Source organism: Vombatus ursinus, unplaced genomic scaffold, assembly GCF_900497805.2.
Source record: "Vombatus ursinus unplaced genomic scaffold, bare-nosed wombat genome assembly UNPS02011613.1, whole genome shotgun sequence".
NCBI lineage: Eukaryota > Metazoa > Chordata > Mammalia > Diprotodontia > Vombatidae > Vombatus > Vombatus ursinus.
The window spans coordinates 7474831-7619009 of record NW_020951391.1 but is presented as its reverse complement, the minus strand read 5'-3'; the positions used below and the strand labels follow the sequence as shown (position 1 = coordinate 7619009).

Below are 144179 nucleotides of genomic sequence, written 5' to 3'. Positions count from 1 at the left end.
CCTAAATTAATTTACTTATTCAGTGCCATACCAATCAAACTACCAAAAATTATTTTATAGAGCTCGAAAACACAATAATAAAATTCATCTGGAAGAACAAAAGGTCCAGAAGACCAGAGAACTAATGAAAAGAAATGCAAGTGAAGATAGACTGGCTATACCTAATCTTAAATTGTATTAGAAAGCAGCAATCATCAAAACTACTTGGTACTGGCTAAGAAATAGAGTGCTGGATCAGTGGAATAGGTTAAGTATGCAAGATACAACAGTCCATGACTATACTAATCTACTAATTGATAAATACAAAGACTCCAGCTTCTGGCATAAGAAATCACTACTTAACAAAAACTGCTGAGAAAACTGGAAAATAATATGGCAAAAACTGGGCATAGACCAACATCTTATACCCTATACCAAGATAAAGTCAAAATGGACACAGAATTTAGATATAAGCACTGAGACTATGAGCAAACTAGGAGAGCAAGGAATAGTTTACTTTTCAGATCTATGGAGAAGGGAAGAATTTATGATGAAAAAGGAGATAGAGAATGTTATGAAAAGCAACATGTATAATTTTCATTACATTAAATTGAATGTTTTTTGCACAAACAAAGTCAATGCAAGCAAGATTAGGAGGGAAACAGAAAACTGGGAAAGAATTTTTACAACCACTGCCTCTGATAAAGGCCTCATTTCTAAAATATATAGACAACTGAGTCACATTTGTAAGAATACAAGTCCTTCTCTAATTGATAAATGGTCAATAGATATGAAAAGGCAGTTTTCAGTGAAGAAATTAAAGCTATCTATAGTCATATGAAAAACACTCTAAATCACTATTGATTAGAGAAATGCAAATCAAAATGACTCTGAGGTACCACATCACACCTATCAGATTGGCTAACATGAAAAAACAGAAATATGATTCCTCCCATTAGTTCTAATTCTTCTTTACATCATGACTAGTGGGAAAATATGCTTAATATGAATGTAAAAATAAAGTGTATACTGCATTCCATCTTGGGGAAGGAAGAGGAAAAAGGGGGAGAAAATTTAAAACTCAAAATCTTATGGAAGTGATTGTTGAAAATTGTTTTTAAATAATTAATTAAAAAACAATAAAATGAAAAAAAAGAAGACAAATGAAGTAGTACTGTCTCCTTTCTATCTTATTTCACAAAGGTAGAGGCCTATAAATATGGAACACTTCATATGATTGTAAAATTTTTGATATATTGGTTAGTTTTGCTGAACTGTTTACCCCCTCTTTTTTATATTTGTATTTTATATATTATTTCATTATATATTATGTATTATTATATTCTACATTGTTATATATAACTTATGTTACAATTTTATTTTATTAACATATTATTTTATTTATATTTATATAATATAATACATGTTATATTTATAATAAGGGATGGATCTCTGTGAGGAAGGGGGGAGAAGTGGTACATTGGGCAAAATTGATGATATGAAGAGAAATCAACAAACATGTATTAAGAATAAAACATAGGAAGGGCAGCTAGTTGGCATAGTGGATAGAGTACTGGCCCTGGAGTCAGGAGGACCTGAGTTCAAATCCAGCCTCAGATACTTGGCACTACTAGCTGTGTGACTCTAGGCAAGTCGTTTAACCCTGATTGCTTCACCAAAAAAAGCAAAAAAGAATAAAATATAGGTCATATAATAATGATAACAATGACTGATATTTATATAATATGTGGAAGTTTTGAAAACACTTTTCGTGTTTTATCTGATCATTTCATCAGTGCTTTCTGCCATTTTACAGATGAAGAAAATCTGAGTTTTAGAGAAATGAAGTGACATGTCCATGGTCACATAGCTAGTAATTGTCAAAAGTAGGCTTTGAACTGAGGTTTCTCCTGACTTCATGTCCAGCTCTCTTTCCATAGTCATAATTCTGGAGTAACTTTAAAGTGCTATATATGTGCTAGATATCATCATCATCATCATACTAATTATTATTATTAATTCAAGTAAACCTAAGTATTGTAGAGTTTGCACATTTTATTTTCCTCCATCATTTTAATGTCAGGTCATTTGTTGGGTCCAAATACTGAAGTACTTTTAAAATCAACTAAACAAGCATTTCTTATCTGCTCTAGCCATAGAAAGGACCTATTCAAGATATTGAGGTTAAACAAACAAAATGTCACAATTGCTGACCTCAAATAAATTATATTTTATAGGGTAGGGAGCATATACTACATGTAAGTAGACAAATACATGGATGATAGCTTGAGAAATAGGGAGAGAGCACTAAAAATTAAGGTGATCTCAATAAAGCTTCTCATAAAAGATGGCACATGAAATAAGACCTTAAGAAAGGTAAGAATCCCAAGAATGAAGGTAAGGCAGAGGTACATTCCAGACCTGGGGAATAACATGGGCAAAGGTACAGTAGCTGCAGAGCCAAAAACACCAACCATGCCTCAGAATCTTATCCAATACCTCTTGTAGTAGTTCAAGGGACTTTGAATCATTAAAGTCTGCTTTATGTTTTCTTACTATCATTTTATTTATTTTGGATATAAATACTCTATTAATCATTTCTACTGTTCTTTCCAATCCAAAGATCATGCTCTGGAGTAAAGAGGAAAGAAAAGGTAAGATATTCTTCCAGTTCTTTGCAACTACAAAAGTGCTGCTAAAAATAGTCCAATACATATGAGGCATTTCTTTTTATTGTTGAACTTCTTGACATTCATATAATTCTTGCTGAAGAACCACTGGGTCTATATTTGTGATAAATTAATCAACAATTATTTATTAAGCTTCTACTACTTGTCCCAGGCATTTTGCGAATCACTGGGTATACAGTTAAATATTATGAAAAAATCCTAATCATAAAAAATAATCGGGAAGGAAACAGGTGTGTTTAAAAACATAGAGTAGGGGCAGCTAGGTGGTGCAGTAGTATGTTTTGATCCGCATTCAGAGTCCATTGTTTTTTCTGTGTTTGTGGATAGCATCTTTGACCATGAATCTTTTGGAACTGTCTTAGATCATTGCATTGCTCAGAAGTGCTACATCTAACAAATTTGGTCATTGCTATTGGTCACTGCAACAATGTTGCTGTCAATGTCCATAACATTTTCCTGGTTCTGCTTTCTTCACTAAGCATCAGTTAGTGCAGGTCTTCCCAGATTTTTCTGAAGTTCACCTGTTCACTATTTCTCATTCACAATAGTATTCCATTACATTAATATACCACAACTTGTTCAGCCATTCCCAATTGATGGGCATCCCCTCAGTTTCCAATTCTTGGTCACCACAAAAACAGCTGATATAAATATTTTTGTACATATGGGTACTTTTTCTTTTTTGTGATCTCTTTCAGATACACACCTAGAAGTGGTATTTCTGAATCAAAGGGTATACACAGTTTTATAGCCCTTTGGGCAAAGTTCTAAATTTCTCTCCAGAATGGCTGGATCAGTTTACAACTCCCCCCACAATGCATTAGCGTTCCAATTCTCCAACATCTCTTCTAACATTTATCATTTTCCTGTTTTGTCATGTCAGCCAATCTGAGGGGTGTGAGGTGGTATCTCAGAATTATTTTAATTTGTGTTTCTGTAATCAATAGTGACTATATGATATGACTATAGATAGCTTTAATTTCTTCCTGTAAAAATGCCTGTTCATATCTTTTGACTATTTATCAATTGGGGAATGACTTGTATTCTTACAGATTTGACTCAGTTCCCTCTGTATTTTAGAAATGAAGCCTTTATAATAGAAACTGGTTGTAAAGATTGTTTCCCAGCTTTCTGCTTCCCTCCTAATCTTGGTTGCATTGGCTTTGCTCATGCAAAAACTTTTTAATGTAATCAAAATTATCCATTTCATATTTCTTAATGTTCTCTATCTTGTTTGGTCATGAATTCTTTCCCTCTCCATAAACCTGACAGGTAAATTACTCCTTGCTCTCTCAGTTTACTTGTAGTATCAGCCTTTATATCTAAATTGTGTACCCATTTTGACTTTATTTTGTTATATGGTGTAAGATTTTGGTCTATGCCTAGTTTCTGCCCTATTCTTTTCCAGTTTTCCCAGTAATTTTTATCAAAGATTGAGTTTTTATCCCAGAAGCTGAGGTCTTCGGGTTTATCAAATAATAGATTACTATAGTCATTGACTACAGTGCCTTGTGTACCTAACCTATTCCACTGATCCACCACTCTATTTCTTAGCCAGTACCAAATACTTTTGATGATTGCTGCTTTATTATACAGTTTTAGATCTGGTATGCTTAGGCCACTTTCCCTTGCATTTCTTTTCATTAATTACTTTGAAATTCTGGACTTTTCTTTATCTTCTAAATGAATTTTGTTATTATATTTTCTAGTTCTATAAAATAATTTTGATAGTTTGATTGTTATGACACTGAATAAATTAAAGAAGGGTAAACATAATAGAGAAGATGGGATGCAATGTTATCACTTGTTCATGTAAAGGGGTTTGCTTTAGTAGAGAGTCACTTTATGTGAGGTGAGGCAAAGGAGAAAATACAGAAATTATCCAGGTGATGTGAGATGAGGAGAAGAAAAAAGAGAGGGCCTTTGGAGAATGGACTCTTTTTTAAAATTTCTTATTCTCTATTACAAGTAAAAACAATTTTTGACTTTTTAAAACAAATTTGAGTAGGATTTCTCTTCTCCTTTCCCTTTCCCTCGACAGCAAAGAATATAATATAGATTATGCAACTGCAGTCAAGCAAAACATTTCCATGTTTGCCATGTTACAAAAGAAAATAGTCTGAGAGGGAGACAGAGAGAGAGAAAAAAAGAGAGATAAAGAGAAAGAAAGGAGAGAGAGAGAGGAGAGAGAGAAAAAGACTAAAGAATTTTTTTTAAAAGTATACTTTTATTTACAGTTCTTTCCCTGGATGTGGGTAATATATTTTATAAAAAATAATGGGCTCATTTTTTGAGTAAAATTTGAGGCATGATTCTCTGTCTAGAGTGTGGAGAGAGCAGAAGTCATGAGAACTTTGAGGCGGGATGAAAAATTTTGGAAGAGCTCTTATGGTCAAAGTTGTAGTGACCCAATTATGGTGTTAAAAATTGCCTTATGGTGAGGGCACAATTGTGATTATCTAACATAAATTAATTGTTCACCCAATCAACTTGATTTTGCTGCTTTTCCAGCAATTTTCTCCAACTTTGTTTAGCAATATTTAAGTAGGAGCAAAAGCAATGGATGGTGGGAGTTATCTAAGTCCTTGGCAGTGCAAGAATAACAACAAGATAATGCAGCAAGGGAGACAAGAGAAAAGCACAATGTAAAGTTGAACTGGTTCATGAAGAGATCAAGAGGGGAAAGGAGAAGAGTATAGTTACTGTAGAGATGATGACTTGGAAAAGAATAGAAAACTATGAGGATTGGATGTCCCAATTCCTGCATTAAAATTGTATTCTAACATGTTATTGTGTCATGGAAGGGAAAAACAAACAAACAAACAAACAAGCAACTTGAATTCTGAGTTCTTGAATGATGGTTATTCAGTGGAACACAGGCTCTGCAATCCAGTGACACTGGCTGCCTTGCTGTTTGTTGACCATGACATTACAACTCCCAACTCTGAGCATTTGCATTGGCTATTTCCTGTTCTTAGAATAAAAGCCTTTTTCATCTCCTCCTCTTGCTTTCCTTAGCTTCTTTAAGCTTTTGCTAGCTTAAGTTCCAGCTAAAATCCTGTCAATTATGAGAAGCCTTTCCTTTTTCCCATTAATGCTAGTGTCTTTCCTCTGTTGATTATTTCAAATTTGTCCTATATGTAGTTTGCTTTGGACATTAACCTTGACTATCTTTTGATTTTTTTTTATGCCCAGAACTTGTCACAATGAACATATAATAGGGACTAGTTAAATGCTTATTGATTGAGTGAATGAATATGGTGGAATGTTATATTGTGAAAAAAAGTAACAGATTATTTCAAAGGTATGCAGAAAGATTTAAATGAAGTGATACACAACAAAAAAAATATACTCTAACATTGATATTATAAAACAAATAACTTGGAAAATTTTAATTAAATGATAAAACTTAAATGAGAATTACTGGAACCAATTATACAGTAACAACATAACCATAAAGACAAATAGCTTTGAAACTATTAAAAAAAACTATGATTAATAGAATGGCCATTTGTCAATTCTATTGGAATGGCAATGGAATCATAAATTCCAGAGAACTGATGATCAAACATACTGTCACTTTCTAACACAGAGGTGATAGATTAAGAATACAAAATGAGTAATACATACTTTTGTATAGTCAATGAGGGAACTTGTTTAGCTTGACTATGAACATTCATTATGAGCAATTTGCTTTTCTTTTCTCTTTTTTAAATGGGTATGTGAGTGGGAGGAAGAGAAAATAAATTTATATTAACTATTATTATTTAACTAGAGAGGTGAGAGTATATGTGATATATGTGGAACATTGCATATATTTTCAGATTAGGTAACTATTATTAATTTTACTTAAAAATTTGTTAACTTTGTTAAAAGAGAAGTCTCATGGAGTGAAAGTAACTTGTAAATGTTTTTAATGCAAAAACAAAACATGGCAATAAATGTTTTTTAATGACTCTTGTATAACCTTGTCTTCTTAATCATGTTGTTTTGAAGTTGACTTTCTAAATCTAGTTAAAAGATTTTTATTTCTATTAAAATTTACCTTATTAAATAAAATTTAATGTACCCATTCAGAATGCTTATAAGATTTCCTAAAGAAAAGCCTAACCATGTTTGGAGAGGTCATAATTCAGATTGTTAAAATTGTTGACCATGTCAACTTTCAAACAGTTTATTTTGGTGCAATGAAGTGGTGGTCTATTGATGTAAATTATACATAAGGATTATTTGGGCCACACATTGATTTTGTTTTAAAATATAATATTATATTTTATTTTATTTTTACTTATTTTGTTAAATTAAATTACACTTTAATCTGGATTTGGCCATAGTCAGGAGTGTTTCAGGCTGCATGAGATGTGTTGTGGGGTTGTTGCTCATCTTTCCTTTTTGATGAAAACCAATGACATCACGAGGGTGATATCTTAAGTTGTGCATGAATTGTATATAAATGAGGCATAGCTGTGTAAGGTCCTTAGCCTCACTCTCTTCTCTAGAGTCATTGATGTTCAATGGCAAAACAAAAATTTAGATGACTGGCAATGGTCAAGGATGCAGTGGATGACCTGGCTTCTCTAAATTAAGTTTTTTTTTTTCATATCTCATTTTGTCTGAGGCCATGCTCACTCCATGACTAAAGTTTAGATAAGAGTTGAAACAAAAGAGGGCTCAATTTGCCATCACAAAGACAGATCTGGGAGGGGAATACCCTCCCAGTTTCTGGCCCGAACAGAAAACAGTTGCTGTCTACACTTATTCTAAGTTAACAAAACCTAAACACTGATCCACGAGGCTTGAGTTGGGGCTATTTTTGAACATTCAATGAAAGTCAGACTAATTTGGGTTTAAAGGTGTACTGTAATAGCTCCTTTTAAAATACAAGGGACTTCTTAAAAATATCTCTTTCTAGAGCTATAATTCAAGAAATCAAACTTTAAAAAAATACACAGAAAAAAGTAAATTGTCCTAGTTCTTTTTGAGAAAAAAATAAAAATGAAGGAGGAGGAGGAGAAGAAGAAGGAGAAAGAGAAGGAGATAGCAGTCTTCTCCTAAGAACCTGGTTCACTCTTTCCCTCAAATATACACTGCATCCAAATAAATAAAATTAAACTTAGACCGTAATAGTAGGGAGGGACAATGCAGGCTACATGTTTGATACCTCTGTTCTACATCACTGAAGAAAATAACTGCATTGACATATTTACCAAACTTCAGATGTTTAGAAATTTGTTATGTGAAAAAGGTATTGGACTTTTTTTTCCATTTGGTCCCAAAATACAGAATCTAAAATGATGGTTGGATTGAAAAGAATATTTTTCCTGATATAAAAATAACTTTAATATTTAGATTTATGCATAAAAGGAATGCTCTGCCTTTGGATGTAGTGGGTTCCCACTCTTCAAAAGTCTTCAATCAGAGGATGGATAAAAATTTTCTTTTCTTTTATTGTAGAGATTATTATTTTATCAGATATTTTAGACTAGATGGCCACTGAGTTCCCTTGCAATTGAAAAAGTGAATGATTTTGTAAAGTATTCATTGGGCACTTTTTCTTTGCAGGTCAGTATGCTAGGCAATAGGGTTAGAAAACAGCAAGATACAAGGTTTAAGCTCTATAGATGCTTACATTGATAATGTAGCAAATTCATACTTGATTCAGTAATGAAGTATTCTGAAAAGACTCAGCCCTTGATGCTGTTAAAATGAAAAACTTTTTTTTAAAACAAAACTTTTTTTTTCTCATGTTGAGGCAACCAATTCAATATATTATATTAATCTCTCTGTTCTTATACTTCAAAACAAAAGCTAAAAGCTGCTCTAAGCACAGGTGGTGAAATGAAATAGCTTTATTCTACCTTTAAAAGGAAAGCCAAAACTCCACCCCCAGGAATGTAAAGTTGTCAGAGCCTAAGATGGATTGAAACAAAGGAAGCCCTTGCAGGGACCAACAGTGTGTGGACCCAACTCAAGAAAAATGTGTTGGAACAAATGGAACACTTGCTGAGTTGTGCTTTATGAGAAAAAGGAGCTGCTCAAGGGAATTGATAACAAAGAGGAAAGCAGAGGTTGTATCTTAAAACTGGAAGCTTTTGCCTTAAGAGAGTTATGGGTAGTTTTGAAAATCAAATCTGTTGGGGAAAAAATCTTCTTTCTTTAAGTCTTTGAACTCTTCCTCTAGGCATCAGCACCAAAGATGAAGGAATGTAACCCAAATGACTTGTACTTCATAGAACCAGGAAGAAACTAGTGAAAAAACATTTCAAAGTATAAGAAAACCCAAGGCATCATCTGTTTCTGTTATTTTTGTTGTTTCCTCATGCCAGAAGCTTAAGTAGGAGTCTGCAACTAGAATTAGAAGCAAGTTTTAACTACATTTATCTAGCTTTTTAATGTCTGTTTTATAATCTTTTACAACTTCTAATGTTTTCCTCTTGACATACCTGTGAAAGTATAGAAGAGTAACAATTATTATCCCCATCTTATCAATAGACAAACTAAGGCTTACAGATATGAAATATCTTATATGTAATAATTATAGTTTATAAGGAATATGTCTGGAATTTATATACATACATATTTCACTTTTTGATATATCACATTGCCTCTGTACAAGTCATAAGATTCTACAAATACACTGTATAATATATTATACATTAGATTATATTACATTTAATTACATTATATTGTATTGTTATATTGTATTATGTTATGTCATTTTACATTATATTGCTGTAATATTATTTTTTTAATTTGCTAAGAATATTATGTTATGCTATATTCAAAAACTCAAGTGTATCTGTAACTTTATGGCTTTAGGAAAATACTTCCATTAGTAGAAATCACAACCCATCCATGTCTGCCCACCCTGCACAATCATTGCTCCTCTCCTGTAAGTGAGCAAAAGAGACCTAACCAATATTTTGGAGGTCTTCCTGTCTATCTCTTTACATCACAAAAATGTCAATGAAGCAATCTGTTTCCTTCAGATACTCATATAAATCTCCCAATGGTTTCACAATAATCTTGTCTGTGGCTTAGATCTCATCTATCTATCCATCTATCCATCTATCCATCTATCTACCTACCTACCTATCTATCTATGTAAATATTTATGAGTATATATGTACATATATATTCATAAATACACACATATATTATATGAATAATATATGTATATGTAATTTGAGTTGGTTGCTTTACTATATTTAGTTATTTTAATTTCTCCTTTAAGCACACCTGAGATGATGAAGTTAGCATCTAAGTGAGGTGGTTATCCTATTTGTGATGACTCAGTCATTATAAGTTTTATAAATACTGTTATCATTTTTTACCTTTGCTCTCCTTATTTGTTACATTTTGTCATCAAATACTCTTGGAATTATTTCCTTAATTTTATGTCTTGACTAACTTTTTATAAAATTGGTTTCATCCTCCTTCATTCACCCTTGTTTATGAAATGATACTGCTTTAAATATTCTATCCTACTCATCATAAAATTTATGAACTTATTTTTATTCTAAAGATTTTGCTTTTGACAACAGTGATCTCTTCCAATTAATAAGCCAGATGTCTGTTGAAAAAGGCACTTTTTGAAATTTTGGTCTTCATGTGGAAATTCACTTATATTGGTTTAAATTCTTTATGCAATTGATATAAAATTAATGTTAGTAATATTGTCGATTTCACTTTATTTATTTTGAATTACTTGTTAATTTCTTCAGGTTTGAATTGCTTCATTTTTATGCCATGGCCTTTTCCTATTATTTTTCTTTCTGCTTTTATTTTAAACTAATTTTAATCTTAACCCTAACATGTTTATATGACTGTATATAGATAGCATATCAATAACAACTCTCTGCCCCCATTTATTAAAACTAAATCTATTTTGTTTTTTAGGAATATAATTGCTTCTCACATCATCTAATGCATATAAATACATACACACATATGTATATATATATATATATATATATGTTCAAAGACAGTGGTACTTTTAAAAAAAATGAAGCTTCATTGCAACCTACATATCAATTGCCTCTCTCATTACTTCTTTTAAATAATGATTTTCCAAATATTTCTCACTAACCTCAATCTTATCAATTTTTGCATTGAATTCACTAAGTTTCTTAGTATATTTTGATTTAGTTTAGATTTCATTATGAAATTAAGTATAGGATTTCTCTGCTTCTTCATTCTTAGCAACCAATGCTGGCACATGATCTCTAACTTTCAGGGTATTCTTTTTATAAATTTTTATCATTACTACTACAATTCATGATGACCAATGACCCATGAAATAACATTTGTTGCTGACTCTTGGTATAACATAAAACCACTTCAATTCTTTCTTTGCTTTTCTAAAGGTTACAATAAGCATTCATTTCATTTTGCTACAATTCCTTCTTTTTCCTAGTTTTTTGTTTTTTTTTAATAGCAAGAATGTTAAAGTTGGTATGAGTTAGATTCTCTAGCAATATTTCTACTTGTTGTCATATGAAAAAAATCTCAAAGAGTTTTCAATATTCAAATTAAAGTTGATAGGTGCTCTATATATTGTCTGATTCTGTGCATCCTCTGTGTACTTGTTCAAATTCTGGCACTATCACTACAGAAGGGCAGGGTTTCTACACAGTACTATAGGCCATTTTTTTTCTTCATCCATTTTTTTTTCCTGTGTTGGCCTAGACTAATTTTTTTAATCACTAAGTAAGCAACTTATTGTTGATCCCATTTGATCTCATGTTCTCTAGTCACTTAACAGGTTGCTCCCACGATCAATCATTTCTCTCTCCTTGCTTTTCTAACCAACTCTTTCAACTAACTCATTATTTACCTCTTATAAATGCATCACTTTCCACCCCCCAGTTTCTGTATGTTTGTATTGACTGTTCTCAATGTTTAAAATTATTCCCCTCATTTCTTTTTCCTGTTGTTTTATTCCATAAAATTGTTATTAATGTAAAAAAAGCAAAAAATTAAAAAAAGAAATGATGATGGTGGAGAGAAGAGAACGTTATATATGTGTGTATATATATACATATACACATATACATACACACACATATATACATATACATACACACATATAGAGATATATGTATATACATACATACACACACACATGGGTCAGGTAGATGGTACAGTAGATAAAGCACTGAAAGTAAGAGTAGTAACCATAACTCCCATTTCTATTGGGCTTTAAGGTTTACAAAGGTCTTTCTCCACAGCAACCCTATGAGGTAGGTAATACAACTATTATTATCACCATTAAAATTTTAAAAATAAAAACAGCCTTTAAAGGTCAGGAAGCATTTCATTTCTGCCTTTGCCTCTGCTAGACAAAGGTATAATATACAGTAAATGCTTAGTCAGTTAATAAACATTAAGTTCCTGTTATATATCAGGCATCTTATTAAGTTTTACATGTGCATAAAAGGGGTCAAAAGATTGTCCCTGCCCTCAGAAAACTCACAATCCAATGAAAAAAAAAACTACAACAAATAAACACATTTTTAAAACAAATTATATAAATGATAAAATAAGGAAATAACCAAAAAACAGTGGAATTAAGGAGGTTTGGAAAATGCTTCCTGTATAAAATATGATTTGAATTGTGACTTGAGGAAAGCAGTAGAGATGAGGAAGAATAATCCAAGCATGTGGGACAGCAAAAGAAAACACCTAGAGTTGAGTGATGGAGTGTCTTCTTCATGAAACAGTGAGGAGGCCAGTGCCACTGGATCAAAGAATCATGACTGTAAGCAAGGTACAAAAAGACTGGAAAAATAAGGTTGATAGTAGGTAGGAAAGGCTTTGAATCCCCACAAGAGGACGTTGTATTTGATCCTAGATGAATAAGGAGCCAGTGGAGATTACTGAGTAGGGAGAGTAACTTGGTCAGACCTGGGCATTAGTAAAATCACTTTGACAGCTGATGTGAGGATAGATAAGAGTGAGTGGAGCCTAAAGGCAGACATACCCATCACCAGTCTATTATAATAGGCCAAATATGAAGTTTGAGGGTCGGTGACACAGATGGTGACAGTATCAGAGGAGAGATAGATGCATATTTGACGGATGTTGCAAAAGTGAAATTGGACATAGTTTTGTTTTGTGTTTTCTGATGGTTCCTCCTATTGGTTCTAATTCTTACAACATCACTAATGTGAAAATATGCTTAATAAGAATGTATATATATATAGCCTATATCAGATTGTGTGCCTTCTTAGGGAGGTAAGTGGGGAGGGAGGGAGAGAAAAATTTAAAACTCAAACACAACTCTTATCAACTCACTGTCCGATTTTACATATTATCCTTCCAAATCTTTTTATCCCGTCTAAAAGCTGTTATCATTGCCACTACCCCTTTAACTGAGAATCTTGCCTCGTATTTCACAGAAAAAAGGCCATTTGTCATGAGATCTTTTTTCCTTTCTTCTTCATTTTATATTACTTACATAAAGCAAGTAGTCCAGGACCCTACCTCAATTCACTGTGCTACCTAGCTACTTCTAGGAGAAAGTGACCATAAGAGTTACTTGAACCTTAAAAATAAAATCATTCACTTATACCAACTAGCTATACATAATATTATACATAAAATAATAGGTATATAATGTATACATATATGTATACATATACGTATGGTTGTGTTTGTGTATGTATGTATGTGTGTGTGTATCATAATCCACTTTCCCTCCAATAGGAAACATTATGGCAGGCTATTATCATTTTTTCTTACTTCTTCAAAGCAGGAATCAAAATCTCCTTGGGAAACTGGTATCCATGAATACTTACTCATGCATCCCCAGGACCTTCATGCAGACAACCTATGTGAATATACACATAAACTACATGGTTAACATATGTACTATACATTAAAAATAAGGTAAAATAAATTTTTCTGGCATAAGATATGTAAAGAAGCATGTGCTATTTGAGTATTTAAGTTAGTATATTTCCTTTTAGAGCTAAATTCAACATTGGTTCTTTGGTTATCGCAGCTGCAGTGGAAATAGACAGTTTAACCCACAGTGACGATTCAGGGCAGCAACTTAATCAATTTAGATTAAGAAACTGAAAATGTCAGTTCATCTTAAATATTATCTTTTCTAGGTGGTAATATTTCCCCCCAATTTCAATTATTAGGTTTCATTGATTAAATAACCCAATTCTCTTAGTTTCCTAGTCACTTCTGTTTTCTAATCATTTTAAGAGTATTAAAATATTCTGCATAAACCATTATAATTTAACTGAGGTCTGGGGATGAAAAAGGAGAAAAACATGAATACTAATTGTTCTATTTTAATCTATAGTTCAGCATATATTTATAGCTCAAAGGTCTGGTGTGCTTGTTGTACTCAGCTGAACACTAAGTGCTCTGGATAGGTGTGTTCAGTTCCCAGAACTGCTCCTTTGGTTGAGTGTCAAAAACATTAGGAAAGCAAGTTTTCAAGTCTTGACATGGCAGATAGGGAAAGGTGACCTTTAAAGCAGTTTTCTAAAGCTATATAAAGGACACTCACTCTCCTTGCAGTCCCTATTTAGCTTGCATACCAACTCCCTGGGTAACTGCAAGCATTCTTGTGTTTCAATGCAATAATCCCACAATGTCAGTGGTTGCCACTACTAATATCGACAAAGGCTTTCTCAGTGTCCACTTGCATTACATCCCATTCTCCACCCTCAGTTTTGCAAAAGAAATAAACCAAACAAATCAAGACACTTTAAAGGCAAAGCACACAGATTCTTGTGGAACCACTAGAAAGAATGACTCCAGTAGTCAGTAATATATCTAGGGTTAGATGAACATAAACAGGTAACCAGAAGTTAGCAACAGATGTTGTACATCCAGCAATGCATGCAAGAACAGATAATGCTCTTGAAAGTAATTGCTAACTGCCTTTTGTAATTGTAAAACATTGCAACTCCTATTTAAATGGGCACAAGTATTATGCTACGTAATGGCTTCCCATGTCACATCTTGTGGAAGCTAAAATACATCTGATTTGGGGGACTGTAAATAAAGGTTGCTTGACTAGTAATATTCAAGAGGATAGTTTTCTTTCTTTCCGTCATGGTCATGGATCGAGTGGCACAGTTAGCCTTGCCAACCAAATTTCAAATACCAGTGAATTGTCTAGCCTTCTTACAACGTTCAGAAAGGCCTACTAGGCTCATATCTTTAAACACACATTTTTCAGTGTCATGAAGCATGTGAGAATAGAGAATAGCAGTGGCCATTAGATAGAAATGGCTTAGGCAAAGTTTGTCTTTCACATTACATTTCATTGTTGCTCTTAGTGTTGTACTAATGTTCTTAGTTGCTTAGATTCTCATGTGTATCTGCTCGCCCCTCCAGAGGAGGAGAGCTAAGCCTTCCTTCTCATGGACAAAATTTATCAATCAAGTATCTGAATCCATCAGACCTTATGTTTTCAATGTAAGGGTTCCTTAAGTTGCAAGTCTGGTAGGAAGTTAATTGGAGCAGTAGATAGAACCCTGGACTTGGAGTCAGAAAAAAATTGAGTGCAAATCTGTATTCAGACACTTACTAGTTGTGTGACCTTGGGCAAGTTACTTAAATTCTACATGCCTCAATTTCCTCAACTACAAAATAGAGATAATAATAGCACCTAACTCCCAGGGTTGTTTTGAGGATCAAATGATAATATTTATAAAGAACTTAGCACAATGACTGGCACAGAGTAGGTATATACATACATATATACACATATATACATGTGTGTATATATATATATATATTTACTTACTCTATCCCAGGTATATACATATACATGTACATGTACATGTACATATACATCCACACATATGTGCTAATGATGATGATAAAGTGTTAATCAAGTAAAGTATCAATCAAAGATTGATTGTAATACTATTACCTATGGGATTAAGTACAAACTCTACTATTTGACATTTAAAATACTTGGCAACCTGCACCCAATCTACCTTTCCATACTTATTCTACACTACTGCCCTTCATTCACTTGTCAGCCAAATTGAAGTTCCTATCATTCCTTACACTGGCACCAACATAAGTCATTATGTCTTGATTCTAGCTCTTCACCTTTCCTGAGACTCACTATTTCCTTCCTCTGCCAATGAGTCTCTCTGTTTTCTTTCAAATAGTTCATACATCTCCTACATATTCATTTTTTTAACTCCCCAGCTTCTGGTGCTTTCCCTCTCCAAATTATTTTGTAATTATTGTATAAGTATTTTTTTATATCCTTAAATTAGTAAATCTCACCCTGATAAAATATAAACAACTTGATGACAAGATCTCTTTCATTTTTGTCATTATTTTCCTAGAACCTAGCATATAGCAGGTGATAATAGGTGATTAGCATGTAGTAGCTTATGCTGGTAGATTCATTTATTAGATGTTTAATGCCTTTTTCAAAGCTCTCCCCTCCCCAAAGATGGAAGGGATGTAAATTTAATAACTCTAAGCTCTCTGAAGTTATTTATATGTATGCTCCTTTCAGTTCTGTGACTTAGAAGATGGCCTTCAAGCTCAACTGTGGCTAAAAACTTCCTCACTTTATGATCAACCTTCTGTTGGGCCTTCATGAACTTAGGCCAATCTTTAGATAACTAGCACAATGTATCCTTAAGTCCATGAATTAAGCATGATAATCGCAATTTTAGATAGATCAGTGAATAGAAATATTTTAGAGGAAGTAGAATTTCAGAAACTGTCAAATCAGCCCATGAAGCATGGCTGCCTTCTTTCACTAAATATAGATCACATTTCCTTAAATATATTGTACAAATGCTTCTAAGAAACATTGAATTAGAGAATTTGAGAGTTTAAGCAACCTCTTCCGACCCACCTAGTCCAGGTCATACACAAAAGAGTAGAATGCTGGGTCTAGAGACATGGAATCCTGATTTCAAATAATAACTAGGTGATCCTGGTCAAGTCACTTCACTTCTGTTTGCCTCAGTTTTCTCAACTGTATAATGGAGATAATAATAGCACCATCCTCCCAGGCTTGCTATGAGGATCAAATAAATTAATATTTGTAAAAACAAAATGCCTGACATACAGTAGGTGCTATATATAGTTATCCCTTCTGCATTGCAGTTTTCCTCATTGCAGTTTTGATATGTCATGGGTTGGCATAAGAAATTAAATGGGGATTTTTGGGAAGTTTTGCAGAAGCTCTAAATGATACACAAAGGTCGGCAGATGAGACAGAAAAAAAGCTTAGAAATTCAGAAATGCATAAAACATATGTGCAGTATTACACAATATCAACATATTTTATCTTTTAATACCAAAATAATTCAGAATTTTCTGGTACAAAGGGAGGGCTAAAATTTTTAGGTAATTTTCCAGATCACTGGGATGTCCTGCCCCTGACCCTCACAGTGTGTAAGGGATAACTGTAAGCGCTTTTTCTCCCTTTTTCCCCTTTCTCTTGCTTTGAGTTGACTCTTAATTTTTTACAAACTCCTCTCTTTCATTAAAATCTATCAACTAAATTCTCTACTTTTGACTTTAGAAATGTAATCCAGATTGACTTTTGCCATTGCTATTGTCACTCTGCTAACATGGGCCTTCATTACTTGATGCTGTATCACAACAGCTGCCTTACTGGTGCCTTGAATATTAGTCTCTCCTTGAATACGTACTCCATATTTTCCCCAGAGGTGTAGTCCTGAAGCAAAGTTTGGTATGGTCATCCTCCTTGAATATAAGCATTTAAAGGTTACCGACTACTACACCAACTATACTACAAATTCCTTATCTTGCCATTTATGTTTCTGTAATTGATATGTCTCTAACTTAAGTTTTTAGTCTTTTCTCTGATTTTTATATTTTTATTTAGTTGAATGGATCACCTTTCTCCCAGTTCTGATTAATGTTGCTTACCTTTATTCTTCTCATTAAGCTGTACCCTTTACTTATAATGCCCTCTCCTCTCATATACATCTATTTCAATTAGGAAGAGTGACAATTGAATTAGAGAATTTCAAATGGTAAAGCATGTTTATAACCTCCTCATTTTATATATCAGGACCAGGATTCAAACTTTTACTTAACTTGAATGAGATGTTAAGCAACTTACCCTAATGATTATTAAGAAAAACTTGAACTAGAATTCAGGTGTTCTAAATCAGAGTCTAATTGTCTTTCCAACCTACCATATGATTGCTGCTTATTCCATTCTGAATGCTAAAAGTCAGGTAACTTTTCTAGCGATGAGAATTGAGCTTTATCAAGGAAATTCAGATTCCCGGCCCATCATTACTCAGAGCACCTCTTTTAAATACTCTCTATCTCAGTCACAGAGCAGCATAGGAGCTGACTTTTTACCTATGCACAGTCGCCCAAGAGAACACAGATATACAAAATCAGTTCCTGACTCTCCAAAAGGATTCAAATCCAGCCCTACCCACAACAGCAACTGACATTCTCTTCTCTATACTTTTCTAATTTCTTTTCTGCACTTTTTGTTATGAACCCCATAGTTTCACTCCCAGTCATTCTGTGTCATAATTCTGCATTTTCTTGTTTGGATCATTCTTTTTCATATGTCATTCTTGTCTTTCAAGTTAACCTATGATCACCTTAAGGGCAATAACAATATATGTATATATGTTGTATAAAATGTATGTATGTTGCAGGTAGAAATATTTTTATTTCCACTTGTAATCAACAATTTTTAATTAAATTTCTACTATATGCAAACATACTTCTTTAATATTTTTCACAGTACCTCTCGCTGTCCTGGGAGCATAGTAAGTTTTCCAATATCTTATTGATTGATTAATTTCATACGGTCAAACATTAAGCATGTGGTTATATTGTGTCTTTAAGAATCTGGAAAGCTATTAAAATAATCTCCAGAAAAGAAAAAAAAAAGATCAAAATAGATTGCTTAATATAAGAATTTAATCAAATTTTTGGTTCCACTGAAAGGCATAGTGTCAAGGATTAAAGAGATGCTAGTACCAACATACATTACCCTACTCAACCTCCCTCTGGAGAATTGCATTCCATACTGGGCTCCATGGTTTAAGAGAGACACTGATAAGCTGGAGAGCATGCAGGTGAGCAACTAGGACAGTGGTAGTCATGAATCATATGCCATTTGGGATCTATGGAAGAAATTAATAATGTTTAATATGAAGAAGAAACTTACAGGGACATGACAGCAGTCTTTAAGTATTCAAAGGGCCTATGAAATGGAAGAGAGGTTTGATTCCTTCTGCTTAACCCTGGGTGGCAGAAAAGCAATAAATACATGAGGAGACATATTTAAGTGTAAGGTAAATAAAGACTTCCTAACAATTTGGGTTCATATTCATACTTCGAGGATTCCACGTGGTATAGGAGATAGAGAGTAAGGTTCAAAGCCTGAAAAATCTGTGTTTAGGTACTGCTTTAATTTCCCAGTACTTAATTAATTAATTTAATTTCCCAATTGCCAACTAACATTGGAGAAGGATTTTCCTGATCCAGAAGTTCCTTCTACCAAATAATCACAAGTCCTGTTTCTACTCTTATTTATCCTCAGACTCAAAGATTTAGAACTAGAAATAATCTAATATATCTGGTAGTTCATTCATCTCTTTTTGTAATGAATGAAAGTCAAATGGCTTGTTCAAGGTCACATAGACAGTACTGTGGCAATACTGTGGTTTGAACTTAGGTTCTCTGACTTCAAATCCAACATTTTCTTAACTTCACAAAGAAATGGCATGGGCTGGCTCAGCAAGCAGTGGATTCCTTCCCCCATTATTGGATAGCCTCAAGCAAAGGAAGCATGACTACTTGTCACTTGGAATGTAGCAAGGATTCTTGTTCAGATTTGGATTAAGTAGCTGACAAGGGCCCCTTATAACACTGAAGCTCTGTGATTTTATGATATTAAAAACCAAATAACTATTTTTGATTGATTTTTACATGAATGGCTCAAATTGATGGATTGTTTCAGTTTAGCATAAATGCAGTCAGAACGCTTGTCTATATAAGTGAAAAACATCACACCATGATTCACTGCACAGTCAGTCTAGTTAGCTCCCACACAATTGATCCTGAAGTAAAAAGGGATAGTAAGGTTGAAAATGAGATATTCAGTGAGGGTAATGAAGTTTATGATCCTTAAAATAATAAAAACTTCCATCATGGTGACTTCCTTGACTACTCTACCTGAATGGTCTCACTCCTTTCCTTTCAGTATTCCCTGAATACTGAAATCTGTATCTCTATCTATTTATCTATTGCTATACACAATTACATTTGTCTGGTTTTATAATAGTTTTTTTTCATTTTTAATAATCAATCAATAAAAGAAAAAAAAGAAAAAGAAAGATTTCCTGTCTTCAAGGAACTCACAAGTTAATGGAGGAAATAATATGCCCAAGAAATATGTATAAGGCAAGTTATATCCAGAATAAATAGGAAATAACTGCAGGATACTATAATTTAGAAGGATTGAGCGTTTATGCCTTTCTTTTTACATCTTTTTTTTTCCACTGTATTTTAGCATCATTAAAAATGAGATTCCTAAGTAAGATGTAGCATACAGGGTTTTTACCCAGAAACTGATACCTCTAGTAGACTCTTTCCACTTATGGCACTACAGAGAAGGATATCCATGTTCATCATACTCCACTGGCCTTTTGCATCATAAGATTTATCCTTGGAAAGGGTAAGTGAATAGGATTGCTGGAAATTGGGAAAAGAAAGGGAGATAAAGTTCAATACCACCCCAACTCACCCTCATAATGACTGCACTTGTAATCAGACTGCCTTGAACAGAGCTCACCTGTTTCACTTCTTACCCCCAAATCCTGTAGGGTATAAGACATAATTTTTGGAGTATTGTTGGATTTGGTCCACCCCAATTGAATTTAGCCCAAGTGCTAAGATTCCTAGCTACTATCCTGTTAAAGATAGTGATATAATTAAAACAACACTGACTTGGAATCAGTTATATTTAAGTCTTGGCAACTACCATTGTTAGCCACATGGGCAAATAACTTAAAAATTTTTAAAGATTTTTTTTCCTTATCTATAAAACAGAAATATTAATACAAATACTCCTTTAAAGGCTATTTTTGTTTTATTTTCCTTTTGGTGAGGAATGTGCTCTGTTGTAATGGAAAGAGTCAATGGGTTAGAAGTTAGATGACATGTTTTCAAATTGTGGCTCTGCTAATTACGTTCTCAATGACTTTGAGTGTTTCATTTAATCTTATGGACTTCAGTTCTGCAGATTAAAAAAAATGAAGAAGCTGGACAAAATGATCCCCAATGTCCTTTCCTGTTCTAAATTTTTAAACTGCAAAGTGTTAAGTAAATGTGAGCTATTATTATATCCGCTATTTTTTTTGCATCTCTACCTATCACCCAGTTCACTTCACAACACAGGCACGCAATAAAATCTGCTGACAAGCAGAATTTGGAATGACTCATGTCATGAATCTCATTCATTTCAATTTAATTTTAATTTTTTTTACTTTTCTCCACAAATAGATTCATAAAGGTGAATAATATCTGCTTTTCTAGGCAATATATTCAGTTTTCCCTACACTCAGGTCAATACCATGAAGAAATACATCACTTAGTATCATTTTAATTAAGCTTCAAGATGTTGATTTAGGTCTGAAAGTGAGGCTTTTACTTAAGAGTATGATATAAATTTACCAGATAACTTGCCTACTTCTCTCCATTGTCATTTTTTTCCTCTAGTTTTTTAAGTGGTAAGAAAAGTTCTAATACATAGAAGTAATAAAATATTAAACTAATCCTTGCAAATGGAACTTATTGAGCCACCTGATGTCCAGAAAAAAAAATTTGAATAATTTTCCTTCATTAGGTCATAAAAGATGATGTTTATGATGGTATTGAGAAGCCTGCAGTGGATAGAGCACCGGCCCTGGATTCAGGAGGACCTGAGTTCAAATACAGCTTCAGACACATAACACGTACTAGCTGTGTGACCCTGGGCAAGTCACTTAACCCTATTGCCTACCCTCTCCCCTCCCCCCCAAAAAGAGGAGCCTGGAATAGTCCTTTTATCACTCTTTCACCATTAGAAAAAGAAAGTGAATTGAAAGCTACCCACTGATGAAAACTCAAGCCTCATGGCTATGAAATGTTGAATGTTGGTGCATTTGTTTAGAAGCCCAAAACATGGAAGCTAGATAAACTGTTAACTTGATATTGAGCTCAAAATGAAGCATTTCAGATTTTTATGTGTCCAAAAAAGTTAACTCTCTTCTTTCACTGAGCATTCAGAGTCCCCTGATTACCAGAATTTTTGGACTATGGAAATGATGTACTTGAAGGAGACAATATACTCCAATACCTAAGAAAAACTGGAGCTATATAAGGTATTTTCAAATGAAATTAAACATTTAAAATTCACAGAGAATTCCTAATTATTAGTAAAAATTGGTTCTTGACATTTATAAAATTATCTCTTCACACTTTTTCCCCAGTAACAAATACTTATTTAATGACTATGATTAAAATTCTCCATACATAAATTGCATCTCTGTATCTCATTACTTGATACTTTCCCTAACTGTCATGTCTCACTAAATCAATGTTTATTCAGTAACAAAATCATTTATTTTTTGATTAAATGTATGTGATTTAGTATACATTGATTTAGATAACATATATTGATTAGATTTTTTTTATTAAAACTAGAACAGAATAATTGAGAAGAAAGCTAAGGGAAGTTCACTTGAAAAGCATAATCACATTTTAGAAGGCAGTTTCCTAAATAAATGAAAATAGCAGAGAGTGGTAAATGTTTCATTTGTAAGTAGAACTAATAATAGTCTATGGTAATTGTTTTTTTCTCCACCATGGTTGATGTCAATAAATAACAGTGATTCAATTTTAGCAAGATATTCCTTTTTAGGTGGTCTGTTAAGGATCCAGATTCCTTCAACTTTACATTCTAAAAACACAATAATCTTTCAATTTCAATATTAAATAAAAAAGGTCTATTAAATAGTTATTGCAGGCAAAGCACTATGATAGGTGCTAGCATACAAAAATGAAAAATGTCATAGTTTCTGCCTTCAATGAGATTAACACTGGAATAAGAGATGAGCACAATTGTAATTTCTGTTTATGTAATGGGGGCACTGGTGGTAGAGATCGATCAATGAAATATTTTCTGCACTCTTCTAATACAATGTATAGGATTTTAGAAGCTGCTTTTAGCAATGATGACTTAGTAATATATGACTACAAAAAGTCTTCTAGTTGGCTTTAGACTGGGAAGAACTTATAATTTAGGAGAGGCAAACCTAGAATTAAATGTACATGTGAAAAATATCTCATTCTTTTCCCTAGAAGCTTCTGAAAAGATTGCTTTGCACTATCAGTTTGGGGAAGGAGGAAAAGAAGAAAAATAATGTGTTATTAAAAGCCTTTTATTTGTCAGTGATTATGATAAACTTCATACTTATAATCTTGTCTGATCCTCTCAACAACCCTGAGATGCAGAAGTTATTAGTCAGTTGAGGATACCAAAGCAAAAAGAGGTTAAGTGACTTGCCCAGGGTCACAGAGGCAGTAAACATCTAAGAATGGATGTGAATTCAGATATTTTTGGCTCTAACCCCAACATTCTCTTCCATTTCTTTCTTTTTTTCTCTCTTCCTTCCTTCCTTCCTTCCTTCCTTCCTTCCTTCCTTCCTTCCTTCCTTCCTTCCTTCCTTCCTTCCTTCCTTCCTTCCTTCCTACCTTCCTTCCTTCCTTCCTTCTCTCTTCTCTCTCTCTCTCTCTCTCTCTTTTAAAAGTTACAATATTTTAGGATTATTTCTAGAGCACACTAATGATAAAAGTAGTAATCTACCTTGTGGGAAACTAGTTTGACAATACTACTGCTGGTTGGAGGAAAGAGACAAATGAGAAGGGGCACTTTATTAGAATATAAGGAATACACAGGCTAGGCCAGAGTCATATATGCAGTTTGAGGAAGAATATAGAAGGCTATCAAGAGTTGGTAGCATGTGAGCTGAGACTTGAAGGAAGGAAACAATTTTGATAGGCACAGATGTAGAGGATGCATATTTTGAGTACAGTGGCTATCCTACATTGGCTTTTTAAAAGGAGCAATGTGAAATGAGAAGTGGGAAGATAAGTTACTTTCAAAAGTAAATTTTTAAAGATTTTCTTCAAGTTCAGAAATGATAAAATTTGATCCATGTGTCAGATAAGAGATTTTCTCATCATGAATAGAAAGCATTTATTGATGCTATGCAGAGTAGACCTGGACTATGCTAGACATTGGTCATGCAAAAAGATATAGCACCCAATCCTTGAAATCAAGGGGTTTAAAGTCAATGAGATAAATTTAAATCAGGATATCAGAAAAAACAAAAACAATAATAGACCTAATTAAAAGAGATAAGAAAGGAAACTGTATCTTGCTAAAAGGTACCATAAACAATGAATATCAATAATAAACATATGTGCACCAAGTGGTATAATGTCCAGATTCATAGAAGGAAAGTTAAGAGAGTTACAGGAAGAAATAGAGAGCAAAATAATACAAATGGGAGGCCTCAACCTTCCCCTCCCAGAACTAGAGAAATCTAGCCACAAAATAAAAAAGAAAGAAGTTAAGGAGGTGAATAGAATTTTAGAAAAGTTAGATATGACAGACCTCTGGCCAAAAATCAACAGAGATAGAAAGGAATATACCATTTTCTCAGAAGTGCATGGCACCTAAATAACAATTGACCATGTATTAGGGCATATAAACCTTACAATCCAATGCAGAAAGGCAGAAATATTAAAGAAATCTTTTTCAGATCATGATGCAATAAAAATTATGTGTAATAAAGGGAAATGGAAAGACAGGCTAAAAACTAATCAGAAACTAAATAATATTATTGTAAAGAATGAGTGAGTCAAACAACAAATCATAGGAATAATAAATAACTTCATCAAAGAGAATGACAATAATAAGACAACATACTAAAACTTATGGTATGCAGCCAAATCACTTCTTAGGGGAAATTTTATATCTCTAAATTCTTACTTGAACAAAATGAAGAAAGATGAGATCAACAAATTAGACATGCAACTAAAAAAACTAGAAAAAAATAAAATAAAAAAATCACAACTAAATATTAAATTAGAAATTCTAAAAATCAAAGGAGAGTAATAAAATTGAAAGCAAAAAAACTATTAAACTAATAAATAAAACTAAGAGCTGGTTTTATAAAAAAAAACAATGAAATAGATGAATTTTGGCTAATTTGATTTTAAAAAAAGGAAAAGGAAAACCAAATTACTAGTATCAAAAATTATAAGACTGAATTCACCACCAATGAGGAGGAAATTAAAGCAATAATTAGGAACCATTTTGCCCAACTTTTTGCTAATACATCTGACAATCTAAGTAAAATGGATGAATATTTACAAAAATATAAATTGCCCAGATTAACAGAAGAGGAAATATAATACCAAAATGCCAAAATACCAAAAAATACCAAAATACCAAAATAATCCCAGTTTAGGAAAAAAAAATGAATAAACCAGAAATGAACTCCCTAAGAAAAAATCCCCAAGGCCAGATGAATTTATAAGTGGATTTCTACCAAACATTTAAAGAATAATACATTCCAATACTATATAAACTATTTGGAAAAAAAAAATAGGTTCAGTTTTACCAAATTCCTTTTATGACACAAATATGGTGTTAATGCATAAACCAGGAAGAACCACAACAGGGGAAGAAAATTATAGACCAATTTCCCTAGTGAATATTGATGCAAAGATTTTAAATAAAATATTAACAAAGAGATTGCAGCAATTTATCACAATGATAATACACTATGACCAGGTGGGATTTTTAGCAGGAATGCAGGACTGGTCACTATTATGAAAACTATCAGCATGATTGACAATGTCAATAATAAAACTAACAGAAATCATACCATTATCTCAATGGATGCAGAAAAAGCTTTTGACAAAATACAGCACCCATTCCTATTGAAAACACTAGAGAGCATTGTAATAAAGGGAGTCTTCCTTAAAATGATAAGTAGCATCTATGAAAAACCATCAGCAAGCATTTTATATAATAGAGATAAGCTAGAAGCATTTCTAATAAGATTAGGGGTAAAACAAGGATGCCCAACTATCACCACTATTATTTAATATTGTATTAGAAATGTTAGCTTTAGCAATAAGAGAATAAAAGGAAATTGAAAAAAATTAGAATAGGCAACAAGGAAACAAAACTATCACTCTTTTCAGATGATATGATGGTATACTTAGAGAATCCTAGAAAATTGAATAAAAAAACTATTTGAACTAATTAACAACTTTAGCAAAATTTCAGGATGTATTGTGCACCCACATAAATTATCAGCATTTCTGTATATTACCAATAAAGCCCAGCAGGAACAGATAGAAAGAGACATTTCATTTAAAGTTACTGTGGACAATATAAAATATTTGGGAGTCTTCCTGCCAAGACAAATCTAGGAACTATATGACCAGAATTACAAAACACTTTTTCATACCAATAAAGTCAGATCTAAATAACTGAAAAAAAATCAGTTGTTCATCACTAGGCTAAGCTAATATAACAAAAATAACAATTATACCTAATTTATTTACTCAGTGCCATACCAATCAAACTACCAAAAAATTTTATAGAGCTAGAAAAATGATAACAAAATTCATCCAGAAGAACAAAAAGTAAAGAATATCAAATGAATTAATGAAAAAAATGCAAAGGAAAATGGCCTACCCATACGAGATCTAAAATTATATTATAAAGCTACAATCATCAAAACTCTATGGTCCTGGCTAAGAAATAGACTGGTGGGTCAATGGAATAGGTTAGGTACACAAGACACAGTAGTCAATGGCTCTAGTAATCTACATTTTGATAAACACAAAGACTCCAACTTTAGGGAGAACTCACTGTTTCACAAAAACTGCTAAAAAAAATACCCAGGAAAATAGTATGGCAGAAACCAGACATTGGCCATCATCTCATACCTTCTACCAAGATAGGATCAAAAAGGATACATGATTTAGACATAAGGGATGATAGCATAAGCAAAGAACAATTTTCCTGTCAGATATATGGAGAAGGGAAGATTTTATGACCAAACAAAAGATAAACAACATTATGAAATGCAAAATGTAAAATTTTGATTGCATTAAATTTTAAAGGTTTTTATTTATTTATTTACAAACAAAAGAAATGCAACCATGATTAGAAGGAAAACAGAAAGCTGGGAAGCAATTTTTTGAACCCAGTATTTCTGATAAAAGCCTCATTTCTAAAATATATATTGAACTGAGTCATGTTTATATGAATACAAGTCATTCTCCAATTGATAGATGGTCAAAGGCTATGAACAGGCAGTTTTCAGATGAAGGAATTAAAGTTATCTGTGGTCATATAAAGAAATTCTCTAAATCACTATTGATTAGAGAAATACAAATTAAAACAACTCTGAATTATCACCTCACACCTTTCAGATTGGCTAAACTAGGGGTGGTATTGCTGGACACAGTTTGGTTGCAATTTGGGTATTGTTCCAAATGACTCAGTTCATGAATCATAAAAAAGAGAAAAGGATTCACAGGTACAAAAATATTTATGGCAGCTCTTTTTGTGGTGGCAAAGAATTGGAAATTGAGTGGATGCCTATCAATTGGGCAATGGCTGAACAAGTTGTGATATATGAATGTAATGATATACTATTGTGCTATGAGAAAGAACTATAGATTCTGAATGTAGACTAAAGCATATACTATTTTCACTCTTTTTTTTTCTAGCCAAAGAACCTAGTCATATTGGTCAGACTCTTAAGGATTCTGAACATTAGTGAGTTATTGGCTAGATTTTAAGAATCTAAGCCTCTTAATGGAGACAAGATGTACCTTATATACAGAAAGACTGTGAGAGGGATTTAGGAGTGGCCAAGTAGTCTGGGGGGAGGGGGGTGTGGAGGACTGTGAGGTAATAGAAAGCCAGGAACCTGGACCAAGGGAGAATGGAGTCTACATAGGATTAAGGGTGGGAAGTGGCCATAGGGAGGTAAAATGATGGAGGGCCAGACTAGGTTAAAGGTAAAAGAGATTGGGCATAGCCACAATGAAAGACCAATAGATGGGATTATAGCCTCAGGGGAATTCCAGAGATTTGGGCATGTGGGAAAGTCTGGGGTTTTTCCTCTTTGGGGTCTAGATCCCATCCTCATCATTCTCCCCTCAAACAAATAGGACACAAACACTTTTGGGGTAAGGGGCAAAGGTCTCCGCTTCTGAAACTACTTCCTGCTGGCAAGGAACATAAAGCCGTCCCTGCCTCGAGGAGGTCCCAAATTGGAGGTTGACTGGAACTGTATACGCTGCATCCAGGGAACGACTGGGGAACATTGTCTGATACCCGCTGTTTTTATTTTTTCTTTCTTTCTCCTATTTTCTCTTTTTTTGTTCTAATTCTTCTTTTACATCATGACTGATGTGGAAATATGTTTTACATGATTGTACATGCATAGCCTACATCAGATTGCTTGCTTTCTTGTGGGAGGTGAGGGAGGGACAGAGAAGAAATTGGACCTCAAAATTTTATAAAAATTAATGTTGAAAATTATCTTTATATTTAATTGGAAAAAATAAAATAATATTACAGGGAAAAAAGAAATTAGTTAGCCATTCACTAGAAGGTTAAATACTGAAGCTGAAGTTTAATACTTTGGTGATATAATGAGAATAGAGGACTCATTAGAAAAGACCTTGATATTGGTAAAGATTGAAGGCAAAATGAAAAAAGGGACTGCAGAGGATGAGATGGATAGGTGGTATCATAGAAACAATTAAGATGAACCAGGACAGACTTCAAGAGATAGTGGAGGATAGAAGGGCCTGTCATGATATGGTCCATGGGAGTTCAAAAAAGTCAGAAACAACTGAATGACTGAAGAACAACACCACCTGGAAGAGGAAATGGACTTTGTCTGTTTGGATCCAGAAAGCAGAAAAGAAGATTGTGTGGAAGTGTCACATAAGTATATTTAACATTGACTTAGGGGGAAAACATTCCAAATATTCAACAGAGGATTGGATTACTCCAGCATGTAATGGAGACTGGTGGCTGGCTTCCAGAAGTGACTAGGTAACAACTGGAACATTCTAGAAAGGAGACTCTTTTTCACATACCATTTAATCAATATGGTCTTCAAGGACTTTCTGACTCTAAAGTTCTTTATTTCTGTCATTTTGTCATTTCTGTCATGACTCAGTCTCCACTGTATCTTACTTTCACCACTCTGAACTTATTGTTCTTATTTCTCTGTAATTACACTTTGTCTTAGTAGGGTTCCTTGCCTTGAACTTCTATTTTTAAGTCAGAGGATTCCCTGCCATCTAACTCAATCCCCTCCCCCCATACATACACTCTCACACACAATTGGATTCTTTCCTTAAGCCTTTATTTTCCTGTGATGCTTTCTCTGTCTTATACCCCACATGCTCAATGACTGTGATTTGATTCCTGCCATTTATTCCAGTTCTTTTTATATTTAGATGCTAAATATGTACTGCAATCTCACCTACCAAGACCTCTATTGTTTACCTGCCACTTATATCTCTGTCAGTCATCTTTACTTAGACACACTGAAACCTTTGACATTCAGGTAACGGTATTTAGTTCATATTTGTGTTTTCTCCTACAGTTTGATTTCTAGGTTTTTCAACCTCCTTTTAGGTTCAAGTCTCAACATGCCCTGACCTTGCTTTTGTGCTTCAGTTCTTCCATTTCAACTTACACTCATAGGTTTGCTTCCTCAGGTTTACTTATCCCAACTTCATGTGATTTCTGACTTTGAAAGAAATGGGCATGGTCTAGAGAATGAGTAAAGTCTCAGATACCCAAACATTACACCAATCTCTCTTGCCTTTATTTTCCTAATAATCCCTAGTATCCAAGCACTACAGAAAAAGGAGAGAGTCTTTATAAAGAAATTTTCTGTAGATGATTTTTTTTCACAAAGGGCACTCTGATGACTTTATTTTAATTCTCAAGATTGAGAAGACGCTTCAATAAGGTGGGTTTTTGTCTTGTTTTATTTTTTATTTGGTTGTGTTTTTTTTATTCTTCAATTGATATGATAGAGACAAAAATATGAATAAGATTAAAATCAAACAATTTGTTAAAGGAAGCCTTTATGCAATCTGTTTTAACACCAGGGAAAATGGCCACTTCTGCATTAATCTAACTGTCTTGTCTATTTTAAAGGCAATTTATTTCTTGGGTATTATTATGCTTCTGGGGTGACTAAAATCACTTGATCTTTGGGCTTATGATTTGTGATACCTCCTGATGTGTTCTGTAATTGATGAGAAATCCCTCATCTACAATATATGATTTAAATCTAAATTGAGCATTAGGTGAATCTTGGATATTTATTTAGTAGATTCATTAGAATAAAGTCCAATTGTTTACTTTCTGCTGTAGAGGGTTTTTAAACTGTATCTCTATGAAAACAACAACAACTACTAACTTTAGAATGGACTTTCACTTTTGAAGGCTGAGTTCATTAGGAGAGGGTTTGTCAATTCCAAATCATTCTTTCAAAATGTCCTGCTGTGACATATGCAAACTTATGTGCCAAGATCTGAGTCTCAAAAAATTGAAGGATACACTTTTCATCACCAGTACCTCATTATTTTGACACTCTCTCTGAGAAGACTGGAATTTATCAGCTGCAAGAGAAGTTGTCATGGAGAATGTTTGCTCCACATTAATACACTGTCTTTGGATTACAAAAATTTAAGAATCTCTATAGTTCATGACTCATCAGTGAAAGTTGTTTCATTGAATTTGGGGAATAAGGCAATAGCAGGGTACTTCTATTTTGGTTAATGCAGCACCTACTGATATACTGAGAAAACTGAGGGGTTCTAATATGTAAACATATTATTGACTATTACAGGTAACTTCCAGGGTAAATATCATTCTGAATAGATTGAGTTCCTGTTAATAAATAACAGTGCCATCTTGTCAGTCTTCTAAATGCCAGAACCACAAAAATAAGAAGGTCACACCAATTTTATGTGATAGGGCCAGGGACAGCCCTAGACAAAATTTTGAAGTAATTCAATTTTAGCTTTATCATTTTTTTATGTTATCTTTTTGGTTCTGCTCCCTTTTACTGGGACCTCCTACCCCAACTCCAAGTAACCAGTGGTGTTTTTCTATTCTTTGAGGGGCCCAATGAGAGAAAATCTCTGACTGCCCAATTTAATTTCTTAAAAGATTCAACACATACCTAAAGACTGCTCAGGCCTCTTTCCCAAAGCTAGTCTCTCAACTTATGGTTTTCTTCCCACCTTTTTTAACTTGTACTCTCAGTAATTTATTCTTTACCATATGCTTTCTCCTTTTTCCAGAAATATATTTTATTGTTCTGCCATTCAGTTGTGTCTAACTCTTCATGATCTTGTATGTGGTTTTCTTGGAAGAGATTCTGGAGTGGTTTGTCATTTCCTTCTGTAAGAAATAGATAGAATTATGGAGTTATGGAGTTCAAAGTCATCTTAAAGGTTATATAATCCAACCACTCTCTCCAAAAGGAATGCCTTCAGTAAGATCATTGAGGAATAGTTATTCAATCTTTTCCAGTACCATTGAAAGTCACTCACTAATTTGTTGTTCTGTCTGTTCCATTGCTGAACAGCTATAGTGAGTAAGATGGTGATTTTTTTAAAAAATTGAGTCAAATCTGTCTGTCCCTAATTTAGGCTCATAATATTCTGGAGTTAGAAGGAGCCTTTATCAAATACTCAAATACAATATTTAAATAAAGCAAAAATCTGTAATCTAACTGATTCACATGCATGTACTAGTAATGCAAATGTCAATCCCTCCTTTCCTGGTCACCCTATATGATTTTTATTTATGCCCTTCAATAAATTTGACTAGAGTATTCACCCAATATAATAAAGGCATTCATCTGCCTTGTCACTGTAAATCTAGGAGTGTCAGGGTGAGGGAACTGTGGCTTCAAGGCCACACTTTAGGAACTAGAGGGCCACATGTGGCCTTGAGGTTGCAAGTTCTCCACCCCTGTACTAGTGGGTCACCACTGTTCACCTCTTACCTTTGCTTTTGCCCTGTGATCAGTTCATCATTTGCACTCATATTTTTCCCTGGTTACTTATTTTACCCCAGTTCATCTCTGAAGTTTCTTATTTATTATATGTTGCAACCTGTTCACACTAGCCTTGCATACCTTTCCATTGCCCTCTCAGTGATATTCATTTAAAATTTCATACATATTGTATTGTTACATGCCTCACTGTCATACAGCAACACTGGTAAACTATTGATGTTTTAAAAAAGAACATTTTTTTTTTCTTTTCTGAATCATAGGGTTAATAAAAGCAGCTTTGCAACTTATTATGGGCAATCCAATATGTCCTTGTACTTCTGTTTCATTCTAGACCCAACTCATTTTCCATTTTTACTGTATTTACAAAATACAGAAAGACTGATATCTCTAGATAGATAGTAGGTGGAAAGATAATTAGACAGGATAAGGTCTAAAGGTTGTCTATCTAATCATGTAATAACCTAGTTAATTTTATTCCTTTATTTTTTCTTATGTTCAAAGTTACTTTAACTTAACTTTATCCTAAATTTGATATCTAAATCCCAATTCAATAATATATTTGATATATAAGTCCTAAACTGCATCTACATTATTGTCCTCATTTTCCTGCATATGAGTAAGATCTCATTCACATCCTTTGACCTCATCAGTGAATGTGCAGTTATAAATAAGTGAATTTCTTGGATTACTTGCTTCTCTCTTTTTAAATACCATGTGTGTATATGTGAATTATAACAGGTCCTACATACTTCTTTATATTTGTTAATAGAGTGCAAGATACATTCTTTAGCATTACTTTGAGGAGCCAAAGACATCATTATAGTTATAATAATTCTGGAAATAGGTTTTTTTGTATCAGCATGTAGTGATGACTTTTAGGACATATTGAAAATGAAGATGATTTAACTAAGAAATGGGTGAGATGGGACTTAAATTCATATTATCTGATTATAATGGGGCCTATGCTCATTCAGCTTTCACTGAATTTCAGTGGATAGCTACAATGGTTAAAACTTCAGTTTGCCTTTCCTATGGCATAGTGATGCATTTGAGGAACATAAGGATATGTAAGCTGCTTTGTCTATGCAACAGGACTATTTTATTTTTTTCTCTGAGCATCTATTTCTTGCCACCACTTTCCCTTCTCTGGTACCTTATTGTGATGGTTTTGATCATTCATAGATGGAAGGAAAATGAGGAAGGTCAGAAGGTACAAAGAATATAAAGTAAGTTAAAAAATAGGTTTTTATTTTTTATTTTATCCATTGTATATTTAGAAGCTCAACAAATAACTGAATATGATCAGGTTTGGAATGAGCAACTTGGCATATTATCATAAGAGAGTATAAGATTCAGAGGAAGAAAATATTGGTCTTAAAAAAGACTTTTGTGAAATGGAAGCAAAGATTAATTAGGCTCAAGGATTAATCAACAATAATATGGTTTAGATTTTACTACATAATTTATATGGCTTCTGGAGGGAAATGAGCCTTGATACTATGTTGAGGCCACAGGGCAAAGAAGTCAACTTCAACATAAAGAGATTCCATCTTAGTGTACAAGCAAACAGATTCAGTGTGTGTGTGTGTGTGTGTGTGTGTGTGTGTGTGTGTGTGTATGAAGGAGAGAGAGAGAGAGACAGAGAGAGAGAGAGAGAGAGAGAGTTGAAAACAATTTTCCTTTCTTGGAAATGCAGCTACAGATGTCATTTTTACGCCTCCCACATATATTTCATATAAATTTACATACTTGTGATTATATGTTGTCATTCTTCAAGGATTTATTTCTGGGATTTCCATTTGAAAGCAAGTAGAAACAAAAGGAAAAAATCATTCCCTCCCCCCACATATTAATAATTAGAACTTTAAGAGTTGTGTACTGAATTAATTTCTTACCTTATTCTATTATTCCCTTGACTCATTCTTCTTAAATTGATTAGTGTGTATCTCACTGAAAACCAATAGTTTGCCAGAACAGTATAAATACACATCACACAAGCAAAGATAATTGGAAATCTATGTCCCTAAATGTATGCTGCATTATATTTTAAAATTCTTAGCTAAATGGAATTACAATTTTAGACTGTTAGAGCTGTTATACTACTTTGAACTTACATGTTGAATATTGCTTTGGTTAGTAACCTTGGAGATATTTTGAATAAAATAGCACTTTACACTCAAGAAATGCAAAGAGGGAAGTTAACAAAAGTCTTTAGCAAGACAGCAATTCCAGGATTTAGTAAAAGAGCCGCTTGAAATAGCAAGTGTATTTGAAGACATGAAACTAGTTGGAGATTGGTTGTTGCATTTTCATTTTTAGTACGATACTATCATCTTATTTTGTCAATCTGATAGTTAATTGTCAACGTCAGATATTAGAAATCAGTTACGAATAACATTTTCAAGGTTTATCCAGTTTTAGCATTGGATAAATATGTCTTAATCATGGACAACTATAATACAATTCAATGCACAACTTGGGGGTAGAGATAATCTACAAATTTTGTGAGGAGGGATTGGTTAAAGGAGTTGTCTGATGAATTTGATTATACATATTTGTATGCAAATTGTATTTGTATTTCCAAATTGGATTATTTTGGAAGGATCAGTAGTGGGTTAAGGGGGTAGAGATAGATGCAAAAAGAAAGGCAGAAATTAAAGAACATAGAGAAGTACATAGTAAAAAAAATTAGAAGTTCAGAAGTAGAAACAAACAGGACACTTTCATTAGTGTGCTAATGTTAACCTGCTCCTTTAAAAACTAAGAGAAATTTAGTTTTATAAACATATTTTAAGAATATTTTCTTTGCATATCAAAGTTAATTTTGGTTGATGTTTGTTTAGTTCATGTTAATAAAAAATTGTTTTAAACTGTACTTAGCAGAGTTCAGACTAGAATTTGTTTCTACTTATTGGACCTTTTGACGCCTCTCAGGGATCTATTTATTTTACAAATAGATGATGAACTTTTTTCTCGTTAGCACCAGAAGGCTGAAAGAGGTGAAAAGATTAAAAATTGCAAAGAGGAAATTTTGTCATGATATCGGGACAAACTCGAAAAGAATCAGAGCTATTCAAGTGATATGGCCTGACTCAAGTGGTAGTGGATTCCTTCTCCTTGAAAGTCTTCAAGTAGAAGTTGAACAACACTTTGTAGCTTATTTTATTACAAGGATTCTTTTTGTCTACGGACTGGACTACATGGACACTGCGATTATATACAGTCACCAAATACTTTGATTCTACGAGGGTGTAGTTAAAGATTGTGCATAATAAAAAAGAGAGAGTGTGGAAAAGACAGATATAACAATGCAATTCACTGATCTTTCATTAAGAAACCATTATGTGTACAGAATTTTAGGTATAAAGACAAAAACAAAACTTTGCCTGCCTAGAGAGGTCATATGTTATATAGATAAGGAATGGACCTGTGATTTCAGTAAATATAAGGAACTCCTGAATGAGGAAACTCTTTTTACCATTTTTCTGTACTTTCTTTCCAATTTAGGATTACAAAATTGCCTAAATCAATGACAAATAAGTGACTTGCCAGGGTCACAAAGCCAAAACTTTGTCAGAAACAAGACTTGAGGATGACTTTCTGGCTCCAAGACTAGTTGTCTATTCCACATTGCTCCTCTATTCTAACAAAATGAAAACAAACAAACAAACAAACAAACATATAGACTGAGAAGCAAAGTTGGAATACAAAAGTAATTTCCAGGGTGAGGCTGGTAGAACAATACAAAGAAGTAAAGTCATCTTGAAAGGGGTTTCATGGGACCCAGTTTGAAGAACGTGACAACAGTATTTTTAAAGATGGAATTTCTTCAGTGTTAGAAATTAAAACTTTTGTGAGTAATGGAATGAGTAAAACACTAGCATTTCATATAGCAAACATTTTTATTGACTTCAGAAATGCTATTTTGCAAGTTCTAGCAATTCTAATCTATACATTTTTTTTCCAATTTCATTTGACAGTCATTAAAACCAAAAATCAAAATAAATGATCTTAGAACCAAAACTCAGAAATGGTGTATCAAAGAAATTAAAGGTATCTGTAGTCATATAAAAACACTTTAATTTACTATTGATTAGAAAATCCAAATTAAAATCACTCTGAGATATCACCTCACACCTATTAGATTGGATAAGATAGCAGAAAAGGAAAATGACAAATGCTACACAGGATGTGGGAAAAAATAGGGATACTAATTCACTGTTCATGGAGTTGTGAAATTATCCAACCATTCTGGAGAACAATTTGGAAATATACCCAAAGAGCTATAAAACTGTGCATACTCTGACCAAGCAATACTACTACTAAGATTGTATTCCAAAAAGAAAAACAAAAACAAGTAAAAGGACATACAAGGACCTACAAGTAAAAGGACATACAAAAATATTTATACACTTTTTTTGTTGTTTTTGTGGCAAAGAATAGGAAATTGAGGAGATGCCTATCATTTGGGAAATGGCTAAACAAATTGTGGTATATAATTATGATGGAATGACATTGTGCTATAAGAAATGATGAGTAGGATGGTTTCAGAGAAAACTGGGAAGACTTACATGAACTGATGCAAAGTGAAGTGAGCAGAACCAGAACATCGTACATAGTAATAGCAATATTTTACAATGATCATCAGTCAATTTCAGCTAATCTCAGCAATATAATGATCCAAGACAATTCTGAAGGCCTTATGATGAAAAATGTTATCTACCTCCAGAAAAGAGCTGATAGAATCTGAATGATGACTGAAACATACTTTTAAAAAACTTTTTGTCTGTTTTCTTTCACAATATAAGTAATAATGGAAATATATTTTACATGACTACACATATAAAATCTATGTTAAATTTCTTGCATTTTCAATGAGGAGGAATGTGAGGGATAGAGAGAATTTGGAACATTTTTAAAAACAAATGTTAAAATTGGTTTTATATGCAATTGGTAAAAATGAAATATAAAAAAATACTTTAAAAAAGAAAGAGGGATTGAATAAATATCCCCCAGAATTAATGGAAAATAAATGATAATAGAATTCCCATTCTAACAACCAAAATATACAATCTATCTGCATGTTAACATATAAACACCCACATAAGACATATTACTATAAGAAAATAGTAATTTTTTGAAGCTACCAATAAAATTGAGCCCCAGATTTTGTGTTAGGCTAAGGGTTTCATGTGTATTATGAAGACTATATAATAAGATGGCAGATTATGGACTTATCTGATTTGTAAAATATGGGGGAAATGGGACAAAAAACAAAAGAACAAAAAAAAATCTGATTATATCTGAGTATTTCCTAGGTAAGGTAAATTTTGGTGTTCTTTTTCTTCATACAATAGGCACTGTTCTTTCAATTCTGTTGAATGACTTATTACAAAGTACCAACCACTATGAAATTGAGAAACTTTGTCAAGTTTGACATCAATATAGGGAATAAATAGTGTTTGAAAAAAGGGTGCCATTTAATGAGCTTCAAGAGAAACATAGGAGCCTTTATCAATGTAGTGGCTGAGGGACCTGAAACAGCTTATGGATCTTATTCCCCCAACAGTATGAACTCTTCCTCCATTGAAACAATTACAATTTATTTTATTTTTATTCAGTGATGGGATGACAACTAGGGAAAACTAATGAAACTATGAAATCAAAGTAAAGATTTGTTATGTGAATAACCATATCACCATTTCAGTATAACTGCAGTATTTAAATAGAAGGGGAGACATTTACTAATGCTCTGGATATGAATAGCCATATCATGTTACCATTGGCAGAATTTGCTTAGAAATAGATCAAGAAACTTTTGTAACTAACTTAATGGAAAGACAAGGAAGAGAATACCTGCAGCCAAGGGAGAATCAGTCAGTCAATAAGCATTTATTAATAGATTACCATAAGCCAGGCTCTGTTTTAATGTTGGGCATACACATATGAAAAAAGAAAGCTTGTCCTTTCCCCCAAGATGCTTAACATTTAGTAATGGAAATAACACACAAAAGGAAACTTAAATGTGAATAGGGTATTAGAGACAGGGGTATGGTGAAATCAGAGAAATCCAAAAGGTGTGCAGCAGGGTGGGAAATAATGAGATGTCTGGTCCTGGCCCCACTCCTTAAATGGAAGTTTTGGGAATTCATGGCTCCTTCTAATCAGAGGAGAAGAAAGAAGGTGATGATCAGTTGTGAATATCAAGGTTTATTTGATCTTGAAGGATAATGAGATTTCTCAATGATGAATTTCCTGGGACATGGTAGGGCAGTCAGAGAAGTCCCAAAATGGTGCAGCTGGGTGAGAAGTAAGGAAGAACCAAGAATTTCCATTTGGAAATATTTTGTGTACTCTTCTAGAACTCTGAATTACTGGAAGGAATTAGGAGTAAACCAACAGTGATGCATCTGTCTCCTTCCTTTGTGTACTGTACCTTACACACTACCCCCTCCAAAAAAATTCAATTAATTTTCTGTAGTAACACTACAATTGAGATAAGGTGTTTCAAATCCTGTCTCTCACAAATACTTGAAGTACAAAACAGGAGAAATAACTTATCTCAGCATTCCATCTCTCTGAGACTATAGTTAAAAAGCAGTTGATGGTCTGCATTGACAGAAGAAGTTACCTCATGGGAAGTTCTTTTTCCTGGCAAAATCATGGTTCTGGTTGATGACGATGACAATGATGATGATGATGATGATGATGATGATTATGATGGATTAATAAAATGAATTTATTACCATCCAATATCTTCTCCAGAATATATTTATTCCATGCCTATAAGTTTCAGGATCTATGCTCAATATGCAGAAAATAGTTCCTCTGTCCTGTAGAATTCAAAAGCAATTATCTTCAGTAAGTTTTTTTTTTCTTTTAAACTCTTATGATGAATTAGACCTGTCAAGGCAAAAAAAAAATCAGCTTTTATCAAAACAAAATCTGACTTCTGAAAAATATCTTATATCTCTTCAATAGGCAGAGATACAAATGGTAACTATGATGCTAACTTTGGTGAGGGGAAAAAACATTGATATTGAAAGAACCAAAATATAATAGTGGGTAATATTTATATATTGTTTTAAATTTTATAAAGAAGTTAACTTGTTATCTCATTTTATCATCATTCCACCATTAAGTAGGTCATATTATTATCTTCGTTTTATAAGTGAGAAATATTAAGTATCTTGTCCATGATCACACAACTAGTAAATTTTCTTCTGTAGGATTTGAACTCAGGTCTTCTTGACTCCAAGGCCAGCAAGATATCCATTATGACATCTCACTGCCATCACTTTTCTTCTTGTCTAGAAGACTATAGGCTTAAAGGACTCTTCATATAAAGTTGAAAAAGGCCTTGGTATAAAAAGTAGAAAAAAATGTTGATTTTATTTTAGTGGAAGTCTGGTATGCTTTGGATTGCTGAAAATATTAGACTGGGGAAGGTGTTGCTGATGCATGCTGCAGATATTTGCCTGCAAAATTATTCTCTGTTCTGGAGCTGCTTTAGATTATCAGAATCCTAATAGTTAGGATGGAGATTGGTCAGTAGGTCTCTATAAATAAGCTTGCACAGTGTCTTTTGATGTGACAGCTTCAAAATAGCCAGTGTTATTCTTTCCTTGGTCCTCCCTGTACTCAGCTAACCATGCAATTTTCTCTCTTTTGACATGATTGATACTTAAGGTTATTTGCCAATTCTAATAGAAAAAGTTGGGTATTAGGTGGGATGAGGAGAGGAGATGGGTCTGGTTGGAGGAATTTGTGTATAATTTTCTCTCTGTTTTCCTCAAATATCATTTACAAAAAGGGGAACTCAAAAATTGTTGTGGATAAAAGATGAAATGATTAAGAAAAGACAAGTTCAAACTTCTGAGTATGTTGATTTATTAAGCAATGCATGTTACTTGCTCAACAAACTGGGACCAGGTTTCCTCAGCTTTGGCACTGGACCCCAAACAGAAGGTTAGACAGATGTTTTACGAAAAAAAACAACAACAATTAATCAAATAAGCAATTAATTAAAAGAAAACAATTAACCAGGATACAAAGTTAGGTAATCTGATTTCTAATTGGAGGAGTGATTAGGGGTGTTCCAAGTTAGGAAGGAGAGAATAAATAGGTGCAATTTCCTGACATCAGAAAAAAAATTGGTATCCCATTCCCCAAGTCTGCATTCAATATACAAAGGAACATGGAAACAATAACTAATTAATCAATATGGGGCCAGTTTTCAGATAAGACATGGGTTGCTTGAGATGAATAATTGTGAGAAAACTCACTGCATCAATCCTGGATCTGAGTTCCTGATCAGTATAATCTAGGTCCTTAGCTAAGGGTCTCTAAATAGCAAGTAGAGGTGGTACAGTTTTCCAGCCACACAGGGCTAAGTTCAAACAGTGCAATAATATTTTCTCATGATTTCACAATTGAATAAAATTTTATCATAATACAAAAATTGGACTAGACCCATAATTGAATAGAAAGAGAACTGGGCTAGATCCAGAATTGAGTCACAAGGTAGAGTCAGTGTGGTTCACCCAATTCCCTCTACCACTTACTGTTCTAATCCCCTCAATTCCCTCAAAGTGTACTATTAAATTTACAATGATTTAAACCATGAAGATGACTTTGGTTCACTATGAACATGTTTGATAGAAAGGTTCCATGAGAAATGAAAAGTGCTGAGACTCTAATTTGAAAATTTTGTTTCTCTTGGGCTAACAGGCACTACAGTTAATTTCAACTGTTGGCAGTAAACAATTCCAATGTGAGGGCTATTAAGAGGCAATCATTCTAAGTGAGCCTCATGGGTGACAGAGCTGGTGCTGCCAGGGACGGGTGAAAGAAACTGAAGAGCCACAAATATTGAGAAAATGCAACTCAGCCCCGTGGATTAATGAGACACATGAATATACTGCCAACTAGCCAGACTTAATGGTCTGTTTTACCTGTATGTGGTTTTATTAAGTACATGTTGTTAAATTTGAAAGCAAGCTGTTAAATAGGATGGGTTCTGCCACTTGGACATGTCATGAATTTAAGAACTAAAAGTGCAAATTCACAGAATATTTTCTTTTGAAAATTATTTTTTTCCCTAGATATTCCCACAACTTTTTTCTTAAGGTTAGAATATTCAAGGTGTTCCTAAAGTCTTAGTGCAGGCTTAAGCTTTAATCACTTACAAACAGACATGCAATTAATCACATGTAAGTTTCAATGGCTTACATACATACATATATATATACATATCTACACAGATAAAATCTTAATGCAGGTTCAGAATGTATGGAGGTATGAATAGCTATTAAAATCCAAACTTTTTTTTAATATGAAGCTCATATTGGTTCAGATATATAAATATAGGATTTTAATACTTCTCATATTTTGTGTATTTAGAAATACTGAGTCAAACAGTTTTATGTACTGGGTGAGGTGGGGTGTGTGTGTGTGTGTGCTCATGTGTGTGTGTGTGTGTGTGTGTGTGTCTGTCTGTCTGTCTGTCTGTCTGTCACCAGTGTGCTTGTACTTTCCTCCCTTATTCCCTCAATGATTCTTTTAACTGTTTTGTAGTTTCTAGGGAGAGCAGTAATGTGTCTGCTTCATGCCATTGCCTAAGGCTGTAAATGCTCGGTGTCCTCAAATGTTATCCTTCAAAACATTTCAAACTCTTTTCCTGCTTTGTTTAGTGTCCTCAGTTGACTCACACTTTTGGGTTCAAGCACATGAATAGTTCACAATAATTAATAATCCCTCTACTTTTAAATAACACATTGCTTGTGACTTATGCAGCATACAGATTTCATTTTGGGTTAAGTGCAGGCCTGCCTGCTGAGGCTTTCTCCGAGGGTTGGAATGAGCTGGGATTCAGAAACCTGACACTTGATTTACTTTTTTAAAAATTTAATTGTATCTTGTTTTAATTTGGGAGTAATTTAAATCCATTTAGTCTAGCAAAGAAATGCAGTGAAGAAGTTAATGATTACATTCTTTTAATGTTTTTATTAATTTATTTATTTTGTTGTATCAGCAATCACTTCCATAAGCTTTTGAGTTTTAGATTTTTCTCCCCCTCCCTCCTCCCCTCCCTCCCCAAGATGGTGCATAATCTGATATAGGCTATGCATATACATTCCTATTAACCATATTTTCACATTAGTGACGTTGTAAGGAAGCATTAGAACCAACAGGAGAAACCACAAAAAGAGGAAACAAAATAAAACAGAAGAAAAAAAATCAAATAGTATTCTCCAATCACCATTCGAACTCCATAGTTCTTTCTTTGGATGTAGATAACATTTTCCATCATGAGACCTTTGGAGATGTCTTAAATCCTTGCATTGCTGAGAAGGGCTAAGTCTATCAAAGTTAGTCATTACACAATGTGGCTGTTACTGTGTACAATGTTCTGGTTCTGCTCACTTCACTCAGCATCAGACCATACAGGTCTTTCCAGGTTTTTCTGAAGTTCACCTGCTCATAATTTCTTATAGCACATACCACAACTTGTTCAGCCATTCCCCAATTGATGGGCATCCCCTTAATTTGCAATTCTTTGCCACCACAAAATGAGCTGCTATGAATAATTTTGTACATGTGGGTCTTTTTCTCATTTGTATAATCTCTTTGAGATACAGCCCTAGAAGTGCTATTGCTGGGTGCAAGGGTATGCACTTTTTATAGCCCTTTGGGTATAGTTCCAAATTGCTCTCCAAAATGGTTGGATCACTTCACAACTCCATCAACAATGCATTAGTGTTCCAATTTTTCCACATCTTCTCCAACATTTAAATGATCACATTCTAACCGTAACATTCAACTACACACATTTGAGAAGCTGAACTCCATGTTTACACACGGCTCCTGAGACAACAGAGATTTTATTTTAGAGAGATTTCATTCAACCATAATATTTCTCTCTGGAGTAACCCTCAAAGCCCCCAGATGTTCTCAGTTCCTGACAACACTCTACGATTGAGAGACTTAATCATTTCAGACCTAAGAAACAGTTGGGAAGATGTTATAAGAGATCTGCCACCAAGAGTATATACACTAGCATGCTCTTCAAGGCAATGCAGACATCTTCTAGAATCTTGCACCTGTATCTCTATGTTAGCAGACTGCCTACACAGATATTGATGACAATATTTTGAGCTCTCAGTTGACAAAACCCCATTATCTTCTAGTAGTTTGGAATGCTGGCCATGAGGTAGCCTGCCTTTCTATCTCTTCACTGCAACCAGTAAAAATTGACCTAAGAAAGTAATTTTATTTAATTGGGGAAGGTGCTTCCTATTCTAACTAGGATAGGACTCCTTGAATCAAAATAGACCTGTCCATTAAAATTTTCATCAGAATAAAAAAAACTGAACTACAGATGTGAGAGAATTTTTAATTCAAGAAATATTAAAACTAAATGTGTTAAGATAACAAGGCTGAGAAGTTTCAGTAAAGGTCCAAATCTGAACCATAAATCTAATAAGATTTTTTTCCTCTTAGTAAATACTGAAACAATTTTGTCCTTTTAAACTGTCGATCGAGGTTTCTCCATAAAATAGAATAAGCCTATTGACATAGGTCCAACCCAGGCATCAGAGTTGTTAGAAGAAAATACAAACAGCACGTAAATCACTTTCTTAACTCTCAAAGTACCCAAAGGAGCCCAGACAATATACTATTCCTTTCTTAGATAGTCCAACCTTTACTGATAGGATGTTGAACAAATATCACTAGTCTGTATTATTTATTATTCATGAGTTAATGGGTCCTACACTTTATTATTCCATTGTCAGAAATAAAAGGTTATGCCCAAAGAACAAGTCAAGAAGCCAGATTTTACCTTGGAAAGTACTGCTATAGTCCATGTCCTGAGAGACAGAGAAACACATAAGCAGAGACAGAGCAACAGAGAGGAAAACTGATTGGATCAATAACTCAATCCAGTATTGAAATATAGAAATTGAATGCACAAGGCACTGTGACAAGTGAAATTTTGGAGGAGATGTGGAGGATGTGATAGTTGCGGTTCATAAATTTGAGTAGCCATCATTTCCTTCATGCTTACAGGGCAGTTATGAATAAATATGTGACCCGATTTAGGAAAAAAAAATGAGAATTGCATTGAAAGCAACCAGATAATCAATAATGAAAATCAACTTGTTGCCTAAGATTTTTTTCTTTTCTATTGATTTCTTTTGGATTGACATAAGAATATTTGTAGGTGGAGAAAGATAGAACTACATTTGCTATAGGCAGATGCCTGACTAGTGGTAACGTAAGCAGGGTTATTCAAAACACCAAAAAAATACACGCATAGTAATTGAAGTAATATTTTTTACTCTAAAAATTTTCATCCTCCTGTCTCCTCTTTAATGATTAAAAATACAGTGTGTCAATTAATGCAGCTTGGTCCTTAAGTATTCTTAAATTCCAGTCTTTCCAGTGAGTTAACCATTCTTATTTCTCATCTTCACCCTCATACAGCTTAGTTGCCCAGATGCAATTCCCAGTACAAATGCACCTTCCCTGCCCTGGGAAAGTGTATAAAACAATCTGTAATTCTCTTTAGCTATTATAACTCTGGGTTAAAAACTATACCCTGCAAAACAACACAGAGTTAGATTTTTCCCCTATGAATTTCCAAAAGATTTAGGAAGACTAGAAAAGGCCCATGATTGACACTTTATAAAGACTAAGTGGGCATTTAAAAACAAAGATAAACAGATTTTTGCATGGAAGGAAGGAAAGGCTTTAGATTTCCACAAGGGAACCTAAAGGGAAAAAGGAGATAGAAGAATGTTGCAGTCTGTGAAGATTTCAGAATTACAATTCTGTCCTCTCACTTGTCATGCCAATCTGAAGAAATATCCCTGTTCACAGAGATTTGGACCCTTCTTTTGTGACACTTACCTCTGCCCATACTTTTGCTTTCCCAGCTCCTCATGGCTTCCAGATCTATGTATTTTCTGAGGAATTAGGTTCCTTTTTAAATCTTTCTTCATGACCTGGCCTCGCTTTTTATTAAATATTGAATTATTTATGTTTTCATGTTTTCAATTAAAAAGTATTTATTTTCTTTGTTTTCTTTTAAAGACAGGGAGATATGTATGTATATGTATATGTATATGTATATGTGTATGCATATGTATGCATATACATGTATAACACTTTATTAAAATAAAGATAAAATATTAAAAATCTAAATATAGAAAATAAATATATAATAAAACATATTATATGTATTATATATACATTATATGGTTATATGTTGTATAAAATATAATGCATATAGAAAATAAAAATATAAAAATAAATAATAAATCATTTTTTCTCCCTTCCACCTCACCCCACACACTGAAAAAGGGAAAAAAAAAGAGAGAGAGAGAGAGAGAGAGACATTTAGAGCAGTCAAGCAAAACAAATTTCCATATTGGCCATGTCCAAAAATTCATTTCTGATTCTGCATATTAATCCATCATTTCTGTAAAAGGTAGGTAATGTTCTCGCTCATCAGTCCTCTTGAATCATTTTGATCATTTGTTCATCAGAGTTCTTTCAGATTTATTCATTTTTACAATATTAATGTTACAGTATAACTTGTTTTACTGATTCAGCTCACTTCACTCTGTATCAGTTCATGAGTTTTCGCTTCATATGAGCCTGTTTTCTGAAACAGGCCCTTTCTTCATTTCCTACATAATTTTATCTCATTACATTCATATACGTAATTTGTTTTATAAGGCACTTCACCTCACAGAAATTCTGAAAAAAGACATTATATCTATCTGTCTATCCATCATCTATTAATGTATCTATCTTTACTGAGAATATAATCATAAAAACAAATTTAACTCAGTTTTTTTTTTCCTTTTTAGGTGAAGGAATACACATTCTAAAGAATATATATAGAATGTTATTGGGAACTGTCCAATTATTCACTTTTATTTAATAGAATATAAAACATAATGTAATGTATGCCAGAACACTTAGCAAAACTTGGTAAAGCTATAGGTTTATAATGAGTACACAGAATAACCTATGTATCTTCATGGTTACCTTTTTAACAAATCCTTTTGCTAAACACATGATAACTTTGTGCTATTTTTCTTTCCTTTGTTCCTTTTCAAGTGAAAAAGATACATTTCCTTTTGGTCATATAGAATTGTATAGCTTCTTTCAAACTTTTGTTAGTGCTCTTTCTATTCCCAAATTATCTTATATTTATTTATTGTCTCTGCCAGTATAATGTAAGCTTCTTGAGGCAGGGATTTTTTTTTCTTGGCATACTAAATGGTTCACAAATGGTAGGTGTTTAATAAGTATTTCTTTAGTTGAGTTGATGAAATAAAAGTACTGGATTTCCTCTGAGGATTATTGAACTATCTATCTGTCAAATGTCTATATTTTATTTATCTATCTTATCTTTCTCTCTATTATTATCTATGTATTACCTAGGTTCTTCTCCTGCTCTCCTGATTTCTAGATTTTCTCCATGCTACAGTAGCCTTTTTATCCTGGATAAATTTAAATTTTCCTTTTGTCCCTGTTTTTGAAAGGAAGATGTATTTAACAAGTTACTCTAAGTGTAATACACCTAAAAGGAAATCATAATATAATGAAAGATTTAGATCAAGGCCTCAGAGTTTAGTACAAACACCAAGATTAAATCCTAAGTGCTTGTATTGCGTCTCAAAATTGTCCCCATTAACTTAAAAAAAAACAAGCTTCAATATATGCACCTTACAGAATAGTAGATGAAATATACTAGAACAAATACCAAATGTTTCACTTTTGAATCACAGACACAGCTCCTATATTTGCTTTACAAAAAAAATCTGTCTCCCAACATGCATCTCAAACAGTGTTCCACGTAATGTGATATAAGAGCAACATCTGACATAATTGAAGCTGCTTTAATCTAAATATGCTTACTGTTTAAATATACTACAACATAACTGCCTTAAGAAAAGCTGAAATTGTTTAACAGTTGTAGTCTTTACTCAACTTGTTTATTACATTGTAGACGAATATTGCTTTCTGTGTTCCAAAACACTGAACTGAAGTTTTTTAAAACAATCATGATTTCACTTGCAGTAAGTATAAAACACAAGCGTGTATTACAAAACTGTTAAACTTTATTTTTGTTGGTTTTGTTTTCTTTAAAAAAATGTTGACCAAGGGTTAGTGATCAGAATTACATTCCCCATCCACCACTCATAAGGAATGTGCCAAACATTGCTCCCATTGCATTCACTCCCATAGATGCATGGGTCACACTAAGTAGTAGCTGCTGTCCATTGCTCCTTGGCTCCCTATGCAATGTTTGATTGAAAATCATTAGAGTTTCCTGTAAAATCTGGTTATATCTGCTCATACTGTTTTGGCCAGAGTAACCTCATCCATAACCTCTATTCCATTACTGGTTAGCTGGACCACCGAACTAGACTGATTTGACAATTCCATGCATCCCAGCATTTGGCTACCATAAGCACTACTGCTCGCTCCTGCTATAGAACTGAAGAAGAGTTCTCCATATCTTTGCTACATATTTGTTTTGTCTTTTGACATAGCTGGCACAGCATCTTCATGAGTAGCTAATTTAACATCTGTTTCTCCAGTCACTTTGCCATCAGGTCCAACTTCAATGTGTACTCAAACAAGGTTGAGTGGTGAGAAAAAAAATGTAAATATCATTTTCAGTAACTCTGTAAGGTAATTGTCTTGTACATAAAATGGCCTATAGTACTCTGGAAAGTGGGGCCACCATTTCCATATCTATGATCAGACATTCCTGAAAAATAATAATTGAGGTCTCTTCCAAATCTACTTGACCCAAAACCATATCCCACCATTATATCCATGGTAGTCATCATAGCTTCCATACCTTCACCTTGCTTCATTCTTTCAAACCCAGCTCCTCTACCAATGTTGTTTTTGTCTGTTATGTAGAGTTTCTGCCAGCCCCAGGACTGTCATAAAGACCTGGCTGCTGCATAGTCATTACCTTTCAAGGAGGATCATAAGGAGTACAAGCTTCTGCCCATCTGCTCTTGAAGATTTCAACATACATGTGCTGTATTCTTTCCTTGTGTTTCTTTAGAGTTTTTTTTCAGCTATTTCCTGTGAAATAAAATTCATAAAGGCCTCCCCTGTATGCTTCCCCTGGAAGTCTATTGACAGTGTTATCTCATTTGGCCTGATTTCCAACCATGAGGAAAACTGAACAATTTCTTCCTTGCTACAGCCAAATGGGAGTCCCCTAAGGCACACAAAGCCATCTTGGCAGTGTCAGGACTATCTGGATCAGTGTGCTTCAACACCCAATCCATTTCAACATTGTTTGAATTGAACACATCAACATATCTGTGTCTCATAGTTTCTCTTTCTTTTTCAATGCCAATTTGACTTCATCTTCTGATTCAAGTTCAATAAATGCTTCTCTACTTGGTCTGCCTTTTCAGGTATAAATGTAATGAATGCCTGATACCCCGTTTTGAATTTTTTATTCCAAGAAGAAGCATTGGACTTTATTGGCTGAGCAGGATGAGGGCAAGCCTTGGACCTTCACTATGAAGCCTTCTCCACCTTTAGTGTTCCATGTTATCTTGTTCAGTCAGTGGCAGTGACTTGATACTTGACTTAGGCATGGCTACGAAGAAATCTTATGCTTTCACTAGAACATAATTCCATGGACCCTGTTTCTACAAGAGAAGGGGAGCCTAGAAACTGAAATTTGATTGAACTCTTCAATAGAAAAACACATGGAATAATGGGAAGAAAGAATATGAGATATTTAAAAGGAACTTCATTGTTCCAGCTAAGAATCCAATTCCTTTGCCCAACTAAGCCTTTGTCAGACTTTGTGTGCATAAAATATGGGACTGTTAAACAGTGTTTTAAAGCAAGCACTATATGAGCATTAGTAGCAAGTCTAAGGTTTACCTTCTGATTGGAATATATAACCATAAGCTAGTGTTGGCATCTTGCAGAGCTGGGAAATAAATTTCTTTTCTCACAGACGTTCATTTGGAGCAGCAATGATGCTTTTAGCTTTTACTAATCTCAAGCTTTCAGGTATGATTAAGTAGTTTAGCTCCAGAACCAAATGAAAAATTGAATGACTTTACTTACTTGAATTTAATAACTTTTTAATTTAAGAAAAGATATTTATTTTCACATAATATATCAAAAATCTTTTGGATTGAAATATATTTTGTGTTTAAAAATACTGGAGGTCTGGATGTTGAGGACAAATTGGCAATGCTTTCGCACTGTATTACCCAACCAAGGGGCAAGTATAAGTTTTCAGGTGTAATTAAGAATGTTGGAAAACAAAGATGGGGAATTCAAAGGAAGTTTGTCTTAGTTTACGAGTCACATGAAAAGAGTCTAACATTCCCGTAGTATTTTCTATCGAGTTAAATATTATTTTCTTCTTTTACAGTATATTATCTCAACTACATTATATATTCATATAGTTGCAAGTGAACCAGGGAATTAAAATATAAATGTCTAAGTTATTAGTAAGGATTGGTCCAACCCATTGGCTGCTGGAAGTAAACCAAGACAACCCACTGCTCCAAAACACTTTTTTTCTGCTATAGTGTTTAAAATTCTCAGCATTTACTTGCAATTTTAATGTTAAAACAGATACCCAGAAGACTCCAGTTAAACCAAAAATGTATTAGGTACCTAGAGAAGAATCACATGATATCATTACATAATTATGTGTAGGATCTATAATTTCATCAATTTAGAAAACTTTCTTTACTAACAGGTGCTGCCAGATGAAAAGCTTAAAAAAGAAATCTTACAGTTTCATGAGAAACATTGAGGATGCCTTTGGTCAGTTAGCTAATAAATACTATTGGTGGGATTTAATTTCAGGTCATCCTTACTCCAAACCTATCTTTCTACAAACTTGCTCCTGTTCTTTCATCATATCATTATCATTCAGTCAAAAAATAAATAAACAAACAAACAAACAAATAAATAAATAAATAAAATTAACTAGTTAGATGTCTTGCATAAGGACAAGTACCTTTAAATAGTGAGGAAAGAAAAGAAGGGAGATAAAGCAAAAGAAGACCTTGCGTTATTTTAAGGGAAGTTCTAGAGAGTATAGAACAGGATAGCATTTTGTTTTAGACCCTTCCTTTCAAGGATTAATAATTATTTTCAAGTATTTGGAGGGTTGGCATGTGAAAGATACAATTAACATTTTTTTGGCCTCCAAAAGTGACATCCTGGTTCTGATACTTACTTCTTGCATGACATTGGGCAAATTACTTAACATCTTACCTTCAGATTCCCAGCTATTACAATAAGTGAATTAAACAAACAAACAAAATATATTAAATACACATCTTGGTTCAATCACTGTGCTAAACATTGAGGTTGTAAATACAATAATTCCCACCTTCAATAAGTTTACATTTTTGTTTAAAAAATTAAAATTAAAAATAAAAGGACACATAAGGAAATGGTAAGCAAGGAAGGGTAAAGTTACAAAGATGGTGAATAGAGACTGAGGAAAATTTATTGGCATACACTTTTTCAAAGCAATAACTGTGATGTGTTCTCAGATAAAGTTAGGGATACATAATGGAAAAGAAATGGTGGTAAAGCAAGGTCCAATGGCTAAATTTGGTTGGATGTAGTAAACTCTCACTAATCAGCAGGTCCCAAAGGATGGATTTGTTTGGGTGGAAGGGGCATTCTGGGTCAGAGGGTTTGACATCAACAGCAACTTATCTAAGATCAGCAGGAAATGGTATAGATAAAGAGGAAATAAAATTGGTAAAAAAGTTTGAGTGAGCCTTATAGAGGAGCAAAACCAGTTTTGCTATTAGAGATAGTATATTTTCCCAAATCATTTTTATCCAAATTACTATTCGCATCTATGGAAGTAAAGAAAAAGCCTCTATGATAATCCTGAGAGCTAAAATAGTATTTTATTCCAAGATAATGAACTTTGTAACTTTATAAAGGTGAAAAAGAAGGACTCAGTGCATAAGGAGAAATCTTTAGTGTATAGCTTTGTCTGTGTTTCCCTAAGGGTATGTTTTTTTTTTGTTTTTGTTTTTGTTTTTTTGCATTTCAAAGGACACTAAACAATCCTGCTCTTTGGCACTATTGACACTATTAATTCACTAGTGGGTTATATCTTGGTTTACTAGGAATTTGTCCACCCATTTAGTTTCTCTTGGTGACAGCATTAAGTGAACATGGATAGGCCCTGGAATGTGAGTTGCTCCTCTGAGAAAGGAGACACTTCTAATTTTAAAGGACAATGGATTCATTTGGAACATTCTTCATTTATTATTTAAATGCTCCATGGAACAATTCATATATCCCTTAGTTTGATAAAATATCAGGTTAAAAATAGTCCTGGAGACTTTTCTTCCCTTCCTTTCCCCTTGGATGTTCAGTTGGAAGGAAGAAAATGTGGTGAGACTTAAATGATGAATCTAAATCTGTGTCCCTTACAGAGCTGCAGGAGGAATTAAATGACAAAATAAGCTTGAACCTAAATATTCTCAGCTAAGCAGTCATCACTATCTCTTCCTTTATCTTCCATTCATTCCTGGTGAGAAGTGTCCCACTATATTGTGTCTCTGAAGGTTTGTGTGTGTGTGTGTGTGTGTGTGTGTGTGTGTGTGTATGTGCCTTATCTTTTTTGCAAAGTTTATTCATTTTCAATGTAATTGCAGGACTCTATAAATTTATTCTGAGGCAACTAGGTGGTATAATGGATAGAGTGCTGGCCCTGGAGTCAGGACAACCTGAGTTCTAATTCAGCCTCAGACATTTACCAGCTCTGTGACCCTGGGCAAGTCACTTAACCCTTTTTGCCTCAGTTTCCTTATCTATAAAATTAGCTGGGGAAGGAAGTGGCAAGCCACTTCAATATATTTGGCAAGAAACTCCAAATAGAATCACAAAGAGTCAGACACAACTGAAATAACAAGTATAAGTATATATGTGTTCATGGTATGTTAATGTGTGTATATATATATATATATGTATGTATGTAAGTATGTATCTACACACATAGATAATATAAATGTATATATGTTTATATGTGTGTATATAGACAAGTGGACAATGTTATATGAGCATTAAAATTGAATTGAATGAACTTATTACAGGAAATTAAAGATAATGTAACTGTATTGTAAAGTTTTCATGGGGTATAGCTAGCGTCCAAAAGAAGGGGCAGATAATGATGACAATGATAATGGTGGTGGTGGTAGTGGTGATGGTAATATATCTTATATTTATATTATACTTTATAAATGCCTTCTACAACTGTCTTCTCATGATGATGATGACAACAGCAAAATAAATTTCCATTTATAATTATAGTTTTCAAAACACTTCTCCTACTGATTTTGTTCAATTTAGACCAAGTCAACAAGTATTTATAAAGCACCTACTAGTTTTAGTAACTGTGTGAAGCACTGAGGATAGAAAAGGAAAAGTGAGGCAATCTGTTCTCAAGTACATACAGGAAGTTAGTATATATGCACAAATAAATATGAACAGGAAAAACATGCAACAAATACTCAATGATTTGGAAGGAGGAATCAGGGAAAATCTCTTTAAAGAGGTGATCATTTATCTGAGCATTGAATGGAATTATAGGTTCCAAGAGACAGAGTTTAAGTCATTCCAGGCATGAGGGCAGTTTGTTTAATGGCATGGAGGTAGGATATAGAATCTTGTATTCATTTGATAGGGAACATAAAGTAGATTACTTCAGTTAGATATAATGTATAAGCTATATTACAAAGACGTGTAACTAATTTATACTCATTTTACATAGCTTTCCAGGATGACTTTCCAGACAATCCCTAAGATTAGCAGTGCATAAGATATTCATTTTTTCTCTGGAAGGCCCGGTTATAGAATCAATGCCCAGGAAGTTATTCTCCTCTAACTGGGATACAGGAGATTCAGGAACATTGCTCAATAACTCTACTCTCAAGCCATGATGGTAAATAAATGGATTTCCCATAAGTTTCTCCAGTATACTTCACCATATTTCCAGCTACTCTCATATTGGGCTGAGCAAGTCCATCTTAGTTACGTGGGAGAAACTATATGTACGTGAACCCATATCCATTTTCCCCATAGAAGCCATTAACATTTCTTGAGTGGTGAAAGGGTCAGAGAGAGAAATCCTTACTACCACCATTCTTGACACTTCATTGAATTCCTAAAGAAAGGGAAACAAGACTAAATATATATATATTTATATATATCTCCATCAAAGTCAGGTTCTTTTAGTAAAAAACTAAACTCTCAAGGTTCTCAGTCAATCAAATAATCTGGATAGCAGTCTTTGTCACTGAAGCACAAATAGTAGTTGTTTTTGTTTTCTTTGTGATATCAATTTCAATAAACATATATTAAGCACTTACCATGTACCAGGAAATGTGCTAAGCTCTAGAGATACAAAAAGAAGCAAAAGACAGTGATCATATCCACAAATAAGGAAGAATAGTATGAACAACCACATTTTTTATTTTTTTCTACTTATATGTAAAACAAATTTCAACATTTTTTAGTTTTGAGTTCCATATTCTCTCCTTACCGCCTTTCCCTCCTCTTTGAGAAGGTAAGCAATTTGATGTAGGTTATATATGTGCAGTCTGCAAAACATATTTCCATATTAGTCATTTTTATAAAAGAAAACAAACCAAAAAAAAAAAGAAAAAAAGAAAAGAAAGAAAAGGAAAGGAAAGAAAGTTTAAAAAATACCTGTTGATCTGCATAATTCCATCAGTTTATCCTCTGGAGTGGATAGCATTTTCTATTATGAGTCCTTTACAATGTCATTGATCACTGCATTGATTAGAGTAGGTAAGTCATTCACAGTTGATAATATTGCAGTTACTATGTATTTTCTCCTGGTTCTCTTCACTTCACTTTGAATCAGTTCATGTAAGTCTTTCCAGGGTATTTTTTTTTCTTAACTGCATCTTGCTCATCATTTCTTATAGTACCATAGTATCCAATCACAATCAGATACCACAACCTGTTCAGCCATTCCCACATTTCCTCATTTCCCACAATTTTCAATTCTTTTCAAATACAAAAAGAGCTGCCATAAATATTTTTTTTGTACATGTAGATCCTTTTTATTTGATCTCTTTGGTATACAGATCTAGTATGCTATTGCTGAGTTACAGTTTTATAGCCCTTTTAGCACAGTTCTAAATTGTACTTCAGAATGGTTGGATGATTACACAAATCCACCAACAATGCATTAGTATCCCAAGTTTGCTACATTTCCTTTAGCATTTGTCAACAACCACTTATTCTGAACCATCAGACCACCTCTGTGTACCTTCAAAAAAATGATCAAAGAGTCTTCTGATGGGCCCCACCTTAGAGCAAAATCACTTTTACATAATAAAAATAGAGTTCTCACACAATTGTTGCTATAGAGATAATTAGAATGGATTACAATCAATTCATTTCTTAAATTCAGTGGGGCTTAACTAGAATTGAGAGCATGGACTTAACCCCTCCTGACACACTCCATTTTCTACCCAAATTAGCCAACTTCCTGTTCTCCTTACATGACATTCTTCCTCCAACATTAATGCCTTCATATTCCATGTCCTGACCTATGCCATATTTAGAATCTTTGAAAGCAAAACTTTACATGCTGCTTCTGAGACATTTCTGTGTCTCTTTGATTGTTAGTATACTTACCACTTCTACTGGGGGATTACTTATATTTACACAGCACACATACACACACACACACACACACACACATGAGGGGAAAAGGAATCTACAACTCTTCCCTCAGGCTTGTGACCAACAGATCATCCTTGACAACACACAGGCAGGGAAAAAAAAGAGGAAGAGGAGAAGAGGAAAAATGGAAACAGAGAAAAAGAGGCAAACTACCAAGTCAGGCTCATTGCTATTCAACTCAGCTCTGGGCTCTGGGGCAGAGGAGGTCCTGGACATCAAGCAAGGTGAGTAGATATGAAGGTTCAGAGGTGTCCTAGCTACTACAAGAGAAGGGAGGAATTGTAGGAGCACAATGATAGGCTTCTGATCCCTTAGATGTCAATTGCCAAGATAACAACTTAAAATAAAGTTAAGAGTCAAATTCCCAAAGTTCTGCCAAAGCTATACTATCGGGTAAACTATGTTATATGGCATTAATTACCTTGTTGTCTTGATTCCATCCATAAGCATAAGGAAATGCCTATCCATATGGGAGATTTTACCAGGAAAAAAATCAATTCAGGAAGAAGAGATTCTGATACCCATCTCTGTCCACAATACTAAATCAAGAGAGATTGACTCTACGTTAGTGACTGAAAGTTATCCACTGGAGAATCAGGTAGTTAGGTGGAGCTAGTTGGGGAAAAGATGAACTCTTTTACTAAATGTATTCCCATTCAAGTGGCCAGAGGATGTCATCTGTCAACTCTGATATTATAAAGAATGGCAGAACTAGGGACACTACTTCAAAGTATCAGTAACTATGGTATTACAAAGGCAAGTCAGAGACATTTTGTAACATTATCTGGACAATGTTAGCTGTTGTTATCATGTCCATCAAAATCTGTGACTTCTTGAGATTCTTTACTTTTCTCTTATCTATCATAAGCATTTATCCCACTGTAATTTATACAGAAATTAATTCTGTACATGTCTTATGCACTTGTTAAGTTTTACATTATCTGAGGGTGTGAATTATGCTGTTTTTCATCATTAGATCTTAAGTGGCTAGAATAGTATGCCACATACATGAAACATTTGATACATATTTTTAATCATGATTGAATTAAGAGAAAATGTAATGGAACTGCTTTTGTTTTAATACTTAGAAAGAGGCCGACTGATCTGGGTCATTTATAAACTTCAGTTCATGTTTTTTGTGATCTAGAAAAGAATTCAAAGTGTTAGCATCATTTTGTTAATATGTTGATTTAAAATACCCACCCTTAGTTAAATGTACTTTCAAATGACTAGCTTGCAAGCCACTTTCCTCCCTGTCACCTTTTCTCTTGTTGTCACAGAAGAGTTGATTGATCTTACCTACTAACCCATGCACAGCTTGCTACCTCTCTATCTTTCTCTGGTTTTGAAAGAAACCCCTGCTATTCTCTGAAGGAAAAGAAATGGGAAGCAGGCTTTTTGAAAACCTTTGTCAAGGTGCATGCTCGTCACAAACCAGTTGGTGCTTAAAATTAATTGCAAATACTTTCCTAGGTAATAGGAAGCCATGCCTGGAAGTTTCAGTACTGTTTACCTTTGCAAGTTTGCACAGCAATCTCCACCATCTGAGTAGAAATGGAGGATCCCGGGTCAGAAGAGAAAGCAATCTAAAACTGCCCCTTTCATATAATCAGCACCCTTTTCATTCTGCCTTCAACAAGTGCCCTTGTTTCTTGTGGCATGCTGTTCTAAAAGATCTGAACTTTGTCAATCTACCTTAGAAAAGATATTCATCAAATTCATGCTGTTCTAATCATAGATCCTTAGGCCACTGCTAAGTCAGTGTGGATAAGGTATCAAAAGCAAAGTGAAGGAGCAAGTAGGAGAAATGCATTTGATACCATTTGTAAACATAAAAACATAACCCTCACTAACAGGGCTCACTCCTAATTGACTATTCCCCCCTTCTTTATAATTTGCAGAGGCAGTGGCAAGAGGACTGGGAAGGCCTAGGTTCAAATACAATCTCTGATACTTATGAGCTGTTGGATTCCAGGAAAATCATAAATTCTATAAGCCTCACTTTCCTCAAGGAGCTTACAATCTATTGTTGCTTCCCAACAATATAGAAAGATAAGTCATACAGGTATCACTATACCCATTTTACTTACCTTACAGTGTTGTTTAGATGCTCAAATGAGATAAGAAACAAAAAAATACTTTGCAAAATTTACATCACTATCTACATATCAATTATTATAGTTTTTGGACTTGAGGATTTGAAGCTTTGTCAATGCCAGATAATCTACCACTAGTTGGCCAGTCTACTGCTGATGAGACTTTTTTTTTTTTACTTACTCTAATCCTTGTAAATCTGATGAGGGAGGATACTCTAAGTTGTTACACCACTGGTAAAATCTTAGAGAACTCAGGGTCCTCTCCACATAACAGTGAAACATTTAATTGGCATTTAAGGATAGATCTTATATAGGACAGGCAGGCATGGTTGTGTTGTGTCATCAGAGGGAATGTTCAATTCTAGGAAATTAGTTACCTACTTAATAACAAATAATGGATTAAGTGCTTATCATGTTCCAAATACTAAATGGTAAAGATTCCAAGAAAGGCAAACAATAGCAACAATAAAACAAAACCCTTCCCTTTCCCCCAAGATGGAGACAAAGGCAGAGAAGGAAGCAGTTATCCCCCCACAAAATAAAAGTTAAGTCCAAAGCTTTGAAGGCCAAGAAGGTAGGGGTTTTTTTTAGGCAATTGGGGTTCAATGACTTACTCAGAGGCACACGGCTAGTAAGTGTTATGTGTCTGAGGCTGGATTTCAATTCAGGACCTCCTGACTCCAGGGCCAGTGCTCTATCCACTGCACCACCTAGCTGCCCAACCTAATAAGGCAGTTTTAAAGGGTATTCATAGCCACCAAAAAGAAGATTGGAATGTCCCCCACATTCTGGGTATTCAAGACACTAAGACTTCAACAGTAGCTCAAATACCCTCAGACCACTATACCATCATTAAGTTTCTCTTCCACTGAATCTTCTATGAAGAAGATTGAGGACAATATCCTGGTCTTCATAGTGGACATCAAGGCCAACAAGCATCAGATCCAGTAGGAGGTAAAGAAGCTTTATGACATCGACATAGCCAAATTCAACACACTGATCTGGCCTGATGAAGAGAAGAAGGTCTATGTCCAATTTGCTCCAGACTATGATGCTTCAGATGTTTAGTTGTTTCAACAAAATTGGAATCATCTAAACTGTGTCCCGCTATCCCACTCCACCTACAATAAAAAGTTTTCCAGTATAAAAAAAATCCATAATTTTAAGAATTCTCAGTCTGATGATGTTATATCTGATGATGTTTATATCTAGTTAATATCTAGATAGAGTATTGAACCCAGAGTTGGGGACACCTGAATTCAAATCCTTCTTCAGATAAAAATACTAGTTGTGTAATCCTAGGCAAACGACTTCATATCTCTATACCTTAGTTTATTTATTTGTAAAATGAAGATGATAAAAACACTTACACAGTTGTTTTAAGAATAAAATGATACAACATGTAAAGTGCTATGTGAACAGTAAAGAAGTATATAGTTGTTAGCTCACCAGAAAGTTAGTAGTAGTATGAGTAAGTGGCAGTATTAGTAGAGAAGAGGAGGAGTGGGAGGAGGAGGAATGGAAGGAGAAAAATAACAAGATAATATGAAAGGGGAAGACATTAGCTGCTGATGCCCCACAATGACCTTCTGCAGAAAGTGATATATGAGCTAGATTTTGAAGACAAGTAAACAAGAAGTAAAGAAGAGAAGGGAGAATACCATAGGCATGGGAGAAAGTCAATACAAAGGAACAGAGAACAGTAATGAAGTAAAGTATTTGAGAAATTGCAAGAGGGACAATCTCATGGGATCATAGAGTGCAGAGAGGAATAAGATATAAGATGATTAGAAGAAAAGTGGGAAGATAGGATGTTAAAAATGCCCCAAAAAGAATTTCTGTTTGATCCTGAAAGTAATGGGAAAACAGTGAGTGGGTAATATGGACAGACCAATGCTTTAGAAAAATCACCTCGGCAGATGAGTGAAGGATAGACTAGAATGGGGAATAATTGAGGCAGGAAGAGTAGTAAGGAGGCTATTGAAATAGTCCAGGACAGTGGTGATGAGGGCTGTGGTTGTGCTTATTGATTACCCTGTGTATTAATAGATGAACTGACTCAAATAACCATTTAATAAACTAAATTAAAATCTTTATGCAAACAAACTTAGTTCATCTAATAGCAGCTTCTACAGTTGCAGGCAAAATATAGAAAGAAATATTTTTTTGAAAACCAAATCTACTAAGGGTAAGTAAATGCCACAGTGTTTCAAGAACATTTAAAACTCAGAATCACCTCATTTTTTTCACAGTGCCTCAAAGATATATATATATATATGAGCACACAAATGGACTTAGACTTAAATCCAGTAGTGTGGAACAAATTCACAACATTAGTAAGAGTTGCTTTTTCTTTATGTTCAGCCCGTGTCCCTTGGCGCTCCATTCATGTGCACTGTTGAGAAGAGTATATTATGCCTCAAGCACTGACCCAATCACTAATACTACAACTGTTGCCAATTGCCATTTTCCCAGAGATAACTGTTTCTGCCTAAACCTGGGTGGCATTCTATCATCTTTCTAGTAGTCTTCCCGCCCCCACCAAAGGTTCAGCATGGTGCTCATAGTATTCTGGGCAATGGTCTCTTTCACTATCTTTGCCATATATTTTCTAGTGCTCTCACTGTGAATTTGTATTGGGTTTGCTTGGATTCATTTGACATCATTACCATTGGTACAAGGAAATATCATCTCTACCAACTGTTCTCAGTGTGAAAAAAAAAGCCATATCTTGCTTTTTTTCCTAGAGAAAGTTTCCTCTTGACAGTCATGCTTACAGTTTTTACTCACTCTTAAATTCATCAGGCTGCCTTCCCCTTAATTAATTCTAAATCTACATAGTTAAAATCATTCTTTACTAGTCCTAAGGAGGCGTTAGCAGCTTTTAACTTACAAAAAACTTTTATCTAACACTCCTTTACTAAACCACTATATTGTGTTAAGAACTGTGCTAAATAATGTTGTAGAATCAAGAAAAAAAGTAGTATTTTCCTAATAATATCAGAAAAATGCAGATAACCAAGAAATTTAATATTTCATGCTGTCTCTGTTAATTTCCACTGGATTTTCTTCAAGACAGTAAAGTTTTCCTTACTTAACCATACTTCTTAGAATCACTGACTTCTATTAAGATTCTGTTCAGGGGAAGCTAGGTGGCACAGTGGATACAGCACCAACCCTGGAGTCAAGAGAACATGAGCTCAAATCCAGCCTCAGGCACCTAACACTTATTAGCTGTATGACTCTGGGCAAGTCATTTAGCCCCAATTGCCTCACCCCCCCTCCAAAAAAAAAGAAAAGAAAAAAAAGACTCTGTTCAAACCCACCTTCTGAAGGGGGTGCCACCCATTTCTAGAGATTTCCCCTATTAAAAAATCTTCTATCTGCTCTCTTTTGTGCATAATTATTTATTCACAAATTCTCTCACCCATTAGAATGTAAGCTTCTTGAAGGCAAGCTGTTTTTGCTTTTCTTAATATCCCTAGAATTTACCACAGTGCCAGACATATAGTAAATGCTAGATCAATGCTTATTAATTAATTAACTGCAAAGTTCTACAGTATGTGAGCTCCAGAGACATAGTGGGCATTTCTTTCTTAAAATAGTTTTGTTGCTATCATTGCCAGCACAAGGGTGATGGCCTGAGTGAGAACTGAGAAGTGGAAGGATTGGAAGTCACAATGTGATTGCAAAGTAGGGGTTTTTTTAAGGAAAGGTAGAGGGAGAGGTGGAAGGCCAATAGATTGTGGTACGATGGGGATTTCAGAATTCTTGAACATAGAGGTAGTGTATACGTGAATAATGTCAAAATCAAGCATGTGACAATATTTGTATGTGGCTGAGGTAAGTTTGAGGAGTAGCTCATAGAAAGTGAGTAGGTTCAGGAACTGAGTGGTCAATATGTTTGAGGGATAATCAATATTAATTTTTAAATCCTTCAGAGTGAGGGAAGAAATTGGAGAGGAGAAAAATATTGTGAGTCAAATAGTGAAATTTTTGAGGAATTGTAATTGCACGATTGATGTGGGCCTCAAAGGAAGAAAAGTTACAGAATGATGAAGGTAGGGGAAGAACCTGGGAGAGGTAATGGGAATAAAGGAATAATATAATTCCCATGACTCAACTGGCGAGCAGAGTAAAATGAGGGAAAATGCAGTCAATTGAAAGGGTAGCCAGGGAATCTGTGTCATCAGCAAGAAACCAGATTTTGGTGACTGATCTGAGATGGAAGAAGTGGAAGAAGAATAAAAAGTTAAGATGAAGGGAAGCTTGTTGCCTGTGGAACAGACATTCAAGAAGGCATTGTGGAAGGAGTTAGTGGTGTTTGGTTGAGACTTTGGAGAGCAAGGATTGAGGGTGATGGGAATAACGAATCAGGTGACAGTAAACAGTGAATGAAGTCTGAATAATGGCTTACACTAGTTCTGAATCACTGGGGTGTAAAAGGAAATTCAGGTGTGAGTATGTTCATCATTGAGTAGAAAACATCCATCCTTTTCCCAGTGGAAGTTGGAAATCAGAAGGAATCATGAGATAGTCAGCAATAGTCAGATAAAAACTCCTCCCTTTTTTTTCCCTCTGAAGGCTGAAGATTAGATAGGAAACTATGCAGTAGGAGGTGGAAATTGAAACTGCAAAGCAGAAGATAAGATAGATGACCCATTCCTCTTCCCTCAGGGAATAGTCAGAGGAGGAGCTGAAAAGGCCTAGTTCAGAGAGAAGTTCATTAGTTTTCTCAATGGAGGATCTACAAATTGTGGGAGGTAGAAGATCAGATTGGCATATGTAGCAGGATGGGGATGTTGCCTTGCACTGACACAGATGGTAGTCTCACTAGTCTGGCTTCTAGCAGTCTGAGTCTGGAGACATTTATGAATAATCAAATACAGAAAGGGAAATTGATTGTTGCAAAGAAAAGTCTCATTGATGAGTCAATCAACCCAGACCCTTGTGCTTTTCCTCAGAGTAATGAAACAACAGGAAATGGAAGACCGAGTAGTAATATGGAGATTTCTGCTCTTCTCACCTGAGCCTTTGACTACACAAAACAGGGGAAGAGGGAATGCATTTTATGCATGAGGCATAACCTATTTAAAGGCATGGAAAGAGTAGATGAAGAAATGAATGAGAGAAACAAATGTCTCTTTTGGGGGATCACAGAGAATGGAAAAGGTAATAATTTCCATTGGGACTTTAAAAATAGTTTGGGACAACATTTTATAGTAATTTACAAACTAAACAAAGGAGTTTGTATTTGATTCTAGATATTAGGAAGCCCCTTGAGTTTATTGAATCAAAGAGTGACAGGGTCTTTTTTTTTTTATATTGAGGGAAAATTATGTTGGCAGTAGTATTGAGGAAGGCCTGAAAAGGAGAGACCAATTAATGACCTACATAATTATAAAGCAGCATAGATTTGTGATAATGCCTGATTCTCATCATTTTTTTTAATTTGGCCTGAAATAGCTCACTCATTTACATAAAAAAAACAGAGTGCTTACTTACTTATTCATTCCAAAGCATACTCCCTTAATGCAGTCACTTGATGATCATAAGTCATAATTTCAGTTTAAAATGCCTCAAGATACAGGGACTTCTGGGAGCCAAGATGGTGGAGTAAGCAGTAAATCACCGTAACTACCATATTCACTTCCAAACAACCATAAAATAGTGCCCTAGAACAAATCATGGAACTGCAGAACCAGCAAAAAGATGGGATGAAACTATCTTTTGGCCCAAGAAACTTGGAAGATAGGCAGGAAAGGTCTATTTCACTTGGGTTAAAGAGGAACATAGTCCAGGAGAAGAAGCCTCCCATCAAGTCAGAAGTAAGCCCCACCTTAGCAAACCAGTGGTGGATCCTGCGCCCCAGTGCAGTGGAGCAGGCAAATACCAACACCAAGATTCCCCATGTGCCTCAGTATAGCCAGGGAAATGGACAGACTCCAGCTCAGAGAACCTCCATGTGAATCAGCAGAGCCCCAGCAAAGAGGCAGCCACCAACCCTACCAGTGCCTAGGCAAACAGTCAGCTCTCAGCACTGGGCAGCCACAGTGCTTCTGCGTAGCCCTGGGAAAATAGACAGCTGCCAGTGGTCAGACTACCATGTACTTCAGTATAACCCTGGGGAAATGTAGAAATACCTATTGGCCTCAGCATTCACCAAACAACACTAAGACTCCAGCACAGTTTCAGATAAACTGCCAGAACAGTACAGCTTCCAGCAGTGCCAGCCACTCCCACCACACACCCTCAGCACAGCACCAGACATGAGGGGCAAAATCATTGTAGCACCAGGTAAATACACAGAGCCTGCAGCCTTTGGAACAAGAAGCCTGAGACAGTGACCGTTCCACCACAGAAGCAGAGCTCAAATTTAAAAGAAAGGAAAAAAGGACACAAAAATGAGCAAAAAAACAAGCAAACAAAAAATAATCTGACCATAGAAATAATTATGGTGACAGGGAAGATTAAGACACAAACTCAGAAGAGGATAACAATGTCAAAATACCTATGGGCAAAGCATAAAAGAAAAAATGTGAAAAGGTCTCAAGCCCAGAAAGAACTCATGAAAGAGCTCTAAGAGGATATTGAAAGTCATATAAAAGAGGTAGAAGAAAACAATGGAGAAAGAAATGAGACTGATGCAAGAGAGTTATGAAAAAAAAAGTCAGCAGCTTGGAAAAAAAAAAACAACTGCTTAAAAAATAAAATTGACAAAATGGAAAAGGAAGTACAAGAACTAAATGAGGAAAACAACTCCTTAAAAGTTAGAATTGGTCAAATGGAAGATAACGACTCTACGAGACATCAAGAATCAATCAAACAAATTCAAAAGAATTAAAAAAAAACACAGAAGAAAATGTAAAACCCTGAATAGGAAAAACAACTAATCTGGAAAATAGATCAAGAAGAAATGATGTCAGAATCATTGGACTACAAGAAATCCATAATCAAAAGGAGAACCTGGACAGCATCTTTCAAGAAATTATCAAGGAAAACTCTCCTTATATCCTGGAACCAAAGGGTAAAATAGACATTGAAAGAATCCACTGATAACCTCAGAAAAGAGATCCCCAAATAAGGATTCCAAGGAACATTATGGTCAAATTTTAGAACTATCAGATCAAGGAAAAAAAAAATTACTGCAAGTGACCATAAAGAAACATTCAAATATTAGGGAACCACAATCAGTATTACACAAGACTTAGCAGCTGCAACATTCAAGGTTCAGATGACATTTCTGAAGCAAAGGAGCTAGGACTGCAACTAAAAATCACCTACCTATTGAGGTTAAGCATAATACTTCAAGGGGGGAAATCGTCATTCAATGAAAGAGAAAGATTTTAAGCTTTCGTAAGGAGATCAGAATTGAACAAAAACAAAAAGAAACAAAAAAAAACTTGATCTCTAATATCAAAACCCAAGAGAAGCCAAAAAAGGGAAAAAGAGTAAAGAAAATATAAAGGATTCCATGGAGCTGAACTGTTTACATTCTTACATAGGAAAGTGATACTTGTCATTCTTAAAAATTGTACCACTAATAGCACAGCTAGGAAGAATATACATAGACAGAAAGTACAGGTATAAGGTGAATTTGAGGGAATGACATAAAAATAATTAAGGAATGAGAAAGAGGAGTACAGTGAGTGCAGAAGGAAGGCAGAGAAAGAATGGAGTATATTATTTTATATGAAGAGGCTCAAAAAAATACCTAATACAGTGAAGGGAAGGATGGGAGGGTGAGTGACAGGCATTACTTGAATCTTATTCTCATCAGTATAGGTTCAAAGAGGGAATAACGTACACAATCAGTCTAATATAGAAATCTATCTTACCTAACAAGAAAGTAGGAGAGGAGGAAATTAAGTAAAAGGGGAGGTGACATAAGAGAAGGCAGACTGGGGGAGGTGATAGACAGAAACGAGACACTGTTGTGGAGGGAAAGGGCAAAAGGAGAAAAGAAAATCAGGAGGAAAAATAGGATGGAGGGAAATACAGTCAGTGATCATAACAGTGAATGTGAATGGGATGAACCCTCCCACCAAACAGAAGCAGATAGCAAAATGGATCAAAAACCAGAAGCTTAAAAAAAAGCCTATTGTTTATAAGAAACACATCTGAAACAGAGAAACACACTAGAATAAAGGTAAGGGGCTAGAGCAGAATTTATTGTGCTTCAGCTGAAGTAGAAAAAAAATACAGGAGTAACAATCCTGATCTCTGACAAAGCAAAAAGCAAAAAGAGAGCTAATTAAAAGAGATAAGGAAGGAAACTACCTCTTGTTGAAAGGTACCATAGATAATGAAGAAATAACAATACTAAGCATATATACATTAAGTGGTATAGCATTCAAATTATTAAAGGAGAAGTTAAGTGATTTACAGGTTCATGATCAAACAAAAGATAGAGTGCATTACAAAATATAAACTAAAGAATTTCGATTATATTAAATTAAAAAGATTTTGCACAAACAAAATAAATGTAACCAAAGCAAAAAACTGAGAAACAATCTTTACAGCAAGTATCTCTGATAAAGGCCTCATTTCTCAAATATAGAGAGAACTGAATTGATAAGAATATAAATCATTCCCCAGTTGATAAATGGTCAAATGATATGAACAGGAAGTTTTCAGATAAAGATATCAAAGCTATCTATAGGAATATGAAGAAGTACTTTAAATCATTTTTGATTAGAGAAATGCAAATTAAAAAAAAACTCTGAGGTACCATCTAACACCTATCAGATTGGCTAATATAACAAAAGAGGAAAATGATCAATGTTGGAGGGAATGTTGGAAAATTGGGACACTAATGCACTGTTGGTGGAGTTGTGAACTGATCCATACATTCTGGAGAGCCTGTGGGAACTCATGCCATATACTCCTACTGAAACACTACCCACTCCATTCTTTCATGGATTCTTCTCTGCTTTCTAGTTCAATTTGGAACTATGCTCAAAGGGCAACCAAATTGTGCATATTCTTTGATCCAACAATACCATCACTAGGTCTGTATCCCAATGAGATCATAAAAAAGGGAAAAGGACCTACTTGTGCAAAAATCATATTTATAGCAGCTCTTTTAATGGCAAAATATTGGAAATTCAGCTGAAGACCATTACTTGGGGAAAGGTTGAACACTTGTGGTATATGAATGTAATGGAATACTTTTTTACAACGAGAAATGATGGACAGGCAAATGTCAGAAAAACCTAGAAAGACTTGTATGAACTGACGCAAAGTGAAATGAGCAGAACCATGAAAATATTGTACATAGTATCAGCAACATTGTGTGATGATAAGCTATGAACGAATCATGTCTTCTCAGCAACTCAATGATCCAAGACAAGCACGAAGGACTCATGAAGGAAAATGTTATCAACATTCAGATAAAGAATTGATAAACTCTGAATGCAGGTTGAAGAATACTTTTTCACTTATTTTATTCTTTTTTGTTTTTTTCTTTTGATTTGTTTCTTTTTTCATAACTGTGATTGATTATGGAAATATGTTTTACACAATAGCACATGTCTATAACCTATATCAAATTGTCTAATCTTTTAGGAAGAGGGGAGGGGAGAGGAGGGAAAGAGAAAAATTTGATGCTCACAATCTTGTAAAAATAAATGCTAAAAATTGTATGGACATGTAATTAGGAAAAAAAATGAAATACTATTTTAAAAATAAAATAAAATGTCTTAAGCTAAAATATTCTTCCTTGCCTGTGGGAACTTATGCCATGTACCCTTACTGAAACACTACCCCCTCCATTCTTTCATGGATTCTTATCTGTTTTCTAGTTCAAGCTTAAGTAGATATCAAATTAGAACATTTATTGGGCAATCACAACATAAGGTATTATACTCCATATATCAATCAATATGGTATGATATTCTCTATAAGGTCAGTCATCAAGATAATTCTGCACAATCTCAAAAATTTTCATTGACTTTTGGGAAGTCTATATCATTTTACATTAGGCTGAAGAAGGCTCATAGAATGAACTTGGAAGCACAAAATACTTCTGTAAAGTATGACATTTTTAAAAAAATGCTTTTCTTCTCATTCTCACTCCTCTAATCCCCAATAGACAGTCAGTTGCCAAATTTTTATCTTTCCTTCCATCATATATCTATTGCATTTATCCTTTTATCTCCATTCTCTCCTGAATAATTGTAACAGTTTCCTGATTGATCTCTATCTTGAGTTTCTTTGCAAAACTGCCAACATGATTTTCCTAAGGTATAGTTCTGATCATGTAATTCACCTATCCATTATCTCCAACAGCTCCCTCTAACTTCAAGTTTCAAATATAATCTCCCCTGTTTGGCTTTTAATACCCTTCATAACCCCAGGATCCAACTGCTTTCCCAGTCTTATTAAATATTATTCCTCCTCAGATATGCTGCAGTCTCAGTAAACTAGCTTTCTTCTTGGTTCTGATGCATCACATTCTGCATCCATGTTTTCACATTAGCTGTCCCCTGGGTCTGGAATATCTTTGCTTGTCACCTCTGCTCTTAGAATCTCTAGATTTCTTCAAGTTGTGTGTCAAATACTATCCTTTATTTCTCTATTTTTACAGTCATTAGTGTTTCTCCCTTCTCTCCCCCTTAAAAAAATACCTGTGTCTATTTTATATATGTACACATTGCCTCTCCCAGGCAAACTTTTTGAAGACTATCTCACATTTGTCTGTATCTCTAGAAACAAGTATAGGGCTTGGCATATAGAAGGCACTGAATAGAGGCTCTTTGATTGATTGTTGATGCATTTTCCTAGAACAATTATATCTTAATATCACATCCAACATTGATCCTCCCCTTTAAAATAAAATTAAAAACAAGCAAAAAAGAACAATTATTCCAAAACAACAGGGAACTTCATATTATAATATATACAATGCTCCATACTATATAATTCTCTACTGTGAAGAAGAAAGTATGCTTATTTTGTATCTTTTTGGACACTGTAATTAGTCTGCTCAACTGCCTCTTAGATTTATTTTCTTTTAACTCATTTTAATCATGGTTTGTATGATCTTCTAGGTTCTGCTTTCTTCACTTTACATCATTTACTACAAAATCTCCCATGTTTCTCTGAATGCTTTGACTTTTTGTTTCTTAAAATTAAATTATATTTCATTATATTCACATTTTTATAACAACTTACTAGTCGATAGCCATTCACTTTTTTTTTTGCTACCCCAAAAGATACAAAAGGATACATACTCCACATGACTATGGAGTTTATGTTTATGAAAACTTTCTGGTTACATTCTTTGGTGAAGGGCACAAGAAATTGGTGACTATTCAAGAGTAATTCTAAGTTTTAACTGACATTTTAACATTTTCTTTGTGCCATAAACACACACTTTCACATTTAGACTCTGGATAAATTGGTATATCCCTGTACAATCTGGAGATTTACTGCAGCTCAGAACTGTGTGGATGGATATTTTTATCAACAAGGCCCATGTCATTACAATATCACTTCTCCCCCTCAAAAATATAGCATTCTGTAGAGAAAAACAGGACCTGTAGCATATCAGGTCACCTCAACAGATAGTAATTACTTGTCTTAGAGTGGCCTAGAAATGCAATCTATATGCATCATCTTGGGATAATTTCTCAGGATCCAAAGCCAGAGACATTTCCTATGCTCTCACTTTCTGAAGAGGGAATCAGATTAAGAGTGCTCACAATGGTGACTTGTTATAATTCACTTCCTAATATAAGACCATCTGTCCCATCTGTCCTATACCTACTAAATTACTAATGCATGTGTTCCTTTCTCATGTTCTCAGTCATACTTTACTTTCTATAGCTCACTCAATAATTTTTTCCTTACTTTGTAACCAGGGAAGGCAGTTGGAACAGTAGATAGAGCTCTGGGCCTGGAGTCAGGAGAACTCATCTTTGTGAGTTCAAATTCAGTCTAAGACACTTATCAGCAGTATGACCCTGGGCAAGTCACTTCAGTATCTTTGCCAAGAGATCCCCAAATGGAATCACAAAGTCAGACAAAACTGAAATGACTGAACAACAACAGCACTTGATCACAATGGCCCTGATGTTCCTTATTTATTCAGAAATCATCTGTGCCTTCATCACAAGCACACTCAAGTGTTTGCTCACAACTGCCACAGAAAAATAGCTTTTATGACCTAGGAACGATTGAGTGTGGGGTATTGGGGATTTGAGTAGGTAAGGAAATTAGGGACAGTAATTGTAAGCAGTTGCACCAACAAATCAGTTTTCCTATGCAGCTGTCTGTTTTCCCCTAGGACGTTCAACTACAGCAAACTGTATTTTAGTTTTGGGTTTACGAACTTTGCAAGGTGAAGACAATCACAGTAATTAATATGCAATCAACATTTAAAGAATATTTACTTCTAGTAATAATCACAACAAAAATTTACCTGCTTCTCTTTTGTGATATTGACATCAATGGAGTATGGACATACTCCACATTCTTTCCCAGGGAAAATGTGTCATAGTATCATCAGAAAAATACTTTATATAAGTTGCCTGTGATAGAAAATTATCTATCCCCTTAGTGTCATCTTCTTTGGGGCAGTGGGTAGTGAGAAGCAATGTTTATTGTTATTTCAGAGAATAATCTTTCTTTCTTTTATTTTCTTTTTTTTAATAAGTGGAAGGAAACACTATTTTTTCTTTTCTTTTCTTTTTTTATAATTAATTAATTTACTTTTAGTTTTCAACATTCATTTCTATAAGATTTTGAGTTTTAAATTTTCTCCTCCTCCTCCTCCTTACTTCCCAAGAGGGCATTTAATCTTATATAGGCTCTACTTGTACATTCATATTAAGCATATTTTCACATTATTCATTATGTAAAGAAGAATTAGAACTAATGGGAGGAACCATGATAAAGAAGAAACAGAACAAAACAACAAAAGAAAATGAGAGTAAATAGTATGCTTTCATCTGCATTCAGACTCCATAGTTCTTTCTCTGGATGTAGATAGCATTTTCCATCATGAGTCTTTTGGAGTTGTCTTTGATCTTTGCATTGCTGAGAAGAGCTAAGTCTATCAAAGTCAGTCATCACACAGTGTGGCTGTTACTGTGTATAATGTTCTCCTGGTTCTGCTCATTTCACTCAGCATCAGTTCATATAAGTCTTTCCAGGTTTTTCTGAAGCCCACCTGTTCATCTTTGTCATAGCACAATAGTATTCTATTACATTCATATGCCACAATTTGATCAGCCATTCCCCAATTGATAGGCATCCCCTCAATTTCCATTTCTTGACCACCACAAAAAAGAGCTGCTATAAATAATTTTGTATGTGTGGGTGAGAATAATCTTTCAATTCAATTTTATTCCAATTTTTTTATTAATGAATGGGAAAAAGAGTAAACAGAAGCTTTAATTTGATCCAATAGTTTTGTTTAATACAGTTTTACAAATTTCTTGTGATTTTACATGTCAGCCACTTAATGACGATCCCTGCCATCCCCCTCCCACCAAACTATCAATATATCTAAGCAAAACCAAATAATTCAGCAGCCACATCTGTCAGTGCATGCAACATGAAACATTCTCTCCTGACAGTACCCCACTTTTTGAAGGAATCAGTTCAATTTATTATATTTGGGGGCACAGAGTCTTAAAGAAAGAGATAAGAGAAGAAGGAATAACAATTTGAATAATATGCATATTGTTTTTTTCTATTTCTATAAAATCAATATATTACCTTATGGGTTTCATCTATCATTGCAAAGCAGGTGTCAATATTTTTATCCAAATTCATTCACAAGAAGTGCAATGTAGCCATCCTATAATTAGGCATGTGTGGATTTTCCACTTGAATGGTAACTATTCATTTCTCAGTTCATAGATTTAGAATTAGAAGGTACTTTAAACTGGAAAGAGTGGGATTATCTGATATGACTAGGACCCAAATTTATTACCTCCTAGCTCTAACTTATTTTATAGATGTGGAAGATGAGACATAGAGAAATGATGGGGCTTGTCCAACGTCACTCAGTAAGTAAGTAATTCAGAATTCCAACCCACTTTTTCTGGCATCACATACAGAGCTCCCTCCATTAAAACACAACATAATGGATTGCTGATTTTACTTTTTTATACTTTTTTTGGTTTTTATGATATGGTAAAACTGAGATGAATGGTTCATTCCCCAGGAAACATGTATCCTAAGACTTAATTGACCTGGGAACTATAGTTCTCCTCCCCTCATGGCCTCATTCCTTATTATGTAATTAAGAATATACCCTCATTTCACTGGTCCATCATACCCCACTGCCTCACCTCACTAGTGACAGGGCACTATACTATTAGTACAACTTTAGCTCATTGTGGCTTTGGACATTGCATTGAAGTGCACATTCTGCTGTGCATTCTAGTTATCCATCCAGACATTGACACTGACACTTAGAAATATTAAACTACACACACGAGTTCATATAGTCCATTCAAAATCCTCTTCAGAGCTTTTAGGATATTACGTTATGGACTTATCAATACTAGCTCGATACTGGTAACTCAGCGTTATGAAGTTATCAATACCATTCCTGTCTTCCAGTACCATGAGTGGGAGTGCTTTGCATTGAAATGAAAGATGAACTTCACTTCAGAAAAGACCTGAGGTCAGAAACTACCTCTGATATTTACTAATTGTGTCCATCATAAGCAAGTCATGTAACATACCTAAATTTAATTACTTAATTAGTAAAAGGGTGACAATGATAATAGTACCTCATAGGAGTCAGATAAAGATCAAATGAAAACAAAACAACAGTAAGTGTTAAGTGCTCTGCAAACTTTAAAGTAACATATATATGTGTAGATACAAACATATATATGTATATGTGTATATATATATCAGAAATTATGAGAAATAATAAATTTAACTCAATAATAGGCAATGTAATCTCCCAATATAAATATGACAGTCCTGCTCTATTCTTCATGATGCCCTTTTACTAAATCCAAATAACAAATCAGAAAGAAAGATTTGAGGAGGCACCTGGAATCTCCTAATGGAGGACACATATACCAGAGCTGTCTTGTGTTTGGGGTCTTTTTCTCCCCTGAAGTATTTTATCTCTCTTTTAGAGATGACAATAGGAGTAGTATCTTCATAAGTGGTTATGCATTCATTCATTCATTTATTCAAACAAGTATTTTTTAAGTAATCATGTGCCATATTTTATGCTTTCTGCTGGGTATAGGAGACCAAAAAATCAAAACGTTCCCTGAGCTCAAGGTGCTTGTGTTCTGCTGGGAGAAATAACATGTAAATAGAAAAATAAATACAAAATAAATCATATGGAATAATTTTGGGGGCACAAAGATGACACTAGTAGCTGGGAATATAAGAAAATTCTTCAAGTAGGGGGTAAGGCTTTAGCTGAGCTTTGACGGAATCTAGTGATATCAAGAATCAGAAAAGAAGGAATACGTTTTAGATAGGAGACAGCCACTATAGAGGCCATAGCAAGCCTCTAGCATGGGTACACTTGAATGGCCAGGATGCAACATTCAGACTTTCCCATACACAAGCAAACTTTTGCAACCAGTTATGTTCCCTGTAGTAAAGTGATGAAAATACAAAAGGTAGGGATCTAAATGATAATAAAGCTACTTAAGATGATTCAAACTCTTGGGGCAGCTAGGTGGTACAGTGGATAGAGCTCTGGCCTTGGAGTCAGGAGGATCTGAGTTCAAATCTGGTCTGAGACACATAACACTCATACTAGCTGTGTGACCCTGGGCAAGTCACTTAACCCCGTTTTCTCAAAAAAAAAATATAATTCAAACTCTTGATAATCATTTGTTTTCTTCTGAGAGCCTATAAGGTATATCAGTAAGAGCATAGGTCTCAGATTCAAGAGATCTGAGTTCAAGTCATGACTCTACCACTTACTGTGTGACCCTGGACAAGTTACTTTATGTCTTTGAGCCTCAATTCTTGTATCTGGAAAATGACTATACTAATACTTGCACTATCTACATCATAGGGCTACTGTGAGGAAAGTCCTTTGAGTTTTAAGGTGCTATATTGTGTAAACATATAAATATATAAGGAAATTGACCCGCCTAGGATAGAAGGTAACTTTGGGGCAGTTCCCAGTAGCAATTCCATCCCAATGCTACTGGTGATATACCAGCTATTCATTTAGGCTATTTATGCCCGAACTGTAGTAGAACTTTCTGTACTCATATTGGTCTGATCAGCCACAGTTGGACACACTGTACCTTGACCATGTTGTAGAGATGTCATTCTGGTCATCCTCGAATACAAAGGACAACAAGTCCTAGTGATATAACTACTTAATTCTCTTCCATATTTACCTTGTGTGGACTACCTCATAGTTAAAATCTCATTGGGAGTGGCTATTGCTATAGTTATTGCCTCTGAAGTCATTTAGCCAATTCTTTTTTTTTCCCATAACTGTATATTCATACCAATTCCCATACAGATTTTTTTAATGATACAAACTCTCTACTTTGCCACTGTGTGACTGTCTTTACCTCCCCATACATATTTAGGGAGGGGAGGGAAAAGCTTAGCTGCATATCATGAGTACCAGTAGCTAGAATACTCAGGTCTCTTATTCATTATTCATTGCCAAACCTAGTGAAGTCTAGACAAACCCTTTGCAGATATGACTTACTTGACCTCCAGGAAGACTAAACAGAATGGAATTTAATTACTCTTTTAATATTCATGTACTAAAAGAGCTTCTCTGAGGGATAGTCTATAGAGAGACCTGCAAGAACACAACTGTGTTAGGTGAAAAATAAAATTCTATGTTTTACTTATGAAACTAGGAGTAAAAAGAATGAGAAAAACAGGAAAAGAAAAAAAAGTTCGATAATTAAATCAGGTGCAAAAAGATCAATATTGGTAAAAAAAAGTACCAAGTAATAGAATCATATGAGCTCAAATGTGATACATCTTATCATGCTGAATTTCTTTTTAGTGATGTTAGTGAGAAAAGGAAGTTGGGGTAGGATTGATGAAAGAGGTAGATCTAGGTTGGGCCTATCACTTGTCAACAAGTAACAATGCTTTCAGGGTCAAGATGTTGACTTATTAAAAGGTCCTCATATGTCATAATATTATTATACATCCTAACTATTTCACTCAAATATATGATTGTAGGATTCAGATCAACCTGACAAGTACCTTAGAGATGTTCTCGTCTAACCCTTTCACTTTTGAGATGAGAAGACTGGGGCAGAAAGTCTGAGTATCTTGACCAGCGTCACAAAGATAAGTATGAGAGTTGGTATGTTTCAAAGTCCCACACAACTTAATTAATAATAATAATAATAATCTGATTCCAAGAGGCTTCGTAAAAAATTATTCAGTGTTAAAGAAGAAATAGAGATGACATATGTATATATTTTTCTTTCACAATGTGCTCATAAGGAAGCCGTATTTTATTCAAGGTCCAAGGGACCTCACTACATGCTATTATTCCCTTTTGTTGGCTAGTTCTTAACCTGGTGTCTTAGAATTAAAAAAATGATAAATATTTCAATAAAATTGATGTTCTTTCTGATCCTATTTTTTAAGAAGTTAAAAACATTGTTCTTAGAAGGAGTCCATAGTCTTAAAGACTGTCAAAAAGGTCCATGTCATAAACACAAAAAACTAAAGAACTCTTCCCTTGTGCCTTCTCCTGCTCCCTGACACACTGAAATTACTTTGCATTTGCTTATCTGGTTAAAAACTGTTTCCTTAACAAGAATATCAGTTTCTTGGGGGCAGGACCTTGTTTGTTTTCATCTCTGTATTCCTATTGTCTTGCATGGTACCTGGAATATATATTTTAAAAAAATCAAATTGCTTTGAATTGGTACTAAAGGTACTTTCCCATTTCAATTTCTAAGACAAGTATTTTTGGGTTTCAATATATGCTCAGTATTGAGCTAGACAATGAAAGAGAAAGTTCATTTTCTAGTACTTGACTTTGAAATGCATTCTCTAGTTGGGGAAACAACAATTTAGAAGTGTGAAACAGTCATACAGAACAATATATAATCAAAAGTTAAACTGAATATAATCAACCAACCCAAAATTTTAATGTGAAAATGAATACCGTGAAGGTGATTAATGAAGATATAACATAAAACTACCCATCATAGAAGGCAAGGCTTTTATTTTGGTGGCTTTTGTCTGCCTCCCTTACTCCCCCAACTCAAAATATCAGATTAGTAATGAGCTACTGTAATGATTTTATTTTATTTATAACTTGATTTTTATTGTTAAGGAGAAGACAGAATGAAATTTAGGTTTTAAAACAGATACATATGAATATTAAGCAATCTAGGGTTCAAGATTTCAGAGGGAAAGAAGCACCTCAACAAATTACACGCCCTCTCTGGCATGCTATGAAGGATCAATAAGTAGCAAGCTATCCCTCTATATTTATATTTATTCAGCGATTTTTTTTTCTGAATAAATAAATTATAGGGTTGGGTACATAGTAGTTAATACTTGACTTATAACTTATTTTTTCCCAAGAACAAACATGTGAATTTCAGTCAGATACTATCAATTTATTAGTTGATTTTTTAAAATTATTGAGCAGAACAGAGAGATACTGTGTTGGTGTGACCTGTTCCTGTCCTAAAGCCCACTGCCATTCTCAGGGGCATTTATGGATAGTACCTCCCCTTAGAGATCCTAAAGAGCCATTTTTAAAAAAATAATGTCTCATAATATTACCTAATGAATTTTTAAAGATTTGCCATGTTATTGCAATGAGGAAAGGAAAAGAAGGAGAAGGTACTTTCTTCAAGTTGAGAGTCATCTGGTTTTCCAAACCGATATATTGGTTTCTCCTAAAGTTAAATGGGAAAAATGTAAATGTCATTTCCCATTTTGAGTCTAATTCTTATTGTGAATTTTACTCAATAGATAAGAGTTCAAAAAACAATTCTTCTCATTTTTTAAACTGATCTCAAAACTGTGAGGCTATGTTGCTCATTATTTTAAAATGGAACAAATTTCTTTTTTCAGTTACTGCCTTTACCATTTCAAAAGGAAAATAAAATATATTTTCAGTGGCATGCAGGTAATTTTAAAGTCTATTACAATGCAAAGACAAGCACAGCTTTATCTACATTTTTGACAGCCACCCTCAGGTACCTGTTATAATTTATGGACTGCAGTCATTCTGAAAGGATCTGTGACAACCCTAGAATTCCATTACTCTAATTAAATTGACTAAGACCATTTAAAATGCAATTCCATAATCTAAGAGTGAAAAACACAACTTACGCTTTTGGTGTTGGGTATTTACGCATTTTGAGATGAAGGGGCTAGAAGATGAGAATTCTGGAAGTAATTGCTTCCCATGCATTTACATCCTACCCCAAACTGTTAGCCCCTGCAGGGTAGCTTTCTCTATGTAAAATTACTTGAGATTTTTTTTTCTCTCTCAGGGGTAAAATACAATAAGAGACCACATGGAACATCAATTTTCCTTGGCTCTCTAATGTTTACAACTTCTTTGGTGTATTTATCAAGAAATACACAACTTTCTATAGTTAGGACCATGCTGACAAACAGTAGGACCTCTAAATGTTGATGGAGCTATTGATCATACAAACATTAAAATTATGTCTCCTGGAGTAAATGCCAATAAAAGAGTGTTGCATTAATCAGGAAATCAATACCCTTGTCAATAGAAAAGCTAGGTTTGACAATGCAATGTTATAGGCAGACCCAGTGGCCATGGGACTAGCAAATGAGTAACCCAAGCAGTGACCTATTTGTCTGACTTCAGGCTGTGCTGGAAGTTACGTATTAAAAAAAAAAAAAGTAATGGTGAAGAGAAACAAGAATCTGAGGAATTATTCATTTAATTTATTCTGCAGGAATAAAGGCAAGATTATTACTTCAGTGATCTTTAGTTGTAAAATGTCTCAAACTATTACCTTATGCTACACATTAAAAAACTGTTTAATTAAGCCAAACTGCCAGATTATTGGTAAAAATAAATAAAAACCATTTGCGTATAATTCAAATGTAGCTAATTATGGTGGTAGTACTCTTTTATTAAACTTAATTTCATAGGTAAATATATGTGTGAGTGGAAGAGGTGAATTCATAGTAGTTCGATTTAATTTGAGAAGTAAAGATAACTTATTAGCAATTTTCATATATTCTAAATAGCCTTTTCAAAAAAAATAAGAGTAATTACTAAACTTTGATGTGCTCACTGCAATTTCATATGAAAACACCTCTGATTGGTATATTCCTCCTGGTAGAAAAATGTAAACTACTGATGTAGTTTTCCTATTGTTACCCCACTCCAGTGCCTAAACTATCACATTATCTGGCCCAAAGGGGGTACTTAATAAATTATTATTAAATTGAATAGATTTTCTTCCCTTGAGATCCACTGAGGCTATCATAAACATTTTCTATGGAATAACAATGACTTAGACATTTTATTTCCCATTTTGTACATTGTGATTTGAATATATATGTATATGTATATTATATATATATATATATATATACACATATATATTTGTCCTCTCACCTCCAATATTGTATTAGCATCATGGCAATGAGTGTTCTAGGATCACACTTAATAATGAGCCTACTGATAGCTCATCTTGGCAACATCTACCCAATATCACTGTCCAACAGAATGAATTTGATGATATTGTCACTAACTTGCTGGACATACTAAAGTTTGTTCCTCTATTCGGTATGAATGAATAAAGGAAATAAAATGCAAACTACCAAATCAGAGGAGCAAGAAATCATTAATATTTTGAATTTACATGGAAAAGCTCTTTGATTAAATCCCAAAGCTGATTGAATCACGCTATTTAAAAAAATACACTTTAATTTTAAAAATAAATTTAATGCATTATGACTGTGGTTCATTCAAGAAAAGTTATGTTTGAATAGCATGAGTGTTTTTTTTATATTGGCTTGCTACATATCTAGTAGCAAAATCATTATGGAATCATTCTTTTTCTAATTTAGTTATTTTATCACTTGCTTGCATATATGTAGGCAAGACCTCATGATGACTCTGAGACAATTGAGTTTATAACACTACTGTTAACTTACATGCAGAAACTCCCATACATGTTTTCTAAAATTATTTGCATATTTTGATTTAAGGTTTAGAAGAAAGCAAGTACAACTACTTTGTGCTCAATGTATGAAAGGAGTCCATCATTGAGGCTCAAATAAAATGGAAATGTCAGTGTGATGCAAGGTACACTAGAGAAAAGCTCAATAAGCCGAACAAATAACCCCTACAAATAACTACTACACCAGGTAGTACTTCTGAGGTATTTGGATAATTTGAATTAAATGTGTAAAAAGAGAGAGAACAGAATTAATCCCCAGTTAGCCAGGGGGTTGTTGGTCTTTATCAGGATTTAAATAATTTTGTTTATAAGGAAAGACATTTGTGCAATCTAGATAGGGTCTGAAAATTGTTTTCTGCTGCATTTGAAATTTGTACTCTTTCTAGATACAAAAAAAATGCTTTGAAATTTTACTGTATCAGGCAACTTGACTTATCAGAAAATATATACTATGTTCAATGGGGAATAGATTTTCTGGCACTGAAAATAAGTTAATTTTTGACAAGTAATATTTTTAAGTGTCATCTCTTGTGTCTCCCTATGCACTGAGCCCTATGCAGCTGCATGCCCCAAGTCCAGGTTCAGACTGTACCAATTGATCATTTTGTAGATTGCCATGGTATATGATAAATTATATGGTGAAGTACTATGAATGTGTATGTCAGCATAATCAGGGTTCCCTGCCTATTTCGTGCTTCAAGCAACATGGATTGTTTTAGAATGATCTGCATTGGTCAGATATATTTTAATCCCACTGATAGTTATGAAATCATATTTGATGGTGAATATGGTTGGCCATTAAGGACACAATTCTGTTGGTCTCACTATATAGAGATCTGTTTCATTAGGGCATAAAAGAAGGAATCTATCTTCTTTGGATTCTCTCTTTCTAAACCACAGTTACATATCATCTATCAGTAGATTGTGCTTCACCTGAGGCACAATCCACTGGTGAAACTTCTTGCCTAGAAGAACAATCACCAAAGAAAACCATTACCTATGTTCAAAGCAACTGCAACCACATATTACTTCTTACCTCTTGAATGAAAATTAATATAGTAAATAAGTATGCATTTGGGCAATATATGGAGTAAATTTCCTTCTCTGTGAGAGAGAGTTGAACATTCCCAAAGCAGTGAGACTAAACTCTCATCTCAGAATCAAAAAAGATAGAAATAGTTTCTAGGAGTTCCATAGGTATTTTGGTCTAAAATTTCAGCAAGTGTGGGACGGTTGTTATTGCTATTTTATTGTTGTTATTATTGATGACGATGATGATGATAATGATTTTTGTTGTTGTGTCTTTTGTTTTATTTATTTTTAATCATCTTACTGATATCTTTTGTTTTTTACATCACCTAAGTTTTCTGCTCCCTCAATCAAAAGAACTATACTTCATAAGTGACTTATGAAGTAAAATAAAGAAAATTAGGAAGAGAAAAAAATTAATCATTACATGCAATATTACACACCTATGGACTTTGCAGATCTTCAAAGGAGTCAAGGTGAGATGTCTTATCACATTATATATAAGCATATACATATATACACACACATATATGTGTATATATGTATATATGTGCATGTATATGTGAGCATACACACACATACACACATATATTTCTGGAGTACTGTGCTTATTCTTTTTAATTTTTGCCTTTATTTTCATTGTTTTGTGGTTATTGTTTTTACATTGTTTTTAATTTTTCTTCTCTTTCTACATGATTTAAAATTTTAAATTTATCTCCATATTCCTCTCCTCCTTCCCTAAGACCAATCCTATACAACAAGTTTCTAAGTTTATGTCCATGTCTATATCCATATCATCTATCTGTATCTATCTCTATATGAAGAAAAATAAAAAGAGAAAAAAATCAGCAAAACAATGTACACATTGAAAATCAGCTGACAGAAAATGTATTGTTAGACTTCTGTTGCCCTACTTCTGCTAAAGAGGATATGGGGGCGGGGGAAGAGGATGTTTTTTTCTCATATCTCTTACTCTTGGCCATCTTCATTCTTTATAATTCTTAACATACTTTTTTTTTAAAATTCTTGAGTGGTTGTTCTTTTCATTTATATCCTGCATAGCCTATGTGTATATATATATATATATATTTTTTTCTTGGCTTTGCTTATTCACTTTGCATTAGTTTATATGAGATTGCTTTCTATGTTTTTTCTGTATTTATCATATTTTCCTGCAATATAATAATATTCTATTACATTCCTGTATCACTATCATCTACTCATTCTCTAACTGATGGACTCCCACTTTCTTCCTAGTACTTTGTCAGAAAAAAAGGATACCTAAAATTATTTCATTTATGGACTCTTGATTTTTGTTAATTACCTCCATGGGGCATACACCTAAGAGTGAAATTTCTTGGAATTTCTGTTTCAATGGTAATGAACATTTTTATGTTTAGTTATTTTTTTTAATATGAGTCCTTAACTAAATTAGAAAAAAAACCACATTATGCTAGTAAATGTATTGGACGTACTTTACAGATCCTTCCAAAAGCAGTGAATAAAGTGGGCTACAGATTTTTGCCCATAACTTGCCACTCCTACATAGGTAATCATGCAGAGATTTGCCTTGATACTTAAACTGGCTCAAATAACTGGATTGACTAAATTTAATTTGTATACATTTCTGTAGCTAAAATTCAATGGATCACATAGCTTCCAAATATTTTATTGATATAAAGGCCTCTTTCCATAGTACCACCATGTTCCCACAATCCTTGAGGGCTTAAAGAGAATCTAACTTTGGTAAAGTCTCTTGACCACATTACCTACAAGGTTTCCATGGGATGTTCAGTGTTGTAATGTCTACCCAGGTCAACTTCTTATTAACTGGTTATGCTTTCACACTATCACTCTAATAAGAAGTTGATTAAAAATATAAGAGGTTCCAAACCAAAGAATGTCTTTGCATCCTTTAAAGTCCTCCATTAGCCAAAACTAAAGGTGACAAATATGCATCAATTAGAAATTCACTCCTACACTGTTGCATAAAGGGAAAATGTAAACCCTTTCATCAATACTTTGCAAGGGAAATATTGCATACAACTGTTCCATAACATAGCTTGGAGAGTCCTTTCCATTCTGTTGGTCTTAAATATTATAAGATCCAGATGGGTGGTAGCTATGCCCAGAGCTTTTCATCACAAATGCAGATGAAAGTTTGGTACAAATGGAAATGAATTCCCTCAAAAATCTTAAATATATATGATTATATATGCCTATAAATAAGAAAAAATATTTTAAAATCCTACATCTAAATGTATATCATATCACACATGAATATTCTAAACTATTTTATTGAATTCTAAAAATCAAAAAATAAATGTATACGTAAATAGAATTCTCAGAAGAAATAAAAAGAGTAGAAATAACTCATTAAAGAAGAATTTCAAAACTCTGTTTTCAAGATAGTTAAGAAAGTAAATAATACTAAAGGGGTATTTTTCATAGCTAATTATAATATTCATAAAAAGGAACATTTTTAAATAGATTAGAATCACTATATGATAGTGAAAAAGAGTACTGAAGTAGAGACAAACCCATGGTTCACATACAGCCTTTAGTACTTAAATGCTTTTTGATCATGGGTTCTGGAAGTCTCTGCTTCCACATTCAAAATGTTGAAATAGAATTGGAACTACCTTCCTCACAGGGCTGTTTTTTTTAAAGCATATTGCTAACTGTCAAGAAGAGAATAGATGTGAATATTTTTATTGTATTTGATGCTAACAAGAAAACCTTGTTCAACTTTCTAAACTTGTTAGAAAAGTTTTCCAGTTTTTTAGATTGCATCACTGTGAAAAATGTGTGATAGTAATTGAGCAAGACTTATGCAAGATAAAATTCTGTGGATGAGATGGGGCTTGTAAGGGATTCAATAGAATGGATCTCCTACACTGACGAAATCACAGTCTTGAGGGAAAAAAAATATTTTTGGTGACAATGTAAATAAATCCTCTTGATGATAGTGAAGGAGGAGAGTATAAAAGCTGCCTTGAAGCTTAATATCAGAAAGCTAAAGTTTTGGCAACTGATCTCATCACTTCCTGGTAAATAGAAGGAGAGGAAATGGAATCAGCATCAGATTTTATATTATAGGGTTCAAAGATCACTGCAAACAGCAACTGCTGCCTTGAAATTAAAAAAATTACTCCTTCAAAGGAAAGCTATGACAAATCTGGACAGGATGCTAAAAAGTAGAGACATCATCTTGCCAAGAAAGGTTTGTTTAGTCAAAGGTAGTTTTTATTTTCTTTTACATTAGCAATATATGGCTATGAAAGCTGAATTATAAGGAAAGGTGAACACTGCAAAATCTACACTTTTAAACTGTGGTGTTGAGGAAGACTTTTGAGAGTTCCTTGAATGGCAAGGAGATCAAATCTATCATTACTTAAGTTAATTCAAGCTATTAACTAGAATGTCAAATATTTCAGCTGAAGCTTAAATACTTTGGCAACATAATTAGAAGACAGAACTCAATGAAAAAGGTCCTGTTTTTGGGAAAGATTGAAGTCAAAAGGACAAGTGGATGGCAGAGAATAAGATGGAGAGATAGTATTACAGAAACAATGAACATGAATTTGGACAGACTGGGAAACAGTGGAGGACAGAAGGGCCTGACATACTATGGTCCATGGAGTAACAAAATGTTGGACACAACCGAATTACTGAACAATAAAATAAATCCTTCAAAACTCCTAAGATATTAGTTAACCAAATGATGATGAAATATGATCTAGGAAATCCAATTTATTAAATTTGCTTCTCAGTGATTTTCCTCCACTCTAATACAATTGAAAGAATCACAGAAGATTCTGGGTGTTACTCAAGCAAAATGTAAGAAAAATATTTGGATAAAATTTCTGAAAAGGGTTGATATTTTTAAAAATATAAAATGTCCATGATAACAGAATTAAAAGTGAAATATAACTCAGCTTCAGAAAAAAAAAGGAGAGAAATTAAACAAGTCACAAATGAGCTCTCAAATATTGAGGCAACCTGGGACTAAATAAATTACAGGTAGATTCTATTAAACATTTAAAGTACAATAAGTCCAATAAGAAAATAAGGAGTCCTACTATATTTTTTTCCTGACATAAATAGTGTTAAAACCTAAACCATGGGGGGTGAAAAAAGATAAGGGGAACTATAGAACAACACTTACAATGAATATTGATGCAAAAATTTTAAATAAAATGTTACCAATAAAACTAAAGCAAAATTACCCAGATTATAAATTATGACCAGTTTGAAATTATATCAGGAATGTAGGATGTGTTCAATATTAGAAAAATTATTAACATGATAAACAATATTAATAATAATAATAGAAATTATAGACATAGAATATTATCTTTTCAAAAAGGTAAGCAAGATATAATTCAAAGGAAGAGTGAGGTTTTTCCTTAATATTTAAGTAATATATATCAAAAACCAAGAACCAACTTTGTATGTAATGACCATAAACTGGAGTCCTTTCTAATAAGATCAGAGGTAAAGAAAGGATATTCATTAATACCAATATTATTTGATTAAGGGCTAGAAATATTAGAGAAGATAAGAACAAGGAATGGAAAGAATAAGCATAGGTAAAGAGGAGACAAAATTATTACATTTTATAGATAATATGATGGTTTAATTTCACTTAGAGCATCCTAAAGAATCAACTGAAAATTAATTTGCAAAATTCATAAATTCAGTAAAGTTTTAGGATATCAAGGAAAACACATTAATCATCACTTCTATATATTATCAACCAAACCTACCAGGGAGAAATAGAAAGGGAAATTCTATTTAAGATGATTAAAGATAATAATTTTGGCAATGTGTCTTCCAGGAACTCTATAAATAAAACTACAAAATACTCTATATGCAAATAAAGACAGATATAAATAATTGAAGAAATATTCATTGCTCATGGTTAGGTCAAGCAAATGTAATTAAAATTATAATTTAAATTAAATTACTTTAGTAATTCAGTGCCACAACAATAAAATCAACAAAATATTACTTCATAAAGCTTGAAAATAGAGCTAACAAACTTCATATGGAAGAACAAAAGGTCAAGAATATCAAGGGGTGATATTTCAAAAAACAGTGGAAAAGATCAAGAACTGTATTCTGGAAAGAAATTTGAAATTAGGCCCCAAACAATAGAAACTGGGAGCATGTGTTGATCCAGCAATATCACTATTAAGTCTATACCTCAAAGAGATTAAGGAAAGAAAAAAAAAGAACCACACGTACAAAAAAAAAAGGTTATGTTGTTGTTATTCAGTTATATCAGTCATGTCCAACTCTTTGTGATCCATTTGATATTTTCCTAGCAAAGATACTGGATTGGTTTGTCATTTTCTTATCTAGCTTATTTTTTTTAACTGATGAGGGGCTGAGAGAAAAGGATTAAGTAATTTGCCCAGTGCCACACAACTAGTAAGTGTGTGAGACCAGATTTGAACTCAGGAAGATGAGTCTTCCTGACTTCCATCCTAGCCCTCTATCCACTAGGAAAAAATGTTTCAAAAATATTTATAGCAACTCTTTTTGTGTGGTTACGATGAATTAAAAGTTAAGGGGCTGCTGATCAATTGGGGAGTAGGTGAACAAATTTTGGTGTATGAATGTAAAGGAATGCTATTGTGACATGAATAGTGATGAAAAAGATGATTTAAACTATCAGCATAATTGATCATATCAACAACAAAACTAACAGAAACCACATGATCCTCTCAATAGATGCAGAAAACAGATACAGTTTTGACAAACTACAACCCCTATTCCTATTAAAAACACTAGAGAGCATTGACATAAATGGAGTCTTCCTTAAAATAATAAATAGCATCTACTTAAAACCTTCAGTAAGCATCATACTTAAGAGGGACAAGCCAGAAGCATTCCCAATAAGTTTGGAGGTGAAACAAGGATGTCCATTATCACCATTGTTGTTCAATATCATACTGGAAATGTTAGCTTAGCAATAAGAGAAGAAAAAGAAATTGAAGGTATTAGAATAGGCAAAGAAGAAAAAAATCTATCATTCTTTGCAGATGATATGATGATATACTTAAAGAATACTAGAGAATCAAGTAAAAAAACTACTTGAAATAATAAACAACTTCAGCAAAGTTGTAGACTATAAAATAAACTCATAAATCATCAGCATTTCTATATATTACCAACAAAGCCCAACAGCAAGAGATAGAAAGAGAAATTCCATTTAAAGTTACTGTAGACATTATAAAATATTTAGGAGTCTACCTACTGAAACAAACCCAGGAACTATATAAACACAACTACGAAACATTTTTCACACAAATGAAGTCAGATCTAAGTAACTGGAAAAATATAAGTTGCTCCTGGGTAGACTGAGCTGATATAATAAAAATGACAATTCTACTTAAGCTAATTTACTTGTTCAGTGCCATACCAATTAAACTACCAAAAATAATTTTATAGAGTTAGAAAAAATAATAACAAGGTTCATTTGGAAGAACAAAAGTTCCAGAATATCAAGAGAACTAATGAAAAGAAATGCAGGGAAAGGTGGCTTAGCCGTTCTGGATCTTAAATTGTATTATAAAGTAGAAATCATCAAAACTGCATGGTACTGGCTAAGAAATAGAGTGGTGGATCAGTGGAATAGGTTAAGTATGCAAACACAGTAGTCAATGATTATAGTAATCTATTATTTGATAAACCCAAAGACCCTGGGAAGAAACTAGGCATAGACCAAAATCTCACACTGTATACCAAAATAAAGTCAAAATGGGTTCATCAATTAGATATAAAGGCTGGTACCGTAAGCAAAGTTGGAGAGCAAGCAATAGTTTACCTATCATATTTATGGAAAACAGAAGAATTCATGACCATACAGGAGACAGAGAACATTCTGAAAAGCAAAATGGATAACTTTGATTACATTAAATTGAAAAGCTTTTGCACAAACAAAGCTGATGCAAACAAAGATTAGAAGGAAAGTAGAAGGCTGGGAAAGAATTTTTACGACCAGTCTCTCTGATAAGGGCCTCATTTCTAAAATACATAGAGAATTAAGTCAAATTTATAGGAATACAAGCCATTCTCCAATTGATAAATGGTCAAAGGATATGAACAGGCAGTTCTCAGATGAAGAAATTAAAGCCATCTATAGTCATATGAAAAAATGCTCTAAATCACTATTGATTAGAGAAATGCAAATCAAAACAACTCTGAGGTACCACATCACACCTATCACATTGGCCAACATGACAAAACAGGAAAATGATAAATGTTGGAGAAGCTGTGGGAAAATTGGACCACTAATGCACTGTTGGTGGTATTGTGAAATGATCCAACCATTTTGGAGAGTAATTTGGAACTATGCCCAAAGGGCTATAAAAATGTGCATACCCTTTGACCCAGCAATAGCACTTCAAGGGCTATATCCCAGAGAGATCATACAAATGGAAAAAGGACCTATATGTACAAAAATTTTTATAGCAGCTCTTTTTGTGATGGCAAAGAATTGGAAATTGAGGGGATGCCCATCAATTGGGGAATGACTGAACAAGGTGTGGTGTATAAATGTAATAGAATACTATTGTGCTATGATAAAAGATGAACAGGCTGACTTCAGAAAAACCTGGAAAGACTTATATGAACTGATGGTGAGTGAAATGAGCAGAACCAGGAGAACATTATACACAGTAATAGCCATGTTGTTTGATGACTAATATTGATAGACTTAACCTTTCTCGGCAATACAAGGATCTAAGACATCTCCAAAGGCCTCATGATGGAAAATGCTATCTACATCCAAAGAAAGAACTAAGGAGTTTGAATGGAAATTGAAGCATACTATTTGCTATTTTTTTTCTTCTTTTGTGTTTTGTTTCCTCTTTCTGGTGGTTCCTCTTATTGGTTCTAATTCTTACTGACAACACCATTAATATGAAAATATGTTTAATATGAATGTACATGTGTAGCCTATATCATATTGTGTGCCTTCTTAGGGAGGTAGGAGGGGAGGGAGGGGGAGAAAAATTTAAATCTCAAAAGCTTATGGAAAAGATTTTTGATAAATCAAAATAAACTAATTTAAAAAAAGAAAGAAAAGGGTGATTTCAGAAAAAACTGAGATTTGAGTGAATTCATGCAGAATCAGGTCAGCAGAATCAGAAAAAATATCATATAACAATAGCAACCTAATGAAGAAAAAACAACTTCAAAAAACTTAAGAATTTTGATTTACATAATGACTAACAATGATTCTAAAGAACTTATGATCAAACATGTTATCCATCTCCAGACAGAGAATGATGAACTGCGGATATAACTTGAGATTTCTTTTTTCCTCTTCTTTTGGTCAGAGGTGACAAAAATGCATAGCTATGTCTCTGAGGGGGTTAAAAAAGAAAAAAAATACTTCTGTTCAACCTAAGATAAAGTTAATTTCTCCAGCTGGAAGAACTTTGGAGTACTTTAACTAAAAAGAGTATATAGCAAGATTCCAACTGAAGAAATTGTAGTATCCTTCATCGTAGGCAGTGCTTGAAGGTAGAAATATTATAGCTGCCCATGGAATAATAAACCTAAGAGAACAGAATAATTACCCATCCAGAAGATATATTATACCCTGAAAAGAGTTCTGCCTATCAGCAGTTATCTAGTCTTTTCCACAGACAATGCCTAGAGAAAAAGTGATCTACTCAGCCCCAAACAAAAACTATTACCTGATGGTCACATGTCCTGGCGCCTTAGACTCTGGTCTGATGAGGAGCCAGGACAGCCCACAAGTGACTTGGTTGGTCCAGTCCAGTAGCAGTGAACTCTGGTGAGAAACCAGTATAGGCATAAAGTGTCCTGCTTAACCCATCCCAGGAGTAGACTGGCCCATCTAATCCAGAGACCACACTCTAAGAAAATCAAACCTAGCTATGCTAACAGTTCAGTGGAGATATGATTCATTGTGAAGAGTGAACCTACCTGAATATTGTAGTGATTCATAAAAGATTTAATGAGGACCCTCTTGAGACAGAAAAGTTATCAAGGCACTACAGTTCTAGAGTTGTGAATTGTTTTGACCAAATGTTACCTGTATATGTATGTCTCACTACCTATGTAATTTAGATTCTTGCCCTCTGGACTCTAGGTTTATTGGGGGTGGTGGTATGAACCTGGTGTTAGGGGGAATGATTTGTACCTATGATACTCGCTATGCCATTTGAGCAAATACCTTTGCTAAATAATTAACTGTGACAGCTAGCTGATTGTTTATGGGAAACACACTGGTGAGGGTCCATGAATTAATATTTATGAGGCTAACAACTGCCACGGTCACCTCTAGAATGCTATAGGTAGTAACAGATATCCCTCAAGGTACCCAATTAGCCCATTGGGTAAGTAAGCCCAAAGATAAGATCACAAAGCAGTGGTGTAGGAGGAAGGGAACAAATATTTATAAAGCATTTATCATGTGCCAGGCACTATGTTAAATGCTTTATACATATTACGTAATTTGATCCTCACAAAAACCACAAGGTGCTGCATCTTGCCTCTTTTATTACTATTTTTTAAAAATTTAATAACAGGGTATTTACTTGAAAGATGTAGCAAGAACAGAAATTGTGAATATTTCTTCCCAGTAGCTGGAGTTAAACTCTCCTTTATAATACTTCCATCCTGGGAGAGAGGGCTTAAATTGAAAACAGTTTCTAAATAGTATTCACTCTACCAAGTTCACTACCAAATGCAGCATGACAAATGGATGGATTGAGTTCACATCTCTACTACTGTTGAGATGGGTCAAACCTGTCTTCTAGTACTTTGCTTCCCAGGGTCTGGCTTTTAACAGTTTCCAGTATGTACTTCACCTACCAGACCTCTGGTGGTTCACCTTTCTAAACTTTTGAATTTCCCAAGATTATGGTCATCTCCAATCTCCTTCCAATAAAACCAATCAAGAAATAAATATTTATTAAGCATTATGTGCCAGGCACTGTGCTAAGTGCTGGGATACAGAAAGAGACAAAAGACAGTCCCTACCCTCAAAGAACTTACAGTTTAATGAGGGAGACAACATACAAATAAGTATATACAAAACAAGTTACACGTAGGATAGAAAGGAAATAATTAGTAGAAAGACACTAGAATTAAGAGGGATTGAGTAAGAAAGAATGCTGAGACAGAAACAAAAGAAAGGCCCTACTCTCAGATTCATGATGGCCCTGCAGGAGAAAAAGGCCAAGTCTACCTTCCCCCTCCATACCTCCACCCTTTTCGACAGTAGTTCATCCTCATTCTCCCACACAAGCCAGGCTAGAAAAAATCTGAGCCAGATATTGTCTCTTTTTAATGATAAGCCAGAGAACAAGGACAGTGTGGCCTCTTATAGCTATGCTTTAGGTTAATCATCTTCCACTCTCCATCCCAGGTTTATTCAGCTTCACATTTTTCTATATTTTCTAAATTAAGACCCAGAAATGTGAGAGAATATAGGTGTAGTCTAAAAAAAAAGCACCTTTACAAAGAGACTCCATTTCTAATCCCACTACATTATATAACAACACCTAGTATTTATAAAGCACTTACCATGTGCCAGGCACTGTGCTAAGCACTTTGCAGTTATTATCTCATTTGATCCTCACAATAATCTTGGGATGTAGGTGCTATTATTAGCTACATTTTTATAAATGAGGAAATTGAGGCAAACAGAGGTTTGGTGCCTTGGTCAGGGTCACACAGCTAATAAGTATCTGAAGATGGGTTTGAATTCAGGTCTTCCTGACTCTAGGCCTGGTGCTCTATCAACTGCATGACCTAGATAAAACAGAATGCCTTATACACAATATTTTTAATTATTTTTTTATTTTTTAAATAAGGTGAATCTGCCATTATTGTACTCTCACCAGAATCACCAAGATATTTTATTTTTTATTTAATCAGCTGTATGTTTTCTGAAAGCAAACAGAAAATTCCATAGTTATAAGGAAGCTACCAGCCATTCCCAGCCCTCTTTCCCAAATGCTGAACCAATTAGAAAGACTACTTAGATGAGTGTGGATACTAGGTCAGAACTGGTCTTTTTCCAGGAGATTTGATATCTATCTGGTCTACCTTGAAATTCTGAAAGTATACTATAGAGACATAGGCAAAAAAAGTCTTGTGACTACAGAAGACTCCAATTCTTTCAATGGAGAAGACCTCATTCTTTTTTCAACCTGAATACTGAATATAAGCCATAAACAAGAAGTGGAAAACTGTTTAATCTCTCTCTCTCTCTCTTGTTCTCTCTGTCTTTCTCTCTGTCTGTCTGTCTCTCTCTCTCCATAGATAGATAGATAGATAGATAGATAGATAGATAGATAGATAGATAGATCAGGTTGTAGGCTGCCAATACTTTCTCTCTCTCTTACTTTCTCTCTCTCTCTCTCTCTATATATATATATATATATATACATACATACATATATATATATATCCTTATACAGCTATAGAATTATATATTCCTAGGAACTATATCACACAAGCACTTCAAACATGTTGTTCAGTCATTCCAGTTGTGTCTGGCTCTCCATGACCTCATTTGGAGTTGACTTAGCAAAAATACTAGAGTAGTTTGCCATTTCCTTCTCCAACTCATTTTGCAGATGAGGAAACTGAGGCAAGCAAGGTTAAGTGACTTGTCCAAGGTCACACAGCTAATTAATGTCTCAGGCCAGATTTGAACTCAGATCATCCTGACTCTAGACCCAGGGCTCTATCCACTGCACCACCTAGCTGCCCATTACCTCAGGCAAAATATGCCTAAACCAGAACTCATTATCCTGTCCCAAATGTAACCTTCTTTCTCTCTTATTTTTTTTACAGAGGTAGCCTTCCTTCCACTATCTATCCAATCACATAGCTTCACCACCTCAAAATTGTTCTTCAATCTTCATTCTCCCTCATGATACTCAAACCCAATCATATGTCAATATCTTTACCACCCACCATTTGTCTTCACTCATAAGCAACACTCTAGTTCAGGCGTTTACCATTTGTCTTCAAATCCACAGCAAGTAGGTTTCTGCTTCAAATCTCTCGCTTCTCTAAATTCCATTTCTGCACATTTGAGAAACTGATATTCCTAAAACATATTGTCTGGATATGCGTACACACTGTCTCCTTTGATAGAATGTGAGCTCCTTGAGGGCCGTGAGCATTTTACTGTTTTTTATAGTCCCTATGCCAAGTACAACACCTGGCAAAGAGAAAGCATTTGATTGATTAAATTATGTCTGACCAGTTCTGAAGGATTCATGATGAAAAATGCTAACCACTTCCAAAGAAAGAACTGGTGGAGTCTAAATACAGATAGCATACATTTTCTTTCTTTTTCTTTCACAACATGACTAATATGGAAATATATTTTACATGACTGTATAGGTGTAACTTGTATCATACTCTCAATGAGGGGGAATGAGAAGGAGAGGGGGGGAGAAGTTGGAACTCAAAATTTAAAAAAAAAATGAATGTAAAAAACTATTTGCATGCAATTGGAAAAAAATAATATATTTAAAAAAACACATAAATCTGACCATATAACTTCTCTGTTCAGAAAAGTTCAGTGACTTCCTATTACCTTTAGGATACGATGAAAACTTTTTTTTTCTTCCTGGAACTTAAGACCTTTCTCACAATCAACTTCCAAATTATATTACTTGACTAATTACAAATACCACCCCACATACTTCCTCCCCCCAAATCCACTTTGTAGCCAAATTTGCCTACTTTCTGTTCCCTATTCATAACATTCTATCTCCCATACCTAGGATTTAACATGCTTTACTCTATGCCTATTTTATTGCTGTACTTCCTGTCTTCTGAATGTGGAATCCTTCAAAGGAAATTTTAGGTGTTGCTTGGGAGGCCTTTCTCGATCTTTCTAAATATTAGAGTTCTCATCACCTCTACTGGAATTTACTTATATTTATTCTTTACAAACACATATTTATATGGTTATTCATATGCTATGCATATACACACATTTATTCATCTATGTATATATTAATGTGTGTATAATACATTCACATATTTATTGATTTATCCACTCATTTATTTATCCATCTATCATCTATTTATTTTTTTTCATATCTATGCAAATTTTATATTTCCCCAGTCAAATACAAGTCTTGAAGGTAGGGACAGTTTGATTTTATCTTTGATCCCCTACACCTAATCCTGTGCCTTGCACATTGTGGTCACTCATTAAATGCTTGTTGGATTGAATTGTTTTATTTTTAATTTTATTGATATCTTTTATTACTAAATTATATTCATTTCCAAAGTTAATTCTCCTATTCAATATCCAATGTCTATTCCTTGTTACAAAAGATTTTAAAAAAAAAGGTAGTTTAGCAACAATAGAGTGTCAGTTGATTCGAATAGTATATGCAATATGCCACATCCATACTTCTCTATCTCTTGAAAATTAAAAGATACAGAATGTTTAAAATACTTGAGAGCCTACCCAGCAAGATAAAGAAAACAGCTATGTAAAAGTCACTTCTTACAGAAATAAAGCCAGACCTAAATTATCAGATAAATATTAATTACTTATAAATAAGCAGGATAATGCAGTAAAAGTGATGATACAACTTACATTAATTTACTTATTCACTTAAATGTTGCATGCCATTTCCAATGAGGTCATTGAATAATTGATTTTCCTTAACTGTTTTACATTGTTACAAGAGATATCCTTCAAAGTTTGAATTATCTGTAAATGTGATGTAAAAACAAAATGCATCAATAAAAATTTAAAAAAAAGAAATGAATTTTCTCATCTTTTCACCAAGGTGCAGGTTTTTCTCATATTCAGATCCATTCAAGTGATCTACACATGTTTAGGCACTGAGTTTATCAGACTCCTCAATGTCTTTTGAGTCTTTGATACCTCAGGAGGTGAGAGAGGATGAGTCCAGAGTAAATAATGAACATATTCCATGACTTGTATGCATGCCTTCTGCTCACATAGTTGCAATCATTTCTAGGTTTTAATGAGTTATATACAGATGAGAAACAATAGTCTGTCAATTACTCTTTGCAAGTGTTTCTTCCTGGAGACAAATACCACATGGTAACATTTGGGAAGGTGACTTCAACCCTTGTTATGACATTTGAAAATAAATCATTTCTAGCAGCAAAGAGTGAGCACTGTCCAAATGTCATGAATTGGTTATCAGTACCTTTTGTCTCTCTAAGGGGAAAAATGAAGGTTTTCAAGTATTTAATTATGTTGAAATAGTATTTTTTTTTATTTCACTTGTATTCATTTACTTGAATTTGGGAAAGAACTGGGATACATTTTAAAACTGAAAGCTTTCTTGAAAGGAGGCATAACCATTAATAAAATAATAATGATAGTAAAACAACCAATTTGAAAAATGGGGAGGGTTCAGAGATCTGAGTAAAGACGAAGTGTCAGAAACTGAAATAGAAATGAATTTTGATATCTCTGTAGAGATCAAAAGGTTTAACAAGATCAGGTCACCCTGAATAATTCAGGGTCTAATACTAGATTCTAGCTATATTGCATTTAGATCAAATATAGATATAGGAAATCAAATTCTTTTTTTAAAAATCCCAACTCTGTCTCCTCATAATAGGTTAGCTCCAATTTAAGCAAATGTACACATCAAATAAATATATAAAATAGGCATAGTATGTATTATGTTCCTTTATTTCAAAGACAAGCAGTCAAATGCTTTCATTACTCTCTATAAAAGAAGTCATGTTATCCAAAGCTGAATTTTTCAAGTAGGCTTCTTCAAAACAAAACAAACAAACAAAACAGGAAAATGGGGGGAATGAAGTTAGAACTGACTTGTGAAGACTTTATGCTAATAAGATATTTCAGAAATAATCCGTTTACAAAATTCATTGGCATAGCTTTTGTCAAATTTTGAATGTAATCTTCAAGTGAGCACACTGACATGATTAACCTTCATGTAGAAGTCAATTCAATTCAATTTCATAAATGTGTATGTATTTATATATGTATGTGCCTAGAATGTGCTACAAATGAAACCATTCCTGAACTCTAAGACTTTATTATCTACTTAGAGGAAACACCAAATACAAATAAGTAACTGTAAAATGTATACAAATAACTGGCAATAGGGTCAGCAATAACTGAGGAAATAAAAGAATTCTTCTAGGACATGACACTTTAAACACTGAATCATGTAGAATTTCTGATAAGTGCATGGATTTTTTAACTAAAGGGAATGAAGCATAAGATCAACTCTGTTTCATGCATGAGATCCATGGGAACCTAGAGAGATGAAGTGACTTCCCCAAGGTCATAGAAGCTGAATGTAGCAAACCTAGGATTCAATCACAATTCTTTTGACTAAAGTTTCCATGCGCTTTTCACTACAAAAGTTAGGTAATTCGAACATGTCTTTTACAGATTCTGATCAATGTCTTATGTGGTTTGAGTGTTTAATGACAATGCAATGATTCCAGAGGGAGATTCTAATATAGCAAACCAATTCTGCCTGACAAAATGTAGTCAGTTAGTCATAAAACAAGCATATATTCACACTCTACATTCCAGTAAGTAAAAATATTTGGTCAGTTCCATCAAACATTAAGTCAAAACATCTATTTGGATTCTTATAAACATTACATGTGAACAACAGGGTCACTTATTGGCTTCGTGAGCTAAATTTTTTGACATCATAATGATCTCAATGTTTCTATGTGAACTTCAGCTTCTCTTGACTTCAGTGTCCTCATTTGTGAAATGGGATAGTATTATGACATTCTTTTCTTGTTCCCATTGGTATTTTTAAAAAATGAATGCTAGAATAATGTACTCTCACTCCTTCAGAGACTTCTACCATGCTGATGTATTATTTTTGAATTTATGGAATACCAAATTCCATGATGATTACTTTCTTTAACCTTTAACCAGCTTTCCAGGAAAACCTCCCTGGGTAATCACTTCATGTTGTTAGAAGGTTAATACAAGCAAATGAAATATGTAGATTTCACTTTTCAGAAGATGGAGCAAAACCATAACTATCATTCAGCAATGTGAGCATGTTGGGAGAAAGGGAAAGTGATGAGATAAGACTAGAGGAGAAATGCAGTTCTGTTCTAGGATACTGAAATTTAGAGTCTACTCACATCAATTACAATTCCTCAGAAGCACAGAAATAACATCCTACTGGGGGTTGGTGGGAGGATGTTACAAGAAATGTATCTTTTCCATAGCAGAAGGTATGCCAAGCCTGTTCTTCAGACTACTGATTCAACTCTCTTGTACTACTGATTCTGCCTACACGACAGAGTCACAAGGTTCGTTTTGTGCTTCTTGCCCCTTCCACAAAAACTGTCATTTACAACTCTGATTCAGGATTCATGATGCCAGAATCATGGTTAAGGACTTAACAAAGTTCATGTTCATTAGACTTGTTGTTGAACTCTGTAAAAGAGCAACTCAGCTCCTGAGAATTAATGAAAAAATTATTTATTTGAAAGAAACCAGTTCTAGAAGAGTTGAGCAATGGCCACAGTCATTACAGATGTTATAGAGGAACTCTGTTGTCCAGTGAATTGGAATAGATTTTCATCAATTGCTTTACCAGAAACCCCACAGCATCTCATGGGACAAACTTTCAGATGTGCTTCATGCTTTTCTCCCTGTGCCCTTGCCCTGGATATCAGAGAGCATTGTGTCTCAATAAACACTTATAAAGCTTCTTTTGAGCACATAAACAATTCTGTCTTAGGCATTGGCATTGCCTGACCTGGTATGAGGCCTCTTCAGCAGCTCAATCCCTTGACAATTTCATTCATGAAAACTGACACTGACCAGCTGTTAGAGTAAAGATGTCCTACCTTAGCTCCAGTCAATCAAGATGATCTTCAAACTAGTTGGATTGAGGAAACACTTTTCTGTTTCATATATGTAACCCTTGGCTCAACGGAACAAATACAAAGGTCTCTTTCCTCAGCTATGAAGATTGATTACAGAATCAAGCCCTACACTTGTGTGAGGAACGGAGTTGACAAGAATTGAAGAGAAGAGAAATGTAGGTTATTCTGGCTTCCACTCTACAATGAGAGGATATGTGGTTCCAACCTCTCTTCAGATCAATGAAGGGAGAATGACTGGGAAGAAGTAGACATATAAAGAAGCTGACTATCTCTATCATGTCTCCAACCCAGGCTTGCTCTACTAGAAACTTTGGAGAACTTCCCCTTAGGTGAGAGCTGAGATTTTCCTCCTTGATTGAGCTGAGTTATCTCACTCCTAATTGGAGAGCTCAGTCACTTTATATTATTGGTATATATTCTCCAATGTATAGGAAATTATTCCTCAGATATCTATTTTCCTATTGACTTGGAAAATCAGTTTACTTGCTATATGCTGTGTGTCTATTTTTTGGGGGGGGGTTAGGCAATGGGTTAAGTGACTTGCCCAGGGTCACACAGCTAGTAAGTGTTATGTGTCTGAGGCCGGATTTGAACTCAGGTCCTCCTGAATCCAGGGCCAGTGCTCTATCCACTACACCACCTAGCTGCCCCACTATGTGTGTCTATTTTTAAACTGGCATCTGGTAGTCAGGGAGTCGAGTCTTAGATATATAGCTTGGGACTCTCGCATTAAGAATAACAAGCAATCAAGAGGGTAGCTTTAAACTAAAAACAAATTTACTAGATTAATAATGTTTAAGGAAGCTGATAGATATAATTTTAGTCCAGTAACACCTCTTACAAGAGAGCAGAGTGGCCAGCCTTTGGCCCAAATGTCCTATTTTTTTTTCCTGATAGAAAGCAAAGTCTCTCTTGGATAAGGATGGGAGGACGTGATACTAATGTTGTCTGTTCTTGCCTCTCTGTGATCCAAATCTAGATAGATACAAGTGGAAACATATAACCTGCCTAGGAAAAAACAAAACATCCCCAAACATCACACCTTCTTTACAGGTATAAAAGTTCACTTTGTTTCTGGATCATAGCCCACAGTGAATCATGTGGACTGAATGGAAGAGGCAGCTGTTTGCACATTACTGGCATTAGAATCTCCATTTCAAAAATAAAAATAAAAGTCATAAATGGGGATGTGTATAAAATGTATTTTTTCTTTTAATTTAATGTTTCACTTTTCCCAATTACACTCAAAAGCAATTTTAACATTCTTTCTTTTTTCAAATTTTGAGTTCCAAATTCTTTCCCTCTGTTCTCCATTGAGAAGGCAAACAATTTGACTTAAGTTATACACGGGTAGTCATGCAAAACACAATTTTGTATGTCATATTGTGAAAGAAAACAAACAAAAAAAATCCAAGAAAAATAAAGAAAGTAAAGAAAAAAATATGTTTGATCTGCATTCAGGGTCCACCAGTTCTTTCTCTGGAGATGCACAGCACCTTTTATCACAAGTCCTTCAGAATTTTCTTGGATCATTGCATTACTGAGAAAAGTTAATACTATTTATTCACAGCCAATCATACAATATTGCTGTTACTGTGTACAATGTTATTCTGGTTATGCTCACTTCAATTTGTTCATGTCAGTTTTTCAGGGTTTTTCTGAGAGCATTCTGCTAATCATTTTTATAGTACAATAGCATTCCATCACAATCATATACAACAATTGTCCAGTCATTCCCCAATTGATGGGCATCCCCACATTTTCCAGTTCTTTGTCACCACTAAAAGAATTGTTATAAATCTTTTTTGTACATATAGCTCCTTTTCATTTTTTTTAATCTCTTTGGGATAAAGACCTAGTAGTGGTATTGTTTGATCAATTGTTTTCTTCAGTACTTTTTTGTGCCTCCTTTACCTAGCTGTTGATTCTTTTTTCATGATTTTCTTGGATCATTGTCATTTCTCTTTCCAATTTTTCCTCTACCTCTCTTACTTGATTTTTAAATCCTCTTAAGGCTCTTCCATGGCTAGGGGCCAATTGATATTTTTCTTTGAGGCTTCAGATGTAAGAGTTTTGACTTTGTTGTCTTTTTCTGAGTTATGTGTTTTGATCTTCCCTATCACCAGAGTAACTTCCTATAGTCAGAATATTTTTCCACTGTTTGCTCATTTCCCAACCTAGTTCTTGAATTTTAACTCTATGCTAAAGTGGAACTCTGTTTCTGGAGTGAGGGAGGCACCATGGGTTTTCTGTGCAGCTGTTTTCAGAAGTAATTATGGGGGCCTGTCAGTTTTTGGTTCTTCCAAAGTGATATGGTCTAGGGGAGGTGTTTTTACTACTCTCCTGGACTATGCACTGGTGTATGAGTGACCACAAACACATTTTTCCACCCTGGAAATGTGACCAGAGTTCCCACTTCCCTGTGACCACAAGCTCTGCTGTGCTACTGCTACTCCTTTCCCTGAGACTGAGATTCAGGACTTTGACCCAGATGCAAGAATGAGCAGGGGAAAGAAGAACAGTTGAGAACTTGGAAGGCTCCTTCCCCCATGTCCGCCTTTGGCTTCATGACAAATCCACAATTTCTTCATTTCTTATTACAATCCAGGCTCTCTAACCAAAGTTTTTGCCCTATCCTATATTCAGAGTTCTACACTTTGGACTTGCTGATGAAAACAATCCTTCAGCATTCATTTTGTCTGTTATTTTGTTTAAGATTATTCTCATTTTCTTGAGAAATGCCACTGGCTTGACTTCTATACCACTATCTAGTAACAATATTCCACATATTTGGCCCTATGTCTTATAAAATTTTATGGCATTTATTAAATGATTGTCTATCACTTTTTAATTATTATTTTCTATTTTTGTCTTGTCTTTTCAAGTAGATTTTAAGCTTCTTGAAGTCAAGCACTTTATTTTATCATTGTTATAGGGCTTACTTGCTATTCCTTACACAGGACATTCCATCTTCTATCCTCATCCCTTTGCATTGGTTGCACCCCTTGACTGGAACATACTCCATCTCTCCCTCTTTGTCTTAGAATTCTCCAACATTCAAAGCTCTGCTCAAGAATTATCTTCAACAGAGGTCTTTCCTAATTTTCTCAGCTGCAGTGTCTTTCCCCACACTTAATTATCTTGTATTTACTTTGTAAATATTGAGTATCTACTTATATATATATATATACATATATATATACATATTGTTTTCTTAGATCCAATATTAAATTTAGCAATAGTGCCTGGTACATAGTAGGTAATTAATATATCCTTGTTGACTGATTATAATTGATTATATTTCTCCTGTAGCACTCAGTGCAGTATCTTTAACACAATAAGCATTCTCAAGATATTAAGAAGATTAAAACATCAAAATAATAATCCGTACTCTTAATTTTAATGGTATTTTGATTAAAATTAGGTTTAGTCTGATTTAAAAAAATAATTAGGTGAAACACATGTGAAATAATAAAAAGGATGCTTTCAGAAGGTTAAATGACAGAAGCTAATCACATGTGTTTCTGTCCACTAGGAGGACCAAAGAGATATTATACTCAAGGAAAGATAATGATCCTGCTGGGGTGGGGGGGAATAGAAGAAAGGGTAAGGTCATGCTAGAAGCAAGGGTGACTCACAAGGGATCCCGAATAAGCTAAGAACACAAACTGGCTGTATTTATAGGAAAAGGAGAGATTCATCCTTAAGGTTGCCTCTGACATGTCAGAGAAACAACCACTAGAATCAGTAACAAGCATTCATTAATCATTTACTATGAAAGGTAGTTGTTGGTATGTAGTCAGTATTAGACTTAGAGTTAAGAAGACCTGAATTCAAATCCAGCCTTAGAAACTTACTACTTATATGACCTTGTGCAAATTACTTAACCTCTCTGTGCCTCAGTTTCCCCATTTATAAAATAGAGATAACAATAGCATTTATCTCATTAGATTGTTTTGAAGATAAGATACAATAATATGTGTAATGACCTTTGCAAATCTTAAAGCACTATATAAATGCTAGCTATAATTTCTAGTGTAATTAATATATGCCAGGCACTGGTCTAAGTTCTGGGGAAACAAATGGCAAAAAAATAAATAATTCTTACAGACAAAGAGTTTATATTTTAACAGGTTAGATAGAAATAGATGTAGAAATATATACTGCATACATATAAAGTGAATAAATTCAAATATATACAAAAACGGTTCATTACAAGGTAGTTGCAATGGGATAACAGTAGCATTTGTGGGGATCAGGAAAAGCTTCAAGTAGAAGATGATGCCTGAGGTGAATTTTAAAAGAAGGGAGGGAATCTATGAAATGGAGATCAGGAGGGGAGTACATTTCAGGAACATAGCTTGGTCAGTCCAAAGGCAGGAGACTGGAGACAGAGTAAGGAACAGAGAGAACACATTGGCTGAATCACAGAGTGCAGAAGGAAAAGTAGTCTTTACAATGCAATTAGAAAAATAAAGTGCCAGCTGGTTGTGAAGGTTTTAGCAACTTAACAATCGAGTTTATATTTTATTCTAGGGGAAATAGATAGCTAGTTTCATGTATGGCATAGAAGAATGACACAATCAGGATTAGGCTTAAGGAAAACAAAAATTGGAGCAGCAATAGGTAAGCTGGACTGTAGTGGTAAGATAATTGAGACAAGAAGGCCAACTAGCAGATGTTGTAATAAATCAGGTAACAAGTCATGAGGCCTGGAATTATGGTGACAGTTGTGTGAGTAGAGTGAAGGGGACACATGTTAGAGCTGTTCTGAAGGAAGAAATAGCAAGATATGACAATTGTTTGAAAATGGGGGTGTTAAGGGAGATGAGGAGTCAAGTATAATGCCAAAATTACCATTTTTACCTTCAACTTATAAAATTCAGAAGTCATTATATTCCCTGACATTTCTATTGGCAATCTGAAGATGGTCCCCTGATAATTTTCAGACGTAGAGTGCTAGGCCAGAGATCAAGATATAAGGTTTCCCCATGTGTTGATATTTTGGGAATCATTTTCTAGATGACTTGACCCAATCTCCCCACTCAAGGTATATTCAAATACTTTACTTCCTTAAAGAGCTAAGTTAGTTACACCACGAGATCAACAACTTCTCATGCCAATATAGATTTTTATTGATATGCCATTTTTTATTAAGAGCTAAGTGTTATTCTGCTTTTTAATCTTTGTGCAGGCAGAAAACAACATTTATAATAAAAGGTGAAATATTAAGTGTAAAATCATTGATCATATCAACTTAGTATGATGAGAATTATGAGAAAGGAGAGACCGTTCTCCTCTGGCAAATGCTTGATTAATTCTTGTATGATAGATTTGTCCCACAAATCCATAGAACAATCTTTACTTTCTAATCCTAGAATTATAGGATCATAGATTTGAACTTGAAGAGAACTTGTAAGTCTTTTATTTAAAATTCTGCATGTTACAGAAAAGGATGCTGAGGCTCAAAAGTGCTAAGTTGTCCACGATTATACTAGTAATAAGTAAACATGCCAAGATTTGAATCTAGATCTAATAACCCTAAATTCAATCTACTGATCTGATGTGCAATGCACCATGACAGTCTTTCCACAATATGAAAACTGCTATGATGTGTTTGTAAACAATAAGGATTCTCTTTTCTGGTATAAACACTTCATATTTTCCTTCAGCTTATCATTTTATGTCTTGATTCTGAGCCATCTTAGCATTCTGGGACCTACCTTTATAGAGGGAATACCTTAATCAATGATGAGGTTAACCTGCACTGATTCCAACTAATCTGTCAATATTGTTTGTAAAATGTATCATTTCATACAAAACACAATCCTTAAAGTATGGTGGAAAAAATGGAAGTACCTCTTCCTTTACTCTGGACACTGGATTCTTGTATGATAGCCAAAGTTGACATTAGCTTGTTTTAGTTTTCTAGTCCACTTTCTTTTTCAGGTAATTCTCCTTATAAACTAAATGAAAGTCTTTGGGCAAATTTCTCTTTGACAAAGTAATGATGTTGTTTGTTTGTTTGTTTTTTATGTAGATCATTTTCTGTAAGATAGCACTATCAATGGGTGAGATGGAGGGCATTTTATTGGAATAGACAGGTGGACAGGCACTCTATTTTTGGAGGTATTTGAGCTTGTCTGAAGTTTACATTTCTAAGTTTAACCTCATTTTAAAGGAGGAAAAAAGTAGTAAAAATAATAGTTCTTAGCAGTAATGATTTGCTTCTGTAAGTTATAGATGCTTGCAGGTAATTACTATACTTACCTGTCAATGACACTACAATGTGACAAACTGCCTAATTTGTGAAAGTAAATTGCTGCAAGCTACAGAGATTTAGAAAATAAAAACAAATCAGAAAGCAAATCTCTCATACTCTTAAAGAGGTTGCTATCTCTAGTTTGTGTTTTCCCAATGAATAATTAACAGGGTACTACAATCTATTTCTTGCCAATCTGTTACCCCTAGTAAAATCCCCAAGGAGGATTTTTTTTTTCCTATGTAAAAATTTGCAACCTAATAGGAAGGAACATTGCCATCATTGGTATATATATGTGTGTGTATGCATGTGTGTATGTATGTGTATATATATATATATATGTACGTGTGTGTGTATATATATATCTGTATCTATCTATCTCTATCTCTATATCTATATCTATCTATCTATCTATATCTATCTATATATAGATAGATAGATAGACATAGATGTATTACAAAGGAAAACTCTTTATCAAGGCAGGAATGGACGTTTTAATATGAACAATATCTAATTGATAGCAGAAAAATTGATCATTTTCCAAATTATTTAATCCTTGCTTCTGAATATGAGCTACCATATTGCTTAAGTACATTTTAAAATGATAACCAAATTTAAACTTAAATACTATTTCAAAGGAATAATAGAAACACAAAAACTTATTGAAGACTAAATGTAAGGTTTAATAGACTAAACAAAATATGTGTATATGTAAATTTAGGAGGTGCTTTAATTTAGTTTTTGAGTTTATCAATTTTATTTTTTCAAATGCTGCAAAGAATATGTGATCTTATTTTTGTGGTTCATTGATGTAGGAAAAAAAAAAAAACAAAACGTGGTATGATGGGTAGAAAGCTGCCATGAAGCCAGGATGACCTGGGGTCAAATCCTGCTTTGGACATAAACTGACTGTGAGACCCTGGACGAGCAAAGTACTCTAAGCAACTCTCTAACACTGAATGTTGAGGAGACGCTGCCAACTTGAATTAATAGAGGGAGATTCCTCTTCTAAAATTTTCCCATACTAATGAAATCATCATCTTTATGCTAATATACATATTTGTCTTCCCTAAAAGAAGGGAAATGAGAGAGAAGAAAATGTTGCATTTTTGTATTTGTATCCCAAGAAGCTTTTTCCTCATCTTTCTGTCCTGTGTGACTCTTATATATGTAATCCTATAACTCTGCCAGAGAAGTCCATCTAATATGTTCAGGGCCCTACTCTCATTCTCTAGACCAGGCCTTCTAAAACTAATTCCATTTGAGACCCCATTCCACCCTAGAAATTTTTACACAACCCTGAGTATATAGGCATATAAAATAGGTATACAAATCAAACATTTGCTGACAACAAAGCCTAAAAGAATTTATTTTAAAACAATTCTTTGGTATACATATAATTTTACCGTTTATTAAAAATGAAAGCAAATTTGCATAATGATGAGATAGATGTGCTTGTTTATTTTTATGTGAAGAATTAAATTTTTATTAAGTATTTTTCATAATTAAAATATGTTTTTGTAAGGGCAGAAAACTGTATGTAAAGTAAAAACACTGTAATTCATAACATACAATATTCTTGAATCTAAACCGAGGTGTTTCTAGCAGTGTTTGTTGGCGTTGCATGGTGTGACAGAATGCACAGTGCAAAGTGCACATGTTGTGTGTTCAGAACCAAGGCTGTGGTGAAGTCATGTATTGCAACACAAGCAAGAACTGCCAGAACCACATCAGATTCATTACACATTTGATTTTGAATTACTTTTTGGCCATTGTGTGTTCAGAAACCTTTCACTGTTGCCAAATTTTTCACAACCCCCCACATTCAGTTCTGCAACCCTGGGTGGGGCTGTGACCCACAGTTTAAGAAGCACTGCTCTAGACATTTTATAGCTTCCAGTAGAACATTAACTGTTCATCAGTGTTGGTACTCAAGCTGACCATCTTTTTTTCTGTTCCTTTCTCTCACTCACTCTCTCTCTCTCTCTCTCTCTCTCTCTCTCTCTCTCTCTCTTTCTCACACACACACACACACACACACACACACGCGTGCACACACACACAATTTGTATAGTGCTTTTCATATGTTATTCTTTATTTGAAATATGTAGTAGCTGGTCCTCATTTAGCATGTGTCCCTCCATTAATATTTGGGTACTTCTCACAATTCTTTGGAGGTTCTCATTCCATCCTTAACCACTCATATTATGACTTACTACCTCATTACTGAACCAAACATATTCCCTCTGAAATTAAAATCCTAGATAGTTTCTTAATTGTCAAGCTCAATGGTCTGCTTTCAATTTGAATTTTTTTGGCATCTCCATAGACTTTGACTCTGTTGAACACCAGATTGGTCTTCCTAGATAATTTCTTTTTAAGAATTGTGTGACATTGTACTCATTAGGTTCTCTTAAGACATATCTGAATGTCCCTTTTGTTAGATCACCATTTCTATTCTGACTTCTACCTGTGGATGATCCCCAGAAGAGATTCCCCTAGAGAGACTTTTATCTTCTATCCCTCTACATGCTCTCTTTTGTTGGCCTCATCAGTTCCTGTATATTTAATAATCATTTCTATGTAGATGGCTTCCAAGTCCACTATATTCCACACCATTGCCTCTTGGTTAAGCTTCATTTCCAAATCACCAGAGAAGGTTGTACATATCTAAATGATTTTCCTGTATGTATCCTTAATATAGGTATGAATATGTTACTCCCCATTCAATAAACACCATTGGTTCCCTGGCACCCCTAAGATGAAATATAATCTTCTCAGTTGGTCTATAAAGCCCTTTATAATCTACCTTTCTAGTTTCATTCTATATTATGCCAATTACCACATTCTATGGTCTAGGCAACCTGAACTTCTTGTAGCTCTTTGAACATGACATTCCATCTTATATCTCTATACCTTTCTATAGGCTATTGTAAATGCTTCCTCCTCATAGCCTTCTTTTAAAATCCATAACTTCCTTCAAAGCTTACCTGAAAAGTCATCTCTTAAATGAAACTTTTCCTTATCTCTCTAGATACTAACATCTCTCAAACATACCATGAATTTATTTTGTATATATTTAATACATATTTTGTATATGCTTATAGTGATCTCTTCTGATAAAATACAACTTTCTTGAAGTTAGAGTTCCATTTTTGTCATTATATCCCTAGAATCTAGCAAAATACAATATAATTTAGATATAGTAGTGTGGTATAGTAGAAAGAGCATTAAATTTGTAATTAGAACTAAGCTGAACTATATGATATAATTCTAATTCTACCAATCATTACCTTTATAAACTTGAGAAAGTCACAACTTCACTGGACCTTTTGTTTTTCCATGTGTAAAATGAGAGGGTTGAACTTAGTGACCTCACAATTTGCAGCTTTCAATTTATGACAATATCAATCTATGATGTATCTAATAAATGCATAGTTATAGATTATGACTCTAGTGTTCTATAACATCCAACTATACAACATCACTTTAACAATAACACTTTTCAAAAGGATGAATTTTTATTATAGGTTGAAGATTTAGGTCATCAAAATAACTATCTTTCCTCACACTGATGCAGTCTCCATTCTTTCTTGTTCAATTCTGGGCCCAGTTCACTGCCCATTTATCATTTAGATCCAAGACATATGTGCTTGAAGACAATTGTACGGGTTGTTAAAAAGAGAGGATACTCTCCTCTGAATAATTAGCATTCATGTTACACTTTTTTTTTCCTCCTGTGTATACCTAGGTGAGTAACTATTATGAGATCATGGCTAACATTTGAGCTGATCTTCATTATTCAAAGGCTTGATGCAATAAGACAAAATGCCATCAAGTCAATCAGTAAATAAATATTTATTAAATGCCTGTTATGTATGAGGCACTGTGCTAAAATTGTGGCACATCATCTAATATATCCCCTTTCCAATCTGATCTCATGCTAGACATCCTTCATTATTATTTCTATTACTTCTTTCAAGGAATATTTTGTGATTTTGACACAGTCTTTGGAGATACCTTATTCAACATAAGAGTTTAAGGCAGTGTTTAAATTAACCATTAAAAAATTGGATATTTTTATAACTACTAAACAATAACAGTGGGATTTTATATTTTTTATAAAGTTTGAACAATTGATGACTATAAATGTGTGTTCTGCTATAAAATATTATTTGAGGAAATTACTGCAGTTCCTTTCTCATGTATTTATTAATGATATATGCCACTCACATGTAAGCAATAATTGTGTAGCAATGGAAAAGTAAGCATTTGGCTTGGTCTTTAAGAGGTATCATGCTGTAGTAAAATAGCAGTGAAAGCAGAGGTCAAAGTTTCAAATATTACCTCATATTTACTATCTGTGTGTCCTTGCATATGTAATGTAACTTCAATAGGCTTCAAATTCCTCATTTGTAAGATGAAAGTGTTGGGCTATTTGATAGGTGGTGTCTGAGGTTCCTTTTAGCTCTAGGTCCTCATTCTATAATATTCTCTCAAGTAACTTTTTTTAGATAAATATAATGTCTGAGTCCCACTCCCATGTTTTTTGGTATATTTCCCTCTGATCTGCCAATAGCCTCAGAATTTCATCAGCCCTAGTATGAATCTTCTATGTTCGTATTTTTCCAGTTGAGCTACTATTTTCATCAAGGCTTTTTTTTGTTGTTGTTCATTTCCATTTCTACTCTCTCATATAGTACATCTTCGATAGAAAAGTGATAATATATTGACTCCACTGTCCTCGATGGTGACAAGTGTTATATAAGTAGATTTCTCTACCAACAGAATAATTATGATATATATGTATATACACACACATATAATTCAACATGTATACTAAGATGGAATAAAGGAAGTATGCCTGGACAAATGAAGTTTAAATATCTTTCAAAATTAGACATAGTTAGCACAAAACATTTTTAATCACATAGATGAGATATAATTATATATATATAGACACATGTGTGCATGGATGTGTATGTATGTATATATATATATTTACATACATATATGTATACACACATACATATATGAGAATACATACCTATAGAAAATCACTTAATATTTAAGTGCCCCAGGGAACTCTGGAAGACTAAAATTTGCCAAGTAGGAGGGAATTTGTGTTGATAGAGGTAGTGCCTCACCAGGAACTCCCTACAAGGATGGAATCAAAGGTCCAGTCAAATAAATATAAGTTGTGCTTTTGGATATGCACACATGTACATATTATTTCTATAACATGTAAATTCATCCATGCGAATGCATTTTTGACCAGATCTGTGACTTTATTGGTTTAGAGAAATCCTGGTAAGGTACTTCTTTGACCTAAACAAATCAACATTTTCCCTGCAACTTCTTTAACTCCTGGATTTCTTCTGCACTGTCCTGTATGGATTGTATATTGAAGCCTGCTCACATGTACCAAGAACCTCTTGAATGCCTTCTGTATGTGCTTCATTTTTAATTCTTTTTTTTTTCTTTCTGGTGATGCCATTGGAGTTAAGTGATTTGCCCAGTCATGAAGCTAATAAGTGTGAAGTGTCTGAGGCCATATTTGAACTCAAGTCCTTCTGACTCCAGGGCTGGTGCTCTATCCACTGTGCCACCTAGCTGCCCCTCATTTTTAATTCTTTAGCAACTAGCATTCCATTCCTCCATATTTCCATCCAATATAGCAACAGAAGGTTAGCTTTTTTTTTCAGTTGTTTTCAGGGATCAACAGATTAATGAAGTTTTAGAAATTTCTGGAAAGTAATCCCACTCACTCTTTTTTTTCTTTTCAATCGTAAGCCCAGGACATTCATATAGATATACATGTTTTATGTGTTTTTCATCCAAATTCATGTCATCATCTGGGAAATACACATTAATTATCAAAATGGTCTTTTTTATGTGGATGGTAATTCCAAGCTCTGAATACCTGAATGAGAATTAAGGAATTACATGGTAATCTTACATATTTGCTATTAAACACACACACACACACACACATACATGGTATATTGTTTATCTTTGTATCCTCAGCACCCAACACAGTGACCTGCACATCTTTTATGCCTAATAACTCTTGGTTGAATTAATACATTTAGAATTCATCATTGTGCATCTATGGGACATGTCTAGGACAGAGACCCAGGAATCTCAGGAATTGCATGTACCCCATTCAAACATCATGTCTGTTATGTGAAATAATCAGTGAAAAACTATATAGTGTTCTCTCTCTCTCTCTCTCTCTCTCTCTCTCTCTCTCTTTCTCTCTCTCTCTGTATATTGTGTGTATGTCTGACTGTCTGTCTCTACTCCACAGAGATTATAAAGATTTTTTTTTAATTTCACATGGACTGGTAGAATAGGATTTTGGGGATAATACCAAATATCAAAATATAATTATTTCTGATTCATAGGAAGAAATATTTCATTGACCACTAGAATCAAAGTCTATGATGTAGATTCTTTTAAAGAAGACATTAAGATAACTTCTATCGTTTAAAAAGAAAACAAGTTCTGTTTTGTTTATCTAAACTTTAAAGGCCTCCTATCATGATAATTGACAAATTAGAGTCTATTAAATTGCAGACTTTACTGACATAGAGATTCATATATTTTACCAACACTGGGGAATGATTGCTTGTGGTATGAATGTCTGTTAAAAAGAAAAAAGAAACTTAAAATTCCATATAATTAAAATTGCTTTGGGAAAAAATTTTGCAAGGACTAAAGATTCTTCAAAAAGAAAATAACTAAACTGCTAAATTTCAGGCATTTGACAAAGACAATTAAACATTGTGAGTAATTCTAATCTTATTGGAGTTATAATACATCTTGATGACAATTTCTGTGCATGACACAAGTAATGAGTACACAATTTTTACTTAGATAATCCTTGATTATCTGTGTTAATGGAAAAAAAAGTAATAGTATGGATAATTCAAACATTGGTTAATACCCAAATCATACATATTTAACTTTGCAGAGTGGTTTTTTCTTTTGTAGATTTAACTTCTTCATTTTTCCCCCTGAGGTTACATAAAAACTAACTCACATTTGTAAGTAATCATATGTGGGAATAGTAAGTAGATCCAAGTTTAAAGACATGACTAGAGATCAAATTTTTTTACAGTGAAAAGAACAGTGGGTTTGGGAGAATAGAAAATCTGCATAAAAATAAAAATATTGCTCTTATTTCCTGTGGATAATAAGGGAAGCATTCTAGTGAAAGGAAGGAAAGATTTTGCTGTAAATATATCTTATAGGATGTGGTATTCAAAATATATAGTCAAGAGGAAAACATAACAGTAAAATTTATTTCCAATAGTTTGGTGATCATCGATAATAAACAACTAGATCTCAAAAGATAAGTAAGAATTATTTGCCATATGAAAGAGTATTTCCAAATTATTAATAAAAATGTAAATTAAAATATAGTGGCTCATCTTGCACAAGCAAATGGGCAATGATACAAAGATAAGAATAGTTGATGTTTAAGAAGATAAGGAAAGACAAATACATTAATATACTTTTGGGGGAATTGTGAATTGGTATGCCCATTCTGGTTTCTGCTATTTCAGAATTAATTTGGGGGCATAATTTAAAGTTGTTTGGAGGGGAATTTGGGAGAGCTCAGGTGCCATGTTGGCACCATTACGACCAATCTGAAAAGTATTTTGGAATTATGCTGAAGAAGTACTTGTAATATCCATGCCATAGGATTGAGAGATCCTATCCTTATACATGTCCTAAGGAGGTCAATTGTAAAGTAGAATGTCTCCTGAACTCAAAAATATTCATAACACTATATACACACATGCATATATATATTTATTATATATATACGTATGTGTGTGTGTATGTGTGTGTGTGTGTGTGTACTTATGTATATGTGTATACGTATGTAAAAAAAGAACTGGAAACAAAGTAGATGCCATCAATTGGAAAATGACTAAACAAGATGTGGTACATGAATGTGATCGAATATTTCTATGGTATAAAAATTATGGGCACAATGAGTTAAGAATTGCATGGGAATTTGGTACAAAGTAAAATAATCAGAAGGAGGAAAGCAATATACACATTGACTACTCAAAGGATACAAAGGGGCAATTATCAAATGAATACTTGAAAGCTATCAAAATATTTTAAAAATGCTTCAATTCACTTTAAAAACAATTTCATAAATTAAATACTTCTGTGATCTCATCTCATATTCATTATATTTTATATGGATGATAAAAGATGAAAATAGCAATTGATATGGTAACTGAGGTAGGAGAGATACACTAATATACTGTTTGTGGAGCAATAAAATGGTCCAAATATTCTGGAAAATAATTTGAAACAATTTCCAGAAAAATCACTAAATTCATATTTTTGTTTTAATTAGTGTGGTATGTGATCAAATGGTAGATGTTTGGAAAGCTGGTAAATGTATAACAACCAACTCTCTATTTGTGGTGGCATATACATGACACATGTTAAAGTGTATTCTCTGTTAATAACATTTTTCTCCATAATTTTCTTATAACTATACAATCAACAAAACAGTAAGTCAAGCTTTCACTTACAGCATTTGTTGATTTCTGAGGTGTAAATTTACACTCTGAAAATTTAACAGTTGGTTTTCTTGAGGAAGTACAAGTTGGTTCTAAAATCCCCATCTTTGTCAACAATATTAGAAATGTATGCCAAGGAAGTCATGGAGAGGATAAGTATTTCTATCTCTTTATCTATATCTATCTATCTATCTATCTATCCACACATAAAGATATTTATGCTGAGTATAATGGCACATTCCTCTAATCCATGCTACTGGAGGAGGCTGAACCTGGTGTATCATTTGAGTTTGCAGAGGCTTGGTATCCAGGCTAAGTCTAGTGTCAATATGATGAGGTCCCATATATGGAGAGTCACCACCAGGCGTTGGCTTGCCCAGGAAAAAAAAGAGCAGATTAAAGCTTTCATAAAGACATAGACTTTTACACATGCATTCATGCATGTGTATACACAAATGTGCATATATGAATATATTTGTATCTATATACATACATATTTCACATAAATCTATTTTAATTTCAGTTATTTGCCATAAAAATGCTGAGATGTTATGTGTAATCATCAGTTTTCAGAATATGTATGATTGTGTGTAACTTTCTCCTCTTGTTAGAGTGATGGTGAAATAAAGGTTGAAAACAAGTCATACGTTCTCATAAAAAGACAATGTCTTGATTTGTTTTTCATGACTACGCTTATTTTCCATAAGGAACTGATTCTTTGTGTGGGGGTTGCTATAGCTGTTATTGTTGTTTATCCTTCATTCTCTAAGAGGATTATGACATCAGGATTGGTTTTATTTATGTTGAGTTCCTTTACCATATTCCTTTGATTTTCTTTTTTTCTTCCTTTTTTTTTTCCTTTTTGGCTAGGCAATGGAGTTAAATGATTTGCCTAGGATCACACAGCTGAAGTGTCAAGTGTCTGAGACTGGATTTGAACTCAGGTCCTCCTGACTCCAGGTCAGTGCTCTATCTACTACACCACCTAGCTACCCCCTACCATATTCCTTTGAAAATAAAAGAAAAATATCTAAGAAAAAAAGTGACAAATGAAGTCTATTTTTCAGAAGCACTTTCTTTGTCTTGCTGGCCACTTTCTATGCAATTAAGATATTAATACCCCTCATCTTTTCTAAGTCTACAGTGGAGAATATCATTGACAATCCTTCACCCCTCCCCTTACAGCTTTAACATACTTGGGTATGTGAAGGTATCTGATTCTAAGAGTTGGAAAGGGAGAAATTAAGGGAACAGCTTGAGAAAGTATCGAGCAGTAGATTCTTTTAGCCACTCTCTTTGCATTTAGTGTTGTTTCCATAGGAGAAGCGAAAAGGTATGAAGCAGTTTTAGTGATTCAGTCTTCCTTATCCCTTTTGCATTTGAGATTATGGAAGCTTGATAGCACTTCTATAAAACTGACCTTTGGGTTAGGCTATGCCTGTGGTTCTCTAGGAAGAAATTTGCAGAACTCAGAGGAAGGGTGGTTGGGCATCCCTTCAATTTCCAATACTTTGTAACCACGAAAAAGAATTGTTATAAATACGTTGCACACATAGATCCTTTTCCTTCTTCTATGATCCATTTCAGATTCAGAGCTAGCAGTGGTATTGTTGATTCAAAGTGTATGCAGTTTCATAACCTTTTGGACAAAGCTCTAAATTGCTCTCCAGAATTGTTGAATCAGTTCACAATTTTACCAACAGTGTATTCATGACCTTATTTTTCAATATTTCTTCTAACATTTATCATTGTTGATGTCATATTAGCCAATCTGATAGGTATAGCTCAGAGTTCTTTTAATTTGCCTTTACATAATTAAATTATTTAGAACATTTTTTCATATGCCCATAAATAGTTTTCCTCCTTTTGAAAATTGTCTTCATATCTTTGGACCATTTACCAATTAAGAAATCATACTCTTATAGATTGGATTCAGTTCTCTTTATATTTGAGGAACGACACCTTTATATGAGAAATGTGTTTAAAAAAAATCTTTCCCAGTTTCTTGATCGCCTTCTAATCTTGGCTGCATTGGAATTGAGAACAGGATTCCTACTCCACTGAACCTGTGACCTGAGCCCCTACCCCCCTTTGTCACAAGTGCTTTTGCTTCTTTTGGCCCTGGGACCGTGACCCCACAATCTCTTTTCAAAAAAGTTATTTAACCCTCACTCCCACAGTCTGTGGTTTGAGAGCTCCAAAGCTGTTGCTGCAACCAATGCAGCCATCTTCAAGTCTGCACTGCCTCCAGGAGCCTACCACCACCTGGTCAGACAGACTTTTCCTGGGCATCTCCTAAGTTTTCTTGGCCTGGAAAACTGTTTCACTTAAACTTTTGTTGGTTCTGCAGCTACAGATTTTGATCTAAGGCATTAGTTTACAAATGTTTGGAGGAGAACTTGGAAGAACTCAGCTGAGTGCTTCTATACTCTTAATCTTAATAGGTGTTACTATCAACCTCTTTTTGTTGATACCAAGGCAGACAAAAGTTAACAAACTTGCCAGAGGTTCCATAGCTAGTAAGTTTCTGAGGCATGATTTGAAACAGTGTTGTAGAGAGAAAAAAAATTATACTATTGCCTACAAGAAAGATGTTTAGATAAGCAATGCATTCTAGGGAGAAAATGAATTTAGTCTTAGGCCAATGGGACTCAATTATGTCAACTATGAAATAAGAAATTTAGAATAGATGATTTCAAAAAAGAGATCCCTTCCAGTTCTATATCTTTAATCTTATGAACTGTTGAAGTCAGAAATAAGAATATTTAAATAGTAAAACAGACTCTCCTTTTTACAAAACCCTAAACTTGAAAATCTCATGAAAAAGAGTTGAGTTCTAACTTGAGATCTACTGTTCAAACTAGGTTATACAGCAAAACAATCTGGACAAACTAGCGGTTTACAGTGCCAGTATGTTCATCAGGTTTGTCTTCAACTAATTGGGACCCTGAAAAGGGAATTAAAACTGTTATTGTACACATTTTACCTCTGACTCCCCCATACAGCTTAACAAGAAAAAAAAATCTCATGGCAAGGGAAAAAATAATAATAAAAAAAACCTTCTGAACACAAGTTTTGAAATGACAGTTGTGCTTTTTTTATTTTTAAGGGTCCTTTTTTTTATTTTGAGACAGATAAACTTTTCAGTTTGATGTCCATTGCTGTCCTCAGTGCATGACACCGTATTATCATGAAAAGGCAGGAAAGACTTACTTGTTAAATTCCAATTCCTTGGTGATGTACTTTGTACAGTTTTGACGATTAGTGATTTCTTTCACATTGCTCTAAGGTAACACTTAGTTTTAGCAAACATTCTTGATCATACTGTTGAAAAACAGTTTGGGTTTTAGCTTCTCTCATTCCCCCTGGAGTCTGGCTGGGGAGCTATTATTCAGTAGTCTTTTCAACAATGTAGACTAAAAGAAAATCTGAGCATTCTGAAAAATAAAAAAAAAAACTCCCTGATTCTTAGAATTTTCTAAAGTCTTCAGTTTACCTATCCACATAAACATATGAAAAGAAGAAAATAAAAAAAAATTATCTATGAAAATGTTTTATACTTCTTCCTTCATATAATGCAAACAATACCTCATTACCCTTTTTATTTTCTCATATATTCAGTTAACCTCAAGGGAGACAACACCCGATATGATGACAGCAAAGTTCCATTAGAACTCAATCTGTTTGATCTTGGGCAAGACCCTTAAACTCTCTGCCCATTGATTTCACCGCAAGTGTAAAATGAAGGGGCTGAGCTATATCTTACAAAAGTTTTCTTCCATCTCTAATCCGTGATCCTATGACAGTGTTTCTAAGACACCATTAATCACTGACAATTGCATTTAAATTTCTTTTGCCCTCTTTTTGAATAATGCTTAGAGTCACACTCATTTCACCTTTTCCCAGCTTGTGATTTTTTTTTCCTTTTCTGTTTCTGAACAAAAGTACTTGTGCTCAATAGCTACAGATAATATTAATGTCTCCCACCTTATGGTCAACTGTGTTTCTTGCCTTTTAACTGCATAAGTGGCACATTTACATTGTTTCCAGCATCTGGGAGTGACACAGATATCAAATTAACAATATCAGCAAAGATTCAGCTTCTGATGATCTTTTCCCAGCAATTGCATAACTCCATTTTAAAAGGGCAATTGCTTCACAGCTGTTAAGTGATAGATATTACACTAACAACATACTCGTGCAGTTAAAATGCTGCAAAAAATGAAACCTGTTTCTGTAAAACTCTTTTAAAACAATTATTTGTTGGTGTTGGACTTGTACTTATTCTCTTTATTTTAACTGGGTTGAAGAGAGTTAAGGCTCATAGATCCTATGTTAAAAGAAAAACGGTTGTGGAATATGAAGTAAGAGGCTTAATATATCATGTAGAAAGAGTCAAAAGGTATATTTTTTTCAGGTTGCCTCTATTTTCTTTTTGAAACAAACTTTTATTGAAGTCTTTTTTTTTTCTAATTTTTAATCACCACTTTTTTTTTTACAGTATCTTTCCTCCTTCTGCCTCTTATAGAACTATCTCTTATAATAAAATATATATTGATGTCTAAGCAAACTTTCTCTTAATCACTGACCTTCTTGGGGCATAAGCCTAGGAGTGGAATCTCTGGGTCAAAGTGTATAGATATTTAACCATTTTCTTTCTTCCTTTTTTTTTTTTTTGCAGAATTAATGAATTGTCTACAAAATGCTTACACTGATTCACTAGTCCACTAACAATTCCCTAATGTGTCTATCTACTTACAACCAATCCTATATTGACTATTCCTATTTCTATTATCTTTGCCAATTTTCGGGGTGTGATGTGAAACCTCAGGTTTTTTTTAATGGTATGTCTCATAGTCATTTGATTCGTATGGCTGTTAATAGTGTGTATTTATTTTTCTTTTAAGAAATGTTGGCTCATATTTATTGACTTCTCTGTGTGTATGTGTATGTGTGTAATGTTAAACATATAAAGAGGAATTTAACTACATATATTTGCATATATACAATATATATTCATATACATATATATATACACACACACATACATGTTCAAATCAAACACTTTCCTTCTTTTCCTAAGTGGATTAATTTTGTTTGCGCAAAAGCTTTTTCAGTTTTACATAATCAAATGTAGGAAGAAAAGGCTCAAGTGCAAGGATGGCCCAATTTATTGTGAGGACTATCCTCATGTGGCCAAAAGGGAGTCACAATAGACGTCTCTAGCCTCTTCTTCCCACCACCCTTCTCTGAGAAAGATTTTCATTCCTGCCAGGAAAAGAAACAGGAGGCTGGGACTGGAGGCCCACACTTTGCTTTCCTCAGAGAGAGGAGGTACCAGATTAAAAGTATATCTGTCTACTCCCTTAAATATTCTTCATGTATGTGGTATGATTAGATTTTCCCTAACATCTGATTTTTTTGTCATTTGGGGAGAAAGGGGTTCCCAAGATCAATATTTTAGGTTTGTTTGATAATGAAAACACATATAGAATAGCAAAGAAGCCCATTTATCCAAATCATAGCAAAACAGAAATAAAACAGGGTATACATAGGAGTATGTATGCCAGACAATACAAAGTGAAGAAATTCTCTTATGGGAACAAGATAACTCAGGCCAACCAAGAGAGAGAAGGTCCTAGACCTCATTCAAGGGGAAACTCCCTGAAGAATCTAGAGTAGAATGCTAGGAAAAGGGACATGATGAAGAAAACCCAACCTTTCAAGTCTTCCTAACATCTTTTCCTTCAGCAACCTTAAGTGGAGTTGGCCTTTTCCATATTTTCTCTTGAAGTTGGAAGCCAACTCAATGCTGTACTTGAAGATTCTAACTTAGAGAGCACTCGAAGGGGGACTGGCTAGAGAACTCATTCTCTACCCTTTTACCATTCATTTCCACCAAATAGAGGGCTGCATACCAATGAGCTTTGGCACAGGAATTATCTACTTTAACTTCCACAATTTCCTTTATCCCTTGTTTGCTTAGAATAAATTTCCTACACATTTGAAAGGTATATCTCTGCCTCGCATTTATTTTTTAATGGTATGATCTTTAATATTAAGATCATCTATCCATTTAGAATGTATTGTGGGATATGGATTGTTACTGCTCCAGGCCTAATTTCTTCTAGGCTGCTTTCCCATTTTTTCATTAATTTTTATCAGGCTTTTCCCCTAACTTATTTGCCTTTGTTACTTTCTAATTGTTTGGCTCTGTAGAAGGAACTTAGGAAATAATACTTCAGAGGCACCACTGAGTATTAGAAAATTGAATTCAAAGTCAGAAATAAAAGCTCCAGTTTTTGCTCTGCTTTATAACTATTCCTTGTATGATTTTGGGCAAGTCACTGAACCTTCCCAGACCTCTCAATTTCTCATGAGAAAGATGATGAAGTTGAATTCAATGATCTCTGATGTGTTTTTCAGTTCAAATTTATGAGCTTATGATGATTCTTGTACTTTAAATACGTCTTTCATTGGGTTGTTTTTTTAAGAACATCTAACTTTCTCTGGAAAAAAATTTTCTAGTCTTGCCAACATAATCTATATATAAATTTTTAAAATGATATCATTTACTAGGTTCAATGCTATATGAAACTAAACACTTTTTCATATAGTAAGTACTTTAGTCTTTCCTCTCTAATGATAGTACTTAAATACAAATGTAAATGTGAAAAAATATAATGATAATTGTAATCTCAAAGATAAATATAACAGATTTTTGGGGGTTACTTAATTTGTGCTTGTATTTTTATTACTTTTTTTTTCTTTTCTTTGTACTAGTCTCGGCTGTTCTTGCAGATTTTGTCTTCAGTGGAAGGAAAAAATCTTAATACTGTAATATTTGTTTTAGGGATGTCTGCTACAGATTTTTTAAATTCAAAATTTTTTTTCTAAATTTAAGCACTGTTTTATTTGGAATGAAATGTCTAAACTGTTAGGGTCATCATATGCTCACAAATATCTCTCTCTAACATAAACGTTTTGATGATCCTAAAAAGAAAAATATCATAATATGAAAACATGGACTCACAATATATTTCATCTAATACAATAGTCCCTTTTTTTTCTTTTCACAATTCCTCTAGATAATTATCTTCCTAAACTAATGCTTCCCTTTTTGAACACTCTCTCTAGTGCTCTCTGGAAGTAATCACAGGGAAATCCTCCTTCTAATCAATACCTTAATCCATTTAGGATAATGGAAGAAGGCACTACCAGCAGGTGGTCACAACACTAATCACTTCAGGGGAAAGGATAAAGCAATCATTTTAGCAGAAGTGTTATTATTTATTCTACATTTGATTACCACCCTTGCTTAGTTTCATGAACCTTAGTTTTCTATTTTGAACTTTTATATACACACTTATATGCATACATACATGTGTGTATGTATATATATATATGTATGTGTGTGCATGTATATGTATATGTGTATATATGCATATGTATATATGTGTATATATGCACTGCATATGTGTGTATGTATGTATGTGTGTGTATATATATATATATATAGTAGAGAGAGAGAGAGAGAGAGAGAGAGAGAGAGAGAGTCTTTAAAAGAAAGTTGTTATGCTTGAGAGGAGATTTTGGTGGAAGGTACTGTTTCTTCAGAAATTTGAGTACATACTGATAAAGTATCCTGCAGATAAGTCTAGAAAGCACTCCAGAGTAAAAAATATTTATTTCTTATTTTTATCAGTGGAATGATACGGTTTTTTTCTTTAATATCTCCACATAGGTTATGTATTTATCCATCACAAAGTTATTATTTTATTTTTGGAGAAAAATAAGAAAATCTAAAAATTAATATATTCATTCAGGAGTTGTAATAAAAATCTATACTATATGGCCACTGATCTATTCATTCTTTCAGAAGCTCTTTTCTTTCTCCTTTATCCCCCGTATAGTGTGACCCACATTTCAGATAGTAGATTTGGACAGTAGCTAGTTTTCAAGGCTTACTCGGGCTGAAATATTCATGACCTTGTGATTGGCTTGAGCTTTGCCAGGTTTGCCCTAAGATGATAGAATATTAAGAACTTATATTGTATAGGAATAACCTTTACTAACCCAGGACCACTGTTACATCCATGAGAAGGCAATTAGACTAGAACTTTCGTAGAGGCATTTAATATTCATCAATTATTGTATAATAATAACATAAATAGTTTTTCATAATGGATTTCTTGTTATTTTTAATTTGTAATTTAAAATGTAGAAATTAGAGCTATATATTTCAAAAATATGCCCACTAAGCATTAATTTACATATTTTCCCAAACTGATTCTTCTTTGTTGTGATGAGTATAGCTGGGAAAATATAACAGCTGCTTTTGCTTGTCAATATGTTGGATTAAATAATGGCAGGAAGAATCAATAATATTTTGATTCATTAGTAGTTCCTTAGTAAAATCATTATTCCACTTTTTTTTTCTGCTGAAAGCCTAACCTTACTAATTACTCATTTGTCCAAACAAATAGTAGCATTCAATTTTCTTGATTAACTAAATATGTAAATTAGGCTGTGCAAGTTATTCCCACAAAACTGAATTTGGTGTATATGTATATCTGTTTTATATATGCCAAGATCAAATATATTATTATAATATATTTATAATATAATATACACATATATTTATATATTTTAATTTTTTGCAAAATCACTGTAATCTGGTTTTTTTTTTTGCTAATATTTAGGTATATTTTTAAGCCTCTAGAGTAGAAAAGTTAATTCTACTGTAAAATAGTCAGTGTTGTAAATTTGACTTTTACTGCATTCTAATTCTCAGTACCAATTAGCACATTTTATGACTCCATTTGGATATGCTACAAGTTTTACATCCATACTCCTACATTTCATAATTATTTAAAGAGGCTGCCTCTGACCCTTACTAGTTGGAGGTGGTCTGTGATCAACTTCTGGAATTACTATATATATTAAGCAGATGTCAACACTACATTTTTTTAAGTTAGCTTCACAGTACTTGTAATATTTACTTGTATTTCCAAGTTCTACAGTCATTTGGCACCAGACCATTATGCCACCATTCAAATCAGACAGAAATAGCCCATGGGAAAGCAACATTGAGAGCCGAGCATGAGCAGCCCCAGCACACTATTATTGTAATAGCCTGATTATCAGAAAGATTAAATCAGAAGAGACAAAGTATTTTGATGTGGACAGGTTTTATAAATCAGCATATTCTCACTTCCTTCTCAGGAAAAGCCAACATGGAACATATTCCTATTCATTTTAACTAGGCTTTCTCCAGGACTCACTCTTACTTATTACCCAGCTATGCTAGTGAATTTTTTCTTGTTTTTAGGTAATGTAAAAACTGGCTTTGGGATGGAGGTATTACATAAATGGAGGCATGAAGTTTTCATTATAAATTAGTTCAAAGGCACCTGGAACATCTTATCTATAGTTTCAGAAGATAAAGATTCATGCATGTAAAACTGAAAGTTTCAGGAGCTTTAATGCAAACTGGATGTCTGAGGAGGAGAAAGATATCATAAAAGGAACTGTGAACATGAAACTCAGAGTCATAAGGACCTCAGGTAGGAAAAAATATCAAATCAAGCATTTCAACATCAATTTTATAACTGAGGTATATATATGGAGGAAATTGAAAAGTCTAGACAGAACCTTGAAGTGTTCAACTTACGTCATCCTTCTTATATTAATATAATGGATGCACATCTGTCTATCTATCTAGATATAGATATATCTGTAGAGATACACATAAGCAGACATATATACACATGAAACATACACACACATGACTAGTGACAAATATGCATGCTAAATGCATGTACAGATATATGTATATACAAACGAGCATGCACAGGTATATGTGTGTACTTTCATGTACACATGTGTTTGTCTATATGTAGTCAGTCAACAAACATTTATTAAGCTTTCTTCATTTCCCACCAACTACTCTTCTTGTTTTGACTCCTTCACTATCATTCCTCACCCCCTTGCCTGTGTTTTTCAGCTTCATTGTGTGTTGTCCTTATCCACTTAATTGTAAGAGCCTTGAGAGCAAGGCTTTCTTTATTTTATCCTTTATTTTATTCTTTATCTTATTTGTATCCCTGGTACAGTGTCACTTTATTAAGTATACACAGTAGGCACTTAATAAGAGGGTATTGTACTGTAATATATTCTATAGTTTAGTATTTGCCAGGCAGTGTAACAAGGAAAAGGTAGAAAGTATATGGTCATGAAGGAAAAGTCTGTTTTGCAACTTGTTGAGCAATGAAGAGATGACTGACCCAAAAAAGTTTCCTAAAATAGAGGTTTTGAGAAGATCTACCCAGTTAAAGGAAGGGATCTCAGGGTCAGAAGGGAAATTTTGAGGTATGAATTTCAGAAATAAAGTGATCTTCCAGGATGAAGAAAGATGCAAAATAGAGAATTTGTTAATCCATCTTGAATCAACTATTTCCTCCTATGGAATTTACGGGCTTTGGGTGCAGGGCTTATTGTCTTTTTGTCCTTGTTTCAACAGCACCTAGCTAGTCTTCACATAGTGGCCACTTAATGAATGCTTGATGGTTGAACTTATAAGCCAGTGGCCTGAAGAAAATAACTTTTTTTTTTCAGTCAGACCTTATTAAAATTAGAACTGTCCAAACTTCATGTGATTTGGCCACTTTGAATATAAAGAACCTGACAAAAAGCCACCCCTTCACCAACTGTGAAGATTTCCTATGGAACTGCTAGTTATGAAAGCCCTCTTTATAATTTAGAAAACAATAATGTTCAAAAAATGTTTGATGGATAAAGTGATTAGGTTAAATGACAGTTTGGCAATACTCCAGTAGCAAAACACCAGTTGTACTTAAATCATTTTCCTTCCTCCTAATATCTTCACTTCACAGTATATTTAGACAAATTATTCTACCAACTCAGAGCTGTGCCATGAAATCAGTATTACTGAATGTGAGTCAAGTGTAATCACTACAAAATAAGGATTCTACCTTTTAATTCATTCAATGAAGTGGACTTTCTGATCCCCAGTTGCCCAATCTTTGACTTACAGTAAGATTTTCCTTGAACATTTCTAGCAATAGTTATTAGTGCATGTATTTTGGTATTTGGCAGATTAGCATTGATGTTGATTTTTATTTTCAAGAGAATGCAGTGTTGCATTATTTTAGATTTTAGGATGGCTAAAAATATATTTTTTAATCAGATGACATCCACATATATTATATTGGCCACGTAACCAAGTTGCATAGGAAAAATTGAAACTTGCTTTATAAGGGTCATTTGACTAATTGTGTGAAGCATATAACTGTATTCATGTTAAATACACAATTAATTTATATTTTTGTGTTTCCATGTGTTTGAGAACAAGGCAAAAAAAAGTAGCATACATATAGTTGTAACAACATATTTTAATGTGTAAAATTTTAAACTTTTACTTACTCATAAATACCCATATTTTAAAGGATAAGTTTTAGATAGCCTTGAATATGAATATTAGGAAGTTTTACATTTCAATATGAACATTAATTATTAAGCATCAACCATGTAGAAAATGAAACTACATATAGTTTTTGCATGAAAGCTTTAAACTTTGAAAATACTGTTATTACATATAATGAAAATATTCTTTTTCTTTCAAAACCTAAAGCAGCACTGGGGGAGAAGACACACATTTCCAAGTCAAAATATTGTAGCTGTATTGGAAGCAGTGAAATCATCATTATTGAAAGACTTATTGGTGGTTAGGAGAAAGGTTTATGACAACATAGACTAATACAGCAGGTGGATTGGCTACACTAGCTACAGTGACAGAGACATGCACATCTGAGTTTTTCCCATTCACTCTGCTAAGGAGATTTAGGGAAGTCACCTACTTTAACAAATAATAAAATTAATTCATTAGCAACATCACAGTGATTTAAATAAAAGTCAAAAAAAATCATAGAAATATCAGAGACACATTTTTCATCTGATTCTGACATGGTACATTAAGTTGATTCGTAAATTAACCTCTAACTTATCTGCACATGACACAGATAAGTAACTGCCATGGACTCACTTTTATGCCTCTTAACGCAGACCAAAATATTCCTTTACCAATAAATAAATGACCAAGAGAACAAGGAAAGAGAGAGAGAGGGAGGGGAGAGAGAGAGAGAGAGAGAGAGAGAGAGAGAGAGAGAGAGAGAGAGAGAGAGAGAGAGAGAGAGAGAGAGATTTAGCTACCTGATCAAGATGATGATCCAAGAAAATTCTGAATAACTCTTTTTTTTTCTGAATACTCTTTCCCCTAATGTGCACTCCTTTCTATCTCCCCTGCCCTTCTTTTATCTACTTCTCCTTCTATTTTTCAGTAGGGCAGGATAGATTTCTAAACCCTATTGCCTGTATGTCTTATTTCCCAGTTGCATGTGAAAATAATTTTTCAACATTTATATTTAAAACTTTGAGTTCCAAATTTTCTTCCTCCCTCCCTCCCCACCCACCCTCATTTAGAAGGCAAGCAACTCAATACAGGATATACTTGTGTAGTTATGCAAAACACTTCCATAGTAGTCATGCTGTGGAAAACTTACCTATATTTCCCTTCATCCTATCCTGCCCTGCCCCCCCATTTATTCTATTATCTCTTTTGACCCTGTCCCTCCTCAGAAGTGTTTGCTTCTGATTACCCCTTCCCCCAATCTGCCCTCCCCTCTATCATCCCCCACCTCTGTTATTCCCTTCTCTGATATTTTCCTATGGGGTAAGATAGATTTCCATACCCAACTGAGTGTGTATGTTATTTCCTCCTTAAGCCAAATGTGATGAAAACAAGATTCATTCATTCCCTCTCACTTTCCCCCTCTTCCCCTCCACTGTAAAAACCTTGTCTGCTTTATGTGAGATAATTTTCCCATTCTACCTCTCACTTTCTCCTTCTCTAGTATAAGCCTCTCTTCTCCCTTCTCCATATATTCTACAGATATCACCCCTTCATCTTCAACTCACCTTGTGCCCTCTAACCATCAATCTATCTATACATATATATATTTTTTCCCCTCCAACTACCTAATATTGACAAAGGTCTCATGAGTTACAAGTATCATCTTTCCATTTAGGAATGTGAACAGCTCAACCTTAATAAGTCTCTTACGATTTCTCTTTCCTGTTTACTTCTTCATGGTTCTTTTGAGTCTTGTATTTGACAGTCAAATTTTCTATTCAACTCTGGTCTTTTCATGAAAAATGCTTGAAAGTCCTCTATTTCACTGAATGTTCATTTTTCCTATGAATAATCATACTCAGTTTTGCTGAGCAGGTGATTCTTGGTTGTAATCCTATCTCCTTTGACCTCTGGAATATCATATTCCAAGCCCTCCTGTCCCTTAATGTAGGAGCTGCTAAATCTTGTGTTATCCTGATTGTGTTTCTACAGTACTTGAATTGTTTCTTTCTGGCTGCTCGTAATATTTTCTCCATCACCTGGGAACTCTGGAATTTAGCTACAATAGTCCTAGCAAATTTCCTTTGGGTATCTCTTTCAGGAGGTGATCAGTGGATTCTTCCAATTTCTATTTTACCCTTTGGTTCTAGAATATCAGGGCAGTTTTCCTTGAAAACTTCTTGAAAGGTCCTGTCCAGGCTCTTTTTTTTTATCATGGCTTTCAGGAAGTCCAATAACTTTTAAACTATCTCTCCTGGATCTATTTTCTAGGTCAGTTGTCTTTTTTTTTAATGAGATATTTCACATTGTCTCCTTTTTCTTTTCTTTGTTCTTTCATTCTTTTGGTTTTATTTTACAATGTCTTGATTTCTCATAAAATCACTAGCCTCCAATTGCTCCATTCTAATTTTTAAGGAAGTATTTTCTTTAGTGAGCTTTCAGACTTCCTTTGTCATTTGGCCAATTCTGCTTTTTAAGACATTCTTCTCCTCATTGAGTTTTTGGACATCTTTTGCCATTTGGGTTAGGCTATTTTTTTAAGGTGTTATTTTCTTCAGTATTTTTTGGGGTCTCTTAAGCAAGCTATTGACTTGTTTTTCATGATTTTCTTGCATCACTCTCATTTCTCTCCCCAGTTTTTCCTCTACTTCTCTTATTTGCTTCTCAAAATCCTTTTTGAGCTCTTCCATGGCCTGGGACCAATTCATATTTTTCTTTGGAGGCTTTGGATCTAGGAGCATTGATTTTGTTGTCTTCTTCTGGTGGTATGTTTTGATTTTCTTTGTCACCAAAGAAAGATTCTATGATCTGACTTTTTTTTTACGAGTTTTGCTCATGATCTCAGCCAATTACTTGGGTTTTAAACTCTTTGTTAAGGTAGGGGTCTGTTTCCAGTGTGGAGAATGTACTGTCCCAAGCTTTAGGGGTTTTGTGCAGCTGTTTTCAGAGATAATTCTAGGGATCTGTAAATTTTCAGTTCTTCCAAGGTGGTAGGATCAAGGGTGAGGTGTTTACTCCTTTCCTGGCCTGTGCTTTGGCCTATGAGGGACCACAAGCCCTCTTTTCTTCCTTGGGATTGTGAAGAAGATTCCTTCTCCACCACCACCACAAGGTCCACCTCATCAGCACTCGTCCTTACCCCAATATCACCACCCAGAACTGTGACCCAGATGCAAGCACAGGCAAATCAAGAGAATCTTACCTCTGCACCAGCAAGGAGATCCCTGCAATCCCCTTCTAATCAGCCACTGGATTCCCCCTCAGTCTGTGGGCCTACAGCTCTGGAAGCAGTTGCCACCCCAGGACCATGCATGGGGACTTGTGATGGGACCAAGCTTCTCTGTCACCAAGGTCACAGACTTTTCCTACTGACCTGCTAAGTTGTCTTTGATCTGCATGGGTTGAGAAATCAGGAAACCACCATGGTTGCCTGTGATTCAGTCCTCTGAGGCCTGCTTCAGGTTTGTTGAGGCCTGTTTTGCCAGCACACCCAAGCTGAACTGCATTTCTCCCACAACCCATCACAATAGACCTTTCTAATCAACCATCTAGGTTGTCTTGGGCTGGAAATTTGTTTGCTCTGTCTTTTTGTGGGTTCTGCTGCTCTAAAATTTGTTTAGAGCCATGTTTTACAGGTATTTGGAGGGGTTTGGGGGAGAGTTCAAGCAAGTCACTGCTTTTACTCTGCCATCTTGGCTCTGCCACAAGAACACTTTAAAAAAAAAAATTCTATCCACCTCCAGAAGGAGTACTGATGAATTCAGAATGCAGATTGAAGTATAATATTTTTATTTTCTTTTTTTCTTTTTTGCAGAGTGGTTTATATGGATACATTTTGCATTATTTTATATGTATAAATAATATCACATTCTTTGTCTTCTCAATGTATTGTGGAGCAATAGGAGGGAGGGAGAGAATTTGGAACTCAATTTTTTCTAAATGAATGTTAATATATATATATATGTATATATTAGTTAAAATTTTGTAAGAGATGGTTTCAGAAAAACCTGGGAAGACATAGCAACTGAGGCAAAGTGAAATGAGTACAACTAGTTAAACACTATACACAGTAATAGTGACCAACTCTGAGTTCTTATACTAATGCTATCACAGCTCTTATCCATCTCCCTAATGATACATTTGAAAGCCAAGTATTCTTTTTTTAGGTCATCAAATATAAAATTCACCACTCATATTGAATAACTGTTTTGTTATTCTTACAGATTTTATAATTACTCTGTCAATCAAATCGACCATGCTTACAACTGAATGCTCCTCTCCACTTTGTCCTTGAGCAGAGAATAAATCTTATTTTGAATAGTTCATGTATTTTTTTATCTCTCAGGAGTATCAGGATTGTATATTTATGTTTTTTTTTTCTGAACACAAAACAGAGAGTGATAAAGAGAGATTTAATAGAAAGACAAGAAGAATATGGCCATTTTTTTCAAGACAGCTTTTACTGCTTTTTATCTCTTTTCTATGTGTTAGGCATGTCATTCTGCCCTTTACTCTTTTTTTTTTTCTTCTCAGTTTTGATCTTGGTGATTTTATTCATTACCAACACTTTGCTGCGTGTATGACTCCTGAAACTAAACTTCTATTGGTCACTTCTCAGAGATGGCTATTCTCATATCCCCATCTACCCTCTGTATTTCTCCATCTGGTATTCCAATGATGTCTAAAATTCAAAAATGAAAAAAATTATATTCCCTCTAATCACTTACTGGGATTTCTACTGTTGGTACCACCATTCTTCTAGTGACCAGGCTCTTATTCTTTATGTTATCTTTAAAGTTTCTATCTCTCTAACTCTACCTCTCAACCATAGATACAGACATACAGTCAGCTGTCATGTCCCATATCCTACTTCATCTTTCAACAATAATTGTAAACCTTAAAAGTTCATCCATTTTCTCTTCTCCTCTAGACTGCTGAAATACTCTAGTAACTGGCTTTTCTGACTGAAGTAATTTTCCATTACTGGACTTCCATTGGCTTATATAAAAATTTGTGGAATTTAACTAATGGTTATTCGTTAGATGCTATGGATATCTCTGTGTATGCCCCTGAACAAATCTGTACTTAAATTCTTTTTCTGGATAATTACCTTAATAGAATATCACAATGATCTTCTATTAAAAATAATCCTTCAGTAGTTCTGCATTGTGTATCAAAAAATATTTATAAAATCCAGGTTCTGGTATTTGAAGACCATCACAATCTGCCTCTAATTTATCTTTCCAACATTATTTCCTACTACTCTTCTCCATATAGTACATGTTTATAATTTACAAACTCTATTCTAAATAAACTATTGCCTGTTTATATTTTGCCCTCCTCTTTCTCTGTAAGGTTGTATGCATCCTCCCCCAAATATAGAATGGAACCCTCACATTTCTCAATTTGAAATCCCTACCTTCTTTCAAGGTCCATTTCAAGTACAATATCCTTTATAAAGCATTATTTTACACCACATTACCAAGATGAAAATGATTTCTCTCTCTTTCTCTTACCACATTTCTAATAACCTTTGAAATAATTTCTCCTTAAACTTATCACCCCCTTTCTTACCTCATATTTATTTGGGTACTCAACCTTCTCCAAATCCCATTCCTTGAGATCTGAATCTCTGTTATATTTATCTTTTCTCCTGAAGATCTCACACAGGGCCTTACAAATGTTAAGAACTTAAATTTAAAAAAAAATATATTTACTCATTATTTATATTGAACCATTGAATTGAATTTAAAAATAATAGGGGTGGAGGAGAATAGATTATACTAATGAAAACAATGCTAAAGTTTAGAGGAAGACCATCCATTAAATGGAAGGGAGAAAGAGAATAAGATGATGACTGTCCACCATCAGATCCCGGGTGTTATAAAATAGTAGCATGGTATTTCATGAAAGTAATTTACCATATACATACATAGATACATATATGTATATACATATCTATATCTATCTATCTATACACATGCATACTGATAGGTAGATTGATAGATAGATAGATAGATAGCAGCTTTCCATTTACAGTGTATCCCAAAATGATACATATAAACTCATGCACCAGAATTATGACAATCTATCATTAGGTATATGTTTATAGTTTCATTTTTTTTTCTTCTCTATGAGAATTATCTTATGTAAGAGTCAGTAAACTATGGCTTGGGGGCCAATTTCAGTTAATCAGCCTGGTTTTGTATACTTAAGTTTTTAATATTTTTTTAAAACTTTATACATATATATATATATATATATATGTACATATATTTAAACATGTAAGACAACAGTTTTAGCTCATGGACAATACCAAACCAAAAAATAAATTTGCTAATTCCTGACCAAGTTCAACTCTATGATTTTAATGTTGAGGAAACTGAGTGTGAACAACTTGCCCACAATGACAAAGGTAGCAAATATCAAAGTAGGATTTCACCTACCACATCAGAGTGTTCTTTCCATGTTTTTAAAACATCATATTTAATTTAATATTTTGTCTGTGACACCTGCAAGAAGCCTTTCCCTATCCTTTCCCTATCCCCCTAATAGCAAGTATCCCTTACACATGTACACATACACACTCAGAGAGAACAAGAGAAATTATATTGTTTTTTTAACATTTGTTTTTAAAACTTTGGGTTTCAGATTTTCTCCCTTTGTCCCTCCCCACCCACCCTCATTGAGAAGGCAAGCAACACAATACAAGTTATACATGTGTAGTCCTGTAAAACACTTCCATAGTAGACATGTTATGAAAAACTAACTATGTTTTCCTTAATCCTATCCCACCCCCATTCATTCTATTCTCTTTTGACTCTGTGCCTCTTTAGAAGTGTTTGTTTCTGATTACCCTTCTCCCAATATGCCCTCCCCTCTATCATCCCCCTACTCTCCTGTTCCCTCCCCCCCATTTTCCTGTAGAGTGAGATAGATTTCCATACCCAATTGAGTGTGTATGTTATTCCTTCCCTAAGTCTAATATAATGAAAACTAGATTCACTCATTCCCTCTCACCTTTTCCTGTTTCCCCTCCACTATAAAAGTATCTTCTTGTCTGTTTTATGTGAGATAATTTACCCCATTCTACTTCCCCCTATTTCCATGTCCCAGTATAATCCTCTCTCACCCTTTAATTTTGTTCTCCAGATATCACACCATCATCTTCAACTCACCCTGTGCCCTCTATCTATTTATCTACATACATATGTTTCTTTTTCCCTCTAACTACCCTAATACTGACAAAGGTCTCATGAGTTACAAATATCATCTTTCCATGTAGGAATGTAAACAGGTCAACATTTTTTTTTATTTTTTTATGATAATTTTTGTTTATTTTTTTGTTTTCAACATTTACTTCCACAAGATTTTGAGTTACAAATTTTCACCCCACCTCACCCCTCTACCCACCCCAAGATGGCATGCATTCTAAATACCTCTTTCCCTAGTCTTCCTTCCCTTCTATCTCTCTCCTCCCTTCTATTTTCCTGTAGGGCAGGATGGATTTCTGTACCCCATTTCCTGTCCTTCTTATTTCCCAGTTGCATGTGAAAACATTTTTTAAACATGTGTTTTGAAAACTTTGGGTTCCAAATTTCCTCCCTCCCCACCTACCCTCATTGATAAGGCAAGTAACTAAATATAGGTTATATATGTGCAGTTATACAAAACACTTCCATAGTAGACATGCTGTGAAAAACTAACTCTATTTCCCTTAATCCTATCCTGCCCACCCATTTATTCTGTTCTTTCTTTTGACCCTGTCCCTCCTCAGAAGTATCTGCTTCTGATTACTCCCTTTCCCAATCTGCCCTCCTCTCAATTATTCCCCCACTCTCTTGTCCCCTTCCCCCCCTATTTTCCTGTAGGGTAAGACAGATTTCCACACCCAATTGAGTGTGTATGTTATTCCCTCCTTAAGTCAAATGCTATGAGAATAAGATTCACTCATTCTCTCTCACCTTCCCCCTTTTCCCCTCCACTGTAAGAGTCTTTTCTTTTCTGTTTTTTTTTGTAGGATAATTTACCCCATTCTACCTCTCCCTTTCTCTTCCTAATATATTCCTCTCTCACCCCTTAATTTTATTCTCCAGATATGACCCCTTCATCTTCAACTCACCCAGTGTCCTCTATCTATCTATCTATCTATCTATCTATCTATCTATCTATCTATCTATCTATCTATACACACTTATAATTCTTTCCGTCCAACCACCCTAATACTGACAGAGGTCTCATGAGTTACAAATATCATCTTTCCATGCAGGGTGAACAGTTCAACCTTAATAAGTCTCTTATGATTTTCTCTTTCCTGTTTACCTCTTCATGTTCCACTTGAGTCTTGTATTCGAAAATCAAATTTTCGATTCAACTCTGGTCTTTTCATCAAGAATGCTTGAAAGTCCTCTATTTCACTGAATGACCATTTTTTCCCCTGTAGGATTATACTCAGTTTTGCTGGGTAGGTGATTCTTGGTTGTAATCCTGTCTCCTTTGCTCTCCAGAATATTATATTCTATGCCCTGCGATCCCTTAATGTAGAAGCAGCTAAATCTTGTGTTATCCTGATTGTGTTTCCACAATACTTGAATTGTTTCTTTCTGGCTGCTTGTAATATTCTTTCCTTGACCTGGGAACTCCGGAATTTGGTTACAGTATTCCTAGGAGTTTTCCTTTGGGGATCTCTTTCAGGAGGAGATCGGTGGATTCTTTCAATTTCTATTTTGCCCTCTGGTTCTAAAATATCAGGACAGTTTTTCTGGATAATTTCTTGAAAGATGATGTCTAGGCTCTTTTTTTGATCATGGCTTTCAGATAGTCCAATAATTTTTAAATTCTCTCTCCTGGATCTATTTTCCAGGTCAATCATTTTTCCAATGAGATATTTCACATTGTTTTCTAATTTTTCATTCTTTTGGATTTGTTTTACAGTGTCTTGATTTCTAATCAAGTCACTAGCTTCCAATTGCTCTATTCTAATTTTTAAGGAAGTATTTTCTTCAGTAATCTTTTGGACTTCCTTTTGCATTTGGCCAATTTTGCTTTTTAGGGCATTCTTCTCCTCATTGGCTTTTTGGACATCTTTTGCCATTTTGGTTAGGCTATTTTTTAAGGTATCATTTTCTTCAGTATTTTTTTGGGGTCTCCTTTAGCAAGCTGTTGAGTTGTTTTTCATGATTTTCTTGCATCACTCTCAGTTTTTCCTCTACTTTTCTTACTTGCTTCTCAAAATCCCTTTTGAGCTCTTCCAAGGCCTGGGACTGATTCATATTTTTCTTGGAGGCTTTGGATGTAGGAGTTTTGGCTTTGTTGTCTTCTTCTGGTTGTATGTTTTGATCTTCTTTGTCACCAAAGTAAGATAATATAGTTTGACTCTTTTTGCGCTGCTTACTCATGATCCCGGTCAATTACTAGAGTTTTAAACTCTTTGTTAAGGTAGGGGATCTGCTTCCAGTATGGAGAATGTACTGTCCCAAGCTTTTGGGGTTTTGTGCAACTGTTTTCAGAGATATTTCTAGGGACCTGTATATTTTCAGTTCTTCCAAGGTGGTAGGATCAAGGGTGAGGTGTTTACTCCTTTCCTGGCCTGGGTACTGGTGTATGAGGGACCACAAGCACTCTTTTCTGCCTTGGAAATGTGAGGAGGATTCCCTCTCCACTACCACTACAATGTCTACCACATCAGCTCTTGTCCTCACCCCAAGATGACCACCCAGAACTGTGATCCAGATCCAAGTACAGGCAAAGCAAGAGAATCCTACCTCTGCACCTCACTGGATTCCCCCTTAGTCTGTGGGCCTAGATACCTGGAAGCAGCCACCACCCTGGGGCCAAGCAGGGAGACTGGTCCTGGGACCAAGCTTCTCTCTCACCGAGGTCACAGACTTTTTTCCTACTTACCTTCTAAGTTGTCTTTGGTGTTCATGGATTGAGAAGCCTGAAAACCAGCACAGCTTCCTGTAATTCAGTCCTCTGAGGCCTGTTCCAGGTTTACTGAGGCCTGTTTTGCCTGTGTGCTCACACCAAACTACATTCTTCTCTCTGCCAGGAGAGAGATATATCTTTTCAATCAACCATCTAGGTTGTCTTGGGCTGGAAATTTGTTTTACTCTTTTTCTGGGTTCTGCTGCTTTAGAATTTCCTTAGAACCATTTTTTACAGTATTTCGAGGGGTTTGGGGGAGAACTCAAGCAGTCACTACTTTTACTCTGCCATCATGGCTCTGCCTCTCAACATTAATTTATTTTGTTTATATTAAGTAACTAGTTTATTCATTTATTTATTTGTATATTTACATTGGACAGCAAGTTCCTTGAAGGCAGAGATTATCTCTTTTTCTTACTTGTATCCCCAGGGCTTAACACAGCACTTGGAACATAGCAGACAATTAGTAAATGTCTATTGAACATCTTCCCTGTTTGAATATAAACAAACTGAGTTGAGTGACTATTTTATTCCTACCTTTTTTATCCTCATTGTCTTACACAGTCCCTGGTGTAAGGCAGAGATTTAACCAATGTGTGTTGAGTGATTGAGTGATTGATTTATTTACAACTGGATAGGATCTTACTAGGCCTTACACAATATTTTTTTTTTCAGCCAAAGACAAGGTTTATTAAAGATCTACCGTAGTGGCCAAACTCTTAAGGAATCTGAACATTTCTGAGCTATTGGCTAGGTTTTTAAGGAATATGAGCTATTGGCTAGATTATACGAATTTAAGCAATAACCAGATTTTAAGAATCTGAGCACCTTAATAGTGTCAAGTTGGACCTTATATACAGAAAGACTGTGGGAGGGATCCAGGAGTGGCCAAGTAGTTTGAGGTGACTGGAGGAAGGGCCTAGGGAAGATCTGGATAGGAGTGGCCAGTAAGCTGGGGAACCCAGGGACCTAGACCAAGTAGCCAAGAGGGAGAATGGAGTCTAGATAGGATTAAGAGTGGGAAATGGTTAGGAGCAATTGGGAGATAAGAGAACAGAATTGGGAGATTGGGCATAGCCACAATGAAAGGTCAGTTGATAGGATTATAGCCCCAGGTGAACTCCACAGATTTGTTCAGATGGGAAAGTCCAGGGTTTTCCTTTCTGAGGTCCAGATCCTAAAGACATGGCCTTTTCCTTTCAGGAGTTCAGGTCCTATCTCCATCATTCACCCCTCAAACAAATGGGACCCAAATTCTTTTGGGGTAATGGACAAAGGTCTTGGCTTCTGAAACTGCTTCCTCCTGGCAAGGGGTGAGAGCTGTCCCTACCTTGAGGGGGTCCCAAAAAGGTTGACTGGAACCTAGCACCAGGTGTATCTAGGGGATACTAGGGGGACATTAGCTGGTACCCACTGTTTGCTCCCAATTGTAGGTGAATGACCTGTAGTCTGGAAGACACAAATCTGACAAAAAAGACTGTAGAGCCCAGATGTAGGGAGAAGTAAATGTGTAAGAGCCCCGTTAAAACAATTTACATTTGACCTGCTCGATTATCTGATCTTGTTACTTTTTTTCTAAAGTTTAAGTAACACTTTTGCAGGTAGAAGTTTTCCACCCCTGAATTCAATAGTTATACAAATGAATTTGCCAGAGGCTGACTTTCACTTTAATTATCACTGAAATTCTCTTCCCCAAACCAAACTGAAGATGTTTCTGATTTTATTTGTTTGGGGGTATTGAATGACTACACATTCAGGTCAAAACAGCAAGCTCTCACAAACTTGCATTGTTCTTTTACTGAACACTTGGTCTGATTATAGAAATTTGCCATAAAAGGATAAAGCAGGTACCATATTTAGGACCCAAATATGACAGGATAAAACATCCTTGGCTCTATTTGGATTCAGATGATTCAGTTTTCTAACCAGGCAGTATCAAATCCACTACATAGCCAGATTCGGGAATAACCAGGCAGGTAACATTATTTTTCAAAGGAACATAATGGGGAAACTGAGCCAGAAGGATCTCTTCTTAGACTGACGTTAAAAGCTGTCCTCTCAGCTTTTCCTGGTGCTGACTTCTCACAAGTATTGCATTCTCTCATAGTAGCTTGTGGCATTTCTCTCAGATGGTGGATTATGAATTATTAATGGATCATTATGATCCATCAGACAACTCAAAATAAAATCCCATGAGCTTTTACCTCAAACAACAAGTTTTGTTAATCACAGTTTAGGAAAAATACTTTTTCCAGGATTTACATCTGAAATTTAAATTTGTCCTGCTGTAAAAAGCCAATCGTTAGAGATTATTTTCATATACTTGCAAATTCTCAGCAAGACAAAACCCAAACAAGTTTTTTTGGCAAGTTGACACATTAAAACAACAATCAACAATAGCCAAATTATTTTAGCTGTAACCAAATTATGAAAAGTTGCTTGACATAACTGATACAAAAAGTATCTTCACCAATTTGCAACTTGAAACAAACCCATTACCTATCAGGTGACTTCAATTTTGTTAAATGCATTTCCAAATTGTTTTACACAGAGAATCAACATCTCATCATTAACAGTTAAAACTGCAACTTGAAAAGAACGTGCTTACCCAAGTTTGGAGACTAGCTTCTTTACCTTAAACAGGATGTGCTGAAGCTGGGTGATGCTTCCAGGCAAAGGTTGCTCCAGAGCCCAAGGCCATTGTCATTGAGGCCCATGCTGTAGCTGCTGCCCTTCTCCCTCCTTCCTTTCACCAGATGGGGGAGGGCAAATTCAAAGGTGGGGGGGTCAAATTAAAAAGTGGTGAAACTCTCTTCTCCTATGAGGAGGATTAACAGATACCCTCTTGATTCAAGGGAAGGGAGTGGGAGAAGGGAGTGACTAGGGTTGTAAGGAGGTGTTTCAAAATTCCTTAATAATTGATCACAAAATTTCCAGAATCTGCTAAGATGTTTTAGCTGTTGTAACTTTTCCCTGTAGCCTCCTGGAAGGAAGATTCAGGGGTGTAGAGGGAAGGGAGTAAGTAAGCCTCAGGGAACAAAAAAGCACCTGCAGTTTTTTCTAATTCCCTAGCTCCAAGAGAATTGACAGAATTAGGCATATGCTTTGGGATAGGGTGTCCATCCTTGTCCTCTATGCTGTGGAAGGTATATCCAGGTCCATGGCCTCAAATGGAACGAGTGGACTGAGAGCCTGAGAATGTCAGGTGAGTGGGAGACAGTCTCATAACCGTCTGCCCAAAAAGCACCTCCATGCCTTCCAAGGTGCTTGGAAAACAACCTCAACTGTGGGGCAAGAAAGAATGGGGAGGAGGCTTTCATACCTTTCAGTCTTGGCTGGAGAAGAACTTGGGGTTAGCCAGCTTCCTTGTATGGGCCAGAAGTTTAGGGGTGCTGGGACACCAAAATATCGAGAGCAAAAGACGCAGGTTCTGCCCAAAATAAATTGACCCAAGCCTTCTTTCAGCCAAAGACAAGGTTTATTAGAAGACCAGTCATATTGGACAGATTCTTAAGGAATCTAAGCATTTGTATTGCTAATGCAAGCAGGCTAGATCTTAAGAATCTGAGCAGTGGCCAGATTGTAAGAATCTGAGTCAACCTTACACATCATTGCATAGATTTTTTGTTTGTTTGTTTGTTTTGACACCAGGGTCAGCTTCATGCAATGGTGAGATGTCAGAGTGGGATTTCAGTGGGAGATGAAGAATACCTCTATTAAAATTATTTATATAAACACCTCTCAATCTCAAATAGAATATACTACCTCTTTTTAAATGCTGACTGGTAATAATCGGAACTGCCAAGGAAAGTGAGATCAATTTCTTTACCCATGACATATTTCATGCACAATAAATACTAGGAGGAAGTATTTTCAATGTTCTTATCTTTGTGAGCAATCCTGTAAGATAAAAGGTTAGTTTCTTTCCCATTGGAAAGTATTTTTCCATAAGGGAATATTGTTTTTATCTTTCCTGAGAACAGAAGAAAGATAGAAAAAGACAAACATATCTCGATTTCTGCATGAATAAACAATAATGTTAAAATATTTGGTCAAAAGGTTAACTGCTGGAAGGATTGAGGGCCTGGAGGACTCACAAATTATACTGGTAAAAACACAAAATCAAATAATATAACTTCATTGTGAAGCACTTTTAACATTCTATTTAAAAACAGTTGAGTTGGCCTTTTCTACAAGACCAATAGAATTTTTAAATATTAGTTTCTACTAAAACTGAGAATTGTGTGATGCCAAATTTATATCAGTATGTTATTTCTGAAACATGACAATGTTACAATGTGTCTTGTTACCTCATCTTTTTTGATATTAACCTCAACAATAGTTGGTGATCGAGTCCCACATATCCATCACATCTGACCCTTGCCCAGGTCATCTCAAAAATTTATATAGGAGTTATGCCCACTTAGCAGAATCCCTCCCTCACTTTCTCCCAATATTATGAGGATATCAAATGAACAAATAAGTTTTCTGATAAATACCCTTTGCTTTGTAATATGATCTGATCACTTCTTAAAAGCATACAATCTTGGATGATTCTCACTTTTTCTTCTGTTTCATGTTAGGTCTTTATTTCTCGTATGTTGCATCCTATGTATATCTGCCACGTACCTCCCCATTGCCCTCTGAGTAATATTCTTTTTGATTATTTGGAGATCGTGGTGTTCTATTACTCTCAATTCTCCAACTTTATGTCTATTTAAAAAAAAGATAGACTTTTCTTTTTGGAAGAAATTTGGCCTAAAAAAAGTATTTTTCAATTGCCCATAGATGATGTCCAGCTTAATTTTGACTTCAACATCTTCTTTTCTGGTATCTGTCAAAGAACAATCCATATAGTCAATATATCCATAAAAATCTTTAAAGCATCTACTATGTGTTAAAAAATTTACATAGTTCCAGGCACTGTGCTAAATGCTGGGGATATATATACATGTATGAAGATAATACACAAAAAAGGTGAAAAGCATTTTGGGGCAATATCCAGCGTTAGACATGATGGAGAAATTAATCAAATGCAAAAATAATGCAATCAGAGAAGGAAAAAAAGTCCAAAATGAGTGCACCTTGGTGGACTTTCCCACTTGGTGGGAAATGAGATGTCTCTTTTGTGCCCCCTCCTTATTTAGAGGTTTAGTTCCAATTAGAGGGGCAGTGGATATAAATTAGATGAGAGCACAAAGGTTTATTGTATCTTGCAAGATAATGAAATTTTACAATTGTGAGCTTACTGGGAGCATGCATGGTGAAGTCAAAAACAAAAAATCATTGCACCCAGATTGGGAATAAGATTATAATATCTCTGATCTCTATCTTTTCACTATCTCTCTGTGTCTCTTTTCATCTATTTATGTATCTATATAGTTATCTATACATAATGGGGACAAGTCCATGAACAACGAGTCTCTGGTATCATCTCCCCAAATGGAGGAGCCTTGGAATTCTTATTTTGGGAAAATTGTAATGATATGTAATGGAAGAGAGAGAAAGAGAGAGAGAGAGAGAGAGAGAGAGAGAGAGAGAGAGAGAGAGAGAGAGAGAGAGAGAGAGAGAGAGAGAGAGAGTCAGAGAGAGAGATAGAGAGAGAGAATTTGCAACCAGTTCTAGTTACTTTATCATGTTCTAGGAAAGACCTTTTTGATTGGCTATATATCCAGAACTGTGAGATGATTTAATAAGTCACAAGTGACTAGAAGATTTTCCCCAAGCAGCATTTGCTCTTTGGTTCCTCTCTCATACTTTGACTTCTTCCATGACAGCATCTATTAAAAGACAACTCTGTAAAGGCACAGGCTTTGAATCATTTCTTTTCTAAGATTGACATGCAACTCCAATACCTTGATCCTTGGCGTATGTTTAATCTTTCTCATTTTAGGTGAAGGGAATAGAGCCTGGAACACTGTGAATTTCAAAAGTTCAACAGAGTAAGACCTAAGGATTTGGGGTATTTCCTCTATCAGATTAAGCCCTCAGTGGTTGTGTTTCTCTGGCAGTCATATTTGACTATCATCACCAAAGGATATTAACTTTGAATGTATAGAAAGAACAAAAAAGATAAACATTTGCCTCCCCACAAACCCCAGAAAAACATTCTTCCCTACATCATCTCAATCTCTGAGAAGAGTGTGCTCATTCTAAGTACACTTTCTGTATAACATTGGGCCCATCAAACTAATGTTGACCTATGCTATGGGTTGTAGATAAGTCTCTCACCTACCATTGAGTTAGGTCCCAAAACTCACTGCATAATTTAAGTCCTTGTTATTTGGTGCCTCAATGCTAGGATAACTATAAAACTATAATGCTGAGATACTAGGACACTGTGAAAGTCACAAGATAGGAAACTCTAGTCCCTTCACCTAAAATAGAAGAGATGCTGAGGCCAAAGACCAGGGTCTGTTTATCTGTTGGAGTCAAATGTCAGAAACTGAAGTTTGGAGATTCAAGACTTATTTTCATATCATTGTCTCTCACTGAATTTTTTCTACTTGGTTATGTATATTTGTTACAAAGATTGTGTGTTCTTTTCTACTTCTTTCAATGGGATGGAATACAAGAGGAAAAGAATAGATTTCTGTTCATTTAAAAGAATAGAAATAGAAAGGTGTGAAGAGTGTTACAGAAATGGAATGTTGCATTACTTTCTGATTCACTATAACATTCATTTTACTTTGTTAACAAAAGTCCCATCGCACAGTAGGGGTAATCTCAAAATGTTTGTACTATAAAAACAAAACACACAAATAACACTTTTTTTCAAAGGTATTGCTGTTAGTTATAGAAGTTCCTATTAGAAATATAATGTTATCATCCTCAAAGCAATGCCATTATGCATATTAAATTCATGTTTTATTTTCTAGACAAACATCACAATTGAAACTGTTTTTATTGTCAGATTTATCTCTCTTTTGTGATTCTTTAAAAGAATCCCCACACTTTAACCAGTGTATTAGAGAGCTTGCCTGACATAATTTTCAACTAATTCATGCTTTGTTCATTCTTTTCAAGATATCACCTCAATAAAGGCGCAAATGTAGGTCATTTGCTCCCAGGATAATGAATTTAATCACATGTGATGTTCTTCAAAGTGTCAATTTCATTACCACTGTATTCCTAAAGTAAGCATAATGCACTTGCCCACTTATACAAAATCCTCTATTCTATAGGTTGCTAAGCCCATCATTTCTTCCTTAAGCTATGGATGTCAAGCAACCTATCACAGTGCCAAATGAATGATTTCTTATCAATCACATAGCGTTCTACAATATATCTCCTGGGGGTGGAGAGGGATCCTTCTTAAGCAACATACAGATATTAATTAAGTTTCAGTGCAGTTCAAGGTCAAGAGGGGGAAGCAAGGGACCACTCTATTATTTTGACATCTGCTCAGAAGATTTTTTTTAAATAAGTTTGATAAATAATTCTCCATAGGTCTTTGTGTGGGCCACCCAAGTGGTCATTTGCAATCCAGGTGAACACAAAAAGTATTTTATCCATTTGATTAGTGAAAAATATAAATTTTGCCTATGTCAAAATAATTTGATGGAATTAATGTCCATGTAATGCTGAATTTATCACCACCAGGGTGCCAAATAACAGAAGTGAAAAACAACAAAGACAATTTATAATAATCAGATAACAAGATTTTATGTTCAAAACATTTTAAACATTATTTTATTTTGACATTTTTTATTCCATTACCGTAACTATTATTCAATAAGAACAACAAAAATTCCCTTAAAAATCATCAAATTGGAGGACAGAATCAAGATGGCAGAGAAAAAGCTCGGAATCACCTGAACTCTCCTCCAAAAAACCTTAAATAATGCCTCAAAACAAATTCTGGGGTAGCAGAAACCACAAAAGGAGAGGGTCCAACAGTTTTCCAATGCAAGGCAGCTTAGAAGCATAGGAAAGGTTCCACTACGGTGAGAATGCAGTCCAGGTAGGCCACATGCCAGCAAACCAGCAGTAGGACTTGAGGGTAACTGAATCAATGGCTACAGTAGTAGTTGCCAGACCTCTTGGGTCACAGATGGTTAGATGGTTAGACAACTGTCAGAATAATATTGTAGTTGTCCCTTTGCTGGTGACCAGGGGCAGGTCTCTGTTGTATTACCAATAGTTGGATCTGGGTCATAGTCTTAGGTCTCAGTCCAGGGTGAGGAGGAGCACTAGAATACCAGAGCTTGTGGCAAGAGGGGAATGGGAATTCTGATCAGTTTCACAGAATAAAGGAGTGCTTGTGATTGTTCACAGACCAGAGCACAGGCCAGGAGAATAGAAAACACACTTCATACCACCTTTGAATAACCAAAATCTTACAGATCCTCAGAATTATCTCTGAAAATAGCTGCACAAAAAAGCCTAAAGCTTGGGACAGTGGCCCTTCCACTTCAGGCGGAGAGCCCCACTTTAGCATAGAATTAAAACTCAAGAAATAAGCCAGGGAAATGAGCAAAAAGTAGAAAAAGAAGCAGAGTATAAAAAGTGAATATGAGGACAAGGAAGATCAAAAAACAAACTCAAAAGAAGACAGTAAAGTCAAAACTGCTAGCTTCAAAGAAAAATATGAATTATTCTCTGGTCATGGAAGAGCTAAAAAAAGATTTTAGAAATCAAGTAAGAGGTAGAGCAAAAATTGGGAAGAAAAATAAGAGTGATAAATCATGAAAAAAAGAGTCAATGGCAAGGTAAAGGAGGCACAAAAATACTGAAGAAAATAACATGTTAAAAAACTAAATAGGTGAAATGGTGAAGAAGCACAAAAAATCCAAGGAAGAGAAGAGTGCCTAGAAAAACAGAATTGGCCAAATGGAAAAAGAGTTACAAAAGTTCACTGAAGAAAAGAACTTTTTTTTTTAAGTACAATCAGCCAAATTGAAAAGGAGGTACAAAACTTTACTGGAAAAAATAGAATTGAACAAGTAAGTTGAAACTAATGACTTTATGAGACATCAAAAAGAAAAACAATAAAAGAAAATCAAAAGAATGAAACAAAGAAGAAAACATGAAATATCTCATTGGAAAAGAAACTGGCCTGAAAAATAGATTCAAGAGAGATAATTTAAAGATTATTGGATCATCTGAAAGCTATGATTTTTTTAAAAAAAGAGCCTAGCACATCATCTTTCAAAAAATCATCAAGGAAAACTGCTCTGATATTCTCGAACCAGAGGGTAAAATACAAATTGAAAGAATCCATGGTTTACCTCCTGAAAGAGGTCCCATAATGAAAACTCCCAAGAATAATATAGGTAAATTCCAGAGCTCCCAGACAAAGAAGAACATATTGCAAATAGCCAAAAAGAAGCAATTCAAATATCATAGAACCAAAGTCAGAATAACACAAGATTTAGTAGTTTCTACATTAAAGGATCAAAGGGCTTAGAATACCATGTTCCAGAGAGCAAATGGGCTAGGATTACAACCTAGAGTCACCTACCCAGCAAAACTGAGTATAATCTTTGAGGGGGGAAAATGGATATTCAATGAAATAAAAGACTTTCAAGCATTCTTGATGGAAAGACCAGAGCTGAATCAAAAATTTGAATTTCAAATACTAGATGTAAAAGAAGCATAAAAGATAAACAGGGAAGCAACATCATAAGGATTCAATAAGGTTAAACTGTTTACATTACTACATGAGGAAATGATACTTGTTACTCCTAAAACCTTTTTCATTATTAGGACAGTTAGAAAGAGTATACATAAGCAGAGGACACAGGTATGCATCAAATATGGTGGGGTGATTATATGACAAAATAAAATTAAGGGATGAGAAAGAGAAAATACACTAGGAGAAGGGGTAAGGGAGAGGTGAAATGGGCTAAATTATCTGACCTAAAAGAAGTGCAAAAGAGCTTTTACAGTGATGGGAACAATGGGGGATGTGGGAGGAAGTGCATGAACCTCACTCTCATTGGAATTGGCCTTGAGAGAATTACATACAAATGCAATTGGGTAGAAAAAAACTTATCTTATCATACAGGAAAGGATGAGGGGGAGAGGATAAGAGAAGGTGGGTGCTGAGAAAAGGGAGGGCATATTGGGGGAGGTTATGGTAAGAAGCAAAACACTTTTGAGGAGGAACAGGATGAAAGGAAAGAGAGAGGGTAGGATGAATGGGGAAAATAGAATAGAGGGAAATATATTGTTGGTAATCATTACTATGAAAAAAAGTACAAGTTTCTCTGATAAAGACATCATTTCTCAGATATGTAGAGAATTGAGTCAAATATATAGAAATGAGCCATTCCTCAATTGATAAATTGTCAAAAGATATGAGCAGGCAGTTTTCAGATATTTAAGCTTTCTATAGTCATGTGAACAATGCTCTAAATCACTATTGATTAGAGAAATGGTCATTAAAACAACTCTCAGCTACCAACCCATGCCTATGAAATTGTGACATAATGTGACATAATGTGACCTAATGTGACATAAAGGAAAATGACACATGTTGGAGGGAATATGGGAAAAATGAGATGCCAATACACTGTTGATGAAGCTGTATATTTATTCAACCATTTTGTAGAACAATTTAGAACTATGCCCAAGGAAATATAAAACCATGCATACTCTTTGACCAAGCAAAACCACTACTAGGTTTGTATCCCAAAGAGATTAAAAAAAAAGGAAAAAGACTGATACATACAAACATATTTGTAGCAGTTGTTTTAGTGTTGGCAAAGAATTGACAATTAAGGTGATTATCAATCAATAGGGGGATGGTTGAATAAGTGTTACATGTGATTGTGATGAAATACTATTGTGTTGCATAAAATGATGAGAAGGTACTCCGAGAAAAACCTGGAAAGACATACATGAGCTTATGCAAAATAAAATGAGCAGAACCAGGAAAACATTATATATAGTAACAGTAATATTGTAGGATGATCAACTATGAATGACACCTATTCTCAATATTATAATGATCCAAGACAATTCTAAAAGATTTATGATGAAAAATGGTATCCATCTCCAGAGATAGGAACTGAAGGAGTCTGAATGTAGATCAAGGCATACCTTTTCTTTACTTTATCAGTTTCTTTTTTTATTTGTCTATGTTTTCTTTCATAACATGACTAACATGGAAAGATGCTTTGAATGACTGCACAGGATAGCATATCAAATTGTTTGCCTTCTCAATTGTCAGGAAAGCAGGGTGAGAATTTGCAACTCAATTAAAAATAATACAAATTTTTTTTACATGTAATTGGGAAAATAAAATATTAAATAAAATAAAGGAAATGTTAAATTTAGGTCATGGATAGTTAGGGAGATCTAGGGGATATTTCTACAATGACATTGGTTGACATATGAAAAATCAGTGAACAGAAACCTTTAGGAAAACTAAGTGACTCAAAAGAATGATTCAGTATTGAATAAGGAAGAGAACAAGTTCTGTCTATTTTTTTTAACCTAACTTATTTTACTAATCAAATTCTTTTTTTTAACCAATACTAAATTCTGTTGAGAATTACTGCAGTATAGTTTGAGATGCGGTATTAATATCCCTGCTTGATTTGTATTTCTTTACATCATTTTGCTTGACATTCTTTTTTTCCCCCCAAGGCAATTAGAGTTAAGTGACTCGCCCAAGGTCACATAGCTAGTGAGTATCATGTATCTGAGGCCAGATTTGAACTCAGGTCCCCCTGACTACAGGGCTGGTGCTCTATGCACTGCACTACCTAGCTGCCCCTTTGCTTGACATTCTTGACCTTTATTTTCTCTATATTATTTTATTATTATTTTTTCTGTCTATCTAAATAATCTTTTGGTAGTTTTATTGTGGTGTGATTGAATAAGTAAATCAGTATATGTGGAATTATTATTTTTTATATTATATTGACAGTTAGGATTCACATCCTAACAATGAATAGTTTTTTTTCTTTTTTTTCCAATTGCCTATTTATTCCCATTCAATAATAATTGTTGTTCTAGGATATTTATTTTTTTTCAAATTCTAGTCAGATATAAAATCTTTTTTATTTATATTTCAGTTAGATTTATCTTGGATTGAAAGATTGACATTGAGGACCCCCACTATTATAGTTTTGCTGACTACATTTCTTATCTCATTTAGTTTATCCTTTAAGTATTTCAGCACTTTGGTGCTATGCCTGTTTACATGAACAACACTTATTCCACATTTGCTATATTTCTATTTGCATAAATTTGTCAATTCTTCTGCCCATTTTCACTTAGTATATTCTCCA

At 34.4% G+C, this 144179-nt stretch overlaps 1 pseudogene; it reads right to left on the bottom strand.

Moving 5' to 3' along the window:
• Positions 1-47139: 47139 nt before the first annotated feature.
• LOC114039115 lies at positions 47140-112871 on the bottom strand (annotated as a pseudogene).
• Positions 112872-144179: the final 31308 nt, after the last annotated feature.